The sequence below is a fragment of the Phocoena phocoena genome, chromosome 2, assembly GCF_963924675.1.
Source record: "Phocoena phocoena chromosome 2, mPhoPho1.1, whole genome shotgun sequence".
Lineage (NCBI taxonomy): Eukaryota > Metazoa > Chordata > Mammalia > Artiodactyla > Phocoenidae > Phocoena > Phocoena phocoena.
This window is the reverse complement of record NC_089220.1, coordinates 99,828,666-99,972,844: the sequence shown is the minus strand read 5'-3', so window position 1 is coordinate 99,972,844 and position 144,179 is coordinate 99,828,666. Positions and strand designations below refer to the sequence as shown.

The window sequence follows — 144,179 nt, the reverse complement described above, 5'->3', positions numbered from 1 at the left end:
CATTGAAAATTTCTTCTCAATTCTATTTGTCCAACTCTTAGTCCTCTTCTAAGCTTGGACTCACATTGCATCATCTGTGAAATCTTCCCTTACTGTGTTTACCTGACTCGTATCACATGTTGAAAGGCAGTTTAGTATAATGGTTAAGGATATAGACTCTGGATCATATTGTTTGAGTTTAAATTCTAGCTTTGTTACCCCCTAACTATATGACCTTGGACAAGTGAATCAAACCATTAGTGTCCTAGGTATTTACCTGAATGGTTTAAAAACTTCTCCACACAAAAGCCTGAACATGAACGTTTGTAGCACCTTTAATCATAGTTGCTGAAAACTAGAAGCAACCAAATGTCCTTCAGTCTGTGAATGAGTAAACAAACTGTGGTACATCCAGACAATGGAAATTATTCAGTGATAAAAAGAAATGAGCTGTCAAGCCACGAAAAGACATGGAGGAACCTCAAATGCATATTACTAAGAGAAACAATCCAGCCTGAAAAGCCTACATACTCTACAATTCTAACTATATGACATTCTGGAAAAGGGAAAGCTATAGAGGCAATAAAAAGATCATTGGTTGCCAAGGGTTTGGGGAAGGGAGGGATGAATATGTGGGGCACAGGGGGTTTTTCAGGCAGTGAAATTACTGTATGATACTACAATGGTAAATGCATAACATTATGCATTTGTCCAAAACTCAGAACTGTACAACACAGAATGAATCCTAATATAAACTGGAGACGACTGCAACAAATGCGCCACATTAATGCAAGGTGTTAATAACAGGGGAAACTGGGGTGGTGGGGAGAAGGAATATATGGGAACTGTACTTCCTGCCCAATTTTTCTCAAAACCTAAAACTGTTCTAAAAAATAAAGTTTTTTCGTTCCCGGGTTTCGGCACCAAAAATAAAAAAAATAAAGTTTTTTCTGTTAATTTATAAAACAAACCAAAAAATTGAACTCAATATCAAAAAGCTGTTTGGGAAACCCTCAAATATTTGGAAACTAAATGTCACACTCCTAAACAACGTATGTGTCAAAGGAGAAGTCAAGAGGGATTTGAACTGAAGGAAAGCATTTTGAACTGAATGAAAATGAAAACACAAATCAAATTTGTCAGATGCAACTAATTCTGTACTTAGAAATTTATAGCACTAAATGCTTATGTTAAAAAATAAGAAAGGTCTCAATACAGTGACCTCAGCTTTCAATATAAGAAACTGGGAAAAGGCAAAGTCAAACTCAAAATAAGCAGAAGAAAGGAAATAATACAGGCCAGAGTGGAAATCGAAGAAATAGAAGACACAAACAACAGAAGAAATCCATGAAAACTTGGCTCTTTGGGAAAATTAAAAAAAGAATTAACAAGGCTCTAGCCAGACTGATTAGAAAAAGAAAAAGAGAGAAGACACAAATTAACAATACCTGGGATGAGAGAAGAAGCATTAATACAGTCTTCAGACGTTAAGAGGATGAAAAGAATATTATGAGCAACTTTATGCCAATAAATCTGACAACTTAGGTGAAATGGATGGATTCCTTGAAAGTCAGACTGTCAAAGCTCATCCAAGAAGAAACAGACAACCTAAATACATGTATATCTATTAAAGAAATTGAATTTTTAATTAAAAACTTTCCCACAAAGAAAAATGCAGGCACAAATAGCTTCCCCGGTGAATTCTACCAAACATTTAAGGAAGAAAATAATACCAATTCAACATAAACTCTTCCAAAAAGGTGAAGAGGTCGGAATACTTCTCAGCTCTGTGGGGCCAGTGGTACCTGTTACCAAAACCAGACACAGGCATTAGAAGAAAAGAAAACCTTTCCTCCTTTTAAAGCTATATATTTTCTTTCTATTCTCAATCCTTCCACAAAGAACCTAAAAATATTGGGGAAAATATTATTTTTTTTTCCTTAAAATCAATGCAAAGCTGTCAAGGTAGTGAGGAAATTGCGAGCCAAAATCTAAGAAAACAAGAGAATCTAGAGAGGTAAGCAGAGCACTGATGCACCAAAGCTGCTTCTGTTCTGAAGGAACTTATTGATCTGGGCAGATTTGGGTTTTGCTTTTAGCAGTTCCATTCATGGAGGAATCAGAAGTCAACACCCAGGGCCTGGCCAAGGAGGGGAGCCCCACAGAAGACCCATTCCCCACTGAAGCAGTGTCACCCTCAGAGTAAAAGAAAATGTGAAATATATCTACCCTCTCATATACCCAAGGGACCGAAGGGAATATTGCTCTGGCACCAAGAAGAACACATGTAAATAGAACAGGGGAAAAACTCCTCCGTGAGAGATTGTGGCTGTGGGCTCACACTCCCCAAGAAATTTAGACCTGGATTTGGATGGTCCAGGGAACGTGGAGCCATGAACTTGGATAATTTGGCCCTGAAATGGTAGAAGAAAATCCTCTCTGAAAGAAGGTACATTCATCCTAGACCTTGAAGACTCCTTGCAAATAATACTTGAGGGACAATAGCAGTGCACAGTAAAACACACACACACACGCATGCACACACACACACACACACACGGAAAAGATCCCATTAGAAAAACTACAGAAATAAACTACAGCAGATATTGGAATTATGAGACAGAGGTTCTTTTTAAAACCTGGCTTATTGTATTTAAAGAAATAAAAATCAAATTGAAAATATCTGAATATTCTGAAGAGTGACTGATCAGATTTGAAAAATAATATTATACAGAGATGAATACAATATGTGAAATTTCAAAATGAGTGGATAAATATAATGTCAAATTAGAAGATATTTTAGAAATTATGCAGAATGCAGCATAGATAGACAAAAAAGATGGGAAATACAGAAGTTAGGAAACATGACCAGGAGATTTATGATTCGTTTAATCAGAGTTCCAAAAGGAGAAGAATAGAATGGAACAGAGGCAATACTTGAAGAAATAATGACCAAGGTTGTTCCAGAACTGATGAAGAACCTCACTTCAAATGACTTGGCCATCTCACTATAGCTCTCAAATGTTTGCAACATGGGCTATTCCATTTTTAAAATACTGCTTCCTCTGTGCTATGAAAATTAGAAGCTTCCCTTATGTGTTGCTTACCAGATATATCATTTAAAATGCCACTTTCATACTTGATAAACTGCAGCTCTAGCCATCTTGGACCAATATTACATTCAAACTGCAGGCAAGTGTCAGGGGGCTACTCCATAATAAGAAAGTAACAGTACTTACATCTTGATGCTCTATGGATGTTTCAGTATAAAAATATTTTAATGGCAATGTGTGGTGGTGGCATTTACCATTTTCCAGACCAAAAATTATTGCTGCCATGCTTTATGGTGTGTAACTCTAGAACATCAGTTATCCATTTGTCTGTAGTTTAGCGGGGACACAAATGAGTTTCTAAAGACAATCTCATTCTCATTTGTAGTACTTTATTTCTTTGGTTCAACTACAAGTACTAGGTGGAGTCACTTCCTATATAGACAGAAAACATCAATGCTACCCCCAGCTCTGCTGATTATTAAAATATAAGGCTCTCTACTTAATTAGTGACAATGAATAGCTGTATTCTACTCTCAGGGGGTTAGTCTTAAATTCAGAGCTGTTCACTATTTTTCAAAAGCTCAGATTAAAGAAACGCTTAGAAGGACTACCTTAAGAATGTGTAATTCATGCATTTCTTTGGATACCCTGAAATCTACTCCTGGATTAAGGCATACCATATATAGAAAGAAAATTATTTTCTGGTTTGAATTCAAGCAGTTTTGCTTTCCCAAGAAAGTTGTTTGCTTTTTGCATTAGGATAATATGAAACTTGTCTAACCTTCCTCCTGTTTAACTCATTTTTTAATTTTTAACTTATTTGATTTTGCTGTATTGCTTGTATCTTTATATACTTTCTTTTTTGAAACAAAGCATTGCTTACATACAATTCAAAACATTAATTAATTAACGTCTAAAGCATTAAATTACATTAACTATCTAAATATTTTTGCACCCAACATCAGGGCAGCTAAATATATAAAGGCAGTACTAACAGAACTAAAAGGAGAAATAAACAACAATATAATAATAATTGAGGACTTTAATACTGGATAGATCAGACAGAGAATAGATAAGGAAACAGTGGATTTGAACAACACTATAGACCAAATGGACCTAACAGACAAATAAACATTCCATCCAGCAGCAGCAGAATACATTCTTCTCAAATGCACACAGATCATTCTACAGGATATATCATGTTAGGCCACAAAGCAAGATTTAGCAATTTTAAGAAGATTGAAATTATACTACAATGGTATGAAACTATAAATGAATAATAGGAGGAAAGCTGGAGCATTCACAAATACATAAAAATTAATAGCACACTCCTGAACAACCAATGGATCAAAGAAGAAATAAAAAGGGAAATAAAAAAAATATCTTGGGCTTCCCTGGTGGCGCAGTGGTTGAGAGTCTGCCTGCCGATGCAGAGGACACAGGTTCGTGCCCCAGTCCGGGAAGATCCCACATGCTGCAGAGCGGCTAGGCCCGTGAGCCTTGGCCACTGAGCCTGCGCGTCCGGAGCCTGTGCCCCACAATGGGAGAGGCCACGACAGTGAGAGGCCCGTGTACTGCAAAAAATAAATAAATAAATAAATAAATCTTGAGACAAATGATAATGGAAACACAACATACTGAAACTTATGGGATGCATCAAAAGTGGTTCTAAGAGGAAAGAAGTTTATAGTGATAAGTGAAAGAAAAAGAAAGACCTCAAATAAATACCCTAACTTTACACCTCAAGAAACTAAAAAAAGAACAAACTAAGCCCAAAGTTAGTAGGAGGAAGGAACTAAGGAAGATTAGAGCAGAAATAAATGAAAGCAAGAACAGGAAAACAATAGAAAAGCTTAGCAAAACTAAGAGTTGGTTCTTTAAAAAGATAAACAAAATTGGCAAATCTTTAGTTAGACTAACCGAGAAAAAAAGAGAGAAGACCCAAAAATAAAGTTATAAATGATGGAAGAGACATTACAACTGATACCACAACACAAAGGATCATAAGAAACTACTATGAACAATTGTATGCCAACAAGTTAGACGACCTAGAAGAAATGGATAAATTCCTAGAAATATACAACCTACTAAGCCTGAATCATGAGGAAACAGAAAATCTGAACAGACTAAGAGAGAGTAAAGGGACTAAATCAGTAATCAAAAATCTCCCAACAAAAAAAGTCCAGGACCAGGTGCGTTCACTGTTGAATTTTACCGAACATTTAAAGAAGAATTAATGCCAATACTCAAACTCTTCCAAAAAAGTAATGAGGTAGGAATACTCTCAGACTCATTTCAGGAGGCTAGAACTACCCTGATACGAAAGCCAGATAAGAAAACTGCAAGAAAAGAAAACTACAGGACAATAACAATGATGAATACAGATGCAAAAATTCTGAACAATATACTAGCAAACTGAATTCAACAGCACATTAAAATGATCATACACTATGATCAAATGAGATTCATTCCTGGGATGCTAGGATGGTTCAACATATGCAAATCAATAAATGTGATATACCACATTCATAAAACGAAGATGAAAATCATATGATCATCTCAACAGAGGCAGAAAAAGCATTTGACAGAATTTAACATCTATTCATGATAAAAACTATAAACAAATTAGGCCCACAGCTCACATTATACTCAAAGGTGAAAGACTAAAAGCTTTTCCTGTAAGATCAGGAACAAGACAAGTGTGCCCACGCTCACCACATCTATTCAACATAGTAATAGTAGTTGTAGCCAGAGCAGTCATCCAATAAAAAGAGATAAAAGGCATCTGAATTGGAAAAAAAGAAGTAAAATTATCTCTGTTTGCACATGACTTAGTTTTTTTTTTTTTTTGTGGTATGTGGGCCTCTCACTGTTGTGCCCTCTCCCGTTATGGAGCACAGGCTCCAGATGCACAGGCTCAATGGCTATGGCTTATGGGCCCAGCCACTCCACAGCATGTGGGATCTTCCCGGACTGGGGCACAAATCCATGTCCCTTGCATCGGCAGGTGGACTCTCAACAACTGTGCCACCAGGGAAGCCCCATGACTTAGTTTTATATATAGAAAATCCTAAAGACTCCATGTAAAACTATTAGATCTAATCAATGAATTCAGTAAAGTTGAAGGATACAAAATCAACATACAAAAGTTAGCATTTCTATACACTAACAATGAATTATCTGAAAAAAGAAAATAATCACACTTACAATAGCATCAAAAACAATAAAATAGGGACTTCACTGGTAGTCCAGTGGTAAAGAATCCACCTTACAATGCAGGGGACGCGGATTCAATCGCTGGTCAGGGAACTAAGATCCCACATGCTGCCAGGCAACTAAGCCTGCACGCCACAACTACTGAGCTTGTGCGCCTCAACTAGAGAGCCTGCATGCCGCAAACTACAGAACCCATGTGCTCTGGGACCTGCACGCCACAACTACAGAGCCCACACGCCCTGGAGCCTGCACGCCACAACTAGAGAGAATGACGAGCCTGCACTCTGCAACGAAAGATCTCACATGCCTCAACGTAGATTCTGCATGCTGCAACTAAGACCCAACACTGCCAACAATAAATTAAATAAATAAATAATAAAATAAATCTTAAAAAAAACACACCGAAACTCAGGAATAAATTTAACCAAGGAAATGAAAGATCTGTACACTGAAAACTGTAAGACACCGATGAAAGAGATTGAAGAAGATACAAATAAATGAAAAGATATCTTATGTTCATGGACTGGAAGAATTAATATTGTTAAACTGTCATCTACAGATTCAATGCAGTCCCTATCAAGATCAGTGGCATTTTTCACAGATAGAAAAACTCCTAAGATTCACTTGGAATCACAAAAGATCCTGAATAGCACAAACCATCTTGAGAAAGAAGAACAAAGCTGGAGACATCATCCTTTCTGATTTCAAACTACATTACAAAACTATAGCAATCTAAAGAGATTGGTATTGGCATAAAACAGACACATAAACTAATAGAACAGAATTGAGAGCCAGAAATAAACCCGTGTATATTTGGACAATTAATATTTGACAAGGGAGCCAAGAATACTCAATGGAGCAAAGATAGTTTCTTCAGTAAATAGTGCTGGGTAAACTGGATATTCACAATTGAATTAAAATTAGACCCCTATTAACAGCACTCATAAAAATTAACTCAAGTGCTTCCCTGGTGGCACAGTGGTTGAGAGCCCGCCTGCCGATGCCGGGGACACAGGTTCGTGCCCTGGTCTGGGAGGATCCCATGTGCCGCGGAGCCTGTGAGCCATGGCCGCTGAGCCTGCGCATCCAGAGACTGTGCTCCGCAACAGGAGAGGCCACAACAGTGAGAGGCCCACGTACCACAAAAAAAAAAAACCAAAACTCAAAATGGATTAAACACTTAAATGTAAGATTGGAAACCATAGAACTCATAGAAGAAAACATAGGGTAAAATCTCCTGGACATTCGTTGTCACAATGATTTATTTGATATGACACCTAAAGCATAAGTGATAAATGCCAAAAAAATAAGTGGAACAACATCAAACTAAAAAGCTTCTGCTCAGCAAAAGAAATGAGGAAAATGAAAAGGCAAACTATGGAGTGGGAGAAAATATTTGTAAACCACATATCTAATAAAGGGTTAATATTTAAAATACATAAGGAACCTATACGACTCAATAGCAAAAAAAAAAAACCCACAAAAAACAAAAAGACAAAACACAACAAATAATCCAATTAGAAAATGGGCAAAGGATCTGAATAGATATTTTTCCAAAGAAGATATTCAAATGGACAAATGAAAAGGTGTTCAACATCACTAATAATCAAGGAAATGCAAATCAAAACCACAATGGGATATCACCTCACACCTGTAAGGCTGGCTATTATCAAAAATACAGATAAAAAGTGCTACTGAGGATATGGAGAAAAGAAAACCCTTGCCCACTGTTGATGAGAATGTCATTTGGTGCAGCTACTATGGAAAACAGTATGGCGTTTCCTCAAAAAAGTTAAAAATAGAACTACCATATTATCCAGCAATTCCATTTGTGGATGGATATATATATATATATATATATTTTTTTTTTTTTTGGATATATATTTGAAAGAAATGATATCACTGTTTTGAAGACATATCTGCACCTCCACATTCATTGTATCACTATTTACAATAGACAAGACACAGAAGCAATCAAATTATCCACTGTTGGATGAATGGATAAAGAAAATGTGGTATATATGTAGAATGAAATAGAATTCAGCCACAAATAGAAGGAAATCCTGCCACTTGTGACAACATGGATGAAACTTGAGGGCATTACACCAAGTTAAATAAGTCATAGAAAGACAAACACTGTATGATCCCACTTATATGTAAAACATTAAAAACTCCAAACTCAAAGAAACAGAAGATATATTCGTGGTTGACAGTTGGTAAGTTTAAGCCCTAAAGCAGTGGTAGGGTACTGGATATAAATAGATAGATATATTTATCTAATTACTTTAAGTGGGGGGAATGGATGAAGGTGGTCAAAAGGTACAAACTTCTAGTTATAAGTTCTGGGGATGTAATATACAGTGATGTACATTGTGCCTATAATTAACAATATGTATTGTATATTAGAAGCTGCTAAGAGAGTAGATCTTAAACATTCTTATTACAAGAAAAAAATGTAACTATGTCAGGTAATGGATGTTAACTAAACTTATTGTGGTGATACTTAACCTAAAATCATTATGTTTTACACCTTAACTTATACCATGCCACATGTCAATTATATCTCAATAAAATGGAAAAACACTGAATATAATTTTTGTGAACTCTTTGTCATTTATCTTTCATTATGATGCATAACTATGATTATGCATATTATTGAATGTTTTGGATAAAATGTGTTATGTCTTTATTTGATTAGTAAATGCTGTTCATGTGTACTCAGTCAACAGATTTATGGATTATACTACATACATCCACCTGCTATCACTTAGAAATATTATCACTTATAGTAATTAGAGAAATACATCTGTCAATTTATATCCAGCACCCTATCACTGCTTTAGGGCTTAAACTTAGTCACAGAGACAGGACATATGCATAGTTTTGAACTCTGTTTATTGACATGACCACTTTGATGCAGTTGTTACAGACTCATCAAAATGGTCATGGTCGTGACAAAATATAAACTCACTTTTGTTGTTTACACCTCATTCCTTATACTCACTTCATCTCTGAGCCTCATCCCATTCCTGATCTTTATTCCAACTGATGACATCAGTAATTATATGAGAAAAATCATTTTGTATATTTTGTCAAAATAAAACAAGTATATGCGTTTCTATTTTAGTCTGTACCAAAATGCCCCCTAGTCAAGACGATTGAATCAAAATTTTACTCGGGGAACTATTAATAAAATAAATGTCAAATTAATTTAACAGTTTTTTATTATATTTCAACTATGGTTTAGGTATTTGGTGCATGGGGGTGATGGTGAGATACTACCAAATAAGCCGAAATTTGAAAACATGGAAATTAATTTAACATTTGAAAATAAAACTAGTAGAACCCATATATAATATAAGTAACCAACTATCTATAGAAGCAGTAGAAGAGTTTGTGTATAAATCTATAACTAAGGAGTTTTAGAAAGAATGAATTGAAATGATATTCACTGAACATATTTATTATGAGCTGGTCCTGTGTTGAGGAGCGTCCAAAACCCTAAGTAAGATAAAAAGAGAGTACTCGTGGGAAAGAATTGTTGTACTGCCATGCAATAATTCAATCCAGCTTTAATAAAATCAATTTTACTATATTTTGACTGAAGAAGAAAATTCTTTAATAAAGAAGTGTTGTTCTACAAGCCTTCTATAGTGGTAAAAGACTTCCAAATTGCAGTGTTTTAGAATGCTTGCCATTCATTCATTTATTTGTTTATTAATTCATCAAACATTCATTGACACTTGGTATAGGTTTTGTAATAATCACTGGAAATATAAAAGCCAATAATACACAGTCTTCACTCTCAATAAGCTTCCAGTCCAGTGAAGGGCAACAGACAAGTAAACTAATAATTACAATATAGGCTGATTATTACTATAGCTATTAATAATTATATACTATGTTAGTCAGCTATAGATGGAATGCTGCATAAGAATGCAGTGACTTAGGGGCTTCCCTGGTGGCGCAGTGGTTGAGAGTCCGCCTGCCGATGCAGGGGACACGGGTTCATGCCCCGGTCCGGGAGGATCCCACGTGCCGCGGAGCGGCTGGGCCCGTGGGCCATGGCTGCTGGGCCTGCGCGTCCGGAGCCTGTGCTCCGCAACGGGAGAGGCCCCAGCAGTGAGAGGCCCACGTACCACAAAAAAAAAAAGAATGCAGTGACTTAGAATGGAGGAAATATTTGCAAATCGTATATCTGATAAGGGGTTACTACCCAAAATATATAAAGAACTCAAACAACTCAAAAGCAAAAAACCAAACAATCCAATTTAAAAATGGCCAGAGGATCTGTATAGACATTTTTCCAAAGAAGAAATACAGAAGGCCAACAGGTACATGAAAAGAAACTCAGCATCACTGATCACTAGGGAAATGCAAATCAAAACAACGAGATATCACCTTATTCCTGTTATATCATGTGATCCAGCAATTCCACTTCTGGGTATATATATTTGAAAGAAATGATACCACTGTCTTGAAGAGAGAGCTGCACCCCCATGTTCACTGCAGCATTATTTATTATAACCAAGCTATGGAAACAACCTAAGTGTCCACTGATGAACGAATGGATAAAGAATATATATCATATATATATATATATATATATATATATATATATATATATATATATACATACACACACAAGAATATTGTTCAGCCATAAAAAAGGATGAGATCTCACCATATGTAACTATATGGATGGTCCTTGTGGGCATTATGCTAAGTGAAATAAGTCACAGAGAGAAAGACAAATACTGTATGATCTCACTTATTTGTGGAATCTAAAAAAGCAAACAAACCAAAAACTAAAAACCAAGCTCATAGATAGAACAGACTGGTGGTTGCCAGCCGGTGGGAGTGGGAGAAATGCGTGAAGGGAGTCTAAAGATAGAAGCTTCCAGTTATAAAATAAATAAGCCATGTGATGTAATGTACAGCATGGCCACTATACTTATTAATACATATTTGAAAGCTCCTAAGAGAGTAAATCTTGAAAGACTTCATCACAAGAAAAAAAGTTTGTAACTATGTATGGACAGATGTTAACTGGATTTATTGTGGTGATCATTTCACAATATATACAAATATCAAAACATTACGTTGTATACTTGAGCTAATATATGGTTATATGTCAATTATACCTTAATTAAAAAATTAAAAGGAAAAAAGAAAATAAACAGAGTCCAGTGACTTAAAATAGCAAGCTTATTCCCTTGCTCATAGTTCTGTGGGATGGCTCCAGGGTCTGAGCTCTCCAATGAAGACTGGGTACAGGGCAGCTCCATGTGTCCCTTGTCTTTGGACCAGTGGCTGCTTAAGGTATGTGATCTGCTCCATGTGTCTCACTCTGGGCCCCAGGCTGAATAATCACCAGCAACCTGGGACATGCTCTTCTCATTATTGGAGCACAGGAGAGCAAGCTCAAACACTGAAGCATATTGCAAGCCTCTGTTTGAATTGCAAATGCTGACATCCCATCGGCCAAAGGAAAACATATGATCAAGCCCAACACCAGTAGAGCAGGACAATTTACTTGGAGTATACAGGAGGAAATATTTGCTGAACAAACTCACAAATACAAAGTGCAGTGGGAGAGAGCAGAGAGGGTATTATATCAACCAAAGTTCTTGGTTGTAAACAATAGAAAGACTCTGACTTATTTAAACAGAAAAGGAATTTATTGGTTAGTACATAAAGTCTCTTGGAAGGCTTAAAAACCAGTCTCAGGGCTTCCCTGGTGGCGCAGTGGTTGAGAATCTGCCTGCCAATGCAGGGGACATGGGTTAGAGCCCTGGTCTGGGAAGATCCCACATGTCACGGAGCAACTGGGCCCGTGAGCCACAACTACTGAGCCTGTGCTCCGCAACAAGAGAGGCCGCGATAGTGAGAGGCCCGCACACCACGATGAAGAGTGGCCCCTGCTCACCGCAACTAGAGAAACCCCGTGCACAGAAACGAAGACCCAACACAGCCAAAAAAAAAAAAAAAAAACAGTCTCAGAGACTATGCATCCAGAACAACTTTCTAAATCACACAGAACTAGACTGGAAAGGAACTAGTACAGACACTCCAGCTCAAAGTGCCTATACCACTATTGCTACGATTACTGGCACTATTGCCTCTAGAACTGGTTTTAGGTGCCTTCCCTACTGCTACACATTGTCAGAGTTCTGCCCCCAAAAGCAGAGTTCTGTTTTTTTGTGCCATCAGCTTCTAATTCATAATCTGGGGTAGAGGTGTTTGATTGGCAGATCCTAGATCACATGCACAAGGGAGATGGGAAAGCAAGTAGCTAGCATATTTAGTTTCTTTGAAGTTAGCAGCTGCTGTCACATAAGAATGGGGAGTATCTCAAACATAAGTAGGGGACTCAGATGCTATGTAGCAAAAAAAGGACGAGAAGTTTTGATTACAAGCTAGCAGATGAGGGCAGAGATATCAGGGAAGGTTTCCCAGAACAGGTAAGGTTCAAGTTAAATCTTAAAGAATAAATAGGAGCTAGAAAGTTGAAGAAGAGTAACATGAATAAGGAAAACATGGTATATTTGAGAATCTGCAAGCAGTTCAACATGGCTCAACTACAATGTATAGGGATGGATGTGGATGAAGTGGCAGTGAGATCAGGTTGATGAGAGAAAATGGAGAAAAATCATAAAAAGCCTCCGTACATCATGTTAATTCATCAGGTTGTGGTGCAGGAAATAGAAACTACTTTAGGTATTTCAGACAGAAAAGTATTTAATAGGGGAAAATGCCATATTAGGAGAAGGGCTGAAGGCATAGAAGTCAAGGGGCTGCTATGATTTAAAAGCTGAGATCCAGGGTTCTGGAAGCTGCTGCTGCCACCATTGATGTTGCCTCAATTGCCTCTCATGTCTGTGGGGCTGGTGAATAGATACTAGAACTTAGCTACTGCAATTGCCTCTAACAGTCACCTCTTCATAACCTTACTTGCCAGGAGAAGTTACAATAAGAGAAGATAGCTTCTACCTCATTTTCAGAGGTAGAACCAGATTTGGCAGAACCTACTATACCTAGCACTCTAGCAGCAGGGCTGTATGGGGAATATATTGTAGTTTGTAGCTTTCCATCATCCCCAAATAGAAGGAGAGTAGGATGGTGATTCAAGTAGCCAATCCATAGTATCTAGCCCATCATGTTAAGGAGCACAATTTTTTCTTAAGAACTGTATAAAAAAATCGATGTATTTTTAAAGCATGGAAGTTACATACTTAGATTTGCTTTTTAGAGAGGTGTCTTAATGACACTGGAAGGAATTAATTTGGAAGTATAAAATAGAAGATTTTTTCACTCAAATGAGATAGAGCAGAGGAACTAGAAATCAAGAATAGGGAAAGGGGGACTTCCTGGTGGCACAGTGGTTTAGAATCTGCCTGCCAGTGCGGGGGACACAGGTTCGATCCTTGGTCCAGGAAGATCTCACATGCCGCGAAGCAACTAAGCCCATGCGCCACAACTACTGAACCTGTGCTCTAGAGCCTACAAGCCACAACTACTGAGCCCGTGTGCCACAACTACTGAAGCCCACACACCTAGAGCCCGTGCTCGGCAACAAGAGAAGCCTGCTCACCACAACAGAGAGTAGCCCCTGCTCACCGCCACTGGAGAAAGCCTGTGTGCAGCAAGGAAGACCAATGCAGCCAAAAATAAATTTAAAAAAAATAATAAATAGATATTAAAAAAAAGAATGGGGAAAGGGTTGGAAGGTAAAGAAGGTAAAGAATCTTAGATCTTGGTAATGGGTTTATTGGTTATGGTGGGCACTAGAGAAGGAGAAGGGGAAGCTGAGGGCTACTCCTAGGTTTCAGGGTTGGAAAATTGGAGGGATTGTGATATGGTTCAACACAACGGAATAGATAAGGAAAAAGAGAGGGAGCATAGTGGATGAAGTTTTAGAAATGTTGACTTTTTTGGTCCCTGTCGGACATCTAAATGGGATTGTCAAGTATGTGATAAGATATATGGCTCTGATGCTTTGAAGATATAAATTCAGGAATCAGGGGTATAGAAATAAAAGTCGCTGTCCTAGGAAAATTCAGTAACAATGTAGTTGGATAACTCACACTAGCTACTCAAACAAATAACCCCCAAATTTCAGTGACTTAACATATTAAGGTCTATTTATTACTCACCTCATGGTCTCATGGTCTAGTGTAGATCGATGTGTTTGGTGGGGGAGGTGTTTCTCTTCCAACAGTCATTCAGAAATTCCAGGTTAGTTATACCCAGTGCAGTCTTCCAGGGATTCAAAATACTCTCGTGGATCCTCTGTACCAACTGAAGAACAAAATGATCTTAGGTATTAAGTGATTTTGGAGACTGGGCTAGAAGTGATGTTAGAATACAGCTATTCAAACTATCTATAGCAAAGGACGACTTCTTAAAAAACTTTCCAATCTACTGCAGACTATTACTTTTGTAAAAGACAATAAAAATGTTGTAAGAATGTAAAATTTCTATAAAGGTTTCTAAACACTTTCATTTGCTGTACTTACCTTGTTATGGATGAGAAACAAACTAGTCATAGAACAACACTGGTCTCTGAACTACACCCTCAGTAGCATTGGTGTAAATTGCTTCTGATGACATTCCACTGGCCTGAACTAGCCATATGCTGCCACGTGAATGTAAGGGAAATTGGAAATGTTCAAAGGAAGAAATGAAGTGATGGTCTCTAATTCAATCCACCCTTCTGGTCCCAAATATCCATTTTTTTCTCCCTCTGTCATACTGACCCATCTCCAAAATATATAATCCAAAGTCTCATCAAGTCATTGCATGTAGCTTAAAATCCTAGATCTCTCCATCAGATGTAGATATGACTTCTCATGGTCTGGTGACCTATAAACTAAGAAAAAAAATATATACTTCTCTCACCAGACTTATACCCAATATACAATATATATATTGAAATGAAGGATAACTGCAAAAGACACCCTTGTTAGGAAAGGAGAAGAATGAGAGACAAAGCAGTCACTGCTCCATAGCAATTCTGAAATCCTGGTTACAAATCATTTTGAAGGCCCTCTATTCCAGGGGTGAAGAAATTTCCTTGATTAGGTGATTAAGCTCTAATTCTTCCTTTGGGGAGATTCTGTATTAGTCAGGGTCTCCAAACAGAAGCAATAGGAGATTATCTATTTATCTATCAATCTATCTATCTAATAAATTTCTATGTATAATATCTATATATCTGTATACACAGCTAGAGAACCAGAAAAGCTGGTGATATAATTCAGTCCCAGTCTAAAAGCTGAGAACCAGGAGACCTAATGGTGTAAGTCCTGGTTTGAGTCCAAAGGCCCACGGCTGATATCTGAGGGCAGGAAAAGGTGGGCATCCCAGTTCAAGCAGACAGGGCAAATTCGCCCTTCCTCTGCCTTTCTTACTCTATTCAACCCTCAAGAGACTGGTTGACACCTACCCACATTGGTGAAGGCAATGTTCTTTATTCAGGCTACTGATTCAAATGCTAATCTCATCTGGAAACACCCTCACAGACACACCCAGAAATAATGTTTTACCAGTTATCTGGGCATCCCTTAGCCCAGTCAAGCTGACACATAAAATTAATCATTACAGACTTTCTCCATTTCCTCTGGCTCTACCCTTGGGAAGTTTTCCTTGTCTGTAATCTTCCATGGCCATATCTGAATGAGAGTTTGCTCTCCTTGGAGATGGCATAGTTTTCACATTTGAAGAGCCTGGGGGTCAACCAAAGATGGTTTTATAGCTTAATCAATTAAAAATAATTTCAGATTAGGGGCATGGTTACTTTGGCAATACAATTTCCTCCAAAAATGTAGTTGTGTTGTGATCCATTTGTTTCCACTCAGTTCAATATGCCATTAACACCTGAAATTCTTTCTTAGTCTGTTTTAGACTGAGCTCCCCAGAAACAGATCCTGAGAAGAGGATTTGTGAACAATGACTTATTTAGAACATTGCATAGCAATAGGAACAGCAGAACAAGGGAGAAGAGGAAGTCAAGTGTATCACTCAGGATTCAGTTAGGAGACAGAAGCATACTAGTTATTTTAGCAAAGAGAATTTAAAATAAAGATTTGTTAAAGGCAAAAAGAGAACATTAAATATCGTGGAAGTAGCAACTACAGGAAGCAGTGACCACCTCTAGGGCTGAGGGAACAAAGAGAAGATGGTTGAATGACTAACACCGTTTTAGTCAGTTGGGCTTGCTATTACAAAAGTACCACAGACTGGGTGGCTTAAACAACAAACATTTATTTCTCACAGATCTGGAGGCTGGGAAATCGAAGACCAAGGTGTGGCAGATCTGGTATGGTGAGGACTTGCCTCCTGGCTTGTAGACAGCTCCCTTCTTGCTGTATTGAGAGATAGCGAGAGGGAGAGGGAGAGAGAGAAAGAGAAGAGAGAGGAAGGGGAGGAAGAAGAGGAGAGAGGCACCTTCCAAAGGCCCTATCTCCAAATACCATCACACTGGGGATTAGGGATTTGACATAGGAATTTTGAGGAGACATATATATGCAGTTCATAACAAACTCTTAGAAGCCTGAAGGATTGGCCCCACGGAGCTGAAACTCAGACCTCTGAGAAAGGGGCACTGCTCAGCTGGTGCCAGAATATCTGAGCTTGGAGGAGAGGTACCATAGAACTGGCACCCAGGCCTTTGAGGAGGGGGTGATGGTGGCTGGTATTGATATCTCTATGGGGGTGCAATGAGACTAGTTCTGCAAGCATTAGGAAAACTGTAAACTGGATTCAGCCTCTGCTACCGGAATGAACTGTTGCTGCTGGGACTAATGAAAAGTTGCTGGATACATCATGACAGGAACATAAAACAAATAGAAGTAAACAGGAAGGAGCAAAGCCCTTTTCCTCTTCCAGCCTTTCAGTCTCCTTCAAGTGTCCTCTGTTGGCAGAACATAACAGGGAGCAGCTGGCAAAGAACAAAACTGGTTTGCAGATTCCCAGCCCCCAGCATTACAAAGCTGAGTTAAGAAGGGTGGCTTTGGATCTGGGGTAATAGCTTAACATGCACATAAGCAAGGATACAACTTTAGATAAAAAGCTACAGAGGTAGCTTCAGCCTGTTCCTACAGGAGAATTCTGGAGTGTAAATGATGCCTCCCACCCAAGACAGGGGAGTTAGGGCTTTCACACTCCTGCATTTATCAGTCCTTGGTTAAGAGCTCGCCCTATTTACCGGGCTAATTTCCCAGGTACTTCGAGTCTCTGTGTAGGCAGGCAAAGTGGCTCCAATAGCCTGAGCATAGTCCTCTGAAAAAGAGCTGCAGGTCTTGGCTGCTGGAAGTAAAAGTACATTGAAACTTCAGGCAAAGGGGGCACTCAAAAAAAGGTGGATAAATATCCAGGAGTCATGGTTGAAGTACCAAAATATTCCCTCTGGAGACATAGTTCTAAAAGCTGCCGTATTTCTCTACTTTCTTGATTAGATCTCTCTTTCTCTCGATTTAATTGCTTCTACTCTGGAGACATGCTGGTTAAAGGGTACAATTTTAAGATGAGTACGTTTTGGAGATCTAATGTACAGCATAATACATACATACATAATGCGTACTTGAAATTTTCTAAGAGTAGATTTTAAGCTTTCTCACTACACACACACACACACAAACTACATGAGGTGATGGGTGTGTTAATTAACCTGATTGTGGTAATCATTTCATATCATTTGATATGTATATCAAATCATCTCATTGTACATTTTAAGTATATATAATTTTGTCAATTACACCACAGTGAAGCTGGAGACAAAAAATAACGGCTGCTACTGAGGCTATCTGAAACAATAGGCGCTATCTGAAATACACATGTGTAATCTGATCTTTCCTAAAGGCTGAGTCATTTTCTTCAACTCCTACTGGGGCTTCCTAGCTCAAAGCCTTTTATGTAGAAGTATTGTGTTTTCAAACCCTGCAAGACCCCCAAATGCTGGACTCTATTCCGTTTCAGTTCTGTTTGTAAATTGGTTAATTCTCTTCTATGCTAATCTCTTTCTGGTAATACCCTGTTAATCACATAAAAAATCACCAACATCCACTATTAATATTGCTTTCTGAACTCTTCCCATAGAGCTACAAATTATGTACTTGTTCTGATCTGCTTTCTAATGTATTATGGGCAACAGTTTAGCCACTGCCTGATATGAATCTACAGTTATCCAGCCTACTACATTTCTTAATTCCTACATGACTGCTATGCTAAGCTAATGCCACATATTTTAGATTTTTTGTTATAGTTGTCCACCATTTCTATTATTAATCCAAGTAGGTGATTGTTACTATTGTAACAAACAACCCTAAAATCCTAGTGTCTTAACCCAATAAAGATTTATGTTTTGCTCTAATCAGTACAGTGAGGATCAGTGTCTGTGGAATTATTAAGAGACCCAGGGTCCTTCCATCTAATATTTCTGCCATTCCTTAGCTCCTCAGAGTTTTCTGTATCTGTCTGACTGATGTGCAAAAAACAAAAAGGAACTATAAATCACTGGAGGTTTTAAGGGTCAGGTTTAGATTAGGCAATCACTGCTTCTATGTTCCACTGGCCAGAAATAGTCACACAGCCTGATGTAGAAGTAAGGGAGCTAGGAAATGTGGATTTCCTGGGTATACAGAGGGAGATAAGATGGTGAATATTTATCATTGTCTCTACCAGTTAGGATGCTTTCAGTTGCAGATAAGAAAAAACCAAACTAATATTGGCTTTGTCAGGGAGGAAAAGCTTTCTCTCTACCCTCTTATATTTAGTTTTGGGGTACCTGCAAATTAAACTGACAAAAGACAGGTTAGCAAGAGAAAAGAGAGATTTTAATCACATATCATGTATGGGAGTTCACATAGAAATGTGACTCAAAGGGGTAGTTAGGATTTGGGGCTTATATACTTTTAATAGATGAAGGGGAAGAGGAGAAAGGCATTTATGTGAAAACAACTTCTTAGAAGGGGGGCTCGGGAGAGAGGGCATTTATGGGAAAAGCAATGACTTTTAGGAAAGATAAATGGGCCCTTAAGAGAATAGGTGGGAGATATGATAGTTTGTGACAATGTCTGTTTAGGTGTGGTGACAAATCTCATAGTCTCTAGCCATAAGTCACTCTTCCCTAGTTGCTCCCTGGGAGGAGATTTATGACACTTGAATTCTTTTGGAAGACTCTGCTTTTAGGCAGATAAGGAATTTCAGGAACTCAAATACCTTTGGCTAGGGACTTCCCTGGTGGTCCAGTGGTTAAGACTCTTGTGCTCCCACTGCAGGGGGCCCGGGTCTGATCCCTGGTCAGGGAACTAGGTCCTGCATGTCGCAACTAAGAGCCTGCATGTCGCAACTAAAAGATCCTGCATGCTGCAACGAAGATCCTGTGTACCGCAGCTAAGACCTGGTGCAGCCAACTAAATATTTTTTTTAAAATGCCTTTGGCTAAAAATAATTTTTATGCTACAGTGGCTTATTTTGGACCCCTTAGGCTTAAACAGAAAAGGGAATTTATTGGCTCATATAACAGAGAAGTCTAGCAGCAGAATGGGGTTCAGGTTGGGTTTGATTTGGAGGTTTACAATGCTCTCAGGGATTGACTTCCTTTTCCTGTGATTGATTCGCCCAGCCCTTCCTCCTCCACGTTAGCACACACACAAGGAAGGTTGTAGTTTTTCCAGTATTCACATTCTAATGCCATATCATCAAGAGAAAGAATGAACTTCTCTTTTGCTCACAATCAAACAAAAATCCTGGTCTTCACTCTGATTGGTTTATGAAACAATAAATGGTTCAAAGGGAGGTGAGGCTAGCTGTACTATAGTTTTAGGCTAGCTGTACTATTCTTGGAGTTGGGATTGTGGTGATGATTATTCCACTCGAATTTGGGTGAACACAACAGAGTTGTGGAATAGAACTGGGAAATGACTTTTCCTCCTCCTCTTTCTCCTCCTCCTCAGATATGAATGAGTACTGTGAGGATACTTAGCCCGTACAGAATGTAAAGGGGCAGAAAATATAACAAGTCAGAGGAAGCACTTAAAAATGAAGGGAAAGTATGGATAGTGTCAAGAGAACCAAGACAGTTGTGTTACAGATCCAAGGGAGGAGTTTTGAGAATGAAGTAGTGAAATAAATCATTCAATTTGTTGATTTCATACTCACCAGATATCCTTTAAAATTTGGCTTCTCATGTAAATGTTCCTTTTGAGTAAAAATGTGTACACAGTTTTCTGGTCTTCTTGGCAGTTATGAAGAATTTGGTTTATATATCAGTCTCTGGTAAGTCTGGTTGGCATGAATCATCCCACTGGATTTAAATTAGCTCTGGTTACATAGGACTGAGTGAACTGATGAGGATGATTATAATTTTTGTGACTTTCTGTTTGAATTAAAAAAAAAATTCCTCCCCCCCCCCAAAAAAAAATTAGCTCTGGAGGCTAACAACATTAACTTTCTGTCTCTGCAAACTGAGGACCAGTCTGTAGAATACAGAGTGAAATTTTAAGTTCACTTTCATGCTGTAACACCCCTTGCTAACCATTAGGAACTATATTGGAAACACTTGAAATATGACTTAAGAATGCTCCAAGATTTTTGAACTTTTACTTTCCATGTTTGCTGTTTTGACTATTCTCTTTTCCTGTGAAACTTATTTGCAGTGCCTACAAGAAAGGGAAAGCTGAGTGGACTATCCCTGGCCCAGCTGGGAGAAGAGTAGGTCATGGTCATCTGTAGCCATTCCAGGTTTCTAGGGCTAATTCAAGTGGTCTTCGGGAAAGACTGGTCTGGGAGTGGTAATCAATAAGGAGACAATTGTAATGATAAATGCCAGAGAAAAGCTGGGGACAGATTGGTTGAGAAAGAAGAAACTGATTTCAAATAGGCAGGATGAATTAGTACGATCCAGTGATTGAATGGTGAGCACAGTGATTGGTGTGTATTAAGGATCTAACAAGGCAAGATTTCAAATCCAGGTCACTCTTGAGAGCTGGACCAGTACTGACATCCATCTTGTGAGTACAACTGGGAGAGGAAACTTTCCTTACAGATCAGAGTACAATGTTTTGCAAGTATTTGTGCAAGCAATATCTTAACAGGTGTTCTTGTAAATGCACTTATCTTTTGTTTTCGTTTTTTTAGTTATTACAGGCATCCATATGGCAGTTAGGAATTGAAGGAGACGGAAGCAAAATCTCAAGTTTGAAACAAATTTGGCAAAGGCAGCCAATTATTAAAAGAACCTTCTCCACTTCTTTTTCTCATCTGGTGTGTGGTCTTTGCCGCTCAGGCACAGTGTTTCTTTTTTTTCTTTTTTAAATTAATTTATTTTTGGCTGTGCTGGGTCTTCGTTGCTGCCCGCGGGCTTTCTCTAGCTGCAGTGAGCGGTGTCTACTCTTCATTGCAGTGCATGGTCTTCTCATTGCGATGGCTTCTCTCCTTGCACAGCACGGGCTCTAGGCCCATGGGCTTCAGTAGTTGTGGCTCACGGGCTCTAGAGCACAGGCTCAGTAGCTGTGGCGCACGGGCTTAGTTGCTCTGCGGCAAAGTGGGCTCTTCCCCGACCAAGGATTGAACCCGTGTGTCCTGCACTAGCAGGCGGATTCTTAACCACTGCGCCACCAAGGAAGCCCCAGGTGTTTCTTTTTAATGGCGCCTCTCTTCCTAGACCTTCTTACTTTCCAAGCCTGCAGAGAACCAGCTGTTACACACAGGGAGGCCCCGGAACTCGTGTTTCCACGCCTTCAGATTCGATGGAGCCCAGGTTTCAGGATTGCTGGCCGGGAAGCAGTACGCACCCACGGCCGCTCCAGCCCTGACCTAGTGCCTGACCTTCGGCCGCTGCCTGCGCATAGCTGGGCCCCGGGGCCTTCGAGGACCCGCAACGCGGCGCACATGCCCGTGCCCGCCTTCCGCGTCGGCGAGAAGAAAGGGAGCCCGGACGCGCGGAGGCTGACCCGGAGCCTACCCATGAGGCAGCGCGCCGGCTCCTCGAGAGCCCCCCCACCCCGCCCACGGCTCGGCCGCCTGCTCCGCAATGGGAGCCACCGCCGTCGCCGCTGTGTAGTTTTTCGTGCTCCTCCTTTTCCTCCTCCTCTTTCTCCTCCTCCTCAGGGCCCCAGTCAGGCCGATCCGCTCCGCTCACGGTAAGCGCCCCCCGCCCCCGCCCGCCCCCGCCCGCCCCGCGCTGCAGCAGGCAGAGGCCCTCCCGCGTGGCCTGCGCCGCCTCACTCCGGGGGCGCCGGGCTGGGGGTGTCGAGGCCGGCGCGGGTCGCCGCGAGCGCCCAGGGCGCGGGGGAGGGGACCGGCTGCGCGGCGGCGGCCGGACCGCCATCTTGCGCCGGCCCTGGCGGGGGAGGGATCGCGGCGCGACGCGGCAGCTAGCTCGGTGCGGCAGGCCGGGGCCGCGCAGGCCGCGGACGACGCCGTTTCCCCGCCCCGCCTCGCCCCCCAGGGCCTGTTTGCCCCTGGCCTGGTTTGGGCTTTTCTTTCCGGAGGCTTCTCCCTTGGTCTAACGTACATTTTGTGCCGCTGTTTGGCGGGGACCCGTGCTCTGCTCGCTCCAGCTCTCGCCCCGAGTCTCGTGAGTCGTAGGCAGAGACCACAGGGGGTGCCGAACTTTGAGGCTCGGGGACCCTAGGGCCCAGGTTCCCCCGCCCGGGTGACCAGTCAGTACCTGCTCACACCCTCCTTCTTGTCAAATGACTTCCCCGCTGTGCCCTACACGTCCCGTTATTGTCTGTAGGAGAGGGGCCCTGAGGAGAAACGTGGACTTGATAACACAGTTCCCTAACTGAGCTTGCAGGTTTCACTTCGTGAGACGGAAAGAATGATCTCATTCTGAGGTTTTATCCGGCTCTAGAGATGGACGGAGTTCCTCCCAACTTATCTCAAGTGTTAACGCTTTTATGGAGCGATCGGCTAGAGAGGAGAAACGTCAAAGTGAACCCACTTCTACAAGCACGGGAGACCTTCGTTCCAGGGGGTTCTCTTTGTTTGCCAAGAATTGTTAGTTTAAAAAAAAATTCTGTGAACTTAAACCTGATTTATTTATTGTTTTCAGGTTTGAACTGTGTTTTAAGAATTTGACGTTTTTTAGCGGCATTAAACAAAATAGAAGCATTAGAGGAGCGATTTAAAGTACAAAAGCCAGCTCTCTGCAATTGTGAGGTGTCCTGCTTTGGGGGATTACTGTGCCAACTCAGGCTGTCTCTAAGCAGAAACTTACAGTGCCTGGTTTGCTTAGAGAAGGCACTGGTTTGCTTAGAGAATTAAGTTGGGGCTGTGTGCTCTCGATGTTTTAAAACAGCGTTCAAGTACGATTCTAATTGTATCTTGCATTTGTATGGGTCATTGTTACCGGCTGATACGTATTTCCTAACCCCTTTTACAGTGGTCTTTGCTGCTAGAACTGATTTTGAAGGTTAGGAAAGAGAGCTCAGGGTGAGAGGTCTGTAATGAAGTCATGGCTAGGAAGTGATAGAGCCTCTTCTAGAACCTTAGGTCTTCTGATTCCTCATTCAGTGCTCCATTCACTATGTTTTATTTTTTGTGAGAATGAAGTGATTGAGGAAAAGAGCAAAGGAGGCTCACCTACAAAATTTAAGAAGCACTATTAAGTTGCCCCTTCCTTCACATTTTTATTTTTAAGAGTTCATTTCTTAGCTTTTTAACTTCTTGTTATTTAAGTTTTCATGTTATTTTTTCCCCCAGACATTGAAAAGTTGAATAGCCGGGTTGAGCTCTCATACCCACCACCTAGTTTTTACGGTTGTTACTGTTTTGCCACATTTGCTTTATCCACCTATCTCACGGTTGTTTTTGGTGAACATTTTCAAAACATATTTCATACATCACGACAGTTCACACCGAAGTGCTGTGTGTGTCTCAGTATGTATATCATAAGATTAAGGTCAATTTTCTATGTAACTGCAATAGGATAATCACACTTAAAGTTAAGAATAATCCCTACATAATCCCTGATAATCTAATGCATGTATGTAGTATGTATTCACATGTTCTTCACATGTTCCTTGTTGTCCCCCAAATGTTCTTTTTAGTCATTTATTTTGGAACAATCATGCATTACATTTGTGTTAGCTCCTTTTAATTTAGTGTAGTTTTCTCTTTTTTTTTAATGACATTGACCTTTTGAAGAGACCAAGCCAGTAGGCTTGTAGAATAACCTACATTCTGTATTTTACTGACAGTTTCTTCCTCATCGGGTTTAACTGTACCCTGTATCCCCTATACTTCCTTTAAACTTGAACCTAGGTCTAAAGGCTTGAGTAGATCAGGTTAAATATTTTTGGCAAGAATACTTCACAAGTCATGCAGTGTACTGCTCATTATACAACATCAGAAGGCACGTAAAGTGGGGTTATCCTGTTGGTAATCCTAAATTTGATCTCTTGGATAAGATGGTGACAGACTATCTTTCCATTGTAAGTATTTCCCTTTGCAATTAGCAGATAGTCTATGGGGTGATATTTTGGCATTAGTATTTGGTAAGAGTTTTACTGCAGTAATCTGATAACATAGTTGGGAGCAACTGTCTAGAAATGGGTGTTTGGGGATGAAGGAGGGGAGCAGTTTTGAAGGATAGAACTAACTTATCTAGTTTAGGAAACTTGGAATTGCTGCTCTAGTTGACATCAGAGCCTACAGTGGCTAGGGGAGAGGAGACAGAAAGTAGATATCAGACTTTGCCTCCTTTGAAAGTTTGCTCAAGACCCTTGTAGGCGTAGTGAGCTGTGAGAAAAAGAAAGTTCTGGGGTAGTTTGGTTTTGGAGGACTACAAACCTCAGCATCCCCACTTCAACTCATTCTTTCCAGTTAGGCTATCTCGTCCAGTCCTGCTTCTTCAGTCCAATGTTTTACTACCCAGCATTGGCTTTCTTAGTAAGGGAGAGGAGGTCAAAGGAAAGGAATAAATAATTTTGTACCCTTCTCTCCCACACTGTTTTCTTTATTGAAGAGAACATTTAGAACCATACCAAGATTTCTTTTTCTTTACTAATTGGGCAGGGGATGTACCTATGCAGAATAACAATTTTAAATAGAAAGTAAATGATAGTTTTAGATGACAGGAAATTGGAGATTATTGACAATATATTTTGTTATCTCAAAAGTAACTTTTGAATGATAAGAAATATTTTTGACATACTAATTAAATATATAGTCCTGAATAGTTTATTTTTTCCTGCTTCAGAGGACTCAAAAATATTTGATTTTTCAGTCAAGTTGTTTTAAAAATATATAATGATTTGATTTACTTGGTAACTTTTTTCAAAAATGTGTGTTTGGGATTTTTATTGATTTTTGCAGAGCAGTTTTGTTTTAAGGATTCTTTTAATTCTCAATGTAACAGGAAAAATAGATACCACTCTTTATCTTCTAGATCAAAAGGAACTTTTATTTTTTAAACATTTTAAATTATACTTAAAATGTTTTTATATATTTTATATAATTTTATATAATTTATATAATTAACAGAAGAATAAAGGGGTAATGTAAAACAACTTATTAGAGCTTTTAATAAGAATTCAAACATAGCAAATATTTTTGTATATACTTAGAAAAATAAGAAACAAAAAAATATATTTCATGCATCTAATTAAATACTACCCCTACAATTAATATGCATCACATTTGAATGCTCTTGGCAAATACTATAATTGTAGCCCACAATTTTTTGGTTTTTTTTTTTAGTTTTTTACCCTCACAAAGAGCATCTTCCTTTATTCTTCCCTCTTACACTTGTGCACAAGAATATTGTAGCTAGAGGGTAAGACAGAATTCTCTTATAGTTCCTGCAAGTGCTTCTCCTAGTTGCATGAGGAATGTTCTTCTTGGTAACTTACAGTTTTGTAATTGAAACTTTCCCCATACACTGATCATAATATCACTCATAGGCCATCATCTTCAAGTCATTATTTTGCAAGTACAGTCGACCCTTGAACAACATGATTTTGAACTGTGCAGGTCCACGTGGATTTTCTTTTTCAATAAAAGTGCTACAGTACTATACGATCAGCAGTTGGGTTGAATCCATGGATGCCGAACCATGCATACAGAGGGGCCAACTATTACACACTGATTTTCAACTGCACGGGGCTTGGTGCTCCTAACCCCAGTGTTGTTCAGCAATCAACTGGATAGGTTCTAGCTTTCTTAATCAGTGTCTGTCCCTCCTTTAGTCTTTTTATACAATACAACTCTCTCCAGGTTAACTTATGCAGGATTTTTAAAAACTAACTGATGGGCTTCCCTGGTGGCGCAGTGGTTGAGAGTCCGCCTGCCGATGCAGGGGACACGGGTTCTGTGCCCCGGTCCGGGAGGATCCCACATGCCGCGGAGCGGCTGGACCCGTGAGCCATGGCCGCTGAGCCTGCGCGTCCGGAGCCTGTGCTCCGCAACGGGAGAGGCCGCGACAGTGAGAGGCCCGCGTACCGAAAAAAACAAACAAAAAACAACTAACTGATGCTTGAGAATGCATTGAGCTGAGAAGAGTACTAGTTTTTCTTAGGACAGTAAGAATCATCAAATATGTTTGAAAACCAGATTATGTGCAGTTGGCTTCTCTTCCTTCCCCTTTGTGAAAATTCACAGAAGCTCAACCTTGTTCTTCCTGATATTGCCAACTGAGGAAAATCTCTCACTAGATAATACTAAGCCAATTCTAAACTTATAAAAATTTGTCACAAGTTGTATTTCTGACAGAATTTTCAAATTCTTTTGTCAATTCTTGTAATAATCTTGGTTCTGCTCTCACCCCTTTTCTGAATCACTGTGTAGATATGCATTTTTCAAGCTTACAGTGTTACACTGTCACATGTTGCCCAGATTTTTAGTCTATATTTTTCAGGATTGAAGCTTGCCTGAAATGGGCAACATTGTCTGCATATGAGTAACTCATCAACTGTCATACGTGAACCTGGAACATAGTGATTTGAGATTTCAGATACTTCCCCAGTAGGTTCTTGCTTATCATTCCTTCTGGATCTTCTTTTTGCAGTGTGCATCATCAGATGCAACATTTGAAGGATTTTTTGAAAACTTGTATGGTTTAAATTTTTGTTGAAAGGAAGATGGCTATCTTTGCTTCATAATGGCAAGGTATTTTCAGTTTTAGATTTCTAGACACCAATTAGAATAATCAATCCAATGAATTAAAATTTCTGCATCATCTATTTCCTTCTAGTCACCATTGTATACAGCTGCATTCAACACTTCTCCACTTATGAACTGTATCAAGTTAAATTTTAGCCCACAAACGTGAAGGATGAAAGAATACTGTCACATGTCCTTTTAGCAAAATAGCATGGTCCTGCATTTTTGTAAAAACATGGCATGATGAAGTTCTTCCTGCTGAATGAGAATACTGTATTTCCTTTTAGTTTTTAGAAATATATTGTTCACTCGTTGATTATTGAGTTTGAGAAAATCTATCTAGGGACTTAGTCTAATTACACTTAGTCTGAGATTTCCCAAAGTTCACTGTCATTATTACAGTCAGAAGTGCTTGCTATCTACCTTTGCATTTATCTTTAGTTTCATCTAATAATTATGAAATGTCTCCTCTGTTAGTTTTCTTCTGTCCATTATGAACAGAAAATAAAAAGTTCTGAGTTCATAACAGTAGTGAAAACTAAAGCAGATGAAAGGATCTGCCACCCTAAAATATGCCACTTTGACATAAGGATTATTTTGAGCAGAAGGCAATTGAGAACCAACAGATGCAGGAAGAGCCCTCTTCCCATCCCGCCCCCCCCCACCCCCCCGCCCCACCTAAAATTAACTGTCTAAAAGCAGGGCATACATTTCTTTTTGTGAAGGTTCTTACCTTACTGCACCAGGAAAGGAAGAGTGACTCTTATCACCTAAGATGGAGAGTTGATAGATGAGTTTGCATAAACAGACCCAACTAAAATAACACTTATCTTCCATTAGTTCTGCCACGCATTTCCTAGTTTCTTCCGCAGGATTTATTGTATCTCAAAGCCCCAATTCCCTTTCCTTTGTTAAAATGGTATATACACCCTGAGTCTAACTGCTTCTTTGAGTTTAACTTCTTTTCTGTGAACTCCAGTGTATGTAAATATTAATAAAAATTTTGTGCTTTTTCTCCTGTTGATTTGTCTGTTGTTAATTTAATTCACAGGTCCCAGATTCTGCAACCTAAAAGGGTAGAAGTAAAGTTTTTACTTCCTGACACAGACTACAAAGATAATGCCTTGAGTCTTCTATACCTTTTGGGAAGCTGATGCAGTATTTTGTGCAAAACAATAGGAAAACTCAAGAAAAGAAAGGTGAAGGATAATGTATTAATGATGATTTATTTCACTCTCGCATTATCCTTCTAGGCAATTAAAACATTCTTCTGTTTTCTTATTATTTTAGTTTTTTTAAAGCATAGTTGGGAAAAATTGATGCTCAGTGGTGAAATAACACCTAGGATGATGGAATTAGCAAAATATTTTGAGGTGTAGGAAGAATAAAATCACTAATATCCCATAATGTATCTTAGATTTATAAAAGGAGTCTATGGGCTCACCTAGTAATTGTAAGATAGAATGAGTTTTATTCTATTTTAAAGTAATAAGTTACTTTTCCCTTTGTTGTTTGAAGATCTCTAGGAAACAAAGTCATAAAATGTCAATTTTTAAAACTAGAACTGCTAAGGAAAGAAAATTAAAAACTGAATCTATGGACTCTGATGACGTGCTGAAGGTTAATGGTTAGTTTGGACAATAAGGTGCAGAGTTCCACTGCTTTCCAGCACTGCTTTCCTCCTACTACTATGATAGGTTTTTTTCACCCTTTTGCACTCCATCTCTAATGGAGTAAGGGTTCTACAAGGCCCTCCCTTTACCACGTACGTATCTTATGAAGCTGGATTTTCCTCACTTCAACAGAACAAGATGGTGTAACAAATTGAATACAGAAGCAGATAAGAGAATCCAGCTGTCTTTATGAACACAGATATTAAAATTAATGAGAGTGTAGAGATGGAAAACAATGCCACTCCTCTAAATTTTTGTTTTGGAAAATACAGCTATTTTTTATAAAAGTATTTGTGTTAATATGCAATGGGTTTGTTACAGTCACTTTTAAGTAAATTAATATATATTTCTTGAATTTCTCAGGTTGGGTTTGTAGGCTTCATCCTTAGAAGTTAATCAACTACACTCTTTTTTTTTTGCCAGGTTTGATTTCTTCAGCATGACAGCTGCCTGAATGCCTTTCAGTTGAGGGATATTAACCAAAGCAAAGATCATTAGTCTATGAAATAATTTGCTCCTTGCTTCTAGGCTCTACCCATGTGTTCCTTATTTTGTGGGTATTTGTTCTTAACCTTTGGCAAGTTTGAGAAGCAAAACTTGGAGGGTTTGGGAGAGGTCTGGGGATTTTAGGTATATCCTAATCCCTATCTCCTTTGTTTACTCACTCACTCATTTTGCTTTTCCTATTCAGGGTTTAAGATTATCTGACTTTGAACTATACAGGATTGCTGACTGCTGATAGAAAGGTCCTCATGGAACAAAATGCACCATGGAAGTGGCTTTGTTAAATTCCATGAGGAAAAATAAATAATATATCTCCCAACTGTATTGAATAGCAAAAGGTAAATAAGAAAATTGACACTACTTTTGACACTACATTGTTAGTATTTGTGTTTTTTTGAGAAGTTATAACACAAGATATCTTTCTAATTTTTCATTTCTTTTATTGTAGTGTTTTAGTGACTATAAAGTATTTCATGGTTATATTTCCTCCTCAAAATAAATAGTATTTGGAGATGGGTGGTATTATCCTTTATAGATGAGGAAATTGAGTTTCAGAAAAAGTTCATTTCATTCATTGTAATACTGGGTGCCAGACACTGCGTATTCATTTTGTAAGGTGTGATACTGTGGTCTTCCCTCACTTCACCTTCAGCGTTTCTAGCTCAGAATTGTGTTCTCTTCTCTTTGGGTTAGACAGTGCAGGCCTGGCAGCACAACCTCTGGTGGAAGTGCCAGCTCCTAGAGCATTTGGTCTATTCTCTGCCTCACTGCATTCTGGAAGCTTCTGGTACTAGTATAACCAAGCTCTGCATGCGTTGGTGGAGAGTTATTGAAGAGTTTGGAATTGATAAGTGACACAATAAAAGCATTATTTTAGGAAATTGTTAATTTGGTGGTTCTATATTGAATGGATGAAAGCAGATAGATCCGGATGCTGAGAGACAGTGTAAAGTGAATCTTATAAAGTAAATCTGGTGCTATAGGTGTGAGGTTTAAGGGCCTGAACAAGTACTTATGAATGGAAAGGCAAGGTTGGTTGTGGGAAATATTTTGAAGGAAGACTATAGGACTGGGGAATTGATAGGATGAATGAAAGAGGGAAACATTGAAAAAAAACTGCAAAAGGGTGACAGTTTCATTTGAGGAAAAAGAGAAAGGCAAAAGTAGAACTAATTGTTAAAAATCGGGGTAAGATTAATCTAACATAAAATTTACCATTCTTGACTAAAGTGTACAATTCACTGGCATTTAGTATATTCACAATGTTGTGCAATCACCAATGCTATCTAATCCCAGAATATTCTCAGTTTCTCAAACCCTTACCCATTAAGCAGTCTCTCCCAGCTTCTTCCCTCTCCCCCAGCCCCTGACAACCACTGATCTGCTTTCTGCTCTATGGATTTGCTTATTCTGGGCATTTTATGTAAATGGAAGCATAACATGACTGACTTCTTTCACTTTGCATAATGTTTTCAGGGTTCATCATGTTGTCACATATATCAGTACCTCATCTTTTTTTAATTCCCTTGTATGGATGTATCACATTTTGTCTATCCATTCATCAGTCAGTTGATAAACATTTAGCTTGTTTCTACTTTTTGGCTATTATGAATAATGCTGTAGAACTAATTTTTGAGGGAAAGTTAATGTTCAGTTTTGGAAATATTGAATTTGAGGTGAGTTTAAGTATCCATATAGCAGTTTTCAGCAGTTAAGAGATGAAGGACTGAAACATAGTTAAGAAGTTAGGGTTGGAAGTTGATATTTGATGATTTTATAGGCTGCTATTGAGGACTGATAGCTAAGACTATGAAGTTTATTAGATTTGTCTTTTAGGAAACAATTTGTGTAGGGCTAAGGTCTAAACTTTATAGAACCTGATTTTACATTGTTTAAGAAGGAAGAGAATATGAAGAATCTGTAAAGAGTTAAAAAGGAGGAGATGGATAGAGAACCAGTCTATTGGCATAGAGAAAATTACTGAGGAGCATGTCTCAAGAAATTGGGTTAGGACTTCCCTGGGGGTCAGTGGTTAAGACTGTGCTTCCACTGCAGGGGGCGTGGGTTCGATCCCTGATCGGGGAACTAAGATCCTGCATGCTGTGTGGCATGGACAAAAATAAATACCCTCATAAATAAATAAAAGGTTTAAAAAAAAAAAGAAATTGGGTTAAAATTGATGCAAGATAAGGAAAATGAAAATGGAAGAAAGGGTTATTTGATTTGGCTGTTGGAAAGATTATTGGGATCTTAAGATGGATACCTTCAGCAGAATACTGTGTGGTAGAAAATGTAGCTGTCCTGCTGGGCTCAGCTCAGTTTTGACTGACAGAGTGGGTGGTGGTAACTGCTGTAGCCTGGATCAGGATCAGCAGGAGGTTTTAGAATACTTGGACCAAGTGGAGATGGTGCAAAGAGAGATTCCCCATACCTTGTTGTAAAGAAGGGTTGCTTTTATCAGTACATAGGAACTTTTAATGATTGTGCTGATTTGGATTGCTTTGTAGATTTAAGTAGTCTGCTCAAGCACAGGCTTTCTACTTATTAATATTACATTAACATTTTTTGTGTTAACAAAAATGTTTAAATTCTAAAAAGTTGGTTTGTCATGATGATTTGATACTTGAGATGTTTGCTCTGAATCAGTATCTGTTAAATAGATCTTGATATTGTTGGGAGTTCTGAGTTAAGCCATCAAACAGGCTTACTTATTAAAATGCAATTTATATTGTTTATTTAAAATTATTGGGGATTTCCCTGGCGATTCAGTGGTTAGGACTCCACACTTCCTCTGTGGGGGGGCCTAGGTTCAGTCCCTGGTCAGGGAGAAAGAACTAGGATCCTGCATGCCACGTGGGTGGCCAAAAAAAAAAAAAATTATCAACTGTTATTTTTTTTTTCAGGAATTTACTTGCTTCGAATAAACTCAAGAATTTCATTCTCAGTGTTGTTTCATTCTTTACGTTGTACTTGAGAGTTTCTAGAAAATCTTGGGGTATAGTAGGTAGATTACTAAAATTCTTAATTTCTAATTCCAAAATGAACTTTCATAATTCAGCATTCTCAATTAGGGTAGTTTTTTTACTGAAATATGACAAATCCCCCTTTTCTTTCAGTCTAGGCAAAAAATTTACAAATACTAGATGAATATGTTTACAATATTAGGGTTGGAAGGATCCTTGGGGATCTTGAAAGTGACCATTTTCAATTGCATAATGTTTGAACTTTTCATATTTTTCTTTGGTGATCTGTCACATCTCAAGTTTATCTCATTTCCTGATATTTTAACTGCTGATTGTTTTGTTCTTATATGAAATCTGCCTCCCTGTTATTTTGGTCTTGTTCCTGGTGGAGGCAAATAATATGTGGCTGAAATCTCTGGCCTTCAAAGTGCCTGGGTTTGAATCCTTGTTCTGCCACTTAGTTTTGTTACTTTGGGTAAGGTGCTTAATCTCTATAATTCAGTTTCCACAGCTGTAAAGCAGGGACACTAATGGTGTCTGCCTTATAGAGTTTTTTGGGGATTGGATGAAATGCATTGGATGCATGTATTTAATTAATTAGCAAATGGTAATAATTGTTATTATAAATAATAACTTATTATAACTTATAATAGTATGTAATGAATTAAGTAGTTGTATTGAAGCTCAAACTAGGAATGAAATTCTCTAGTTTACTCAAAACAAGTAAATATTAGCAGTGTTGTTATCGTTATGATCACTTGAGCCACAAGGAACAAGTCACCCTCTTGCCTTTTTTCTTATGACAAACTTTAAAATATCTGTAAACGGCTTTCACTTCTACCACCCCTGCCTCACGGTCTCATGTTTTTCCTAGGTTACATATATTAGTCCTTTGACCTAGACAAAGCTTTAATTTTAATTCTTTGTAGTGGGCATCTGTTGTTTTTACTACCCAACATCCATTCACCCTTATCTCCCTTACCTTGGTAACATATGTCTTGATCTTGATTTTCCTGTGGGGAACCATCCCCTCCAGTATTTATCTTGTGGTTGGTGTGTTGTACCCGCCCCCCCCCCCCCCCCCGCCCTTTTTGGGTCTCTGGTACCAGGAGGATCAATAGTGATTGGTTTAGGGAAGGGCATATGACTTTAGCCAAGCCAGTCAGCTCCAGTCAGAGCTGGTCCTTTTATCATTGTCCTGGTCTTGAATGTTGGAAGGTGTTAAGTTGAGCTACTGTAGTCATTCACAATGGGAGGACCCTTTCTGAGGATAGAATCAGAATAGAGGAAGTGAAGCCTAGGGATGGAGAGAGAAAAACCAGGTTTACGTATCATTGTTTAAAATGTGCCTACAGCGAATGCTGTAAATGAGCCAATAAATTCTTTTGCATAAGCCAGTTTAAGTTGGGTTTTCTTTCTGTTACTTAAAAGTTGAAGGAGTCATAGCCAATACACAGTATTCCAAGTGGGGATTGAATCCGACAGAATAGAATAAAACCATCATCTCTTTGACTTTAGACTCAAATTCTTCTATTTTGACACTGTATCACAAGTCTGATTGTATCAGTTCCTGCTTAAAATCCCCTCAGTGGCTTTCCAGTTGCTCTTCAGGTAAGGACAGAATTCCTTAACATGGTCTTCAAAGTGCAGCGTTGTTTGACTCCTATCTTACCTCCCATTGTATACCATCTTGCTCTCTTTTCCAGTCACACTGGTTTCTTTTCAGTTTCTTATATTTGCTGTGCCATAGATCTTTTGCACATGCTGCTGCTTTTGCATGGAATGCTTTCTTCCCTCTCCTGTTTGCCTAGTTAACTCTAACTCATTCTTCAAATAACAATTAATCATTGCTTCCTTAGGGGAGCCAGTTTTGATTATGCTAACTAGACCTAACTTCCTTACTCTGAGTTTTAAAATTCCTTGTCCATGGCCTTCATAGCACATATTGTCAGTTTAATCTGTTTGTATGAGTGTTTGTCTCTGTCTCTAGACTGTAAGGTTCATGAGTGCAAGACCTGTGTCTTAATTTTTGACCGTCATTGTATTCCTGCCTGGCACGATGTCTGGCACATAGTGCATGTTTATTAATAAATGTACTTTTTTTTTGATGTGAACCACTTTTAAAGTCTTTATTGAATTTGTTATGATATTGCTTCTGTTTTATGTTTTGGTTTTTTGGCCCTGAGGCATGTGAGATCCTAGCTCCCTGACCAGGGATTGAACCCTCACCCCCTGCATTGCAAGGCGAAGTCTTAACCACTAGACTGCCAGGGAAGTCCCTAAATGTACTTTTTAAATGAATGAACTTTGGACTTACTGCCTCTCTGGTAACTAAAACTGATAAATAGTATATCTTCAATTTATATTTTTTGTAAATTTTGGTTTTTGAGCAAATACAAAACTAATTTTATGCTAGATTTTACCATTCATCCTACTTTGTTGAGATCTTTTGAAAGTCTCATTTGTTATTTAACATGCATTATGCTATTTACTCATCTATAAATGTAATCTGTACACAGTATGGTCTTTATCCAAATTATTGCTGTGAATATTGCCCTTTGTTAAGATATATAAGACATTGGAATGCCTTTCTTATTCCTGAACCATAACCGTATCTGTATCTTCAATCAGTATTATTATCCACTGCATCACATAGCAAACTCTGATGTGTGGGACTGGGGGTAGGGCAGGGGAAGGAATAAGGATTCATACTTTTTACTCTACACACTTCTGTATGTTTGAGTCCCCTTTTAATGAGCATTTTTACTTTAAAAAAAACACTAATGAAAACATCTTTCCTTTAGAGATTAATGGGTATGTTTCTCCCATGGTGGGGCATTTCCAAATCCTCCAGCTAGATGTGATTACTTTTTTTCAACCCCTGACCTAGAGATTCTTAGCCTTTTTGGTTCATAAACCTTATAACAGTTTGATGCCCCAGAAAATGTATGTGTGCACAGAATTTTGCACAGTTCTTATTTCTGTGGTTTCCTCAGCACCTTGTCATGAACCTCTGCTATAGCATTTCCAATTTTTATTTTTGTTATTTTTTTTGGAGTATAATTGCTTTACAATGTTGTGTTAGTTTCTGCTGTACAATGAAGTGAATCAGCTATATGTATACATATATCCCCTCCCTCTTGGACTTCCCTCCACATGCCATCCCACCCATCCAGGTCATCACAGAGCACCGAGCTGAGCTCCCTCTGCTATATGGCAGGTTCCCACTAGCTATCTGTTTTACACATGGTAGTGTATATATGTCAATCCTAATCTCCCAGTTCATCCCCCCCCTTCCCCCTCTGTGTCCACATGTCCATTCTCTACATCTGCGTTTCTATTCCTGCCCTGGAAATAGGTTCATCTGTACCATTTTTCTAGATTCCACCTATATGCATTAATGTACAGTATTTGTTTTTCTCTTTCTGACTTACTTCACTCTGTATGACACACCATCCACATCTCTACAAATGACCTAGTTTCTTTCCTTTTTATGGCTGAGTAATATTCCATTGTATATATGTATCACATCTTTATCCATTCATCTGTCGTTGGATGTTCCAATTTTTATTATTGCAGCTACCATGCCCTGTTTCGTATGATATTTATATATTTATCATAATCCCCCTACCAGATAGTTTCTTGAGGTAGTGACTTTTTTCTTTGAGGATTGTGCCTTGCGTTAGATAGAAAATGGTTAAGTGTATTATTTTTAAAACTTTTAATTATTTATATTATGAAGTATTTTTATTGTCTTTCAAAAATCTGAGCTCACTAACTTGGAGAATTGGTTTTCACTTGTAGTGGAGGTAAAAGAACCCTTTTCCTTTAGCCTCTTAGGTTAAGTGCCTGGGATCTGCAAATTAAGTTGATGAAAGACAGATTAATAGGAGAAAAGGTGTACAAATTTTATTTGATGTTAATATTTTAACTTTTACGTTAATGGAGGTGTTCATCGAAAAAAAATGAAGACTAAAGAGGTGGTTAGACATGGGGGCTTATATACCATTTTTTTAAAAGATGGTAAATTTCGGGAGAGTGGCAGGTCAAAGGAAAAGAGGTTTGGGCTTCTAGGAGTGGTAAATTGAGGGAATGTACATATATGGGGGAAACTAATGGAAGATTAGGGCTATTTTAGTAAGGTTTGTTTGTGCAGCCCCATCTTGATGCCGACTTTCTGTCTCCAGTGATAATGGTAGTTTTTCCTCCTCCTGGAATGGGAGAGGGAAAGGGGAAGACCTTCACAATGGGAAATGTATGTCCTGCTTTTAGACAGATAGGAGGAGGGCAGAGAGCTCTTTCTGTGTTTCCTGCTTCTTAATTGCTGAAGTGGCATATGTTGATCTCCTATAGGCTTTAAGGAATTCTGGATTTCTTCTAATTTCAGAGAATTAAAGTGTTAATTCTTTGATTACCTACCTTCAGAGAATGAAGTTTTTTCTGTAAATTGGGAGGTGGACAGGAGAAGCTGGCCTAATTGCTTTTTAAGTCTTATTCTTGGAAGTAGCTAGGGCAGTCTCTTTCAAGACCTGGATTTTCCCTATCCTTGTTCTGATCTCATTGTAGGCCACTTCTTTCAAGGCTGACTCCCAACCCTTCCCCTTCTCTGTTTGCGTCTTTCTCTTAAGATTCCTGAATGAATCTTTTTTTTTTTTTTTTTTTTTTTTTTGCGGTACGCGGGCCTTTCACTGTTGTGGCCTCTCCCGTTACGGAGCACAGGCTCCGGACGCGTGGGCTCAGCGGCCATGGCTCACGGGCCCAGCCGCTCCGCGGCATGTGGGATCTTCCCGGACCGGGGCACGAACCCATGTCCCCTGCATCGGCAGGCGGACTCTCAACCACTGTGCTACCAGGGAAGCCCAATCATCTTTTTTTAAAATGACATTTGAAATTTTTGGTTTATTTAAAAAATAAAACTATGTATATCCATACTCTCCCTTTTTAAGGTTGTTTTCTCCCTTTCTTGAAGTGACCATTTCCAGAAGGCAATGTTGTACTTCAAATAAAAATTAGAGTCTTTCAGAAATTGGGTGAGATTTGATGAAATATCTTGTAGAGTTTCTGTAATTCCCCAGTATTTTGTCTGCAGTATTTTAGCTGCTAGTGATCAGATGTTTTTAGTTGTACATTTTGTGTGGTTAGAATGTGCAATTTTCAAGAATAAGTCTGTGGTTTTTGACAGTAACAACTAGACTGATTCTGAAAAAGATAGATGTTTAGTTTTCTAACAATAAAAAGCCATAAAAGGAGGAAATACTGATTTAAAATTTCATTTGCTTAATGTTTTTAAATAAAAATTATAAGTTATTTATAAAATTTCAAATTTAAATACCTGAATTTTATGAAATCAAATTTTTGTGGGTCTCTCTTTCAATTATATACAGGTTTATCTTATGATTTAAGGTTTCTATTTGCGTGACTTGTCTTAGAATGTCAAAGTAGACATGATCATTCTCTGCTTTTCTAATCCTGTTAAAATTAATTTCTATGATGGAATCAGTAGGTGATGGATACTAAGTGATAAAAAACTGGAATTTTAAACATGACTCTTCTTCAAAAGACTGTATGCTTTTAAGATAATGAGCATTAAATTAAAATTAATTTTTAGTATCTCCTTGAGATAGTGGAAATTCTTGAGAGATCATAAAACCAGGGTTGGAAATATTAGATTGTTACTCATAGTTAAGAACCCACTTCAAATCCTTAGAGCTCTATTCATTTGGGATTAGAATTCTAAAATTATAGACCTCCATTTCAGTATGACGTTAATGACAAAGACTAAAGAATTATTTATAAAATGAAATAGAACATAAACCAAAGCTTTAAGTCAGTGGGATGATTTGAATGCCTGATTTCTTGTGAAATTTGTGAGAGGAGAAAAGTGATAAATCAGACTTTTTTGAACAACGTTCCATGACCCTGTGTCATCCAAACCATTCCTCTGAAGAACTCTTCTAAGTCTATAAGCAAAATTGTTAAAGGTTTAATGTTTCTTATAGCTAGCATGTTAATCTTAGACTAAATTTATGTTAGTTGAACTTTATGTGTTATTTTGAATATAAATTTTCACCGTTTGAAATGATTATATTAATTTCTGTTTCACATTTTCCCTTTATTTTTTTTTGATGTGGACCATTTTTAAAAGTCTTTATTGAATTTGTTACAATGCTTCTTTTGTTTTTGGTTTTTTTGGCCCCACGACATGTGGGATCTTAGCTCCCTGACCAGGGGTTGAACCCACACCCCCTGCATTGGAAGGCGAAGTCTTAACCACTGGACCGCCAGGGACGTCCTCTCACATTTTCCCTTTTATGTTAAGTTAATCATATCTGGTTTTGTTGTTGCCAACTTCTTGGTTAGTAATGTAACCCCCAATTAAAACATAATTTTTTTTTTTTTGCGTTACGCGGGCCTCTCACTGTTGTGGCCTCTCCTGTTGCGGAGCACAGGCTCCGGACGCGTAGGCTCAGCGGCCGTGGCTCACGGGCCCAGCCGCTCCGCGGCATGTGGGATCTTCCCGGACCGGGGCATGAACCTGCGTGCCCTGCATCGGCAGGCGCACTCAACCACTGCGCCACCAGGGAAGCCCCAACGTCATTTTTTATGATGAAAAAAACCCCCAAAGATTAACTTCATAATGTGATTTCTTGCATTATTTTTTCGAATAACTCTAACTTTTGGGGTCTGGTTAGATGGAGAACTTAACCATTTACCTTATTCTTCACATTCACTTTTGTATTCTATTTACCACCTACTCATTTTTAAAAATGATTTTTTTAGAATTAAATTATGGGGATGCATATATAATGAAAGTGCTTTTTTAAAAATGGAAATGGTATAAGACACTTTATCCAAATGTTAATTTTTATATGTTGGTAATTTTGAATTAGATACTTATTTTATTCTATAAGATTAGTAGAGTGTATAATTTAAGTGTTGATAAATTATAGGTGTGTGTTATGTGCATATGAGGGTTTAACATTTTATATGTTACTGAGTGTTTTAAGTAGTTTATAAATGCTTTTTTAAAAGATGAAAATATCGCAGGATAGATTAGACAGCCACATTCCAGAAGGTTTATTTATAAAGCTAAACTTTTATTAGGAGGGATCTACTGTAATGAAGATCCTGTATGACAAAATGATTTCTAAATGCTCAGCTGATAGCTAGCTTATAAATTTCAGTATAATAATGAAATTGTGATCTGTTTTTAGAGTTCTTTAAAATGGGATTTAGCCCAGAGTTAAAAGTGGTTAAGATTTATTCAGTGATTTCTGTGTGCCAGGCATTGAGCTATGTGCTTTATGTATATTATCATTTAATCTCCATTATAACTCTGTGAATTAAGTTTTTTATATATATATATATATATACGCATATATATGCATATATGTGTGTGTGTGTGTGTGTGTGTGTGTGTATGTGTAGGCAAAGCACAGAGATTAACTAACTTGGCCAAGGTCATACAGTTAATAAGTAGTTGAGTCAGAGTTTGAACCTATTATTCTTCACCAAATTTTACTGTTTATGGTTAATAAATGTTTAAAGTATACATTAAAGTATAAAAAGCTGAATTAAACCTTAGAGATAATACACCTGAACTAAGAGCTGAGACCCAGAATTGTAAGGTAACTTGACTGAAAGTTGTGCCAGTGCTGGGGCACTTGGTTCTTCTGGCTTCTAGCCTAGTACTCTTTTTATGTGTAGACTCTACAGCTGTGGATTGTGGAATGGCTTAATTTCCCCCTTACCAGAGAGTGTATAGGACTAAATGCATTACCTTTATTATTTAACACAGTGACATTGCATCAGGTGGTATCTATCAATGGCTAAAAGTAAAATTTTCAAACAGTTTAAAATTTAGACCCCACATTTCCTTTGACTTAAATTTTTTGTAGGAAAAAATCCTTAAGATATAGTTTAATTTTAGATATATAAAATCTGAAACAAAAAATAATAAAGTAGAAATTATAATTTTTTATGTGAGCAGTCTCCAAAAGTCAAAGAATTATAATATAAAAAAGTCTTGTAAGTCATTTACTTGGAATTCATTTAGAAACAATCATATTAAACATGGTCATATAATTTCTACCTGAGTCAGTAGCTGAAGTGTAGTGTATTCTCTTTTTCTGGCTGTTTTGGAACCACCTCTGAGCTGCAGAAGCTGTTGAAACCTTTTGGAGCTTTGAGATCCCCACTGCATACCTTTGTTGGATATTTCACTTCACTGGCAGCTGATTTAACCTTCATAGAATTCCATGCCTTACCACTAAAATTCTGAAGTGGTGACTTGAGAGATTTTGACTGTGATAGTTTTGGCATGTTCCAGTGGCTGACATGCCAAAGGAATCCATTAAAGTGTGTGTTTATTAACCAGAATGAAATAAGGCAGTGACTCTTTAGACCAGCATTGTCCAGTAGAAATGTTCTGTAGCTGCACTGTCAAAGGCAGTAGCCACCAGCCACATGTGACTTTGAACATTTACAATGTGGTTAGTGAAACTGAGGAACTGAGTTTTAAATTTTATTTAGTTTTAATTAAACTTAAATAGTCACCTGTGGCTAGTGGCTACTGTATTACACAGTGCAGCTTTTGGCTGAATTACAGTTCTAATTGCCAGCTTTTTAGTGTGTTTGCTAGTGTGTCAGTTGAGGTTCCTAAGTAGCTACTGTGATCCTCAGGCTTCTGAAGTAGGTTATCTTAAAGTCATCTTTATAGTCATAGGCAGTGGATATCTTGTTCATATGGACAGGTCATTTATTAATTGAATATTTGTAAATTGAGTACTAATTTTAAAGTTTTGCTAAATGATATTTATATGATCACTTAACAAAAATGTTATATGTGAGTCTCATAAGCTGTGTAATTAAGGCTCTTAGAGAATATTCTGTATTCTTGGTACTAGGAGGTCCTTAATGTTGAGCAAGAATTGTCATGTATCTGCTTAGGTACTGATGTTAGTTTAGGGGCAAGCTACAACTATTCAAATAATTGAGTTAAAGAGACCTCATAACTTGGTGAATTTAGTTGAACACAATATTCACTAGAGTCTCTTGTAATAGTAATTTAAACATTTGTAGCAATAACTTCTGAGGTTAAAATAATAATTTTTTTTCCTGTGGACTAATTCAATCCAAATAACTTAGAAATTAAAAAGCAGGAAAACTAGCTTTTGTCAGCCTGAGAATAAAGAGGAATGTGAAGATTGTATTAGCTGTGTATCTTAATATTTTAGGTGTGTGTCATCTAATTTTTTACTTTTTATCCTTTATAAGTAAAGCAGTTTTAAAAAATTTTGTATATTTAAAAAAATTTTTGCTATTGTATGTGTGGGAATCCAGAAAGCAAATTCTTGTTTTAAATAAGGCAATTCAATTTTTTAAAAATAGATTTTATTTATTTATGGCCAAGTTGGGTCTTTGTTGCTGCGTGCGGGCTTTCTCTAGTGGCACCGAACAGGGGCTACTCTTTGTTGTGCGTGGGCTTCTCGTGGTGGCTTCTATTGTTGCGGAGCACGGGCTCTAGGCACGCGGGCATCACTAGTTGTGGTGCACGAGCTTATTTGCTCTGCGGTATGTGGGATCTTCCCAGACCAGGGCTCGAACCCATGTCCCCTGCATTGGCAGGCGGATTCTTAACCCCTGTGCCACCAGGGAAGCCCCAATTCAAATTTTTACATGTTTATTCTAAAAGCATTTGTTTTGAATTATAAACATATTATATTATAAATTTTTGAAGGCAAATACTGTGACTTATTTATCTTTGTTTTTTCCCTAGAACTTTGTACATTACCTTACATACAGAAAGCAATGAGTATGATTAGTTTGAATAGTTAGTTTTTGAATGAATTAATCTATGATGAAGTACTATATCCAATTAATTTTTTCCTTTTAAGTTTCATTGATTAAAAAACCCAGAGAAATATAAACTAAAACTTATTTAAGATTATGTTGTATTATGGAATGTGAAGAATAGGTAACAGTTAAAGATTAATGTCACTTAGCATCTGAAAAATTCAGATTTATTAAAATAGTACATTATGAGGCAATTATTCATTTTTACACAAGGATGCTTTTAAAAAACTATTTGTAATTTAATAATTTCAGACTTCTTCAAATATTAAGAGCTTAATAGAATCACCATTTTACTTATTAAATTTGGGTTCATTCAAGAAAGAACCAATTATGTAGAGTGAGTTAAATGTTTATGTTAAACTTATCAAATTTAAAAATTGAGCTTTTTACAGGAAAAATGATTAAGTATGTGTATATTTAATTTAATGAAATCCACTTTAATACTAGGTATCTTTATTTATAGGAAGGAAAAGAGATATAACTTGCTGCCTTGTGTGGAGTCACATGATGATCAAAATTAGATCCAAGAATTTCTAAACCCCAAGTTTCACATTTCAGTATTTGGCTTTACTTAAAGTGACTCATAAAATTGACTGATATCTTGTGTCAGTACTTAAATGACAATTTACAGAAAGTCAGCTCTTCAACTTGATTGGCGACAACCCTTTTCAGCCAAAAAGTAAGTGTTGCTGCCACTACTGATACTAGTGTATGTGGCTTTTGTACCAATAACTTTGCATCAGGAGAAAGGCTGAGAGGTAGGCGCATTTTCTTAAAAACAAAAACACTTAAAATTGTTAAGGTAGCAAATGCTCACATAAAAACAAATAATGTGAATTAAAATATGAGTAAAGTAGAAATGAAATGATTTCTCTCTGTGCCTGGTGATCGCTACTATTATTAGTTTGGTATGCATAGTCACGTATGTTTCTTTTATGCATAGACAAAAATTAATTATTTCTAAAAAAATTGTAAAGCTGTTATGTATCTTCAAAAATTTTTTTCTCAACAATATATCCTGTATATATTGACAATGGCAGTACCATGCTAAAAAGAGTAAGGAAGATCTTTGTCTTCTGCATGAGTTTGGTAGGGCTGCCATGACAAAGTATCATAGACTAGATGGCTTAAATGACAGAAGTTTATTTGCTCGCAGTTCTGGAGCCGAGAAGTCTAAGATCAAGGTGTTGGTAGGGTTAGTTCCTTTTGAGGGTCGTGAGGGAAGGATCTGTTCCAGGCCTCTCTCCTTGGCTTATAGGTGGTCATCTGCTTCCTGTGTCTTCAGAGGGTCTTTCCTTAATACGTGTATCTGTGTCCTGATCTGTTATTCTTCTTTCTTTTTTAAAAATAATTAATTAATTTTGTCTGTGCCAGGTCTTAGTTGAGGCACATGGGATCTTAGTTGCAGCATATGGACTTCTTAGTTGTGGCATACATGTGGGATCTAGTTCCCTGACCAGGGATCAAACCTGGGCCCCCTGCATTGGGAGTGCAGAGTCTTACCCACTGGACCACCAGGGAAGTCCCCTGATCTGCTCTTCCTTTAAGGAAACTGGTCATAGTGAATTAGCGCCCACACACTGTCCCATTCATATATATATGTATGGTATATAGCTATATATACCCTCTTTATATATCTAGTTAAGCATCACTTGTACCCATCTCCATTGCTGTTACTTTAGTTTAGACCTTCAGTACTGTTTCTCTTTTTTCCCTCCTCCCCTCCTCTTACTCTTCCTTTTTCTCCTCCACCTCAGCTTAAAGTAATATAGATATACATAGTTTTAAAAAATCAGACAACCTAAAAGGGCTTTAAGGGGTTTAACCTCAGTTTCTTGAAGAGTGCTTATGCACATATATATGTGTGCTGTCTATTGCATAGTCAGTTTTAATCATTTTCTAATGATGTTTATCATGAGGATTTATGCTTTCTTACAGCTACGCCTTCCTTCCCTCTAAGTATCTCCTAACATAAAAAATCAAATCCATATTTGATATTTTCATTATGATGACCATATAAATACTGTTCACTGACAAGCATGGTAATATGCTATTAATATGCCATTATATATAGAATAGCATATGAGAGGATACATTTCTTTTTATTTTTTTTTCTTTCTTCTGGTGTACCCAGCAATTAATACTTTTCATGTTTTTTAATTTGCTAACTTGTATTGAAGTCTATAGCTAAATCTTCTCACACTCTCAAGAGCCTCTCAATTCAGGTTTTTATACTGTAAAACTTGTCAGGTAGTCTAAAAGTTTATACTTTAATCATCTTTTCTTTGGCCTCCTAGAGACATTACTCCTGAAGGTACTGTTCTCCTGAATTAGTCTGGACTGGTTGTTCTCTAGGCCTACTGAACTTCTGTTGTTCTGGGACTTTGTATTGTGAATGCCATGTTTTCTTCATCCTGTGTCTTCCTCTTTCTTGACTGAGTCTCATGTTTTGGTGGATTGTATAGTAGCTTCCTGAGAAAGGGTGCCTGGGAAGTAAATCTTGTGTGATGTTGCTGGTCCTTACTCTCACACTTGATGAAAAGTTTGAATTCTAAATTGAAAAATAATTCTGGTAAGAATTTTATAAGTATTACTTTACTGTCTTTTAGTTTCTGTTCTTATTGCTCTTGATCTTTTCTATATGATCTGTTTCTGCCCCCCAACCCCTACAGATCTGAGGATATTCTCTTTATCTTTTTTGTTCTGAAATTTGGTAATTATATGTCTTGGTATAACTTTTTTCTTGATTGTTGTACTGAGTATTAGTGGGATCTTTCAACCAAGAGATTTTTGTCTTCTGATCTAGGAAATTTTCTTACATTATTTCTTTGATAACTTACCCCCTGCTTTTTCTCTGTTCTCTTTCTATAAATTTTATTAGGTGAGTGTTGTACTTTTGAAATTGATTTTCTAACAACCTTGTATTCTCTGTTTTGTTTATAGATATACTTGTGTGTGTGTACGTATGTATGTATATATAAATTTTTTTTTCTCTCATAGTTCCATCTTTGAGGACATTTTGGTTTTTTTAACTGAATTTAAAAATTTGGCTATCGTATTTTTAGTTCTATTTTTGTTTCTGAACATTACTTTTTATAACATCCTTTTTTGTCTCATATCTCTAAAAATGCTAGTTATATTTTTTCTAGTATTTGTCTTGCTTTTTGCATTATCTCTTTTCCTTACGACTCTTTATCTGTTTTATTGATTTTGGTCTGAAAGACGAGGTTTTCCGAAAATTTCTGGTGCTAATTGGTTGTCTATTACTGAGGCACTAAAATGCTTCCTAGGAGGTCTGTGCTTGGTCAGAACTTCTAGGGTGGTGATATTTACTGTATGTTCTTTGGTCTGTTTCTTCAGGTGGGAAATGTCTAATTTTCCCGGGTTGGAATATGCCTTACTTTGTTCTTTTATTTTAGCCTAGCACCTCATCCCTGCTTTGCTGTGTACCTGGCATTCCTGAATTTGATTCAGTTTTTCTGTTATATCTCCCACCTGTTGCCTCTTATTCTTAGTTTATCTGCCTTTTGTTAGTACATTTTTTTTTTTTTTGGATAATGGTTAGGTGCAATCTTTTTTTGTAGATACAATCATATTCTAGGCATATAACTGAAACTGACTTTGTTCCCAAATTTTCTGTCCACTGTAAAGAACTACTATCAACCATCATCCATCTGTCTATCTATCTGTCTACCTATCTATCATCTCTTTATCTAAATCTCACTAGTTTATATCTTAGAGAGTGAGCTCTGGGTTTCTCATTGTTACTACCATGTATTAACTATAAATATCAATTCAGAAATTGCTATTAGGATTATTAAAGTAGATCTATGTATTACAAAAAATGTATTTATTTTTCTTTTTGAAAATAAGGTTTGCTTCTCTCCTTTTGAAAATTAGATACATCAAAAATGGCAGAACTCTTTATGGAATGTGAAGAAGAAGAGTTGGAACCATGGCAGAAGAAAGTAAAAGAGGTTGATGATGATGATGATGATGAGCCGATCTTTGTTGGAGAGATATCAAGTTCAAAACCAGCAATTTCAAGTGAGCATTTACTTTTAGTGAAGCCCAGTTTTGTAAGATACTGTTTCTAATAGAAAAACTTGTGAACTGTTTTATAGGTATTAAGTTCTTGTTCCTCTGTAGGGAGTTAGGGATGACAGATTGGGTGGGAGGTCAGTAAGAATTTCAGAGTCAGGGTTTTGATTGGGGACTTAAGGAAGGAGGTAAGAGGTTGAAATATCAGATGTGAGAAAAAGAAACGGACTAAGATTAGCTGGTGACACTGGAGGTCTTTTCATATTAGAAATCATAATTTTTAGTGGAGCCAGGTAAACCTATTTATATTTTTGTTCATTTTCTTTTTTTTTTTCCTCTTTTAAACTGAGAAACAGAAGAGTTTAGAATATTTTGCTTAAAATGTCAGAATACACTAAATAAATTTGGGTTAGTCTCAGGTAGGGGTTCTTACATCTAAGCAGCTGCCTCATTGCAGTGTCATCTATACATAGCTACAGAATATATAGGCGGTGAATGATTTCAGTTAGAGTAACTCGATTTGACATTGTTACAATGTTAAAGACAAACGACACTTGTTAAAACGTCCACTCAGAAATGTATAGAAGTACAGAGAAATAATGTACAAATTTCAGGAGAGAAAGAGAAAATAGATCCCTTCCCATTGCATTTACATGTTTATTTGCTTGTTTAAGTCAGGAGAATTTACCAAAGAATGTAACCAGCATACTAGTGTTTTCTTACCAAGTTAGTGCATAGAAGTGTAATTAAGAGACTACTTTAAAATTTTCTGAAGGCCTGGCTCTTCCTTCTGTTGCCTCTAAACTTGGAATGGCATTTTTAGTCAGTTTTATTAGAGGAAGAATAGCTTAACCAATTGAATTCTCAGTAGCATTTTTTTGTGGCAGATTGATAATAACTCCTAGAGGTTCTAAGTGGAGTGCCACTTCGATTATAAATTGAACTAGGCGTGATGGCATGCTTGTTGATGATAGTGGAACATAATTATATATTCTCTTAATTACTGTTTCTTGCCACTGTGATTATTTTATACTGGAATATTAGCATATTGCAAAATTGTTACTCAAGTTCTCTTATTGAAAAGATGACAATTAAGATTTAAGTTGAATTTATATTGATTGTAGATGACTGTTAACAGTATTCGACTGGAATAACATATATTAGTTTTAAAATAATTCTGTCAGAAGGGGATTGACCAGGAAGAATTTCTTTTGTGTACTCTTAAGATGCAATTTAAATGATTTTATTGCTGTTTATGTATAAGCCATAAAATATTTTAACATATGGAGTATGAGCTAAATGTTTATATACAGTTGCCAGAAAGGAAGGTACAAACTTTTGTAGAATACAAACACCAAAAGGACTTTAGCAGTAGTTCTTTGATGGTTTGAGTAAATACTTAATCTTGAATTTCTGAATGAAAATGGGGTCAAGTTGCTTGAGCAGATTTTTCTCCTTTAAGACATCTCTAGTACTTAGGTATAGAGCACTGCATTGCCATTTTCAGAAAACAGTCCTACTTTTATATGGCCCTTTACTTTATAGAATTATTTTATGGGAGCTGGTTCCTTTCTACTACGAGGGGAAAAAAGGAAATTTATATGAGGTATGGTGTTTGTGCTTTTACCTTTTTCTAACCAACAATTTCAGGCAATCCTTACTCTTCTAAATTTTAGTTTGATTACTGAAAAACCTGTAATTAGGAACTTTAAACTGCAATTAAGAACTTTAAACTGATCCTGAAAGTCATATTATGCTCTGACTTCTGGTATAGTGATACATTTGAAGCCCCTTAAGTTGTAAGGTATTCTGGTAAACTGTATGTTCATTGCAGTCTGTATTCTCTGATAGTTTCCCTTTCAGGACTCAGTAATGGTGCAGATAATCCAGTGAGATCCCTTATAATGATACTTTAGGGCTTATAAGGGTGTGAATTGGATATGGATGTTAGACAGGGTTTGATTTTGAGTAATAGGAACTTGAGTGTGTGTATAGCCCTTTCATCACTCAAAGAAAGATATATACTTCAATTATAGTTATATATGAATATATGTTTAGAAAATTTTTGCCAATTATATGACTATTTCTTTGCCATGCAGAAGGTTTGACTTATATGTAGTCATATTTATCAATCTTTAACTTCTGGCTTTTGGATTTTGAATTACAGTTAGAAAGATTGTTCTTATTTTATAAGATAATTAAGATGCATAATCTTATTTCTTTAGTAGATAAAGATATATACGTTTAAAATTACCTATATTCATAAGTCAGCGTTAACTTGTATTCTCCTTCTAGGAATCTGTTTGTTTTCAGTGTATGATTTCTATTATCTTAATATATATGTCATTCAAACAATGAATTTTAAAATAAATGTAATCTTTTATAGATATTTTGAATAGAGTAAACCCCAGCTCATATTCAAGGGGAATAAAGAATGGTGCGCTCAGCCGAGGTACAGTATTATTGTACTATTTTTGTTTTAAAGTGAAGTATTTTGACATCATTGATTATATAGAAATATATTCAATGTGTTGTATAATTTTAAAATACAGGTATTACTGCTGCATTCAAGCCTACAAGTCAACACTACACGAACCCAACATCAAATCCAGTGCCTGCCTCGCCAGTAAATTTTCATCCTGAATCTAGATCTTCAGATAGTTCTGTTATTGTTCAGCCTTTGTCTAAACCTGTAAGTGTTTCTGAAACTACACAGCCAGCTGAGGGATACATTGGATATTATTTATCAGTATCAACAATGCCTAGTTAAAATTCTGTACTACCATGGGCAATCATCTAATGGAATCATAATCAGCATCAGAAAATGTCACGTTCTCTATGATAGCTCAACTGGTACCCAAGTAATAATTGCAGTAACAAACTACTCAGCCTGTTTTTAAATTAGGTAATATGCTTAAATTAAATAGGTACAGTATTGAAAACTGTGCTATCAAAACATGAATAAAAGTATAATCAGTAATGAATATTGCATAATGGCAAACTATTTCAGATTGTAAATTGGGCCAAATGTTCTTAGTTCTTAATTGGGAAAATTGCTAAGAGGCTACTGGAGCTTTTTATTCTGAAAACATACCGTCATAGTTTAGTTAGTTTAAATAACTCTTAACAAAAACTAATAGTTAATATTTACTGAGTTGTTAATATGTGCAAGGCTTTGTGCTAAATGCTGTACATGAATTAATCTCATTTAATTCTTAAATGTTCCTATGAAGTAGGCACTATTATTTTTCTCTGTTTTATAGTTGAGGAAACTGAGGCTCACAGTGAATTTCAATAATTAAATATTAAATTTAATAATTTAAATAATTCACTCAGGGTCACACAGCTGGCAAATGATAGATCTGGGATTTCAATCCAGACTAATCCATAGTTTATTTGTATTTGTATATAAATGCATGTGTATTGTACGTAAATGTATACTTCTAAAAAAAAATGGAAGCATTGCCTTAGTGTGAAAGTTTTCAAAGTGTAGTCTTCAGTCCCCTGGGGTTCCTGTAAGACTCTTTTATAGGTTTTGGAACAACAGTATTGTCACAATAACACAAAGACACTATTTGCTTTTTTCACTGTGTTGACATTTGCACTGATGATGCAAAAGCAGTGGTGGGTAAACTGCTGGTTCCTTAGTATGAATAGGAGTTTTTGTATTAGTCACCACCCTGCACTCACAATAAAAATTATTCCAGTCATACTCAGTTCCCTTGATGAAGAATTAAAACGTTATTAATTTTATTAACTCTCTACCCTTGGATACATGTGTCTTTTAAAATATTTTGTGTGATGAAATGGGTGGTGTGCATAAAGTATTACTGTGTCTGAGGTATGATTATCTTGAGGAAAAGCACTAGTGTGATTAAATTGTGAGCTAAACTACCCAGAAGACCATTTTTAACTTGAAAGGATGACTGACAAACCATGGTTTATACTACTATTAACTTAATGGGTTAAAAACACCTACTTTTATTATCTCACAGATTTTGTGGGTCAGGAGTCAGGTCATATCTTCATAGTCCCTAAAGGCTTCATTCAAGGTGTGGGCTCTGAGCTTGCAGTCTCATCTGAAGCTCTCAACTCAGGAAGTATCTGCTTCCAAGTTCTCATGCTTATTGGTACCATTCGGTTCCTTAAGGGTTGTCAGATTGAGAGTCTCAGAATTTTAGTGGCTTTTGGCTGGCTCCTTGCCAGGTGGGTCTTTCCAACATGGCTTCTTACTTCCTCGAAGCACACAAGGAAGAGGGAATCCTTAGCAGGATGGCATTACAGCCTTATGTAATGTAATCACATACAAAAAATCATGTACATTCTGTCACTTTTGCTATATTCTGTCAGAAACAAGTCATGTGTCTTGTGCACACTCCAAGAGAGGGAATCACACAGGACATGAATACCAGGGCGTGGGGATCATGGAAGCTACTTTAAAGTCTGTCTGCCACACACGAGTTCTTCAGTCTTTGCTGTTTGATAGACAGTTCCTCAAAATTGAACAAAGTGCACCTGCCACTTCAAGGAAAACAACTGGTGGTATTTCTTGCCACCGATGAAATTTGAGCTATCAAGCAAAGTTAAAATTTTGAACAACTTGAACCTGCCATCATGATCTTGACAGCTTCCCAGTACGTAAAATCTTTTCTGGTGGGTGGCGGTATTAATAAATATGATTTTTTGATATTGTGTAATTTTTCAACATTTGGAAGATGTGCGTAATTCAAAGAAACCAATATTTTCTAAATAACTAATGTATGATGTCATAAAATCATGCATGGATAAGATTCATTCAAAGTGCAAGATAAGGCTAATAGATTTTAATGTAACAAAGTTCAAAAAAGTCAGTGATAAGGAGTGAGATTCCACATTGCAACAAACCTTTAAGAGAATACCAGCTGTCGGGCTTCCCTGGTGGCGCAGTGGTTGAGAGTCCGCCTGCTGATGCAGGGGACACGGGTTCATGCCCCGGTCCGGGAAGATCCCACATGCCGCAGAGCGGCTGGGACCGTGAGCCATGGCCGCTGAGCCTGCGCGTCCACAACAGGAGAGGCCACAACAGTGAGAGGCCCGTGTACCGCAAAAAAAAAAGAAAAAAAAAAGAAAATACCAACTGTTGAGTTTTGGTATTGTATCAAAGAAATATAACCCCATTTATTCTAATTTGCTATTAAAATATTCCCTTTTTCAACTATTAATTTTTATGAAGCCAGATTATATTCTTCAACCGGAACAACATATTTTAACAGAATGAAAGCCAAAGCAGGTATGAGAGTATAGCAGTTTTTGATTAATCTAGACATTAAAGAGATTTGCAGAAATGTAAAACAGTGCCACTATTTTCACTGATTTTTTTGTGTTTGCTAGACAAGCCATTTTTTACAAAATGTTATTTATGTTAATCTGTAATGGATTTATTATTGTTTAAAATGAAATTAATAAATATTTAAAAAATTTCTCTGTTTTAATCTCTAATATGGTAAATATCAGTAGATATAACCTATCTAAATAAAAATTCTTTTGGGTCCTCAGTAATTTTTCAATGTGTAGAGGGGTTCTGAAACCAAGGAGTTAGAGTACTAAAACAAAAAGTTACCCAAAATGTAAAGATTCTTTGCTACTGGAATTGAATTAACTCTGGATGATTTCATGCTTCATAAGCTATTTGGCATTGGCCTTACAGAAATAGTAAATTTCCCCTAAAATGTTTGTTCTTTTTATAATAAGTGAAACAACTACCAAAGCACCTATAAATTTTCTTGCAAATAATTCAATTTCAAAACCAGAATTGAATCCAGATATTTTTGGTATGACTAATCCATTTTTCCTTCCCTTTATATCATATTACTATAAGGTAATCTACATATTTGTTACCACTAAAAATTGATATTTGAGGTGTATCTTTCATAGAAGACTTATTAAATTTAATTTTATTTACATGAAAAGAAAAATCTATGGCTAAATAAACTCTGCCCCCACTTATATTTTGAAGAGGTCATATATCATAAAAAATAAGAGTATCTTTGGGCAAATACTACGCCCCCCCAAATCTTTTCTGTAGTTTTAGCATTCTGAAATAATAATATTGATATGAGCCCTGGACTAGTAGTTTAAATGACTTAAGATTGAAGCAAGAGACTTCAATGCTGATTCTGCCTTGTTCTTAACTAAAGCATTGGCAAAACCTCTCTGAGCCTCATTTTCTTCATTTCTAAAATGAGAGATAATTTTACCCAGACTGCTGATTCTCAATCTTGGATCCTAAGATGGTAAGCTACCCAAAATGTAAAGATTCTTTGTTATTAGTGGAATCAAATTAACTTGGTAGGTTTCTCATGCGTATTGTAAGCTGTTTGGCATTTGGAAGGATAGAAAACCGGAAAAAGAAACTTTATTATTTAATTCAGTTTGATAGATAAAAATCTTTCCAACATTGGACCCAGGGAGAAAAAAAATAAAGTGAGGGGTGATATCTTTGGTATTATAAAAGTTAGAAACTAGAGCTTTTTCGAACTCAAAATGTTTTACTTCTGTGGGCATAGTTTTTAAATCAAAACACCTCAATTGATAGTTCCAGATCTTGGGGAGTTTTTAAAAGGCGAAATTTTGTCAGTTGGTCTGGGTGGATGGGTCTTGGAAGTAATACATTTTAAAAAGCTCTCCAGGTAATTCTAATGTGCACAGATAAGAATGACATATATTCTGGAATGAATTGAGGACGCTTTGTAAGGAAATTATTTACTGTGAATTTTGGAAGCCACTGCTTTTAATTATAGTTTTTCATTTTATGTCATGTTTTGTATGTATGTGTATATTTACTTTTTCATGTAACATCTCTATACTTCAGTGTCTCTTTCAAATCTGTTTCAGGTAGTGGGGATATACTGTTATCATTTAAAAAGTCAGTGTGATATAGCTTAAGGGCATAGGCTTTGTAATTAGACCCAACTTCTAATTACAGCTCCATCAATAATAAGTGGGGCTGTATTGGGAACCTTGCATAACCACACCTAACCTTAGTTTACCTACTTGTAAAATGGGGTATAAGGTCTTTGTGACAACCACTTGATTTAGTACATGCAGTGAACCGTGAAGTGCAAGTATATTTAAAATATGACTGTGGCTTGTGTTTTAGGTGTGAAGGGTGAATAACTTCAAGTTCAGAAGTGACTTGCCCAAGGTTTTGTAGCTAAATAAATGTGTGGATTTTCTGGATCCCAGTCTAGCACCCATTATACCCTTACTGTTGTGTTTGATATCTTTCTGAACAGTTTTAGGAGACTTTAAAAATTCCATGTTGGATAATTATTTTAACCAGTTACTGTTTTTTTTGTTGTTTTTAAAACTTATTTTTGGCTGCCCTGGGTCTTCCCTGCTGCGCACAGGCTTTCTGTAGTTGTGGCGAGTGGGGGCTACTCTTTGTTGAGGTGCGCAGGCTTCTCCTTGTGGTGGCTTCTCTGGTTGTGGAGCACGGGCTCTAGGCACACAGGCTTCAGTGATTGCAGCACGCAGACTCAGTAGTTGTGGCTCGTGGGCTCTAGAGGGCAGGCTCAGTAGTTGTGGCGCATGGGCTTAGTTGCTTCGACAACATGTGGGGTATTCCCAGACCAGGGATCGAACCCATGTCCCCTGCATTGGCAGGTGGATTCTCATCCACTGCACCACTCGGGAAGTCTACCAGGTATTGTTGAATAATGTGTGCCTGCTCTCTGAAACTGTGGTGCTTACATTAGCCAGAGTTATTTCCTAGGAAAGTGTTTATTAACTTTGTACTTCTGTTAAAGAACTGTTTTAGAAAATGTAGGTGAATATTATCCATTTTTTTAAGTGTAAATATTTGAAGAAAATATCTTGAAGCAAGATTGTGCTTGGTTACAATTAAGTTAGATGGCATCACAGATTTTTTTTTTTTTAAATGTTGCACGTTAAGGCTCAAATGCAAATATCTGTTAGGCTTCAAATTCTTTGAGTGGCTTGGGTTACTTCGATACCCATTTCCATAACAACTTCTATTTTTTTAAAACAGCAACAATCATTTATTTAGTCACAGATCTGCAATGCGTGCAGGGTGTGGTGAGGAAGGCTTATGTCTTTTTTAAATTAAGAAAAAAATTTTTATTGAGGTGTAGTTGACATACAGCATATTTGTTTCAGATGTACAGCATAATGATTCAATATTTATATATATTGTGAAATGATCACCACAGTAAGTCTAGTTAAAGTCTGTCACCATACGTCGTTACAGAATTTTTTTCTTGTGATGAGAAATTTTAAGATCTCTCTTAGTAACTTTCACATATGCAGTACAGCATTATTAACTTTAGTCACCATGCTGAACTTCACATCCCCATAATTTATTTATTTTATAACTGGAAGCTTATTCACTTTGACTCCCTTCACCCATATTTTGTTTCTATAACTTCCCATGGACAAACTCATGTCAATAGAAAAGTTAGTAGTAAACCAAAATTCTTAAAACTTATTTGTCCCTTAATTTATAAGCACAAAATAAGCAAAACCTTCCCGTTTGTATTTTGAAATAATATGTATTTTGTTGGGAAAGTTTAGAAAGAGAGAAGTGTACATACTGTATTTTGATTTTTTCCCCCCTTCAAACAGTGTAGATTATATCAGTCAGAACCAAACTATATACACAGGTGCGTATTTCTCTTTTTTCACTGAACATTCTACTAGGAATGTGTCACTGGATATTTCTCAAAAACATATTAGTGGCTGCATGGTAATCTTTTAATTTATTTAACCATTTTTCCATTGTTGGACATAAAGATTTTAATTTTTTGCTGTTAAAAATAATTCTCCAGTAAACAGTTTCATTTCCTTACTATAAATTTTTAAAGTGGAATCGTTGGATGAAAGGATGTGAACTAATATAAAGCCTGTGATAGCTGCTGCCACAATTTTCATGTGGAAAAGTTATACCTAAATATAGCTTCTATTTTGCCAGTAGTATATGTTATTATTTTTTAATTGATAAATTTTAATTTTATTTCAAACTAATTTTAGACTTACAGGAAATATAATACAATATCCCTAATGCTGACGTTTTACTTATCAAAACTAAACTGCAGGGCTTCCCTGGTGGCACAGTGGTTGAGAGTCTGCTTGCTGATGCAGGGGACATGGGTTTGTTCCCCGGTCCGGGAAGATCCCACATGCCGCGGAGCGGCTGGGCCCGTGAGCCATGGCCGCTGGACCTGTGCGTCTGGAGCCTGTGCTCCACAATGGGAGAGGCCACAACAGTGAGAGGCCCGCGTACCACAAAAAAAACTAAACTGCAGACCTTATTTGAATTTTACCAGTTTTTCCATTAATGTCATTTTTCATTCCCAGCATCCTATTTAGGATCACACCTTAACAGTTTGTTATTTCTTCTTAGTCTCCTCATATTTTTCTACAGTTACTTACTCTTTGTCTATTATGACCTTGATACTTTCAAGAGAAGTGGCAATTATTTTGTGTTATGTAATTGCCATTGTCTTTACTTGCATTTCTTTGACTAGTAAGTTGGGAAAAAAGTTTTTTGTATGTATTGGTCATTTGTTTTTTGCTTTTGAAGTGCCTCAGGTTATGCCCTTTGCCAATTTTTCTCTTAAAGTGACTTTTTCCCTTTTGATCTTTAAGTCTTGTTAAATCTTAGAGCTTTTGCTTGTTATATATTATGACTCATAGAATGGTCCAAAATCACTCTAATGAGAGCTCACTCTGTACAATGATGGTCTTTTATAAATAGAATTGGATTCTATTTTTGTGTATGTGTATCAGTATATTTAATAGTTTTGGAATACATATATATCCCTAAATTATATTGACCACATTTTATGATTATTTATATTAATATATGTGTGTGCTAACATATAAATTTATACTATCTTATATTTGACTATATTATGATTCATTTCATACATTTCATTCTTGATATCTTCCTATTAACTGGGACCACACTTTCTCCTGATGGAAGGGCTGAAACTTTCCTTGAGCTCCAAGCACTTCAGGAATGGAGCAGGTGTCCCAGATCAGTCCTATAAACAGCTTCCATTCTAAACCCTGTGTGCCTAGCTTTCTTGTTTGTTCACCCTGCTGACCTGGCAGTTTTGTATTTGCCCTAAGAGGTGGGAGATTGCCTGGCCCAGCATGGCTTTCCGTAGGGTGCTGGGAAGAGGGGGGACCCATTAGTTTTCTTTCTTAGACTTGGCTTATAAATTTTGCCAGTAAAGACGATCCCAAAACTCATATCATGTGATATGTTCATCCTTAACCCTGATGCACCATACTGCAGATTAATTCCCAGTATGTTTGCCCTGATATTTTTATCTGTGGGGTTTATAGAGGTATAGAAACTTCTAAAATTGTATGTATGTCAGAATATTTACATATTTTTTCCTTGCTTTTACCCAAAGATTTTGGTAAGTTCTATTATTTGCTCTTTGATAGGAATCCTGCATTTTTAGTGACTCTCTGAGGTGTATCAGTCTTACTGATTTAAAATGGGTTTGTATGTTTCTTTTACCTTGAAAAAAAATCAGGCTAGAATTTTCCCCCCATTTTAATTGACTAGTCAGGAACAAGCCAGCTCTAAGTAATAGCTTGCTTTCAGTTTTAGTAGATGATAATTTTGGCATAATAGTAATAATTGCCTTTGTGTTTTATAACTTATTAGTAATGGAGTCATCGAAGGTTATCCTTATAATATTGGCATACAGTTAAATTTACCTTTATAAAAGCTTATGAAACAAAATAATTATAATTATGTTGAATATATGTAATGTTCTTCCTTTGAAATATTTTAACAGGGTTATGTAACGAAGTCATCACGAGTTGTTTCTAATAATTCTTCAGAGTTACTGTTTGACTTGACCCAGGATACAGGATTACCACTTTACCAAGGAGGACCAACACTTTCTATAGCAGGTTGGTTTCAGCACTTTTTCAAAAAATTAGAAAAAGAAACTTGATGAATATGCATATGGAATTGACTTTCTGTTTTGAAGTCCATGCCTTCAAGTTAAGTTTTTCACATATTGTAAGGTGTAATGGCGCCAGTAGTTCTCGAATGCCTTTTTAGGTAGTTTTAAATGAAATCTTATTTACTAATAGAATATTTTATTTCTTCCTGTTAATTAAGTAGGCTAACCAACTTTGACCTTGTTCGCACTTGGCATAAACATGGCCTGAAAAAATCTTTATTTTTATTTTGTTATTTTAATTTTATTGGAGCAGAGTTGATTTATAATGTTGTGGTAGTTTCAGGTGTACAACAAAGTGATGTTATACATATACATATATTCATTCTTTTTTAGATTCTTTTCTCATATAGGTTATCACAGAATACTGAGTAGAGTTTCCTGTGCTATACAGTAGGTCCTTGTTGGTTATCTATCTGATATATAATAGTGTGTGTATGTTCATCCCAAGATCCTGATTTATCCCTCCCCACCACGTTTCCCTTTTGGTAACCATAAGTTTGTTTTCAATATCTGTAAGTCTGTTTCTGTTTTGTAAATAAGTTCATTTGTATCATTTTTTAAAATTAGATTCCACATATGAATGATATCATATGATATTTGTTTTTGTCTGACTTACTTCACTTAGTATGATAATCTCTAGGTCCATCCATGTTGCTGCAAATGGCATTATTTTATTCTTTTAATGGCTGAGTAATATTCCATCGTATATATGTACCACATCTTCTTTATCCATTCCTCTGTTGATGGACATTGAGGTTGCTTTCATGTCTTGGCTATTGTAAATAGAGCTGCAGTGAACATTGGGGTGCATGTATCTTTTCGAAGTATGGTTTTCTCCGGATATATGCCTAGGAGTGGGATTGCTGGATCATATGGTAACTCTTTTTTTATTTTTTTAAGGAACCTCCATACTGTTCTCCATAATGGTTATACCAATTTACATTCCCATCAACAGTGTAGGAGTCTTCCCTTTTCTCCACACCCTCTCCAGCGTTCATTGTTTGTAAACTTTTTGATGATGGCCATTCTGACTGGTGTGGGTGATACCTCATTGTAGTTTTGATTTGCATTTCTCTGATAATTAGTGATGTTGAGGATCTTTTCATGTGCTTTTTAGCCATCTGTATGTCTTCTTTGGAGAAATATCTATTTAGATCTTCTGCCCATTTTTTGATTGGGTTGTTTGGTTTTTTTGACATAGAGCTGCATGAGTTGTTTGTATATTTTGGCAATTAATCCCTTGTTCGTTGCTTAGTTTGCAAATATTTTCTCCCATTCTGTGGGTTGTCTTTTCATTTTGTTTATGGTTTCCTTTGCTGTGCAGAACGTTTCAAATTTAATTAGGTCCCATTGTTTTGGTTTTTATTTTCATTACTCTAGGAGGTGGATCAAAAAGGATATTGCTGCAATTTATGTCAAAGAGTGTTCTTCCTGTTTTCCTCTAAGAGTTTTATAGTGTCTGGCCTTACATTTAGGTCTTTGATCCATTTTGAGCTTATTTTTCTGTGTGATGTTAGAGAATGTTCTAATTTCATTCTTTTCCATGTAGCTGTCCGGTTTTCCCAGCACCACTTATTGAAGAGTCTGTCTTTTCTCCATTGTATATTCTTGCCTCCTTTGTCATAGATTAATTGACAGTAGGTGCGTGGGTTTAGTTCTGGGCTTTCTATCCTGTTCCATTGATCTATATTTCTGTTTTTGAGAAAAATCTTAAAATAATATCTATAAGTTAGAGAAGTCCTCTGATATCCTAAATACTCTGTTAAAAGGAATATTTATTATGTTCTATGACCACTAGTATGGAAAAGTGTATGGTTATAGTTAAATTCTCAATTAGGTTAGTGTGTTTCTATTCAATAAACGATTTAGGTATAAAATATGATTACAGAGTGCTGTTATAAAGTGGCTGCACTAAATTTGTCTGTAGTCATTACTCAGTAAATGCCTGTTGAAGGAGTAATGAAATTTCCCTATTGAAGAAGTTACTTTTATTATATACTATTAACAAGGTTCTTCATTAACCAAAAATAAATTAGTGTGTTATGAAAGAATTTTATCTAATTGAAAATTCCTTGTACAGGCAGTTATGCTTTGTATACTAGCAATTTTGATATATTTCAGATATTTGACTAAATTGAGATTTGGGGGAATTTTTAGATTTTTCACTAATAAATTAGTGTGGAAATTTTACCAAATGCTTCCTGATTTTTTTAATAGTAATATCAGTACCTAAAATGTTTTTCCACTTAGATAATATTTAGTTGATATTCACTTCTTCGGGTATCACCTACAAATTTGTAAAAAACTAGTTAGTAAAATAGGTAAGAACCAAAAGAAACAAGGAGAAAAAATAATTGTCTTAAGTCTGGTTTTACAAAACACATGAACTTTATTTATAGAAAAAGTCTGAGTTCTTGAAACTTCTTGGGGCTAAGAACAGTGACTCCTGCTCTCCTTCTAAGTTTTTTTCTGCAGAGAGACTTTAGCCTGTAGATTTGAACTGCTATTCTTAAGATTTTTGTAGCCTTTAGCATGTCTTTACATTTCAGTTTTCTCATACTATTAAAATAGAGATTTTATTTTTCTTATTTAATGCATTCATTCTCCAGACCTTCAATCAGCCATTTGTAGATATAATTTTAATTCTTGCTCTATTTCATTTAGGGCTTTCTGAAGCCCAAATAAGATAAATAAAACGTGAAATGCATTATAAGCTTTAAAGGACTCTACAACAAATATTTGTTATGAATGGTAACAGGTGCAATATGTTCAATAGCATTAACTGATCAAGTTCAAGTGATCATGGATATTTGGAGAGAACTGGGTTTGAGTTTGATCTTGAATGAGAATAGGATTTTTACTGGCCAAGATAGAGGTGTTGAGTGTGGGAAACAATACAAGCCAAAGACAATAGAGATGTTAAAGGGTCAGAATTTAAAACTCTTAAATTCAGAGTAATTTTATTTCTTATGTTAAAAAAATACTTATAATAAAAGTCCGATGTACTGTCTAGGCTGTTATATAATCAGAATATTAATCCAAAATACCAGCACTCATTAGCTTTTCAGCTAACCTCAGCATCTCACAAGAATGCTACTGTGATTACACAGAATGTTTCCCGCGTTCCCATAGTATAGCCGTCAGTAATCACATGCTTTGAAGATAGAAAAAGAAAATCATTTTTATGTTATCTCAAAGGATGAAACAGAGGAGCCAACTATTGTAATACTCTTATTTTCCGGGCATATTTCTCCTTATTAAAAAGCAGACAGGTGAATCTATTACAATAATTTTTTCCCCTCTGAAGTAAGTTAAGATATAAAATATTTTATTAGTAAAGATAATAGCTGTTTTTTATTATTGAATGCTTTCTATGTACTAGATGTTGTGTTGGTTGCTTTTAAAAGTAAGTTAAGATATGAAATTTTTTTAGTAATGATAATAGCTTTCATTTATTATTGATTGCCTTCTTTGTACCAAATATTGTATTCGGTGTTTTAAATACAGTATCTTATTTGATCTTAAAAGTGCGGTGTTAAAGACACAGACCTACTAGAGAATGGACTTGAAGATATGGGGAGGGGGTAGGGTAAGCTGTGACAAAGCGAGAGAGAGGCATGGACATATATACACTACCAAACGTAAGGTAGATAGCTAGTGGGAAGCAGCCGCATAGCACAGGGAGATCAGCTCGGTGCTTTGTAACTGCCTGGAGGGGTGGGAGGGATAGGGAGAGTGGGAGGGAGGCAGACAAAAGAGGGAGGAGATATGGGAACATATGTGTATATATATATATAACTGATTCATTTTGTTGTAAAACAGAAACAAACACACCATTGTAAAGCAATTATACTCCAATAAAGATGTTAAAAAAAAAAGCGCTGTGTAAAATAAGGTATTATAACTCTTACTTTATAAAAGAACAAAGTGAGGCTCAGGGAAGTTAATTAAATAAGCCAAGAAAACATAGCTATCAGTGACAGAGCCTGGATTTGAACTTATCCTGTCTGGTTTAAAAGCCTGGAATATTTCTAGTGTATTTACTGCTTATACTTTTAGTGTACAGTTGGGAGCATTAGAATATGATGTGCAGTTTTAAAATCCTTGTTACCCAGCCTAGTTATAGCCTAAATATCCCACTTTCCCTTGCTATGGCTCTGAATAAGGCTAAAATCCTTTAGCAAAAAGGTTATAGTTTTCAAACTAAGACTTCATTTAGGAATGAAATTCCTGTAAAAACAAAATTTTATGCAAAAGTCTAATAAGTAAAATATAAAAGCAGAGTTTCTCTGTCAAACACACCCAGGGTATTCCCTAAGAGGAGCCCATTAAGCTCTGGGGAAGATAATTTGAAAACCATAGTATAATACTAACTCTTTCTATTATGAACCCTTTCACATGAATGAATGAGGTTTTATCGTTCAAGATTAGTAGTTTCCACTTTGTATGTAGGAATAAATGGGTAATATAACCTAAAGCCATCAGTAGACCACCTCTTTCTTAGGTGGACAAAGCTAACTTTTCATTAGACATTTTAAGTCATTAAATAAAAAGCTTCTAAAATGTCTCTCTAAATTTTTGGGTTTTTTTTTTTTTAAAAACAAACTCATGCACTTAAGCATCTAAAGTTAATTCATTTGTGGGAACCCTGGCATATTCTTTGTGCTTTAATTTTTTTTGTGTTTTTGCTTGCTCTGCCTTCTTTCATAATAGCTGTTTATATATTTCTTTATTTGAAATTATATTTAGTATTGCCTTACATAGAAAGGTATTTTATGAATAATTTGAATATATATAGTATGTAATAGATATTTATACAGTTTCTTTATATCCCCTAACTTTTGATCACATCAATTTTTGTCATTATTTATTGTTATTTGTATGATGTGATAATTCAATTATATTACATTTAATTTCACTCCAAAGTATTTTTACTTAGTTGTAAGCAATGTTCTAAAGTCTTTAAAAATATTTTCTCACTATTTAAATCATTATAGGTATGAATGAAAGTTCATTTTTATCAAAACGTCCTTCTACTTCTGAAGTAAACAGTGTTAATCCAAAAAAGTCTAAACCCAGTGAAGGTGTTTCTGGAACAAATTCCTCAGCTGTATTTTCTTCAGTTAAATCTCTTTCAGCGACATCTCCCCAGGCTATGCCGTCAAAAGGTAAATATGAAATGTAGCATATAAAAAAGAAATTATAGTATTTATATATGAATTATAGAAATTGTAATACAGACTATCAATAATGGTTATTGAAGGTTAAAAAGTGATGAATTTTGAATCATATATATTTTGAATTTATTTTAGGTACAAATATCTCATCAAATCAATCTAAAAATGGAACACCTTTTCCAAGAGCTTGTCCAAAGTGCAATATTCATTTCAATCTTTTGGATCCTTTGAAAAATCACATGAAGGTAAAACTTTTTCAAAATTTAATTTTAAAAAGGTTTGCAAATCCCTAAAAATATTGATTGATTTGCAGTAAATAATGATTTGTTCAGATATTTAGATAAGAAATATTCTCATATTGGTATTTACATATGTTAGGTAAAAGTTTATATTCATAATGATTGTCTTTATATAAGATTTTAAAATTTCTTCTGAATCATCAAATTAAAAAAATTGTTCATATACATTATAATGTATATACATTATAATTGTATTCTAATTTTAAATGAAAATAATGCATTGTTTAGAATATCTTATTTACTAGCTTATGCATACTTGAAACTTCTTAAAAATAGGCATTTTATTATGTGTTTAATATTTCATATAAGTTAACAGTTCCTTTAGTTATCTTTTTTGTTCATACTAACATGTGCATGTCATGTTACACAATGAAAATCTTAGTTTTACTTTAATTTCAGCACTCAGGCATAAGCTCCAAATGATAGAGGATTTTATATGAAATAATTGTTTTAACTTAGTCCAGAATATAGTTTGTGTAATTGTTATAAATTAATTTGAGCTTATTATTGGTATAAGAAGCTCCTGAAATTAGATTTTAAGAAATTTTCAAAGTACAAATGAAATAGGAGGTTTAGGTAACACTTCACTTAAAATATTTTGGTAGATGTTACAGTACCCTGCTGTGTCTATGGAAAGATAGCCTGTATTCCTCTTCTGTGCCCGGTATAAATGCAAGGAAGGGGGAAAGAGACAAGAAAAAAGGCAGTGTAGATCATATGGAGAAAAGAAGGAAGGAGAAGGATGCAATGGTAAAGAAATATCTAAGGAAAAGTTTCAGGGATTGCTCACTGTTTCAGGGATTGACAAGTCTTTTTTGAAATTCAGTATTTTACAAAAAAAGTAGAAAAAAATAAAGGAACTTTTTAATTTTAAATATAGTCTCTTTATTTAAATACAAAACTATTTGGTCTGTGACTACTTCTAGCTCGCAAGTACTCCCTGATAATTGCACTTTGTGGTTTGTTCTTATATGAGAATTAACCTGTACAAGTGCTTTCAGTTTTCCTATTTATGTAATATTTTGATGAGATAACCTGATGTTTTTTCATGTTTTGCATTTTGGACCTAGGGAAAAAAGAAAGGGTTAAATTCTTTAGTTATCTTTAGTTATTTGAATAGGTAATAGTCATATGATTCAAAATTGAAAAGTTTACAAAGGCATACAAGTAAAAACTCTTATCCCTGTCTCTTATTTACCTGGTTCCCAGTATGACTCTCAAAGAAAATAATTTTTATTAGTTTGTTTTCTATCCTCTCTGGTCTTCTTTCTGCATAAACAGGTGAACACAAGTGCTCTTCTTTTCTGTTTTGTGTACAAGCTGTAGCACATTATATATACTGTACCTGGTGCGACTGGCAATCATTTTCCAAAATGTAGCTTTACTTCCAAAACATATTATAGCATTGTTTGTGATTACTCATATTAGAAACAATCACAACTTCATATAATATTCATATAATAAAACACTATTCAGCATTTTTAAAAAGGATGGAATCTTTAGAATGATGATATGGGAAGATAGCTCTAAGACATATTATTGAACTAAGTTGAATGTATTATGAATAACTTATTATATTCCTTTATATCATAAAGAAATCTTAGAGAATAGTCACCAGATTTCGGACAGGGAAGTGTAAAATTATGGAGACTTTATGTTCTAGATGATGCATTTTATACATAAATTATAATTTACAATAATTTCTATTTTGAAAAAAATAAGATTTTTATATTATTTGTAAATGATTTTTTTGCCTTTATTATAGATAAGTAGATGACTGTACCACAGAAATAATGTTTTCTTTCAATGAAGAATACCTAAAACATAATTCAAATATGCTACAATAATAACAACAATATACTTACCTGAGACCATGTGAGACTACTAAGCTTTAAATACATTATTTCATTTAATCCTTAGAAAATTCTTTGAGATAGACATTTTCCTCATTGTTTTATAGCCAGTTAATTGGCATAACTCGTATTCAAACTTAATGGTAAAAAGCTCAAGTTCTCCCAAATACTTATTATTATTCCCCTTTTGACAAGTGTATGGGATATTTAACTTGAAGATAGGTACATTATTTCTTTTTAGGGAATTTGATATTTATCAACCAGATCTAGCTTATTAATTACATTATTTAGATTTCTATAACTTAACTTATTTTTTTGTTTACTTGCTCTGTCATGGATTGAGAAATAGCACATCTCAATCCACATCTTTCACCACCAATATATTTTTTTGCTTTATTGCAATTCTGTTTTAAGATTGTTGCTATTGTTTGTGATACAGATGAATCTCTTTTGTAACTGTATTGTGAATGCATCCTTTAGCATTTTTATAAAATGTCCTTTTTTGTTTTAAAGTTTAATGACTTTTAGGCTCACCCCTTGTTTTCTTCTGGTTTCTATTTGCCTAGTGTATTTTGTTTATCCTTTTATTTTCAACCCCTTTGAGTGGCTTTGTTTTAAGTATGCCTCTTGCTTTAAGCAGAAAGTTGTGATCCTATAATGAAAATCTTTTTTGTTTCAGTAGTTGAGTTAAATTTACTTATTTTCATAGATGTGATAGGTTTATTTGATCTTGGTTCTGTCACAATTTTTTGCTAACTCTTTTCTTCCTCTCTCTCTCTCTCTGTTTCTTTCTTTCACTATGTTGTTGCTTTACATGTATGTAATTTGGGTTTTTAGGGAAGTTGTATTTTTGTTTTCCTTTTTATCCTTTTAATTTTAATATAATTCCAGTAGTCTTCTATTCCTTTGGCTATTCTCTGCTATTAAAATTGATTAAAGTGGCATTAAATTTCCTATTCTTAACCCCATCCTTACCTTCTCCTCTCCTACTGATTTTAGTCAATATTATCTTTCTGAGTGTACTATTTCTTTGTACTATTGAAAATGCTCATACCTGCACTTCTTTATTTGGTAGCTCTAAATTATATTCCTTGATGTACTGCTACCATATGTGAAGCAATCTATGAACTCTCTTGACCTCATATTTATTGTCCTTTTACCTCCTTTTAGTTTTTATTTGTTGGTTGTATCATTTTTCCATTGTCAGGGCATATGACATTTTCATTCAGTTTTCTTAACCTTATTTCCGTATTTGTTTTAATCCTTTTCCACAGTAAATATATTCAGTGCTCATCACCAGTCTTTTTGTTATGGTTCCTTTGGTTATCTCTTGTTTGACTAAAGTTCATCCCATAATAATTCCTGAGGAAGGGCCTGAGAACAGTATTCTTTGAGTTCCTTCATGTTCAAAACAGTTTGACTATAGTCCATTCATGAAACACAGTTTGGCCAGATACAAAGTTTGATCCCACTTTGAGGATCTTGTTGGTGTTACAGCTTTTGTTTTACAATATCTAATGTTGTTGTTAAGAATTTGGGATAAGTTTGAATTATTTTGCCCTTTATAAATGATTTGCTCTTTTTGCCTGGCTGTCCAGAGGATTCTTTATTTTGAAAGACTGATAATTCTACAGTGACTTCGTGTTGAGAATTTTGGATCAATCTTCTCTGACATACAGCGTGTTCTTTCAGCTTGTAAATTTGTGTCTTCCTTTATTTTAGTGCAGTTTTCTTGATTTGTATCTTTAAATTCCATACAATTGTTTTGTTATTTGGGGGGCTGGGTGTTGTCCAGTACTCATTTGTTCATTTGTTCAATGTCCTTTGTCTGGCATATTTGTGATTTTCTTCCTAATCCTTTTAATTCTTTCTCTCTTCCTTCTTCTCTCCTCTCCTCTCCCCTCCTCTCCCCTTCCCTCTTTCTTTTAATTTACTAAGCTTTTCTCATTTATTTTATTTTCCAACATCTGTTCACCAGTGTACTTTTCTAATTTGTGTTTAGCTATCTGGTTTTATTTTTTTTCTCTACTTTTACTCTTGATTTTGCCACTCTTTATGTCTTCTTTTTGTCTTGCCATCTCTTCTTGCTTTTTGGTTTTCCAAATAGACACAGTTGCTTCATTAAGTTTTTTTAAATTTATGGCAAAAATTTTGGCCCCTGTTTTCATCTGCATCTGCTCTAAGGTGTTTTTTTGAGAATTTTACACTTCCTCAGTTTATCTTAAAGTATTTTTGTTTAGATGTAAGTTCCTATCATATTGAACAAGTTAGATTTTCTTGGGTTAGTTGTTTTGTACAAAGCTCCTTTTGGGAAGCATAGGTTGCCAGGATAATCTCACAGCCTATTAGCTGATTTATACAACTTCTTCCTGTAAGTGTAACTTGTGTGTCTGATTTTATATGTAGCATTCCTTTTCTGTTTCTCTGTACTGAATGAGGTTTGAGGAATTTCTGCCATCCTTCTTGCTCCAGCTCCTACACTTGGTTTTGCAAACAAAGAACATAGATTTGCACTTCATGATGTGTATTTCAACCTTAGAATATATGTTTTCCTGACACTTTCTAAGGTCTGTTAACATTGAGTTCTTTTGACTTCTCTGGTCTGCTTCCAGCTGTCTGTCTTCTGCCTGATCTGGCTGCTTTTGGTAGTGCTTTCATATGTTGTGGAGTCTGTGGATTCTGACTTTGAGTTTTAATGAAAATTAAATTTTTGGAATTTGGTTGTTGTGGTTTTTCGGATGTATCTCACAAGGAGAAGGGAAAAATGTTGACTTATGTAGGATGACCATATGGGAAGTTTTTTTTTCCTATTTAAAAATGGTACCCCTTCTTTGCTCTGGAAATCCCATCTAAATTTTTAGGTACTAACAAAGCAACAGAACATGGTATATCTATTGGAAGGAGTAAAGATTAGAATGGTGTTTAGATGTTATCTACTGTTTGTCAAATTATAGTATATGGCATTAAAGTGTTTAATATTTGCAGAATGACTAACCCAGGAAATAAGGGATGAACCTGGGGTTACAGTGAAGGGCTAGAACCAAAAGGGTACTAGAGCTGAATAAAAGGTGACCAGTTAGTGTTGGGCCATAGCTCAGCCGTGCCATCCATCACTTGTTCTGTCTTACCATAAAACTTTAAATCTAAGCCTAGTTCTCATTTCTTAACTTACTTTCTTGTCTTTTGGATATTTTCTGTAAGATACTGTCTTCTCAATTACTAAATCCCCCAACCTTCTTTAGTACACCTCATCCATTCTTGGTTGTCAGTGGTTTATCATTCAGCTATTTTATAGGAATATGAAACATTGTTTAAAGGATATTGTGAATGAGACTTGCATGTTTATTTTTAAAATCTGGTCCTATCTTGCTTTTCTGTAGAACAAAAAAGAAACTGGAAGAACAGCAAACAATTTATCGTCTATAATGCATTTATGAGTATTTCGGGTAACAAACGTTTATAGATATACTAAATTAGACATTTCTGGAGAATATAAACCTTGCAGCACACTCTACTGTAGATTACATAGATTATTTTATAGATTTCAGAAGAGAATCAATTCTCAAATATGACTCAGAGTAACTCCTACAGTCTGAAAGCCAGACTTAATGTTTGAGTATATAAGATTTTCCACATTTCTAATTAGTGAGACTATTCTGTATTACGTCATTTTGTGCATTATAATTTTTTCCAATTGATGTTTGAGATCATCCCTATAGTAAAACTGCAGATAAGATGAGGAATTTTGTCTATCAAAATGATGTTACTGATACACATCATTTGTAGTAAGACATATATTAAATCATTTTTCTAATAGTGTTGGTGAGTTTACTCTGACTCATCCTTTTCTCCATTTGTCCTTAAAGTCAAAAACAACATTTTTAGACTTTAGCTTTCTAAAGTCCTTTGTAACAGTGCGACTTTTTTTTTTTTTTAAATAAATTTTATTTATTTATTTTTGGCTGTGTTGGGTCTTCGTTGCTGCAAGCAGGCTTTCTCTAGTTGCAGCGAGTGGGGGCTACTCTTGTTGCAGTGCGTGGGCTTCTCATTGCAGTGGCTTCTTCTGTTGCAGAGCACGGCTCTAGGTGCACGGGCTTCAGTAGTTGTGGCTCGCAGGCTCTAGATTGCAGGCTCACTAGTTGTGGTGCATGGGCTTAGTTGCTCCGTGGCATGTGGAATCTTCCCAGACCAGGGCTCGAACCCATGTCCCCTGCATTGGCAGGCGGATTCTTAACCACTGCGCCACCAGGGAAACCCCAGTGTGACTTTCTTAAGTTTGAGCTCTTAAATATTATGTGTCTCAAGAAGAATCTAGAAACATAGGTAGCAAAACCTTTCTCATTTCCCTCTTTTTATTGTGGTTTCATTTCAATTGTGTTTATTCAGAGTGGTAGACTACAGAGGGTCATGTTGTCTTAGAGAATTAATACCCTTATCCTAATTAAGCTTATGGGTGCAACCTTAACTCCTAAGCATAAATTATGTCACTTTTTTGTCAGTTCATTTTATTTAGTATTTTTTTCTCCTCTCTTTTGGATCTATTTCAGATTTTTTTATGTGTGTTCTTTTCCTCTGTAGGTTTCAGAATTGACAAGTGAACAAAATAAGTGCAATCGAAGGAAATATTATAGGTCTGTCTTGCATCAAAAGTCCAGCTTCTCATGTGACACAGAAAGTTTCACCAATAATGTAACATTTCAGTATGGCAGGAGAGGAAGTGGATTTTGTTATTCTTAGAAATGGAATAGAGTTGTGTTTAGATTTTCAGACTTTCTTATGATGCTACTAATTTATGAGCTAACATGTTTAGGAAGAGTTTAAGTCAGTTGGTTTATGTTGTAAAAGAATTATGTAGGTGCCTTGTTAAAAAATATAGATTTCTGGGCTCTACCTCTAGACTTTGTGGCTTATTGGTCTGAAGTAGGCCCAGGAATTAGCATTTTGACAAGCGCTTCTGGTTTTTCTAATGCAGGTCTTCCTTGGATAGCCCTCTGAGTAAAACTGCCTTAGAGAAATTCTAAAACTGAAAATTATGTACAATAAGTTAATTATCTTGTTGGAAAAAAAAGTTCATGTATGAAAGTATTTCATATTGGAACCAGTTTATATGACATCTTGATTTTCCAAATGAGGAACTAAATTTCCCCATCAAATATATAAGCATTCTAGATTTCAAGATGTAACTGTTGAAGCTTTCAAGACATGACCGATGGTTCTTTATTTTTTCCCTATGCATTTTTTAGCACCTTGAGTCTAAGGAATGGCAGGTTAGCTGTGCTCGATAATCCAGTTCCAACCAGATATTATGATATGTAGTATATATATAGTTAAACATATACATTATGGCATGTAAAACTACATTTCCATTCTATACTCTGTCATGGCATGGATATGAACAATGTTTAGTTTTAATTTAAGTGTTGTTAAATATTTACATCTGAAAAGACAAATTATAAGGAAAAGACTATTAGATCAATAGTCGAGTCCTGGTTTTACGGTTTTTCTTTTCTTTCTTTAAAAAATTTTTTTTAAATTAAGATAATAGATGTTTATTGTTTGAGATTTTGAGAGTATGTATATGCACCACAAGCTTTTGGTGAATATTTTTCCAGATATATCGCCAAGCATAGTTTTACATGGTCTGACCTTAGTTGTAAACAAAGAACCGTATTTTGGTTTCTAATTGTTTTAAGAGATAAATAAGACTTCTGTTTTTTCTCTTTCAGTACTGTTGTCCAGACATGATAAATAACTTTTTGGGACTGGCTAAAACAGAATTTTCAAGTACAGCAAATAAAAGTAAGACTGTTGATTCAGAAAAAGGAAAACTGATCATGTTAGTTAATGACTTTTATTATGGAAAACATGAAGGAGATGTCCAGGAAGAACAGAAGACTTACACAACCTTTAAATGCTTCAGTTGCTTGAAAATTCTTAAAAATAATATCAGGTATGTTAGCACTTATTTTTATTTCTACTTGAAAATTGGAATGCTACAGATATAAATGTTGTATCTTTATCTTGCATTTTTAAATGTTATTCTAGATAAGAGATTTTAACACTTTGCACTAAGAACAAAGACATATTCTCTTGTTAAAAAACTTTTGTCTTTTCTTATATTTTAGAGTTGACTCTTGGATCCAGTTAGTTGTATTTCTTTAAAATAACTTAAGAAAGGACAAACTTTATTTCAAATAAAACAAAATTAACTTCTTTTACCTATATTATCAGTGATCTAGGAATTTTCATGAGATAATTTTCATATTTAGCTGCTTTTGAATTTTTTTTTTCACACCACAAGAAGAACCACTTATTTATGTTTTGTCCAGTTTGACCTCTTATATACTAATCTTGTTTAATGCTCAAATCCCATAAAAGAGTTAGTTACAAGAATAAAATGAGAAGACATATTGATTGATATTTTTATTGGTTACATAGCTTGACATTTATATTTGGTAAGGTTTTTTACCATCATTTTATTATAAAGATTTTCAACATTCAACAAATTTAAAAATATTTTGTAATGGACACTTGTATACTTACCATCTTGATTCTATCATTAACATTTAACTGTACTTGCTTCATCATATAGCTATTCATCCTTCCTTCAAACTATCTGGGTTTTTTTATGCATTTGAAAGTAAGTTGCAGATGTCAGTGTACTTCCATCAGTTGAGGCACGTGTGTGTGTACAAACATACATATGCATAACTTTTTATATTTACCCTTGGTGACTATTATTTGTAATTAGCATTCTTAGGTACCTATAGTTTACTTCTAGACCCAGCATTTATTTTATTTTCCTGTGAGTTCTTGGGTCCAAGAAGAAGCATATAGAAAAACTCTGAAATACACTGCGATAAACTCCTATAATAATAATTTTTTTATGGTAGTGCTTTATAGTTTTAAAAATTCTTTTACGTATATTATTTCATACAAGTCTTCACATTTATCTCCTTCCATCAAGTTTTAACAGCCATCAATAGCTAATGGTCCCAGTAGCTTAACAGAAGGAATATTGTACTTTGAGGTATAACACTGAAACAATAGAACTCCTTCCCCTATTTTCACATTTTTACCATTTTAATAGTAAAATACACCAGAAAAATCATGTTAATATAGTAAAGTGCATAGAAATATGGCTCCCCTGCTTAGTTCTTTGTTGTTCTTAAATGTTATATATATATGATATTAGAATTTATTTCAGCAGTAGTTTTTTTATTTTCCTTTGAGATTAACACATTAATATTAAACATATGAAAGTAAAAATTTTCTTTTTTTTGTTATTGTTTCAGAATACTAGTTACATATTTCTAGAGTGTCCTAATATCTAGAAATTTTAAGCAAGCAGCACCTGGTAACATCCAGGAATTGAGCTTTTTTTGAAATACTGATTGTTTAGTAAATGTAACCTTAATAGAAAACAATTTATAACCAAAGAAGTTCAATATGCTAAGTAATATTTTACCTTGATAGTAAAAACTGGGAGGGTAAATTGATATTTGTAGAGAATGGTAAGAAGCTGATAGCTGTAGATTTCTGTTCTCTGCCCTGTCAACGTATGGTGTTTTTTTCCCTACATTGAGTGTCACCCAAAACAGGTTTATTTTATTCTGTGAATATCCTTGCAAGATGTTTGCTTTTTTTGTTTCCCTCATTTCCATCTGTTGGTTTAAGTAGTATGAGCTCCTGATGGGGGCCCGTGTAATAATTGAGAGAAAGCTTGCTAGTTAAGAAATTATTTTATTTAGATACATTTTAATTGCTGAAAGTCGTAAGCTGAGTGTTTAATGGCTCATGACATTTTCTCTATACCTAAATATTTAGCCAAGACTAGGATTTCCTATAGGTGTTTGTAGAGCTGGTGTAAAAACCAAAGGAAGTCTAAAAGATATTTCAAAGTGTACCATAACCTGTACTAAAGAGTAGCGTTGTGTGAAGTGTGAAAAAAAATAAATGTTATAACCTTTATGATGATTGCTATCCAGATTGATGATATTATCACTTAATTTCAACATTATTTCCTGTAGTGACTCAAAGTGAGTAATTGTTAATAGTTGACCCCATCTAAAAATTGTTATTTTGATTGAATAACTTTACTTTCAAATTCAGCAAAAAGCTTCAGTAAGCTCTTTTAAATAGGCATTCCCATTTATATTGCACTCTCTGTTGTGGAAGGTCATAGTTCCTGCTCATAAGAAGCCTTTTTAGGGAAGCTGAAATAGCAGAATGTAAAACTGAAAAATGGACATTGCCTACAAAGGGCACAGTCTGCAAGTTAAAATGAACAGTCTTTGCTAACAGTAAACCAGTATCATTAAATAAGACAAAAGGTTCTTGTAATTGTAGGCATTAAAATTGCTATTACATGCATTTAGAAACCAAGACACAAGTAAAAATACCAGTAATTTGTCTTTTAAGCAGCTAGAATTTAATGTATATCTTCATAGCTTAAGAGATTTCTCTCATGACTCTGTAGCTGCTTTTGGTGGTAGAGTTTCCTTCCTTTCAGTATTTTATTTAAAAATGTAAGTAGTATTTCTTGTATGGAGAAGAAACCTGCTGTTTTATCTTTAAAAAAATTTTAATAATCTGAAATGATCAAGAGAGCCAATTAGTGATATTTCAAATTCATAATAACTATTTATTTTAAAACAAGGATGAAAAGATGTTGACTTAGTTACTTAATAAAAGTGATTATTTAAAGTGCACACTTTTCTAGAGGACTTTAAGACTTTTGAGATTTTATTTTCAGTAATCATATCTCTAATTTTAAGATTTAGATTCAAGTACTTATTTGTGAGATTTTTGTTTTTAAATCTGAATTTTTGCACCTGTTGACAATCATTTATAGGTTTATGAACCACATGAAACATCATTTGGAACTTGAGAAGCAGAGCAGTGAAAGCTGGGAAAACCACACCACCTGCCAGCACTGCTACCGTCAGTTTCCCACACCATTTCAACTGCAGTGTCACATTGAAAGTACACACACACCCCATGAATTTTCTAGTAAGTTACAATTTCATTTAAGTATTGAGTATTTTGATTTTAACAATGTAAACTCTGAGAAAAGTTTGTTACTGAACTCTGAACAGGTGTGTTAGAAAAATAAGAATAAGAAGATGACTTTGAAATTTGAGAGTAAAGTTGAAAAAGTTAATTTTTAACTTATATAAACTTTTAAATAAAATTAGTTACTGAAATTAAATTCTCTCTTATAAATAATTCACTATGGTAAATAACCTGTGCATTACATGTGGGGGACTAAATTAGAAGCCTCAGATAATAGTTTTCAAATATGAAATCAGTGCCCTTCTTTTAAACTTGAATAAGAAAAGTAAATAGAACGGTAGTTAAAATCACAGATTTTGGAGCAAGACAGCTTGGGTTCACATCCAAGCTCTGCCTCTTAATATGTGATCTTAATGTGATCTCAGACAGGTCACTTAATAGTTGAATAATGGGGATAATAAAAATACCTGCTTCATAATGTTTTGATGGGAACTGAGTGAGTTAATGTAAGTAAAGTCCTTAGAACTGTGCATGGCACACAGTTAACAACTATGGAACTGTTCACCACTACCACCACCACCAATACTACTACTGTTATTATTGTTGTTGTTGATATAGATGTACAAAATGAATTATATATGTATATATCTGATTTTGTTTATTTGCCTCTATAGGAAACTTTTTAAGAAAATTGAAGTGTAATTGACATATAATATTGTATTAGTTTCAGGTGTACAACATAATGATTGAATACTTATGTGTATATATATATATATCTTAAAATGGTGTAATGTCTTTTTTCCCCCACTTTCAGCCATTTGCAAAATATGTGAATTATCATTTGAAACAGAGCATATTCTTTTACAACATATGAAGGACAATCATAAACCTGGTGAAATGCCATATATTTGCCAGGTATACACATATTTTATTGTATACATCGTGTTTGTTTTGTTTGTTTGTTATCTCTTGTTCTGGTTACAAGATTTAAACCTATTAGGCCAGGCATCAGCAAATTTTTTATATAAAGGGCAAGATAGTATTCAGGCTTTGAGGATCATAGGTCTCCGTTGCAACTAATCAACTCTGCCATTGTAGCACACAGGCAGCCATAGACAATAAGTGGATGAATGGGTATGACTGTGTTTCAATATAACTTTATTTATGGACACTGAAATTTGAATTTCATATAATTTTCACGTCATGAAATATATTTTATTTTTCTAACCATTTCGATAAAATTGGTTGCTAAAATTAAAGTATCTTCTGTAAATAATTTATTAGTAGGAAGTCTCTTGGCATAACTCATACATTGTTATGTAGGGTCAGCAGACAGTTGGAATTGGCCCATAGGCCATTGTTTGCCCACTCCTGTACTAGACAAAGAAAAGCCCTGTGGCAGAAAGACAAACATGAACTTATCTTACCCTGTAGGGAAGAATGTAGGCATACAAGGGAAGTATAAAATGCTTTTACTTCAGAGAACCCTATCAAATGCTTTGGGACTAGTATTTTCCCAGAATTTGGAGGAATGAGAAAGTAAGATAAAAATAAATTGTCACTTCCGTAGCCTGGAGGCCATTTATAATCTAAAGGAAGATGCTATTTTATATAGCAGAAGTACTTTATAGTACCAGAGGTGTCAGAGTTTGAAAACTCAAGTCAAGATTGGGGGTGACAGATAAAAATATCCGATAAAAATAAGGGAATCTAGTTATATTTTGGGAAGTATCCTTAAGCTTTGAAAGGTAATGACGCTTCTGTCTCAAAGATTATCTTTCGATGTTTGCATTAATGGAATTCTTGGTTGCGTAGGCATCAGAGCTGAATTAATAGTACAAAATATTCTTCTGAACAAGTGACCTATCATTCTTACTTTGAAATTGGATAGCATTATAAGTTTTCAAGTTAAACTAAATCTCTTTTTTTTGTAGGTTTGCAATTATAGATCATCATCATTTTCTGATGTAGAAACTCATTTTAGAACATCCCATGAAAACACTAAGAACTTGCTATGTCCGTTTTGCCTCAAAGTTATTAAAATTGCAACACCCTATATGCATCATTACATGAAGCATCAGGTGAGATTTGCCAGTTTTTATTCCTTTAATGTTGTTTTAGAGAAAAGATAGATTATGACTTAGAACATTGGTTAGATTTGTTCTGCAAGGGAAGCAGCATTGTTCCAAATGACATGATTAATTTGCAATTTATGCTGAATTACCTGTGAAACTTCCACTTCTTTTCCTTGCTTCCTTTCTGGTGATGATGTGGTTCCTACATGAAAATTCTGAAAGATAGCTAGAAATAGGAAACCTTGGATTGAAGGAAAAAAGAGAAGATGAGTGGAAGAATATCCAAAAGATTGGATATTTCGAGGCTAAGAATTACCTTCTGGGAAAGGTAATTATCAGGAGCAGGGAAAAAGATGAGTTTGAACTGATAAAGAAGATTGATGACTCATAATCGTGTTTTCCTCTTTCTCTTCAAACTTTATTCCCACTTTTAGCTCCCATATTATAAGACATGTTGGCGTCATGGACCAGGAGTGGTCTTTTATAGCTGCCAGGGATAGAGGAAGCAGTAGTGACACTTATTGCTTGATATATGAACTCTGGCAAATAACTGTATTTAGTCCTGCTACGTAATTTTTGGGACCCAGTATTAGTGCTTATACCCATCTCTTGAACTCTGGTATTATACTTACTGGTTCTTTTCCTGAAGCAGTTAAGTCATCCTTTGGGCTGAAAAGTTTAATGCAACACTGATCCTGTTCTTAAGTGCTTGAAAGAACAATAACAGCGCCTTTGGCAAAACCATAAGTCAGTGGATTTATTCAGTATGATCATGTAATCAAGTTTTGCCACCTCACTAATTAGCTCATTACATTTTCTTGTTATTGATTAAACCGGCATGTCGGTTTATTCAGCATTGGTGCTCACTTTGCTTTCCATTCTAGTCATTAGATAATCATGAAATCGGCTTGTGGTTCTTCATTGGGAAAGATCATAAAAGTAGAATTTCCAAATAAATTTGGGATCACCTATGTTGTGACTGGGTTGCTACCTATCCTTGAGGAGTTCTGGCAAGATCTTTCGATTCTGGGTTTCCCCGGCAATTTTCCATCAGTTGTTAATACATGTTCCCGCCCCCCCGCCCACCAATTGCTACTGGTAAATGAATTTGGTAAAGGCCTAGATTTACAAAATTAAATCATTGTTTCTTTTTCACAACAGGGTTCTTCAGAAATTTTAATACGCTAATGAACATTGTAAATCTCTAAGTAATGATATTATATGTATTCCCCAGACTTACTTGGCTATTGAACCCTTTATTTGCTCAATACCTATTAACATTTCTTGCAGAACAGAGTTTGAGAAACACTATTCTTGATACTCTGTATTTCTTCTTTGGCTTTTAATTTTCAAAGGGAGAATAAAGTATAAAACAGTAGTTTTATTTCATTATGGGGATTTAACATCATTTTCCCCATATGCTATATTGAGCTTCAGAGTGAGATATAGATGTAGGAAGAATGATAATTATGAAGGAGATGTGTGGGCCAACTGTATGGGCTATATGATTTTTTTAACGTTTTTATTGGAGTATAATTGCTTTACAATGGTGTGTTAGTTTCCGTTTTATAACAAAGTGAATCAGTTATACATATACATATATCCTCATATCTCTTCCCTCTTGCATCTCCCTCCCTCCCACCCTCCCTATCCCACCCTTGTAGCTGGTCACAAAGCACCGAGCTGATCTCCCTATGCTATGTGACTACTTCCCACTAGCTATCTATTTTATATTTGGTAGTGTATATATGTCCATACATACACTACCACTCTCTCACTTTGTCCCAGCTTACCCTTCCTCCTCCCCGTGTCCTCAAGTCCATTCTCTAGTAGGTCTCAGTAGTTATTCCCTTCTTGCCCCTAGGTTCTTCATGACCATTGTTTTTTTTTTTTTTTTGTTAGATTTCATATATATATGTGTTAGCATACGGTATTTGTTTTTCTCTTTCTGACTTACTTCACTCTGTATGACAGACTCTAGGTCCATCCACCTCACTACAGATAACTCAATTTCGTTTCTTTTTATCGCTGAGTAACATTCCATTGTATATATGTGCCACATCTTCTTTATCCGTTCATCTGTCGATGGACACTTAGGTTGATTCCATGTCCTGGCTACTGTAAATAGAGTTGCAATGAACATTGTGGTACATGACTCTTGTTGAATTATGGTTTTCTCAGGGTATATGCCCAGTAGTGGGATTCCTGGGTCATACGGTAGTTCTATTTGTAGTTTTTTAAGGAACCTCCATACTGTTCTCCATAGTGGCTGTATCAATTTACATTCCCACCAACAGTGCAAGAGGGTTCCCTTTTCTCCACACTCTCTCCAGCATTTATTGTTTGCAGATTTTTTGATGATGGCCATTGTGACTGGTGTGAGATGATATCTCATTGTAGTTTTGGTTTGCATTTCTCTAATGATTAATGATGTTGAGCATCCTTTCATGTGTTTGTTGGCAATCTGTATATCATCTTTGGAGAAATGCCTCTTTAGGTCTTCTGCCCATTTTTGGATTGGGTTGTTTCTTTTTTTGATATTGAGCTGCATGAGATGCTTGTAAATTTTGGAGATTAATCCTTTGTCAGTTGCTTCTTTTGCAAATATTTTCTCCCATTCTGAGGGTTGTCTTTTCATCTTCTTTATGGTTTCCTTTGCCTTTCGAATAAGTTCCAAAGCTTTTAAGTTTCATTAGGTCCCACTTGTTTATTTTTGTTTTTATTTCCATTTCTCTAGGAGGTGGATCAAAAGGATCTTGCTGTGATTGATGTCATAGAGTGTTCTGCCTATGTTTTCCTCTAAGAGTTTGATAGTGTCTGGCATTGCATTTAGGTCTTTAATCCATTTTGAGTTTATTTTTGTGTGTGGTATTAGGGAGTGTTCTAATTTCATTCTTTTACATGTAGCTGTCCAGTTTTCCCAGCACCACTTATTGAAGAGGCTGTCTTTTCTCCATTGTATATTCTTGCCTCCTTTATCAAAGATAAGGTGAGCATAGGTGTGTGGGTTTATCTCTGGGCTTTCTATCCTGTTCCATTGATATGTATTTCTGTTTTTCTGCTAGTACCATACTGTCTTGATTAACGTAGCTTTGTAGTATAGTCTGAAGTCTGGGAGCCTGATTCCTCCAGCTCTGTTTTTCTTTCTCAAGATTGCTTTGGCTATTCGGGGTCTTTTGTGTTTCCATACAGATTGTGAAATTTTTTGTTCTAGTTCTGTGAAAAATGCCAGTGGTAGTTTTATAGGGATTGCATTGAATCTGTAGATTGCTTTCGGTAATATAGTCATTTTCACAATGTTGATTCTTCCAATCCAAGAACATGGTATAATCTCTCCATCTATTTGTATCATCTTTAATTTCTTTCAACATTGTCTTATAATTTTCTGCATACAGGTCTTTTGTCTCCTTAGGTAGGTTTATTGCTAGGTATTTTATTCTTTTTGTTGCAATGGTAAATGGGAGTGTTTTCTTAATTTCATTTTCAGATTTTTCATCATTAGTATATAAGAATGCAAGAGATTTCTGTGCATTAATTTTGTATCCTGTTACTTTACCAAATTCATTGATTAGCACTAGTAGTTTTCTGGTGGCATGTTTAGGATTCTTTATGTATAGTATCATGTCATCTGCAAACAGTGACAGCTTTACTTCTTCTTTTCCGATTTGGATTCCTTTTATTTCTTTTTCTTCTCTGATTGCTGTGGCTAAGACTTCCAAAACTATGTTGAATAATAGTGGTGAGAGTGGGCAACCTTGTCTTGTTCCTGATCTTCGTAGAAATGGTTTCAGTTTTTCACCATTGAGTACGAGGTTGGCTGTGGGTTTGTCATATATGGCCTTTATTATGTTGAGGAAAGTTCCCTCTATGCCTTCTTTCTGCAGGGTTTTTATCATAAATTGGTGTTGAATTTTGTCAAAAGCTTTCTCTGCATCTATTGAGATGATCATATGGTTTTCCTCCTTTAATTTGTTAATATGGTATATCACATTGATTGATTTGAGTATATTGAAGAATCCTTGCATTCCTGGGATAAACCCCGCTTGATCATGGTGTATGATCCTTTTAATGTGCTGTTGGATTCTGTTTGCTAGTATTCTGTTGAGGATTTTTGCATGTATGTTCATCAGTGATATTGGTCTGTAGTTTTCTTTTTTTGTGACATCTTTGTCTGGTTTTGGTATCAGGGTGATGGTGGCCTCGTAGAATGAATTTGGGAGAGTTCCTCCCTCTGCTGTATTTTGGAAGAGTTTGGGAAGGATAGGTGTTAGCTCTTCTCTAAATGTTTGATAGAATTCGCCTGTGAAACCATCTGGTCCTGGGCTTTTGTTTGTTGGAAGATTTTTAATCACAGTTTCAATTTCAGTGCTTGTGATTGGTCTGTTCATATTTTCTATTCCTTCCTGGTTCAGTCTCAGAAGGTTGTGCATTTCTAAGAATTTGTCCATTTTTTCCAGGTTGTCCATTTTATTGTCAAAGAGTTGCTTGTAATAATCTCTCATGATCCTTTGTATTTCTGCAGTGTCAGTTGTTACTTCCTCTCTTTCATTTTTAGTTCTGTTGATTTGAGTCTTCTCCCTTTTTTTCTTGATGAGTCTGGCTAATGGTTTATCAATTTTGTTTATCTTCTCAAAGAACCAGCTTTTACTTTTATTGATCTTTGCTATCGTTTCCTTCATTTCTTTTTCATTTATTTCTGATCTGATCTTTATGATTTCTTTCCTTCTGGTAACTTTGGGGTTTTTTTGTCCTTCTTTCTCTAATTGCTTTAGGTGTAAGGTTGGGTTGTTTATTTGAGAGTTTCTTGTTTCTTAAGGTAAGATTGTACTGCTATCAACTTCCCTCTTGGAACTGCTTTTGCTGCATCCTATAGATTTTGGGTCATCGTGTTTTCTTTGTCATTTATTTCTACGTATTGTTTGATTTCCTCTTTGGTTTCTTCAGTGACTTCTTGGTTATTAAGTAGTGTATTGTTTAGCCTCCATGTGTTTGTATTTTTTACAGATTTTTTCCTGTAATTGATACCTAGTCTCATAGCGTTGTGGTCAGATACTTGACACAATTTCAGTTTTCTTATATTTACCAAGGCTTGACTTGTGACCCAAGATATGATCCATCCTGGAGAATGTTCCATGAGCACTTGAGAAGAAAGTGTATTCTGTTGATTTTGGATGGAATGTCCTATAAATATCAGTGAAGTCCATCTTGTTTAATGTATCATTTAAAGCTGTGTTTCCTTATTTATTTTCATTCTGGACGATCTGTACATTGGTGAAAGTGGGGTGTTAAAGTCCCCTACTTTGATTGTGTTACTGTCGATTTCCCCTTTTATGGCTGTTAGCATTTGTCTTATGTATTGAGGTGCTTCTATATTGGGTGCATAAATATTTACAATTGTTATATCTTCTTCTTGGATTGATCCCTTGATCATTATGTAGTGTCCTTCTTTGTCTCTTGTAATAATCCTTGTTTTAAAGTCTATATTGTCTGATATGAGAATTACTACTCCAGCTTTCTTTTGATTTCCATTTGCATGGAATATCTTTTTCCATCCTCTCACTTTCAGTCTCCATGTGTCCCTAGGTCTCAGGTGGGTCTCTTGTAGACAGCATATATACGGGTCTTGTTTTTGTATCCATTCAGCCAATCTGTGTCTTTTGGTGGGAGCATTTTGTCCATTTACATTTAAGGTAATTATTGATATGTATGTTCCTGTTACCATTTTCTTAACTGTTTTGGGTTCGTTATTGTAGGCCTTTTCCTTCTCTTGTGTTTCCTCCCTAGGGAAGTTCCTTTAGCATTTGTCGTACAGCTAGTTCAGTTGTGCTGAATTCTCTTAGCTTTTACTTGTCTGTAAAGGTTTCAGTTTCTCTGTCAAATCTGAATGAGATCCTTGCTGGACAGAGTAATCTTGGTTGTAAGTTTTTCCCTTTCATCAGTTTAAATATGTCCTGCCACTCCCTTCTGGCTTGCAGAATTTCTGCTGAAAGATCAGCTGTTAACCTTATTGGGATTCCCTTGTATGTTATTTGTTGTTTTTCCTTTGCTGCTTTTAGTATTTTTTCTTTGTATTTAATTTTTGTCAATTTGATTAATATGTATCTTGGCGTGTTTCTCCTTGGATTTACCCTGTATGGGACTCTCTGTGCTTCCTGGACTTGATTAACTATTTCCTTACCCATATTAGGGAAGTTTTCAACTACAATCTCTTCAAGTATTTTGTCAGTCTCTTTCTTTTTCTCTTCTTCTACTGGGACCCCTATAATTCGAATGTTGGTGCATTTAATATTGTCCCAGAGGTCTTTGAGACTGTCCTCAATTCTTTTCATTCTTTTTTCTTTATTCTGCTCTGCAGTAGTTATTTCCACTATTTTATATTCCAGGTCATTTATCCTTTCTTGTGCCTCAGTTATTCTGCTATTGATCCATTCTAGAGAATTTTAAATTTCATTTATTGTGGTGTTCATGGTTGTTTGTTTGCTCTTTAGTTCTTCTAGGTCCATGTTAAACGTTTTTTGTATTTTCTGCATTCTGTTTCCAAGATTTTGGATCATCTTTACTATCATTATTCTGAATTCTTTTTCAGGTAGACTGCCTATTTCCTCTTCATTTGTTAGGTCTGATGGACTTTTACCTTGCTCTTTCATGTGCTGTGTGTTTCTTTGTCTTCTCATTTTGCTTAACTTACAGTGTTTTGGGTCTCCTTTTCACAGGCTGCAGGTTCATAGTTCCTGTTGTTTTTGGTGTCTGCCCCCAGTGGATAAGGTTGGTTCAGTGGGTTGTGTAGGCTTCCTGGTGGAGGGGACTAGTGCCTGTGTTCTGGTGGATGAGGCTAGATCTTGTCTTTCTGGTGGGCAGGTCCACGTCTGGTGGTGTGTTTTGGGGGTGTCTGTGACCTTATATGATTTTAGGCAGCCTCTCTGCTAATGGGTGTTGTTGTGTTCCTGTCTTGCTAGTTGTTTGGCATATGGTGTCCAGCACTGTAGCTTGCTGGTCGTTGAGTGGAGCTGTGTCTTGGCGTTGAGTTGGAGATCTCTGGCAGATATTCGCCTTTTGATATTAAGTGGAGCTGGGAGGTCTCTGTTGGACCTTGGCTCTCCCCCACCTCAGAGGCACAGCCCTGACACCTGGCTGGAGCACCAAGAGCCTGTCATCCACATGGCTCAGAATAAAAGGGAGAAAAAAGGAAAGAAAGAAAGAAAAAGATAAAATAAAAAGTTATTAAAATAAAAGCAAAAAGTAATTATTAAAAACATTTTTGAAAGTAATTAAAAAAGAAAGGAAGAAAGAACCAAACCAAAAAACAAATCCACTGATGACAAGCACTGAAAATTATACTAAAAAACAAAAACAAACAAACAAAACGTACAGACAGAACCCTAGGACAAATGGTTAAAGCAAAGCTATATAGACAAAATCACACACAGAAGCATATACATACAGACTCACAAAAAGAGAAAAAGGGAAAAAAAGTATATCGTTGCTCCCCAAGTCCACCTCCTCAATTTGGGATGATTCCTTGTCTATTTAGGTATTCCACAGATGCAGGGTACGTCAAGTTGATGGTGGCGTTTTAATCTGCTGCTCCTGAGGCTGCTGGGTGAGATTTCTCTTTCTCTTGTTTGCACAGCTGCTGGGCTTCAGCTTTGGATTTGGCGCCGCCTCTGCGTGTAGGTCGCCTGTGGGCGTGTGTTCTTTGCTCAGACAGGACAGGGTTAAAGGAGCAGCTGATTCGGGGGCTCTGGCTCACTCAGGCCGGGGCGAGGGAGGGTTACGGAGTTCGGGGCGGGCCTGCGGCGGTAGAGGCCAGTGTGACGTTGCACCAGCCTGAGGCGTGCCGTGCGTTCTCCCGGGGAGGTTGTCTCTGGGTCATGGGATCCTATAATTGGCGGTCTGCACAGGCTCCCAGGAGGGAGGTGTGGAGAGTGACCTGTGATTACACACAGGCTTCTTGGTGGCGGCAGCAGCAGCCTTAGCGTCTCATGCCTGTCTCTGGGGTCCCGCGCTGATAGCCGCCGCTTGCGCTCGTCTCTGGAGCTCCTTTAAGCGGCCCTCTTAATCCCCTCTCCTGGCGATCCAGGAAACAAAGAGGCAAGAAAAAGTCTCTTGCCTCTTAGGCAGGTCCCGACTTTTCCCCAAACTCCCTCCCAGCTGGCTGTGACGCACTAGCCCCTTCAGGCTGTGTTCACGCAGCCAACCCCTGTCCTCTCCCTGGGGTCCAACCGAAGCCGGAGCCTCAGCTCCCAGCCCTCGCCCGTCCTGGCGGGTGAGCAGACAAGCCTCTCAGGCTGGTGCGTGCTGGTTGGCACCGATCCTCTGTGGGGGAATCTTTCCACTTTGCCCTCCACACCCCCGTTACTGCACTCTCCTCCGTGGCTCCGAAGCTTCCCCCCACTCCTCCACCCGCAGTCTCCACCCGCAAAGGGGCTTCCTAGTGTGTGGAAACATTTCCTCCTTCGCAGCTCCCTCCCACTGGTGCAGGTCCTGTCCCTATTCTTTTGTCTGTGTTTTTTCTTTTTTCTTTTGCCCTACCCAGGTACGTGGGGAGTTTCTTGCCTTTTGGGAGGTCTGAGGTCTTCTGCCAGCGTTCAGTAGGTGTTTTGTAGGAGTTGTTCCACATGTAGATGTATTTCTGATGTATTTGTGGGGAGGAAGGTGATCTCCACGTCTTACTCGTCCGCCATCTTGAAGCTCCTCCCTGTCTGTGTGATTTTTAATCAGTTTTTATACCCTGAGTTTTATGTCTTCACTTGACATGCGTGTCCAGTTTTCTTTTTTGTGTATTTGGAGCACCTAGGAGGTAGACAGCTAGCAGTTAAGAGGGGAAAATCTATCAATAAGAAGGATCATCATGCATCCTTCAAGAAATTTACAATTTGTATGATTATTTACAAAAGACTGGAAACTTACAGCTGAGCAAAAACTTGTATTTGAGATGACATTATTAGAGCAATGTCATGTATATATAGTGGCCTTGTCTTGTGTATATAGTGGCCAAAAACGGGCCTCTCTGAAGGAAATAAAGGAGTAAGCTGTGAGGAAATCTGGGAGAAGTAACATTATATCGGGAGTGAAGTGAGTGTGTACCTGGAGCACTCAAAGAACATCACAGAGGCCAGTTGTGGCTGGAGCAGAGTAAAGTAATAAGAGGAAAAGTAGTAGGAAATAAGGTTGTAGCAATAGAATGCAGGCCAATTCATATAGAGTCTTGTAAACCAGAATCAGGACTTTGGAAAACCATCAGCATTTTAGGCATGTGAAAGATCTGCCATGTTTTAAGATCGTTGGCAGCTGTGAAGAGAATAGACCATAGGGAAGAAAGAACATGAAAGGGAGAACATAGGAGGTTATTATTAGTCAAGTTGAGTGTCTTGGACAAGTATTGTAGCAGTGGTTGAAGGTAATAAGTGGAAATATTATGACAGTTTTTGAAGGTAGAGCTGACACCTTTTATTAATGGGTTGGATATGGGATGTGAGAGAGAGTGACCAAGTTTTTTGTCCTAAGCAGCTGCAAGAGTGGAATTTTCATATATTGTTATATGGTGAAGACTGAGGAAAGAACATATTTTGGGGGGCAGGGAGGTAGGGAAGAAATCCAGAATTCAGTTTTGTCCATGTTGGTTTGAGATGCATATTAGACATCAAGTAGTGATATCAAGTAGGTAGTTGGATAGATGATACTTAAAGCGGTGAAATGAAAAGGTAACCTTGGGAGGGATTATAGATAGAGAAAAGATTTCTGGGTACTGGATACTGGATTCTGGAGAACTTTTTTTCTGTCCTCTTGACTTGGTATCTGTTTCTTGCCCACGTTTTCTCTTTTTCTTCCTCTTCTTTGAGCAAATATGAGTGAATTTAAGTTGCCTGTACCTCCAAGAATGCATCACACTTCTAAAATAGTCTTAAGATGCACCTAAAATACAATACAAACATATTATATTTATATATTGCTTTGAACTTTGAAAAGAACTTTTATTTATGAAATGCCTGCTGTGTGCCAGTACTGTGCTAGGTACTTCCCAGTGTATTATATGTTCGAATTTTATAAATGATTGATTGTATTTAAATGGAAATAGTGATGTATCTGGCAGATCGTAGCTTTAGAGAAAACATTCTTTTGTATTTATATGTTGTTTCAGTTTATATATATGTTTGCATATACATATATAATTTTTAAATTAATAAAAGCATAAATATCAATATTGTAGTTGATATTGTATAGTAGAAAGAACACTGGATTAGGTGTCTGGCAGTTGTCACTGAATAGCTATGGGAAAGTGATTTGGATTTTTCTTGGGTCCTGTTTCCCATCTGTGGAATAATAACAGGATTAAGTTTGAGGAGGGACTTAGTCAAGGGGTCTCAGCCAGTAAGTGGATTGGGAATAGTTGTTTTTATTTATGCTTCCATATCCACACTGTGCAATGTTGTAGCCAGTAGCTGTATGTGGCTATTTAACCTTAAATTAATTAAAATTAAATAAAATTTAAAATTTGTTTGCTCAGTTGCACTTGGCACATTTCAGGTGCTCATTAACCACATATGTCTAGTTGATACTGTATTGGGTAGTACAGCTCTAGAACGTTTTCATCATTGAAGAAAGTTTTATTAGATAACACTGCTTTATACAACCATTGCTATAACAGCTTTCTCTGAAATCTGTGGTTGGCTATTTGAATTTATTTTTCCAACTTGTCAACCAACTAGAAATAGCAAAAATTAAAAAGAATTTACTCTTTTATAGGATAAAAATGTAGTATAGTTCATTTTCACAGTATCATGTGTCTAAGTACTTTAAAATTATAAGTAAAAGAGCTTTCATCCCTGGTGGCGCAGTGGTTGAGAGTCCGCCTGCGGATGCGGGGGACGCGGGTGCGTGCCCTGGTCCTGGAGTATCCCACGTGCCGCGGAGCGGCTGGGCCCGTGAGCCATGGCCGCTGAGCCTGCGCGTACGGAGCCTGTGCTCCGCGGCGGGAGAGGCCACGGCAGTGGGAGGCCCACGTACCGCAAAAAAAAAAAAAAAAGAGTTTTCATAGCACTATTGAGAGAACTTTAATTAGAATCTATTGATGCAACTTTCATGTTCAATTTCTGGATAGTAACAGACATTTTTGAAACCTAAATACTAATGCAAAGAATGTTTTAAAAAATAAAACAATATTTTGCTATTATATATGTTAGGAGATGTAAAATACTAGTTTTAAAATTAGTATCATTAAAATTAAATCAGAGCAGTTTCAGGACACAATATTTGTGGTTGTAGAAATTATTTTTCTTCACTTTTTCTGTTTTCTAAACAGAAAAAAGGAATACATCGTTGTACAAAATGCAGACTACAGTTTTTAACATGCAAAGAGAAAATGGATCACAAGACTCAGCATCATCGGACATTTATAAAACCTAAACAACTAGAAGGATTGCCTCCAGGAACAAAAGTGAGTTCAAATATGCTGTATTTTAACATTTTGTATGATAATAGACAACTCCTGCCTGGTTTTATTTATTGAATAGAATACTTTAAAAATGATTTCTGATTTAATTAAGACTTTAATTTTAGGTTTTACCATTCCTATGTTTAGGAATAAAACTTCTAACCATTGCTTTTTGGTCAGTAGTGTGTGCAACTCTAGAGTGGTATTCCTTTGTAAAAAGTATAGCTAGATTAACTGTTCCAGGGTTAATGGGTTATGTCAATGTTACATAGGCTATTTTGGAGCTATTCCAGTTGGCAGTGTATATGTCATTTTTATCTGTTAAACTGTAAGATGCTTGAGATCAGGAATCATGTTTTATTTATCTTTGTGTCCTCAGCATCTGGTATAGTGCCTTGAATGCTGTAGGTTCTTAGATGTTTATTGAAATTGTTATTACTGAGTCTACTCTCAGAGAAGCAAGTTCTGCTGCTGGATAGCATTATGTTTTAAGTGAGCAAACACATGTCTGACTGCATACTGATGATTGTAATTTACTTTTCCCTTTTTGCCTTATATACCTCTGTTTTTTCTGACTTCTTTATACACAGTCAGCTCTTGAATATTTGCTCCAGTGGAGGGAAACAGAGGCATGGATAATCCAAAGTGAAATAATCCCCAAAACATTTATATTTGGCTTTGGGTTCTTACCTTTGAATGTGGGTATGTCTGTTATTTGAATTAACTAAAACAATATAAAGCCATGCTCTGAAGACCTAGAGCAAGAGAAGCTATCCAGCATCCTTCCCTGCAATCCATTCATTCCATGCTGGGACTAGACATGCAGAACACTAATGTAAGCAGTGCAGTCCTCTCTCATATTTTCCCTTAATAATAATAATAATAATAATAATAATAATGATACTAAATGTTTTTATAGCACCTTAGAATTAGGCTTTTGTTATGTTTATTCATATATTCTATTATTTAATCCATATAGTAAGCCAGTGAGGTAGATGAGGGAAGTATTGTCCCTTATTATAGATAAAGAAGCTTAGAGAGGATGTTACTGATTCAAGGTCACATGGCTAGAAAGGAGTCGTATTAGCTTTAACCTCAGGTCTTTTGATTCCTAGTCCAATGCCTTTGTATGATACTAAAGCACATGTTTTTCATGGTACTTCCTCATAGGCTGTTGGGGGGGTGTATAGTAAAATGATTAATGAGAAAGTTGGAGCAGTTGTGTTTTTCATTGTCAACCAGCAAATATAATTTCTTAATACCAAATGTTAAGTCTTGTTATTAGCTTCCTTTAAGGAAATTCTAAGTATTATTAAACTCACCCTGCAGTATAGTGAATTGATATAACCCCTCACATAACCTTTGTAAACATAAATCCTGCCCAATGAGCCCCTGGAAAGAAGTCACATTTACTGTAGATCTCTTTGTTTTATAGTTGTCGAAGGGTAACACAGTCCTTTCTAGGCTTTGAGATTTAAATTTTGACCTCTGTGTTTGTGAATTTTTAGTTATATCAGAGCATAGAAATAGCTATGGAATGTGCTCTTTTAATATTCATATAATTTGCTTTAACTCCTAATTATCCATTAATAACTCTTAACATATAACTGATATCAGTACAAAAATGTAAGATTACAAGTGAGTAAATATCAAGTTTAATTTCATTTAATTGATATGAACATTTAGAATAAATGGAAGACTTACCAGTTACAGTTTATACTTGCCCTTTCCAAAAACTTGATGTTTAACTTTTCGTTATGCAGTGATATTTTAACAGTAATGCAGTGATTAATTTTCTAAAGCAAATATTATCTTCATTTTTGTAGGTTACTATTCGAGCTTCAGTTGGCCCTCTTCAATCAGGATCTTCAACTACACCTACCATTAGTGCAAGCACTTCTACCCTTCAGCTCTCACCTCCAAGGACTAAAAATATAACTGCTAAAAATCCCACAAAATCTAACACAAGTAAACCTAATATAACTAAATCCATTGCAAGTAAACCTAATGCAAGTAAGCCTAATGGAAGTAAATCTAAATACAAATCAAAAATATCTAATATGCAAAAGAAACAAAGCACATTGGCTAGTAGCAATAAAAAAAGTAAAGTCAATACAGCATTGAGGAATTTAAGGTAATCTTTTATTCTTGATACACAATACTAATTTAATCTTAAGTATAAAAACTTTATTTAATATAAATTTACCCTATTACACAACTCTCTTGTACATTTATACACTGTCACTTAAGGCCAAGCAAATAATAAAAAATATTTTTTACAACAGTCGAACAGTACTTGAATTACTGTTTTTCTATAATATTCATTTATTACACTGGTGTTTTATGTTGTGCTTATATCTTGTGATGTTTGAATTGGTTAATTTAACCAATTGATTAATCCCTTTTTTCCAGTAAGAAACATTAGCTGATATTAGATTTTTTATACTTATTCTAGCTGCTGTTCCATAGCAGATTTTTCAAATAATAAGTCTCTGTTTGAAGATGTTAATTTAAACACCTTAGCTTTAATTAACAGAACATTAATAAGGTGGTCCCTTATTATTTTTGTTTTAAAATATATTTTTATCATTTTCTTTATATCTCTATAAGGTGTCGTCGGGGAGTTCACAAGTGCATTGAGTGTTGTTCTGAAATAAAAGATTTTGCAAACCATTTTCCTACATATGTCCACTGTAGTTTTTGCAGATACAACACTAGCTGTAGCAAAGCCTATGTGAATCATATGATGAGGTAAGATGAGTTAAACATCTATAATTACCAATTAAAATTACAGTTCAGCAAGTTTGTTTTGGAAAACAGTTATCCTATTAGAAGTCAGTTTTTCTCTTCTAAGAAAACTTCTAAGATGATTCCTGGCACTATTTTTCGGCATAGTAATTCATGAAGTTCCTGGAAACTCGAATTTTAAGAACAGTTAGACTAATGAAATTAGGATAGGTTTGATAGGGAAAATAGTTTTTCTATGGGAATTTTTTTTTCCTATAGAACTTTCAAACATGGTTACTTCCAAAGACAGAAAAGTAAATGTTTTAAGTATATTTATGAAACAAATACATGTAATCTCATGAGTGTTATTCTCTTCAAAGCAGTCACTTTGAGAGATTCCAGGGTTTTCAGTGATGTTAGACACTTCATTGAGTCTGTTTCTCTCTCTCTTTTTCTCTGTAATGCATCTGTCTGTCCATCCATCCATCAAGCCATGTCTCCTTGCATTCATTCAGTGAAATGAGAGACTATTTCAGTCATGATGCCATTGTTGGAATTATTTTTCTTTAATTCATTCAACTTAGATAATTAGAGTATTCTATGCAGAGAGCGCCTTCATAGCCTATGTTATCTTCATTTGTATCTCATTAGTTGGGGCATCCTTCAGGATGGATTTTTATTTTTTTTTTAAATAGTCAAAAATTGGGAGTTCCCTGGCAGTCCAGTGGTTAAGACTCTGTGCTTCCAGTGCAGGGAGTGTGGGTTCCATCCCTGGTCAGGGAACTAAGATCCCACATGCCACGTGGCGTGGCAAAAAAAAAAAAAAAAAGAAAAAAAAATAGTGAAAGATTATGAGAATAAAACATTTAAAAAATAAATAAATAAAATTTAAAAAAATAGTCAAAAGTTGTTCAGATATAAGCCAGTTAGGTTGATTATTCAAAGTGAGGTTCCGTTTTTTCAAAAGTTAGAATATGATTAATAAAAGTGATTTTCTTACAGATCAAAACATGACCTCTGTGTTACTTTCTGGTCATTATCAGGTACTCCTTTCAAGGACTCTCCCACGTTTCTTGATGGCTCCGGCACCTCTCTCACAGTTTTTTAATCCCCTTGATGACTAGCCTGACATTATGGTAACTTGACTTCTTTAGTGCCAGTGCTTTACATCACCTTTAGACTTGTACCCGCTTTCTTACCACAGTACTATTTTAATCTTGTCAGATATACTGTTCATTTCTTTTGAATTCCCATTTCCCAATGACTTTCTGGGCTTTGAGTTCTTTTTCCAGTCCAGCAGCACCTATCTAACTATAGTCATCCTCACCCTCAGGGTCATCTGTCTTGATTGCTGCTTTGTTTTTGTTCTAGAATCCTTTACACATTTAGTCATGCTTACCTGGCATAAAGGCCAAAGACTTGACCATCTTCTTCTGAACTTTATCCTCAATTCTAGACCCCCAAATAGTGCTTGATTCAGTCAACTCTGACTCATGATCTTTAACTTGAATTGGGCCCTATCTTTTTATTTTTAAATACTTCTTTATTCTTACCTACAGTATCTGATTAAACATTTTTTTGGTACTCTAAAGATTTTATTTCGGATTCTCTTAGTTATTAACATGGCCTACAAATACACAGTTGGAGGTCATCCTTTTAATTAATCTTTTCAGCCTCAAATTTTTTTCCTGTTACATTTATCCAGGCATTAATCTCAGAAATCAAACATGTTCTACTTCTCCAAAGTTAATCCTGCCCCTTATCTCCTCTAGTTCTTCCACAACTTAATTCAGTTAATTTGCAACTTCATCTTCTATCTACCAGGTTCCTTCTGCTTACAGATGATTTCAGGTATTTTTTGTAAGATGAGGGAGACTTGTCCTTACTCCCTACTTTCCTTATCTCTTGTCTTCTTATTACCATGAACATTTGTAAAAAGTATTTGTTACTAGCATATTCATGATTCATTTCTTTACCTTTTAATTTGAGTATCATCCTCACGTACCAACTAACACTGCCCCTTTAAAGATTATCTGTCAAGTACCGATCCCCGTATTTATTCACTTTTTTTCACTCTTACTACTCTATGACTTCTTTAGAGTCATTATTGTCACTCACTTTTGAAACTGTTCTCCTCAGCTTGTGTTTAACCGTTACCACTATTTTTCTTCTTCCTTTTTGCCTACTCCTATTCATTGCCTTCCTTCAGCTCTTCTCGCCTCCTTACATTTCCTTTCTTCGTAATGTAACCACTGTCACTTTTACCTTTCAAATTTGAATCTTCCAGTTTCATTCCTTAGTTTTCCTGAGATCTAACTAATCTCATAATTTCTAATTATTTCGTGTTTCGTTTTGTTTTTACCTTTGACTCATTGGCATCTAAAAAGAACCTAAATAAACCAAACATTATCATCTTTCCAGAATTCACTTTACTACCATCCAATACTCTTTCAGGGCATCATTTGTGTGAATGTGGAATACCAGCTGGAAAAAAATTCACTGTTGCAAGGATCTTAAGCTTGTGAAGTTCCCTTGATCTGCCACTGTGCATCATGGCTTCCTGAGACAACACCTTCTGCATTATGCCTTTCTGCCTCCCACCTACTACAGTGGACTACACCTATAATCCATTTCCTCTAAACCAGGCCCCGGCCATCCTTTCCCAAGTGTACTTCTGTGTTGAATGTCTCTTGTTCTTTGACAAATGTATGGCTCCCCAAATACGGCCTTAATTCTGCCCTTAGTTTATAGGGGATCAAATCGGAAAATATTTTGTGTTTTCCTAAGCCAAGGGTCATTCTACTCTTCCCTTTCCCATTTATCATAGACTTCTCATTTGTCCTATAAAACCTCCACATCCATTTTATTCTAAAACATTCCCAGTTAGCCCAACTCCCTTCTACCCTTATCCCAATTCCCAATGAGCCCCAACCCTGCACTTCATTGTCAGGACACACAATCTTATTCATGGTTAGCCTCATGTGGAACTGAAAGCTTCCACTGCCACTCTTAGGGTTTGGTAAATCACTTTTCCTTTTTCTCTACTTCATATGTACCCTTGCCTCACTCACTGCCTTAGGTATCTCCCATTGAATGGCCCAACCACTGCTTCTTCCCAGTATGAATTCTTGTTACAGGCTTGAGTTTTATATGTACAGAAACTTCATTTTCTCCAGAGGATGAGTCCCTTAAATCCCTATCCCATACTACCTCTGAACTCTCAATTGGTCTTTTCCCCTCCAGTCTCAGACTGCTCTTCTCCAGAATAAACTTTCTCCCATACTCATTTTTGACAAGTGGCTTTTCCTTATTCTTTGTTAGTCCCTGGAATACCCCTGTCCTTCCTTTCACTTTACCTTCTTTGAAGTGTCTGATCACCACAACCACTCACAGGGATCATACCTTGCTTTGAGTTGTGTGCCATTCATCTGTTCTGCCTTTTGTTATTTTTGTTTGTATCTGTATTATCTCCTTGAGAAGAAGGGGCTCTTTGTATTTACCATGTCACCTAGCACATTACAAACAGCAAGTGAGAGTCATTATTGTAATTATAAAAGAAAGCCTCTAAATAAAATCTCAAAAGAGGATTTTAAAAAATCTTATGCAGTTGGAGCATTTTTGGAATAAGACTCTTACAAAGAAGAGCATCATTAAACATATAATTTTTAAGTGATTTTTTTAAAGAAGTAGCATTATTTGGGTTTGGGTGTTTAAATTATTGCACCCTGTTTGCTTATAGCTTTTAGGTAGCAGTAGAAGTCACCTGAAAAAATGAAAATGCATTACTGTGTAATATTGCTATTATTCTTCAACATTATGTATAAGAAAGGCTTTTTTCTCTACATGTAATAGAATTAAGGTAACAGCCATAAGTACCTAATATCTCTTTTTGTAGCAGAGCTTACTGTTTGCTAAGAAGTGTGGTAAGCTGGTGGTGAAGAATCTGACAAGTCTGGATTTGAAACAAAGCTTCACCATTTATTTATTACGTGTGTGACTTTGGGCAAATTACTTAACTGATTCCCATTTTCCTTTTCTTGAGGAGAAAGTTACTGTGATTATCAGAGGAAATGTACTTAAAGTGCTTAATAAAATGATTTGCACTTAGGAGATATTCAAGTAATTTTAGGTATTATTTCTAAATTGTCATTATTCAGTATCGTAAAGTCCTTGCCTTTAATTTTCACAATTTAGTAGGAGAGATATATTTACCTAGCTTAATGTGATAAATGACTGTGAGAACCCAGAGAAGGTAACGATGAATTCTTTAAACAAGAAATGAGAAGGTATTGTATAAATGACATTTCATTTAGGCGTTGAAGGATGATTTAAAATTTTTCCAAGGAAAAAGAAAGCTGGTATAACAATTTGTTCCTATATAATAATAAGACAGATTCCTGAATTAATTTTTATAGGATATGCTTTAGTTCATTATATTTTTTATATAGATATATTGGCACTAAATAATAGTTATTAGAAAAACAGTTAAGATTATTGTGATGGCATCATAAATGGTCTTCTGTCCACAACCCACCCCTTCGGCCCTTTTCCATTTCTTCCTTTCTTTTGTTACTAATATCTGGTCAGGATATTTTTTGGCCTAAAATCCTTTACCTTCCTAATATTAATAGGATGAAGTTCAAATTTTCTGGAGAATGTAAGACCTTTTAATATCTAATTCTTAACTACTTTTCCAAGAGCCTTCAACTCTTGTTTTCTTTGCTTTGCCTGGAGTAAGTCAGTATATGGACCTTCCTAACTGAAATGTACTACTAATTGTGCTGACTTCTCCATTTACCTGCAGCTTTCCCTCATGCAACCACAAAACTGTGTGTGTGTCACTGTTGATGTTTATCCTGTGATAATGAATATATATTCACTTGTTTAGCAAATGTTTATTAGGCATTTATTCTGTGCCAGATGCTTTTTGACAACCTTCCCCCCCCAAACCCTGGACCATGAACTCTAAGGCAAACAACCTGCTTTATTGTATCATCAACCTCCAGTTTGGTGTCTTAATAGTAGGCATACTGTCAATACTGTTGCATACTTTTGTATTTTTTCAGAGGTAAACTTTTTACTTGTATCAAAGCAAGATGGTCAAAGGGAGTTTTTTTTGCCTCTAGTCTTAATTGAGGTATAATTTATATACAGTAAAATTTATCTATTTTTAGAGAATAGTTTAATGAGTTTTGATAGTTATGTATATATAGTCTAAGTGCCTTTTCAAAACCTAGATTTTAATGTTTTACTGTATCGTAATAAAAATCTTAACCTTTTTTTTTCCTTTATTAGATTATTTCCCTATTGTTATTAACTTTACACAGGTCTATTAGGAAGAAGAAAGGTAGTTTTTTTTCCCTCTGTTGGTGAGCTACAGATCCACTTTTCCATTCCTATAATACACAAAACTAGAAGAATGGAATTTGTGTAATAAATATAAATAAAATGACAGTATAAGTCTTTTTTTATAGGTAGGGAACTCTAAATTAAAGCTGGATTCAGACAACTAAAATTTTAAAAGTACCAACATTTTAATAAGGTGCAAGTTATAGACAGAAATGGAAGCCATCAAAAGACCCTAAAACGTAATTTTTTCCTCTCCTCTTACCAAATAAACCGAAACAGTCTGTTGAGAAGGAAGAAAGAGCTTTTAAAAGTTACTTTTAAATCTCATTAAAAAAAATAATTTACTTGGTTCACATTATTTGGGAATCAGATAAAATCTGGGACACACTCTGAGGAAACAGAGTTATGTGCACAAATTTTTGCATATTATTTCAGTGGTTCCCAACCTCTTGATGGTTTCTTCCTAAAAAAACCATTCAATTATTTTTGTCATGTTATGCTGAATTTATAAACTCTTTAGTAGTAGTTATCCCCAGATTGAAGAAATAACTATTAAAAATCTTCTGAGAATGTTCTCTGGGGATTATAACTGGTCAGAGTATTTCTTTTCCCATACATACATGCTCTGCTGGTGATGGTTGCCTTGTATCTGAGACTTAGAATTGATTTGGTGTGTTGGCTACTTTAGGTCTGTCATTGCAAGCTGCTGCTCCTCAAACTTTAGCTTGCATAAGAATTACTGAAAAAGTTTGTTAAAACAGATTCCTGGGCCCCACTGCCAGAGATTAATTCAGTAGCTATGTGGGAGGGGGGGTGGTCACAAGACTTTGCATTTCTAAATAAGCTCCCAGATGATGCTCATGTTACTAGTCTATGACTCCACTTTTATCTGTGCTAAGTAGTACTGTGCTAAGCTGATCCTGGTTTTCTAGTATAGGAAAGCTTTCCTTATCAGATTTAAAAGGGTGTGTAAAAGCTATCAGCATCAGCTACAAAGCTTGGTTAGGGGTTTTCTGTTCTGTGCTTAGGGGAAGCATTGTTTTAGCTCAAGAGTTCTGCTTTAATTTGTTTTTTTTAAAAAAACCTCTACTAGTAATTGCAAAGAATTCTAAATGTTTGATTTTACAAATCCATTTTACAAATGCCAACAGTGGCATTTAGCTCGACTACTGTTAACTTCCAGGATAATTTGGAATCTACTCCCCTTCCTCAACACAAACATGTTAAGTTGGTAAAGGATTTTTAAAATGATTCTTATTGGTAACCATTCATATTATAGCAAAAATGTTATTAGCAAAACTTTTAAATTGTTTTCAACTCTTAACAGTTGAAGAAAATAATTTGACATGCTTTACTTTTTTAAACTCTTGAGTATTTCCTTTTTTTATGTGAGGGTGAGGTGCTGATTGTATAAGAATATGCTTAGTGAAATACATTTCACTAGAAAATAGATAAGTAAGAATGTAAGCTAAAATGCTGAAACAGGGATGATGAACATTATATTATTTATATCATAATATTTTATTCAAAACTAGAGATTTAAGTATAGACTTGATATATAGCTAATAAATTAATATGACTTACTGTATAGTAAAATTAATAAAATCTGTTTTGTCTCTCCCAGCTTTCATAGTAATCGTCCAAGTAAAAGGTTTTGTATCTTTAAGAAGTATTCAGAAGATCTCAGGTAACTAGTTGATCTTTTAAATTTTTTTCTATTGAAAAATTATGACTTAAATCTTTTGTATATAACATTTTTATTGAGATACAGTTCATATACCATGCAATTCACACATTTAAATTATACAATTAATAGTTTTTGGTATATTCACAGAATTGTGCAGTTACCACAGTTAATTTTAGTACGTTTTTATCACTTTAAAAAGGTACTCTGTACCCGTTAGTGGTTATCTCCATTTCCTTCCAATTCCTTTCATCCCTAAGCAACCACTAATCTACTTTCTGTCTATTTAGATTTGCCTATTCTGAACATTTCATGTAAATGGAATGATAAAATATGTGATCCTTTGTGATTTGTGTCTTCCATTTAGCATAATGTTTTCAAGATTCATCCATATTGTAGCATATATCAGTGCTTCTTTTTCTTATTGCTGAGTAATATTCCATTGTATGTATATATGATAGTTTGTTTATCCATTTAGGTTATTTTAACTTTGAATCTGTTACGAATATTGCTGTTGTGAACATTTGTGTACTCATTTTTGTTTGGACATGTCTTTTCATTTTTCTTTAGTATATATCAAGGATTAGAATTGCTGGGTTATATGGTAACCCTATGTCAAGCCTTTGAGGAACTGCCAGAGTGTTTTACAAAGTACCTGATTAGTCTATATTCTCTCGCTAAATTTGTTTCAGGGGTGACCAATGGTGTCAAGATTAAGTCTTCATGTATTTACACTGTAAAATGAGAACAAAAATAGGGCTGTCCAACAATATTTGATTTAAAAAAAGATACCTAAAATATGTAGTAAAGTGACTAACACTTTTTCAGTTTTGAAGTAAATTTCTTAAACTACTAGAATTCTTGAAATTAGTATGTAGTCTGTATAATTCTTTTCCCTTTTCAAATTAAGAGAAGTGTACAACTTGCTTACTGTGCAGAAAGAACTGTTGATGAATATTTCTGAAGACACTGAGAATTTGGTTTTACCACACACTTAACTCAGAATTCACTGAGCACCATGTTTTTCACATTCTTCTGAATTCTTTAGACCCCACTGCTCTTTATTTTTGCTCATGTCGCCTTTGCTACCTGAAATATCAGTATGTTTGCTGCACCAAGCTAATCTATACAGATAAGGTTAACCAATAGTTGCTTTGATATTTTGGGTTAGTGGAAAAAATGGAAGAGGGGATGATATTATGTCCCAGGACCTTTGTACTTATTATTCTCTGTGACTAGTTTGCTCTTTCCCAGATTTTTGTATGATTAGCTCCTTTATCTCCTTTGGGTCTTTATTCTGATGAGTGAGCCTTTCCTTGACCACTTGATTTAAAATTATATCCTTTCTCCTGTGCTTTACCCCAGTGCTCTTTATCTCCCTTTTATGCTTCATTTTTCTCTGGATCATCTTTTATCATCTCATTCACTGTATATTTTGTTTATTTTCTGTGTCCTCTCACTAGAATGTGTGTGGTTTGGATTTTTGTCTATGCCAGGCATTGATAGTGATTAGGCACCCAGTAAATATTTGTTGAGTAAATTAATGTATGCATTGAAAATGACTTATGTGGACAATAGGTCCCATCTATGATGTTGGACCAGTAGCTCACAGGGAGAGAAAAATTTGGTTCAGTTTTAAAAATATATTAGTACTAATTTTAAAACGTTTACTGAATTCAAGGAAATAGATTAAGCTATATTAGAGGTTGCCTATACTGAAAATTTTTATAAGAATGAAGAGTTTTATTGCATTCAAAAGATGAGATTTTTGATTTTCACCTCACTGTTGTTAAGCTCAGTTGTGTGTCTGGTTTTTTTTTTTTTTTTTTTTTTTTTTTTTTTTTTAATTTTAATTTATTTATTTATGGCTGTGTTGGGTCTTCGTTTCTGTGTGAGGGCTTTCTCTAGTTGTGGCAAGCGGGGGCCACTCTTCATCGCGGTGCACAGACCTCTCACTATTGCGGCCTCTCTTGTTGTGGAGCACAGGCTCCAGACGCGCAGGCTCAGTAATTGTGGCTCACGGGCCCAGTCGCTCCGCAGCATGTGGGATCTTCCCAGATGAGGGCTCGAACACGTGTCCCCTGCATTGGCAGGCAGATTCTCAACCACTGCGCCACCAGGGAAGCCCGTGTGTCTGGTTTTTAAATGAATCATATGATTTTAAACCTCCGGGATGTTTTTCTCTCAACTTGAATAAGTCTCAGATTGAAAATTTGCCTATTTCTGTGAATGGAACATAGAAACTTATAATTGTATAGAACAATAATTTTTGTAATTATTCTTTTATTGGAATGGAATATTTGTTCTTTAGCTATTTACTGTGTATCTACTAGGTCTATAATGTAGCAGATCCTGTAAAGATAATAGTAATAATGAAGAAGTCTTGGAACCAGCCTTCAGAGAATGTACATTTTATTGGGTGGGAGATAAGAGGTGAATGTAAATAACCACAATAAAGCAGGAGGGATTTTAATAAGTGCAGTGATGGTTGGTTTTTTTTCAAAGGGGAGCGAGATTACTTTACTTGGAATGATCTACATAGGTGTTAGTTTACTTGGCTTTAAAGGATGAGTATTGTTTACACTGATAGAAGAGGTACAGGTGCATTTGAGTTGGAATAACATGAATAGAGGTGCAGAAATGAAAAAGTTGAAGGCGTACAGAGGGGGAATGGTAGTAGTAAATGAATGGAGCATTGAAGTTATAGTGATAATATTGAAATTGGGGGCAATAGTTTTGAGCTTAGAGCCAGATTGTAAAAGCGTTGAAAATAAGGCTAAGGAGTTTGGACTTATTTTGGAGGGCACTGGACAACCTTTGATGTTTTATATAGAACTGAATGAAACTGAAGGAAGGTTGAATTTCTTCTCACCTTTAACAATAGGGTGAATTATAGATGCATGAATCCTATTGATTAGGACTTCTGTGGTAGTTATGAATAATCTAGTAAGGACTTGGGTTAGAATGGTGAGATAGTATTATATCATCTTTAAGAAACTGGGCTCTGGAATGAAAGTGCTTGATTTCAAACCTGATCTTGATCTTTACCAGCTCTGTGTCCTTGGTAAATTACTAAGCTAACTCCATCCTCTATTAAAAAGGTGATAAATTATAGCATCTACCTTTTATGGGTTGTTTAGATTTAGATGAGATGGTATGTCTAAAATTGTTAGACTAGCACAGAATAAGTACTCAATAAATTGTTGATATAAAATGCTTGACATACTGACTGTTTAAGGAAGAAGAGACAGAGATAACTATAGGTTGAGCTTTATTTTCAGAGGAAATGTCAGGGTATTTTCAGAGGCCAGTCAGGATAAGTTAATATGGGAAGGAAGTACATGATTTTAGTTTTATGAAGGTCAGTTTTTTATGTGCCAGTATGACATCTAGGGGAAAATATACAGCAGACTGTTAGAGTAGAGCTTTAGGGGAGAAGTCAATCTAAGGTATGTTATTTGTTTGTATTTGTATATTGGTAAAACATTTAAAATTTTAATGTATGTGATGAACTTCAGAAATGTATTTATGCTTTATTAATAAACTGACAATAACAATGATCACATTACATGATCTATTTTTTTTCCACCTAAGCAAAAATAATTTATTAGCAGGATTCCAAAGACCCTCATGGACCCCTAGAAGGAAGAGATACAGCCAGAACATACGAGGGAAACAGCCATCAGTTACTAACATGGCTTCTTTCTAGTCTGACCTGCTGAAGCAGGATGATTTTGTCTGTTATTTTCTCTGGACATGAGTTCCATTCTCCTTTCTCTGTGTAGACTAGCTTTCTCTATTGATGACCCAAACATAGTATTCCTAGCTTCCCACGTTTTCCCAGATCAAGAAATGTGATTATATATCCCAATTACAAATCCCTGTTCAGAGAAGGCTTGAGTTAGACATTCCATCCCTGGTCCAATTAACTATGTCGAGTGGAATAGGCATTTAGCTACTTACCATTGAGACTACTTTTAGTGTCTGTTGAGGGCAGTTTGTTAATAGAAAAAGACTGTAATTATTAAATTTAAGTATTTAAATCTTAACTTTCCTTAAGCTTAAAAATATTCCATTTAGAAATCTAGTACATTTAATAATCACTTTCGGGACTTCCCTGATAGTGCAGTGGTTAAGAATCCGCCTGCCAAGGCAGGGGACACGGGTTTGAGCCCTGGTCCAGGAAGATCCCACATGCCGCGGAGCAACTAAGCCCATGCGCCACAACTACTGAGCCTGAGCTCTAGAGCCTGCGAGCCACAACTATTGAGCCCGCGCGCCTAGAGCCAGTGCTCCACTCAGGAGAAGCCACCACAATGAGAAGCCCACGCACTGCAAGGAAGAGTAACCCCCACTCACCACAGCTAGAGAAAGCCCACGTGCAGCAACGAAGAGCTGACGCAGCCATAATAAATATATAGATTTATTTTTAAAAATCACTTTCAAGCGGGCCTTTAAATAATGTTTGATAAAGTTCATTTAAGCTGAACAGACTAGAATTTTTTATTTTAAAGTCTCATTTACACTTCAATTACCTTTAAACAATGTAACATCATTTATACATTTAATATATTTGATTTTCTTTTAAACAGCTCTTCAGATGCTTGACCCCAAGCTCCCAAGTGCTTAACTCTAATAAACATAATAAATTAAACACAGTGGCTTTCTAAGTTCTCTGAAACATTCACATATTTTTGCAGGCTTAATAGTTTAAAATAAAACTCAAAGCTAAAAGTTTAAACACATTTTAAATTAGAGTCTTAAGACCAATTTTACATACTATAATACGCCAATTATGTTTAAATACTTCAAATAGCAAATGCTGCACAGTTTGATCCAATAAGCATAAAAACTATTTGTGAATTTAAAAATGTATTGATGACTATGGGAATTGCTTTCTAACCTTTTTGAAAATTTATAATCATTACATATTTAAGAACTACAGTACTCAGTGAAGTTTTGTTAAGGGAACAAGTAGTTTAGGTCCAGGCAAGTGGGCCAGTTCAGAGTACTGGGATGCTGAGGAACTCAGACTTTGGACTTCAGTAGTGAATTAGCTACTTCAATTAATTCAGTGTTATATGAGAATAATACCAACCTTGGATGCTTGTGGTGAGAATAAACTAAATAATATATAGGAAAATCTTTAACACATAGTATACAATGATAGCAGCTACGACAATGATCTATTTTTAAAGGCTTCACATTTCTAATTTTTTCCTCACCTAGAAAACACTAGACAAATGTTCCATTAGAGCACAGACTGTATTTTTTGGTCGTCATTGTATTCACAATACAGTACACTAGTAGTACAGTATGTGTAACGACAGCCTTAGTAAATATACACTGACTAATGTATATATTGTACATTTATATATACTGAACTCTTGTTTTGCAGATGGGCATAGGCACAAATAGACTGTGACTTGTCAAAGTGACCCATGTTGTTAGTGGAGCCAAGACTGGACTGTAGGTCTCTTGACTCTTAACTTTCAGTAACTGGTATGAGAGAGAAAAGTTTATAAAGCAAAAATACTTCCTGTAAATAAATGGTAGTATAATTTGAATATGACTATGACATTTTCTAGAGAATCATTTCAGTTATATCAAGTTTATATAACAAAAAGTGAAATGACAGTTATGACACAAAAAGCAAATCACGGAAAAGTATTCATTGAACTGGTGTGTGGATTTTCATAAAAGATAAAAACATTTTCTTTTATACTATTTGCTTTGTTTTTTATAGGGGCATTACTCTAGTGTGCCTTAATTGTGATTTCCTAACTGATGTTTCTGGCTTAGATAATATGGCTACACACTTAAGTCAACATGAAACTCATGCTTGTCAAGTTGTAATAGAGAAAGGTACGTATATCAAATTGTTTTACTTTGGATTTTTGATATTTATTCCGGTATTATTGGTCAGCCGCAGTATGTGCTCTTTACTAAATCGTTTTTCTCACTCATCATATTTCATATGCTGTTTTAAATATAATACTTTTCTTCTAATTTCAGTTTCTGTTTGTATCCCAACTTCTGAACATCTTTCTGAGTAAGTTTAATTTTTATTCAGTGCATTTTACTTTGATGGATTTTAGCACTATTGCATTTTTAAATGTATCATTAACAGAAATGAAAAATATTAAAGTATTTTGTGTTTTTTTTTTTTTTTTTTTAAAGCTGCTTGTTGAAATAGGTTCCTGCTCTATGGAGCTCGTGACCTGGTGCAAGACAAGTTGGAATTTCCTAAGTTCAAAGTTCTGAGATGTTTTCTTACACAAAGGCAGTTAAGCAGCCAAGTTCATGACACTAGCTCTCATTATTCAGCTCTTTTCAGCTTCAAATGGGACTAGATTCTTATTCCACCTTATCTTTGTGTCAGGTTGACATATCTTAACATACTTTTTTTTTCTCCAGTTGGCTCTCTCCAAAAATAACTTTTGTTGCTATGGTCATTTCTTACTTTGCTTAAAATAATTTGTGTTTTTCTCTGCTGTACTTGACTTCAGAATAATATGTTCCAAATGATATGGCTGTTTGTCTTTTTGTCTGTCTTGTCTGCTTTCTTAATTTCTTATAAGTCTTAAGTTTTTTAGGCCAGATGATTGTCTTTTTCCTCATTCGTTGTCTGTCATTGTGCTATTTTTCTTATTTTTCAGATGGAGAAGCAGCCCAGAGATTTCAAAAAATGTTCAGGGTACACCTGGACAGTGTCCCCCTTCGATGGACACAACTGATGCCTGTTCTCTGTTTCCAAGGAATGTGACTAATTTGACTGTGGGACCTGCTCTAGGTTGTGGTCTCAGGAAATCAGATCTTGGGGAGACTCCCTTCTCTCATGGCTGGCCTTCCATGAGGCTGATGTTGATATAGCCAGAGATGGTATCAAGGCCCACCAAATAGAGCACAGCTTCCCATTGGGGGCTTTGGCTCTTGATCTTAAGCTTGTGGGTCACTTCTGGCCAAGAAAATCAAATCTGTGCTTCAGTGTCCCAGTTGAAGTTTAGTCATTTTGGCTGCTTCCCTTTAATCGTCCTCTAGCACGAATGCATCCAAGGAATACAAAAGCTCTGGTTATTAGGAAATGGTTATTTTTCATATCCTTGGAACAACAGGTCTCTACATTATGTTCCAAAATTTCACTTAGTTTTACTGTTATTTAAAATGTATTACCCAGGAGTAACTTCATAATTTTTTAACAGCATCAATTATCAGATTTTTTATTTTTAAAAAATTTAGTTTAATTTTGATAGCTTGGTTTTATGTTCTCCAAATGTATTGATGTCTATTTTTATATTCTTTTCTTTAAAACTGTTGTGTAGTGTTTGCTTTGTTTTGTTAAGAACTCCAAGATATTCCCTAGAATTCTCTACAGATTTCCTATAGCTGCTTATTTATAGCTTTTTAATTTGGCTGTTGTTCAGACCGTTAGACATGATTATATCCATTCTTATTTTGGGGTTATTATTATTAATATTATCTTAATAATTGTGAGTTCTAAGGTGTAAAGAATTGACAAAACCTATTCTTGGAGACCTTAAAACAAGGTTTTTTTTAAATTTAGTTTTATTTTTTTATACAGTAAAACAAGTTTTAAAGTTGCATATTTGTACATCTAATACATAATACCTACTTAGCTATTAATAGTTCCTTTGGGTAGTGGTAACATTAAAAAAATATAAGGGCCAATAATGCACTTGTTTATATCATATATAAAACATATTTCCACATATATATTTTTAAAAGTTGACATTTATTTTAGTTACATTGACTATAGCTCTAATAAACAGTTTTGATGCTATTATTTTGTTTTAATAAAAATTCTGTTGTTTAAGTGCCTCAGGAATTATTTACTAATAAAGAATTTCATATGAAAGCTGTAGATTTAATCATATAAATAGGAGCATTGCCTTTATTGTTTCATGGAAGCCCTATTATTTGGCCTGCACACTGAGAGCTGTATCTACTTAGTGCATCTTGCTTTTTTTCCTCTGGCACAATTGAAAGGTCACTGTTTATACTCTACCACCTTATTGAATTTTAATGACATGCAAAATACCTTTTGTGATCTTAGTTGCCATAAGGGTTAGGCAGGCTCTGGAAATATGACTCAGTCACGTTTTTTTACTCTGAAGTCAGAACTTGCTCAGTTTTACTTTGAAACAGATTTAAAGCCAGTATAGATGACTACTTATTATGTAATGTGCTTCTTGCAATTAATAATCAAAAAATTTGAACCCATTAGTTTTAAATTTCCAAACTAATTTCTACGGTAAATGAATAATTTTTCAAAAGCTCTGGAAGTGGCTTGTCTCTCAGTAGGTGAATTTGGTGTTATGCTAGTCTTTATTTCCTTATCTGTCTCTACGAAGTTTTGTCATTCACCCTCTTTCTACCCAGTTTTTTTTTTTTAATTTAAAAATTTTGTCCAGAAACAACTTCTTTACATTTTTAACATAAGTTCCTTTTTCATTTATAGATATTTGCTCTACCTTGGCTATAGTTTAAAAATATGAGAAATTGTATTCTTGCTATAGCAATGTAGGACTACTGCTTTGTGTTCTTCCATAGGACTCTGTTTTATAGTATTATCAAGTTCATTTTCTTAAAGTTTAAACTCCTAAAGTTCTATCACCTATAACTTCCTTTTTAAAAAAATAATTTAAATAAAACACCTAAGGCAGCTAGTACAAAACTTGTTGATTATAGGCAGTTGGTCATATTTAAACTTTGTGCTAATGAGTTTTAGCTTGAGTCTAATCCCTCCTTGCCATCAGGTTATTCTAAATAGTTTATTCACCTGATCAGAAATTTCCATTTCATGCATGTGTGCTTTTGGTTACCACTGGAAAAAAAATGAGATTGGTTCAGTTTAAGTCCATCGCTATTTTGAGAAAAAATGACTGCTAAAGTACAGAGACTTGGATTCTTGCCCTATTTTTATGATATTTTGGCATAACTCCTCACCTCTTTGGGCCTCATTTGTTTATTCAGCAAATATTTCTTGAACATCTGCCTTGTGCCTGGCACCCTTCTAAGTGCTAGAAAAATGGACTGAAATCTCTGCCTTCACAGAACGAACATTTTAGTGGTGAAGGACAGACAATATAAAGTAAATAAAGTATATAGTATGTTAGATAGTGGTCAATACTATGGAGAAAAATAACATAGGGAAGGAAGATAAGAAGTACTGGGTGGGAGTTTGGAGGCTGCCATTTAAAATTTGGTAGTCAGGGAAGGTCTCACAGAGAAGTGACATTTGAGTAAAGACCTGAAAGAAGAACTGCATGGAGACTGGTCTGACTGCAAATAAGTGATTAAGAGGGAGAATAGTAGGAGTTGGGGCTTGCAAGGTAATGTGGGCCATGTGTGTAGGACGTTATGGACCATTGTAAGGAATTCGCCTTTTACTATGAGATAAGTAGCTATTAGAGCATTTTGAATAGAGGAGTGTTTTATACCTCAATAAAAACCACAATCAACGAAAACCTTTAAATACAGAAGAGTGTCTGTATTACCATAGCTGCTGTCTTCGGAATAAACTGTAGAAGACCAAGGACAAAATCAGGGAGATTAATTAGGAGGTTATTGTAATAATCCAGGTATGAGATGGTGAGGATTAAGGCTAGGCTGCTAGCAGTTTAGGTGATAAGAGTTTTGATTTGGGACATGTTTTGAATTTGTTGATGGTTTATATGTGAAGTGTAGAAGAAAGAAAGTTTTGAGGATGATTCCAGTTATTGGTGTGAGCAACCTCAAAGATGGCATTGATATTAACTGAGATAGGGAAGACTAGAAGTAATAGATTTGAGAGGGAAGATGATGACTGTGATTTGGGACATATTTTATTTTGTGATATCTGTTAGATATGCAAGTTGAGATGTCATAAGCATTCACCTGTATGAATTTAGGGGGGTGTTCTAAGCTGTAAATATCATTTAATGTCATGGGAATAAATACAAGTAAAACTGGGGAAAACTGAGTAAGGTTGGTATATGTATCACTGTCAACATCCTGCTTATGCTTTTGTGCTATAATTTTTTACTATTATTTTGTATTGTAAGATGTTATCATTGGGGAAACTGGACAAAGGGAATATGGAATCTCTCTGTGTTATTTCTTATAACTGCATGTGAATATACAATTATACCAAAATTTTAAATTTAGTGAAAAAAAGTCATGGGACTATATGAGATCACCAAAGGATACAGTAGAGAGAGAGAAAGGGCAGGGTCCACTGAGAAAGGGCTGAGCTCTGGGGAATCTGACAATAAAAGGTCAGGGAGATGAGAAGGAATTGACAAAGGAAACTGAGGAGTGGCCGATGGTATAGAAAGAAAACCAGGGGAGTGGCAGTGTTCTTGGAGCCTCAGTTACCCTATTTGTAAAGTGTGAGTGCTGACTTGTTCTAGACTTCTGAGATTCTATTATTCAATATTGGTTATACTTACATTGTCATAATTTGTTCTTATGACAAGATAAATTTAGAATGCCACATATCCTATTCCCAGTAGCAGAAACAGGGACTCTTTGACCTTGAGAAAATTAAATGTTCACATTATTTCTCAGCGCATTTAACTCTTTCATAGGCTCTTGTAAAAGTAGTTCTCTTATACTTCTATTAAAGAAGGTAAGTAGGTCATTTTTTCCCAGGTTCTGTACTGTACAACTAATGTCCATAATTTATAAGTTGGGGGGAAAAGTTTCCATGGTCAAATAAATTTAGGCAATGCAAGTTAAAGTTAAATGGATTCTTTGATATGGGCTTTTTCATGCTGTATGTGACTTGTGAATGTCTAAGAGAATATTTATTTGACCTTAGAATTTTTTTCTTTGAATACTTTTTCACTTCTTAATCTCCATGGAATAGTGTGTAGAATACTGATCTGGAGTAATCCTTCAAATTTTATGAGCTAGGAAATAAAAAGTAGTTGTGTATTGTTGCCTAGGATGGATTCCTAGACATTTCATTTATGTTTATGAATCATTTGTAAGATAGTGTTTGTAACTAGAGGCTAGCAATGTACATTTTCATATTTTTAGAAATTATATCAGAAAAATGATATCCTCATTATTGTTTGTAAAATCTAATAAGTGCATAACAGGGACAGACCAGTTATTAGTTTATTCTGCCTCTGATTATAGCAGCAAGAGATATTTTTGTTGGAGAGTATGGTTACTTTACATGATTTCACACTAAGAAGCTTAAGAATCTCTCATTATCTGTTTCTGGCTTCTCTAACTCCTTATGCTTAGCTTATCAGTCTACCCACTTACCTATTTTTCTTGAGACTATTTTCAGCCTTTTATTGTCTGTTAAGGAATTTCTTATATAGTAGAGTTTTACTTCCTACTTAAACAGCTTCAGGAGAACTTCTTTGATACTAAGATTAGGTGATTTGATAGCAGCTTCATTTTAAACCCTCTCAGACCCTTAAAGGTACAGTGTGGTGTAGTGGTTAAAGAGCGAAGGCTCTGCAGTTGATTGCCTAGTTTAGAGTTCCTACCCTGCTGTTTACTAGAACATGTGTGACTTTGGGTAGGTTACAGACTTCTGCCTCATTCCTCATTTGTAAAATGCATGTAAACAACAGTACCTGTTCTAAAGTGTAGAGGGAATTAAATGAGTTAGTATACGTATATAGTACTTAGAAAGTGATTGTCACATAGGAAGCACTATGTAACTGTAAAGTTATCATTGTTACTCATTACTTTTCATAATTTTACTTCTGCCTGCATTTTATTCAGATAGAATTATCCTAATCTTCAGCCTGCTTTTCATTCTAACCATCTCATACCATTTTCACAAATCATTTATGTTAACTTTCTTTTCCTAACCCAGTAAATCTTTCTTAAGAGCTAATTGTTTGAAGCATGTATTAGTCATAAAATTAGATTTTTGGTGTCTGAAGCTCAATAAACATGTAGTTTTAGGGAATAGTTATGAATCCTCGGTTCATTTTAGTAATTTCTGTCTTTAAAAATAGTATAAATCATTTTTTCCCCTAAATTATACTGCCTTATACTGACCACACTGGTTCATCTCATCTTTCAGCCCACATCTCTGATTTTGAGATCCTTCTACGGCCTCACTCTAGTCACTGGTATTTGTCCACCTGGAAGACCATACGTTCCTCTGCAAACATGGAGAAGCTACTGTGATCTCTTTTTCTATATCATTTACTGAAATGTAGGAATCTACTGTTTTTAATCCTCCACACTGAAAAGTATCTTTATCCTTACTTCTGTGAAGTGTAGTGTTGGGAAAGGAGTACAGCTTTAAAATAAGGCAGTCCAGGTTTAAATCCTGGTTGTATATCTAACCAGCTCTGTAGCCTTGTGAAAATTACTTCACCTTATCTTCCTCATTAGTGAAAGGTATGTAATAATTTTTTGCAGGGTGGCTATAAGAAATAGAGATAATCTGTGGATGTTAAATTATTAATTTAAATAATTCAAATTATTTAAATAATTAATTAAAATTATTTGGCACTGGCCTGACAAAAAATAATCAATAAATGAATGTTGTTGGTGCCATTGTTGCTCTAGCTGCTGCTGCTGCTAATATTACTACTAATTACTGCTGTTCCCGCTGCTGCTCCAGCTGTTAGTACTGTTATTACTGCTGCTACTTACAGGAGACCCTGGGAACTCCATATCAGTGGAATCTTCTCATCATTGAGAGTTTTAGTGGCAATCCACTAACTGTACTAACTGTACTGCGGTTATTTGTAATTTTGGCTCATAGTTCTTGGAGTATATTCCTCCAAACTGCTGGATGGACGGCATTTTATTACAGTGTTCAGTTGCACCTCATATAATTCTCAAATGTCAGAATTTGATTGTAGTTCTGACTTTTCCTATCTAAAGACTGTGAAACAACAAACACCCTTGTTGAAAACTGGTACATAATCCTCTCTGCTTAGGAGGAAAACTTTTATTTTTTTAGCTTACAGAATTTCTTTTTTAAAGAAAACCTTTTATTAATTATGGCCAGGCATTCATTTCCAGTCGGCTACTTATCTAATACTACTAAACTTATGAAAAATGTGTAATTGTGCTAGTAAAGTGGCTGTTTTCTTTTGTAGACCTTTGAGATGATTTTTTTTTTAATCTGCTTTTCTCAGATACTAGATTGTAACTCAGTCATGGAATTGCTCTTTTCTATCATGTTTCTCCCTTTTTTTCCCCTTTCTCCATTTTCTTCTGTATATCTACCTGGATAGATTAATTATTACATAGAATGGAAGTAAAGTTTTAAATTTTGTAAGGTTTGTTTTCTTGACAAAAAGTTGAGAATAGGTATTTCCCTCTAGCCGTCTTCAGAGCATAAGAATCCATAGTAAATCCATAATAACTCAAGCTTGGAAAACCTGTCTACTTATTGAAAGATGTCTATTTATTGACTGAATCAAATGTTCTAAAAGCCACAGTTTGAAGTGATTTTAAAAGTTGATTTAGTTCTCTCAATGACTTCCAATTTTGTTCTAAGCAAAGTATAATGTAAGGGCACTGACTGGAGTCAAAATATCAGAGTTCAAAACCCAGCTCTCTCACTTTATGTTCAAGTTACTTCAGTTTATTCTTCTCTAAATAATCTTTACATGATTGTTTTGAAGATTTAAAAGAGATGTAAAATGTGTTATATAGATAAAAATGTCTTTTATATTTTATTAAATTCCCCTAATTTAAAGAGTACTAGGGAAGAAATGAAAATGTAAAACTGACTCTCCTTGAAGCTGTGAATTCCTCTGTTGTATTTCTGGCTACTGAACTTTATACTTAGCACCAGTGCTAACTACATGGCTCTTTCATAGTATAATATAGATAACCCTTCCACATATTCATTGACAACAAACATTGATTCCCTGCCTTCTGTATGCAAGACTCTTTGTCAAGTGCTGGAAATGGAAACATGAATGAGACATAGTTCATGCCACCAGGGTAATTACAGAATAGGCAGTCGGAAATGGAGACACTGAATCTACATCTTCACAGGGCCACACAGTAAACTGATTTCATAATTAGTTAAACCCCTAATACCATGTATATATTAGATTATGTGATTTTTGTGAAATGCTACACCAGAACAGAATCTGGACTTGGTCCAAAGAGAAATACCACTTTATTATACCACTCTAAACTAAACCAATAAGTCATTAATCAGCTTTCATAAATGCAAGCAGAAAGTAAGCTCTTTTAAGAGCAGAATGGCAACCTTTAAAAAATGTTTTATATTTGAAAATAATATTTCTGTTAAAAATGTTTACTTCTACTATATTTCCATTGAAGAATATGTAAAGAATCACTCCATTATTTTCCTGTGAAGTTCTGAACTTATTTGGAGGAATTATTGACTCTGGTCATAATCCAAGTTATTAGAGTCTTAAATGTTCAAAATGGTCAGAGTGTCTTCATCCATATATTTGGTTTAGCAGAAAAAAAAAACTGATCTCATCTATGAGATACACAGAATTTATTTTGGGTTTGTTTCTTTCTCTAACCTTTTGAAATGTAACTGGGATTGGAGGTAATGGGGGATCATGTCCTTAGATTCTCTTATCCTACCACGGACATTACTGTCTCATTACTGCCTCAAACCAGATCTTTAGTAAGTGTAAAATAGTTTTTCCTTTTCAAAGTGGATGCAATACATTTGCCCCTGGTATGTAATTGTAAGTTAGCAAGTAGGAACTGTGCATCAAAATACAGTGGTTTCTGGCATTTTGGACTTCGGCCTTTGATAGCTGGTAAGCAGGAAGTAATGGGAAACCCATTGAAAGGGAAAGATAAATGAAACTTTGATGTAGTCCTTCATTTAGGGCAAATGGTACCAACTTCTGCCAGTGTTTCTGAGGTTACTACCATTTTTTCAGTCTCCCGATTCTGAGGGTAGTTTGCGCATACATTATAAATTAAGTATTCAGGGCTTAATTTAATATTGCCAACAAAATAAAAAAACAAAACACCAAAATTATAGCCCGAGTCTAGCATTAGAATCTTCTGCCTCTACTTATGGTCATATTTTTTGCTTCATATTTTTACACATAAATATTTTGTTTCTCTTTGTCTTTACCTAGTTCTTTCCTCTGTCCATTTAGAATGATTTTTTACTCTTATCTTCCCTGATGACCAAATTATACCCACATCTTCAGAAGTGGGTAGATTATTTCATACTAGGGTAAATTGCTCAGCAATCAAAACTAATACCTAATGTATTTTGTTTGAGAATGGGGGAGGTATGGCAGAAAAATCTCAAAACATTAAAGATACTGAGGTAAAAAGCTTTAAGAGTCTGTGTGGCACACTTAAGTAAATTCTAGACAGTAAGATTAGATTCCTGATTCTAACCCATGGCAGTAATAAGAGCTAACAATTATTGAGTACATACACTAAATGTTTTACATTTATCCACTCATTTAATTCTCACAAACTAATGCGATATGCACTGTTCTTGTCCCAGTTTTAGGGATGAGACAACTGAGGTACAGATAAGTCATTTGCCCAAGGTCACATAGCTGTTAAGAGCCTCAATTTAAATTATGGTAGTCTGTTTTCAGAGGCTAAACTAAGAAGTACTATATTGCTTCCCTGGTTGTGCTTGTGGTTCCAAATGTACTTTCCTATTTTACTATATAAAGTATGAGTAGCTGGATGGGCCTGAGCTTCAATGTGAAGACCCTTTGTTTCCCCAGGAGAGCAGGCAACAACTGATGCAGTGGTAGCATTGGGACCAGAATCCAGCCTCCCAATCTTAGAGTAGTATTTCTGTGATATATGAGCAGTAGAACACTTCAGCAAAAATGACATAAATCGGTCTATTAGTAAAATTAATTTGGCAATGATAGAATGTTTTAGAGTGGAAAACATCAAGAGGCAGGTCAGTTAAGTTTTTCACTTTTCCTGGCATGAATTTAAGGGAGCCTGATTTATAACAGGGGATTTGGCTGTGAAGAAATGCAGTGGAAATCTGAAGTAGAACCAGTTCTGTTGCTTAATGGATTTATTACTTTAGCATTTTTAGGCTGTAGATTTTTCTCATTTACAAGATAGGGGCAATTGGATAATATACTCTCTTAGGACTCAAGTCTATGTCAAATATACTATGATATTTTTGAATTGATTGATTGAAAAATAGTAAAATGTAGGGGTTCTGGTTGATGATTTGCGGGTTATTGGTTTAGAAGTGTTTGTTGGAATTGTGCCAAAGGATGAGCTATATAAAACTAGGTCTGAGCGGTAAGTATTTTTATATGAATGGAGGACATGTAGGGGATCATGTTTGCTCTCCTTATTTACCTTTATCCAATTGGTACCTATATTTTGTTGGTTTTACTTTATCAACCTCCTAAAACCTTCCTCCTCTTTGATACTCCTACTGCTTTACCTGGGACAGTCATTAACTGTCTTCTTTTTAATAACAAAAATTTATTATTAATATGTTAAATCAATATTTCATGATAGAAAAATTATGTGAATACAATGACATAGAAATTTCTGGGACTTAGAAGTAAGAAAAATAGTGATCAAAAGTTTTTCCCGCTATTTTTGAGCAGAAACTTCCTGTACTGCCTAGGGATCACAGCTGCATAAGCAAGCATTAGGACTGAAAGTAACTTTGAACTCTTTGTAGTTGAGATGCCATATGACTTCCCAATTTCTGTGGCCTTTTCATTGACACTTTATGCATCTAACCATTTTTTTTTTCTGAGTCGAAAACTAGGACCCATAATTCTGATAAAAGAAAAACACTTCGTTGTTCTTTTATCAGTCATTAACTGTCTCTTATCTGGACTCCTTGTCTGGAGCTTATCCTCTTCTGATACTGCCTTTTTTCTTTCTGACACACAAATCTTATCATACTTTCTTATTAACCTTAGAATAAAGTTCTTAGCACAAACGCTTTAGCGTGACAATCAAGATCTTTCCTAAAGTAGCCCTTGCTATCTCTTCAGTTGCATCTTCGAGTACTCTCCCTTGTTCCCTACCTGCTAGTCATATGAGACCACTCAGTATCATATCATTGCTGTGTTTTATATTTCTTTGCTTTTCCTCCACCTTGTCTCTCCTTTCCCTGCTTTGCTAACTCCTGCTCTTGCTGCAAAACCTTGTTCACTGTAGTATCTTCACTGCCTCCTTGCACCTTTCCCCCTCATAGTGGCTCAGTCCTTTGTATAGCCACAATATACATGTCTCTTTTTTAGCACTTCACAATTCTGTAAACATTTGCTTCAATACATTTCCTTGACAGTAAACTCCTTCACAGGAGGGACTGTGTCTTTGGACTGGAACTTTTAGCACAGTACCTAATGTACGTGCAAGCTGGTAAATGTTTAGGTGAATCAATCCTTTCCACACACCTGTTAACACCTCTCAGAACAAACGGTCAGAAATGGTGCACTAGATGTTTTACTCTTATTTATTAGTATAATGATTACTATCCTAAATTTAATCTGGAATGGGTAACTGGAAGGTCTTGAGAACTGATTGACTTTACTACTGGCTTGTTGTAAACCTTTTTTCAGCTTTTTAGTTTGCTTATAAGTATTCGCAAAGATTACATTTTGAAAATCAGCATTGAAATTTTTGGCTTTTATGTGTTATTAGAAGGAAAGAATATGGTCTGATTGAAATGAATGTGAACATTTTCCCTCTACCCCACTTATTTATAGTATGAATGAAACCTCAAAAGAATGCAATGATGTAATTTAACCAAAATGCTCATTTTACATGTAGCTTTGGATTGGTCATGTGATCTGCAGAAAAATGCAAGTAGGGACATTTAATTTTGAACTTTAGAGGGAAAGCAGGTTTACATACAGAAGAAAATTTAATTATTTGCAGTCTTGATCTCTAATGGTTGTTGTTGAAATCCATAACCGTCAATCCTTCTGTTTAAATTGAAATCTTAAATAGTGTTTGTTTTAAATGCTATACAAAATTTTTCTATTAAAAAATATTGCAAGAATTCACAGGTGAAAAGTCTAATTATCTAATGGCAGGTCATTAGCTCAGAACTTTGAGCTTAGCAAATTTCACTGTCTTCTACCAAGCAATTGAGTATCACAAATGATGACTATTTCAGCAGGCATCTTTAATGAATAAGATTAAAGGTAAGAACATTTTTTTCTTTTCAAAAGTGTTAATGATATATTAGTAGTTGTATTAAAATTTGTTAATGTCAAAGTATGCTTTTGTAGTTGCAAAAACATAGTATACATTTTAATGATGAATTTATAACTCAATGAAATTTTATGTAGTGTACTTTTCTAAATTTTTTTAGATTTATTTTTCTAAATATTTTCACTGGTTATTACAATTCTGTCCCTTAAACAGAATACCAGTATGGTTAAAGCCACACAAGAAAATAGGGCACATAAGCCTCTTCTTGGTAGTTATTTAAATAATTTATTTTGTTCTCATCTACCAGTTTCTTAGTAAAATGAAGGGTAATAAAAACCTGTCACCAACCTCCCTTGCAGAGATATTAAGAAAATTCAGTTTCCCCAATTGAAATGCCAGCAATGATAGTAACACATGCTTAATAGCTTTCATTTTAATTGCTGCATAAAATCAATTTATTAGAATAGCTATATGTGAAAATGATTAGCATGGTAATGTTTCTTTTGTAAGAATTTAAGGTCGACCTTTGATAACATTTTCGACAGTAAGCGGAAAAGGAAAATTCTTTTATAAAATATTTTAAAACTAGTTTGTAACCAATATGTTTTACAGTTTTTCAGACTGAGTTTAAAATTATTAAATGCTTAGAAATAAAAATTAATTAATATCTACTTTTTGTTTCTTCCAATGAGAAACAGAAATTTTTCATGTTTTCTTACAACTTTATACATGTTCTTCTTAAAACAATTATTTTCCCATATAAATTATTAAAGCAGTGAAGTTGTACTGTACACTTGATATTATTTCATCTTTATGAATATTGTTGTTCACAATTAAATACCTGAGAGATTTACAAAATCTTTAACCCAAAAAATGATAATTTGTGCATTTTGTCAATTTTTTATGCAAGTTTTATTAATTTAGATTTATTTAGCAAAATTAGTTGAAAGTTATTGTAAACACTACCAATATAGTACTTCTACAAAAAAGGACATGTTCTATTTTAAATTGTTTACAATTTCATGTAATAACTAAAATGGACATAAGTAATTTTACAGTTATTATTAATATCTAGGAAGATAACATTTATAGACATAATTTTTTAAATATGCCCTCAGAGAATGGATAAAGAGGGGTGTTTGCCAACTCAGTATTTCATTGAGTAACCATGAGATTACCTTTTAGGATGGTTGACATTTCTATCCTACTAGATGTCTTCATTTTTGTCCATGAAATTTAAGTTAGTACAGTTGTTGCTTATGTTAAATGTATTAATCCTTAAGTATAGATATTAAGCCTTCATTAAGTTATGAATCACTTAACTATTAAGGGCATTTCTGATCAGGTAGTCACTCTACTTATGCAGATTAAAATTGTTTAATGTATAATATCACCAAATAATATTTAGTCCTCAGCAGTTTAAAAGAAAGATCCTTTGGCACAGGTAGTTTTTATGTTAAATTGACATATTGGGTTGACCAAAAAGTGCCTTCGGTTTTAAAGCAAAAATAAAAGACACATTTTTTATTTTCACCAAGAACTTTATTGAACAGCGTACTCACCCTTTTGTTCCACTATCTAAGGCCATTTTCCAGGCAACTTCATAATTCCATCTTCCCAAAGCTTTCTTTTTGAGCAAAGAACCGTTCCAGGTGCCTTTTACAGTCTTCCAGGGAATGGAAATGTTTTCAATTAAGAGAATTTTGTTAAAGACTTAAATAAATGGAAATCCGAAGGTGCAATGTCTGGTGAATACGGTGGATGAATCAAAACTTCCCAGCCAAGCTGTAACAGTTTATGCCTGGTCATCAAAGAAATATGCAGTCTTGAGTTATCCTGATGGAAGATTATGCGTTTTCTGTTGACGAATTCTGGACGCTTTTCGTCGAGTGCTGCTTTCAGTTGGTCTAATTGGGAGCAGTACTTGTTGGAGTTAATCGTTTGTTTTTCCGGAAGGAGCTCATGACAGAGGACTCCCTTCCAATCCCACTATATCAACGTCACCTTCCTTGAATGAAGACCGGCCTTTAGTGTGGTTGGTGGTGGTTTATTTCGCTTGCCCCACGATCTCTTCTGTTCCACGTTATTGTACAGTATCCACTTTTCATTGCCCATCACAATTGGTTTTAAAAACGGAACGTTTAACTTACATTTAAGTAGCGAACTGCGCGTGGAAATACGGTCAAGAAGGTTTTTTTCGCTTATGTAGAATGCAAACATCAAAGTGATGAACATGACCGAGCTGGTACAAATGATTTTCAGCGCTTGATTTGGTATTTTGAGTATGTCGGCTATTTCCCACGTGGTAAAACGTTGATTGTTCTCAGTTAATGTCTTGATTTGATCGCTATCAACTTCAACTGGTCTACCTGACCGTGGAGCATCATCCAGCGAGAAATCTCCATCATGAAACTTGGCAAACCACTTTGACATGTTTAATCAGTCACAGCACCTTCTCCATACACTGCACAAATCTCTTTTTTGTGTTTCAGTTGTGTTTTTACCTTTCTTGAAATAATAAAGCATAATCTGAAAATGTTGCTTTTTTCTTCCATCTTCAATATTAAAATGGCTACACAAAAATTCATCAATTTTGATAAGTCCTTTTTTAAATGCACACTGATATGATAGCTGTCACATACAATCTAACAAAATTGTTTTGAATGAAGTTAAAGACAACTAAGTGCTAATAGAGCCATCTTAAGGAAAAAGACGAATGAACCTTTTGGCCAACCCTATATTTTAAAAGATTTTATAGATGACATATACCTTTGTTAATGTTGTCATAAGTTATAATTCGTATTTTTAAAAATCAGAGTTTAAAAATTTATAGTTAATATTTGAGCTATGCTTATGAAGGTTTTTAAGAGAATACATTCTTCAAAATTCTAAGTTATTTCTGTAATTTTACCACCTCTAAAGTAAGTTAATTGTAATATATATTGAAATGACATTACCATTTGAACTTTACAATAGATAAAATATTTTCTCACACTTTTTGAGTCCTATAGTAGTAAATACTGGTGCATATTATACATATTAAGCATATAACCTGCTTTCATTTTTTAAAGGGTAATTCTTTTTTTGAAACAGTTATACTAATGTGTTATGTCTTTTTTAAAAATTGTACTTAACATAGAGAACATTTGTTAAGTGCTCTTGTTTTTAGAGAAGAGGAAATATCTGTATTCATTTATTTAGAGCATATATTGAATCTACTGTTTATTCTCATGCATTTTATTTTTCCCTTAAAATATTTATAGAGATCATTTACTATTATAGTATAAATGTGCATTAATTTAAATTTACATTTAAATTATTTTAAGCATGCAAAAAACAACTGTTTCATATTTTTTATTGTAAACTTAAAATTAAATACTCAATACTTATTTTGTTTTCAAGATTAAAAAATGAAGCTCCCACTAAGGAACAAGAACCCGTGTCTGAGGTAAATTATGTTATATTTGATATCTCTTAAAGATTTACACATTTGAAAGTATTGTGCGTGTGATTCAACTCAATGTGTGTACATCACTAACAATTACTGGTATGTTATCAGAAAGAAAAAACTTGAGATTTTTGTTTTCATTATATATAAAAATATTTAACCCTCGGTAAAATTGTAAAGTGTTTTATTTTGACAAAGGGATTATTATATTTCACTTGCCTGTTATTTAGTTCAACTAATAATTAATGGAGATAAATTTATGACTTAAAAATTATGAAATTATTAAAATATCAAACATTTGACACATTGGAAAATTAATCTTTTTAGAAGACTCAAAAAGATATAAATAATTTTTAAAATAGAAATATTTTGAATATCTATTAAATACATTTTAGCTATCTTAAACAGGCACTCTGAATATAACACTCAGGGTTATCATATAAATGTTACTTACTGGGCAGTCTAATGTATGAGTATAGAAATAATTTTGCTTATATACGTGTTTTCTTGGTGTCAGTTTTTGAAATATTGCTTAATGTTACTTGTGTCTTTCTGAGTATAATGAAGTGAGGCAGGTTCAGCATTTCTATTTTGTAGAGTGAATAAGTGAAACCTAGACAGTATCAGCCTTCTCCCAAGTGGCTTTCTTTTATCCCACGGAAAGTTTTCATTTGTTTGAAATGTTTTTAACTACAAATAAATGTCTTTACTAGATATAGGATTTCTTGGTTATCTGTTTATTCTTGAGTGAGTTTTGGTGTTTGTGGTTTTTGAGGAATCGGTACATTTTATCTACAATGTTGAATTTATATGTAAACAGTTGTTTGTTGTATTCCCTTATTCTTTTAATGCCTGTGGGGTCTGCAGTGATAATCCTCTCTTTTATTTCCAATATCGATAGTTTGTGTGTTCTTTTTGTTTCTACTGTTGTCATATATTTTACTTTTAACTAGGTTATAAAGACAGAATACAGTGTTACCATTTTTACTTTATATCATCTTTTAGAGCAATTAAATACTTAAAAAATTTTGTATTCACCTTCATTTTTTCCATTTCTAGTGTTCATTTCTTGATGTAGCTCTTGGTTTCTTTCTAATATCACATTCCTTTTGCCTAAACAAGTTCCTTTGAAATATCTCATACTGCATATCTACTGGTGATTACGTCTTCCATGCTTTTTTCCTTCAAAAAAATCTTTATTTTTCATTTTTGAAAGTAATTTTTGGTGAGTATAGAATTCTGGGTTAACTGTTTTCTTTCAGCATTTAAAGAAGTCATTTTATTGTCTCTTGGCATGCATATTTTCTGATGTGATGTCTTACTGTAATTTTTATCTTTGTTTCTATATATGTATGTAATGTGTCAATTTTCTTTGGCTGCCCTTATCAGTTTGAACATGATGTGTCTAAGTCTAGTTTGCTCAGTTGTTTATTTATATGTTTACGTATTTATTTTTGGCATTTGTCCTGATCAGTATTCTCTGACTTGTCCTGTATCTTCTACTTCTCGAGTTTCAATTTCACATATGTTATACCATTTGATATTAATCCCTGTTCTTAGATGCCCTGTTCTAGTCTCCCCATCCCCTCCTCCCCGCCTCCCACCACACTTTTTTTTCTTAGTGTTTCAGTTTGGGTAACTTTTATCTATTGACCTATTTACAGATTCATTTTTCAGCTGTGTAAGGTCTACTGTTGAACCCATCAAAAACATTTTTCATTTCTGTGATTGTGGTTTGTTTGGGGTTTTTTTCCTAGCATTTGCATTGATTCTTACAGTTTCTGATCCTTTGATAAAATTCCTATCTGATCATGCATGTTGTCCTCCTTTTTCTACCAAATCATTTAACATATTAATCATAGTAATTTAAAATTTTCTGTCTGATAGTTCCAACAGCTGGGTTGTGTCTAAGTCTGGTTCTGCTAATTGTTTTATCTTCTGACAGTGTACTTTTGGGTTTTTTCCTTTGCTTTTTCTGTGTATGTTTGGTTGAAAGCAAGACATTATGTGTAGGACTGAGATAAATAGTATTTATATCTGAAAATGGGCATGATTTTTCTCATGTTAGGCCATTAGTGTGGGATTTGGTCTACCTAGTAGTGAGTTGACTTGGGTTGTTGTTTTTTTTTTTTTTTTTTTTTTTTTTTTTGCGGTACGCAGGCCTCTCACTGTTGTGGCCTCTCCCGTTGCGGAGCACAGGCTCCGGACGCGCAGGCTCAGCGGCCATGGCTCACGGGTCCAGCCGCACCGCGGCATGTGGGATCTTCCCGGACCGGGGCACGAATCCGTGTCCCCTGCATCGGCATGCGGAGTCTCAACCACTGCGCCACCAGGGAAGGCCAGGGTTTTGTTATTTTTATCACTATGGTTACCCTCCATATACTGCCAAGTTCAATTCCTGTAATATTTCCTTGCGCTTAGGGTGGAAGTTATATTACTGGAGGTTTTTTTCTCGGTATCATTGTTTTAGCCTTTCCTCGTGAGACTGAGCCACAGAGGTTGTCTCTCTCTCTCTACACTCTTACCTTTCTTCCAGCATTACAGCTGTTGCTTGTTATTTGATGTTTGCTAGCCCAGTGGTAGGTGGTGGGGATTGCTGTGATGTTCTCTGTTGTTCTCAGGCTCTCAAGCTGGCTCTGTGTCTCTGGGTCTTGAGAATAGAAATGTTTTCTTCCATCACCCAGTTGGCCCATGTACCCTGGGGACAACAGGGTTTGCCTCTCTTCTTTCCAAATACATAAAAGCATGGACATGAAGAAAAGTTACGAATTCATCATTTCATAACATCATCCACTGATTCTTTCCTGATGCATTCATACTTGAATAAATCATCAAACTCTTACTTTCCTTTGATTGCCCTGTTGCATCTGTGTCAAGTAAAACCAGCCTTTTCTTACATAAACCAACTTTCTTAAGTTTATTTTTTGTTAAAAGAAAAAAAGCTTATGCTAAAAATTTAGCAGGCCATAAGCAGAGTTAAAGGAAGCCATATTGAATGGAAGACCACATAGAACAGTTTTGGTGTGGTACTTCTTTCAAATATATGTGGTGTGGATAGTCCCTCGAATAGACCCAGGTGTTTAAGTACACATGTGAGATGGTGGATAGCTTGAATTATTCTTCAAGATTTTGATCAGATGGCTTGTAGTGGAATCAATGTTGTACCCCAATAATATTTTCCTGTTGTCACTTTTTCATTTGTATAGTTTTACATTTCCTCTTTCAAAATTAATTCCTTTCATATGCTAGATTGTATTTGGAATTCATATTATATGGTGAGTTTCTAAAACAATCTCTGTTCTGCTACCATGTATATTCTATACACTGCAACATTTTACTGTTTTTATATCCTAACTATATATATATATATATATATATATATATATATATATACCATAACTCTTCCCCTCTAGTCTGGTTAGTATAGTTTCATTATAACTAAGTAGAGGGTTAAGAGCGAGAAGGTGGGTACAGATGCCTTTCTCTTTCATTGCTTCCTTCAAGGCTATTAGGAAACACTTGATAGCATGTTCCAGGAATCTTTATATTGGGAACAAAGATTAATAAAATTATTTCCCTATCCCCAAGGTGGTCAAAATCTAGTAGGACAATTAGACATGAAAGAATTGTAATCCAATAAGATAACTACCATATTCCAAGCATATCAGGTATGGTAGGTACACACAAGAGTCCTCTCAGGGTGACTCTATGGTGTTTTTTCTCTCTCTTTTTAAAAATGTTCTTTTCTCAATTCAAACATACACATAATATACAAAATAGAGGTCCCCTGTAATTTCACTAATGAAATGGCAAATTAACCCTATAGCCTATTTCTGTAAGACTACTTGGGGCTATCCATAAAGAATTTCTAAGGTTTTTGTTTTTCTTTTTTGTTCTGTTTTTATTGCTTTTTGCTTTGTAACTTTTTCAGACACTTGAGAGTTTCAGACTTTGTAAAATTACATTTTATTTTTATCGAATTAAAAGTTAAAAATTTGTGTGGCTAGTTTATCATAAAAGTAGTAACTCATCTCCCTCACCCTTTTCCATCCAACTTTTCAGAGGTAGCTATTTTCAACTCTTTTAGCTATTTGATGAACTATTTATCTCCATATTTCTAAATAATGTAACCATATTTTTACTTGTCTTTTTTTCAACTAGGACTTACTGTTACAGTAATTAAGAATTTGCTTCTCTAGACCACCATTCCTACTTTCCTTTATCCCCCCCAACCCCAGCATCCCAGCCAGGGCCAGAATTAGAATGAGGCAAGTGAGACCTCACCTCTGGCAAAAAATTCAAGGGAGCTACAAAAAATTCAATAATCAGATAAATATTTTCTTTTAATATGTTTAAGAATAAAAATTAATGCAGAGTAATCCATGATGAACATAATTTCAAAATTGTAATTAAAGACAGCATCCAGCCTTGCACTTGTATGACCCTGCGAGTCAATGCACATGGGGGATACAAGAACAACAAGGTCTCACTTCTGCTTTTTTGATGGTCCTTGTTCAGTCATGAGGGAAGGTGACAAGTTGTTTTCATTGTTTGTAGCTTCACATGGTACTGCTAAGTAAAAGGTAAACTTTTGTTTCATTAAAAATACATGTTTATATGATCTTTTTTACAATATTGTTAAGGGTACTAAGGTAAGTAATACAAATTTTATTTATTAATATATTTGACCTTTCATAAATAAATTTGATGAAATGTGAAAATTTTCTGAAAAAGTATTTTCTTACCAGGAAACTTTATACTTTCTTCACTTAAAACAGTGATAATTTACTGTTACTCACTTGTTTATATAAAAAATATTTTTCACTACTTTTTTTTCACCCCATTGGTCTGGAAACCTGGTATGTAGTTTTCTATTGTTTGTAATTATTGATTTTTGTATTTTTCATACAAATGTTTATGGAGACCTGTTAAATATTATAAATTATATGAACTAAGTCATATAAATTAATTATTATATTTAACTGAATGTATTAATTAAAAATAAATATATTAAAATTTATACTAAAATTCTTAAAAATAAATATGGCATTTAAAAACTCAAGTGGTCCATTGTTTAGAAAAAGAAGAAATATGCCTGCATCAAGAAATTGATCAAAATTATAGGGGACAGTAACAGGTTTGGTAGAAAAAAATATTCCAGCTACTTAAAATGAAATCTCTAACACTGACACTATTAGAATAGAATTACTATGAAATATAGAGTTAAATAAAGAATTTTCTTTGAATTGTGCAAAAAAGATAGGATAATGGCATGTTAGAAATTTCAGAAGCTAGTGAATATAAGCATGTGCAAGAAAATAGAAGATGCTATTTGAATTAAATGTTTAATTCTTCATCATGGTCACCTGTTTCTAATAAAGTAAAATGATTTTAATAGAGCAGGGGACCATCCAAGAACAAGATGCAGATTGTAGAGTATGTGTTTCACATGGTGGGCAAAGATTTTCAAAAGATGGGTCTTTTAAAAAATTGTCTAGTGGTGAGTTAATTCATTGTGACTGGCTCATTTATTCCAAAGAATCTTTGTCTTTAGTTTGTGTTTCCTGTGCATTCTTTTTAGCAAAAATTACAACAGAATCAAATATTTGCAACTCAAAAAGTGGTTTCAAAGATTGGAAAAATTTAAACAGAATTTGTGATAATGAAAAAATCATATTTCATCATGATGATTTTTTAATGTATATTTAGACTGATAGTTTAATAGATGATGCTTTACAGAATGTGATAAAATATGTGTGAGTGATTTTACATATTGTATGTTTCGTGCAAAAATAATTTATTTCTCAAAGTAGCACAAGAAATTATTGGAAGCTCAGATGCTGGAATGTTCTAAATTCAGTTGAACTAAGGACATTAAAATCATACAGCTAATCATTATAAATATTATATGTTTCATTTGTGTAGTAAAATTCAAAGCAAATTTATAATGTTATTAGGAAATCATGTTAAATCTGAAATACTAAGAAGAATAAAAGAAGCAAAATAATTTTTCTTACTTTTTGATTATAAACCAGATATAGTACATCATGAATTAATGTTTATGATTACTAGGTATATTTACATTAAGAATGATGTCACTGCAAGAGAAGAAAGTTTTGACTTAATTGCAACAAAATGAAAAACTGGATTAATTATATCTCGATAAAGCTGTTATTTTTAAAAAAAAACTAGATATGGTCTAGCTTATCACATTATCAGTAAGTTAGCAAGAGTTGATGCTTATGTAAGAAAATTGTCCTGGCCAGGATATGATAATGGAATAGATAAGGCACATATATACAAGTGTGTATAAGCCAGTATTTCTCCCCCAAAATAGTTATGCCAAATTTGTGCCTTGCCCAGCTCATAATCATAATTTAATACAAAAAATGCTGCATTTGTGAATTCAAATATGATCATCTTTTTTTTAGTATTGTACAAAGGATACATATTTTAGGACTGGGGTAATACAGTGAGCAGATGGAATATTCTTGTCAATTCTGAAAACAACTTTAAAATCACAGATACCTGATGGGCATCAAGATTAAATGCAATCAAGATACTTGATACTTTGCACACAAATTAGAGATGTGTATCAGATATGAAAAGATATAATATCAAATGTCAGAATACATTATATTGAGATCAAAAGCATCTTGTTACAAGAATATTACAGATTTTTACACATTATCTATATGGGATGGTATTTTGAACAAAGTGGCAAAAGTTTAATAAAGCTTTACAGTTAGAAAGCATGACCATATATAAAGCTCTGTGCTTAATAAAAATCCTGTTCCTTTCCTTACCACAAATGAAAGTAATTTTGAAAGTGTGTTCAGTGAATGTAAATCTTGAGCAAGAGATGTGAATATTCTTCCTGAATTTGAAAATAAGTGAAAAAGAAATTGGAAATGCATGAATCACTAAGTGAGAGTATTGATAATTATGGGAAAAGTGCTGATCAAGTAGACATTAGGTTATAAATGACCTAACTTCATATTTGAATCAAGTATATGAAAAATTAAATGAAATGTCTTCAGATTTTGAACTTTTAAACTGGAGAAAAGTTATTTTCTATAGATTACATCTGATTTACAAAAAGCAGGTACTGACCCAGTTCTTAAATATTTTGACAATTTAAATTCTATAGAAATTTCATGTGGAATTGTTTAAAGCAGCATACAACGTTAATAAATTGTGATATAATGTAAGCCTTATATTTGGGTCTTCTAAAACTGATTAACAAAGTGGTGTTCAAAATTTTAAAACAATACCAGCCACAGTAGCATCCTGCAAAAGAAGTTTCAGTAAGCTGAAGTTAATTTTAAATTATTTAGAATTGTCACTTGGTCAAGAGAAATTGCCAAGCATGGCAATTTACTTATTCGAAACAAGATAAGAAAAGAATTAGACTTTGAAAATGTTATTGATGTGCTTGCTTCCACTAAAGCCAGAAAAGTAAAATGATAATAAATTCTGGTTTTGGTAGGCATAAAATGTTTAAACTTCAACTACTATTGTGAGTTTAATATATCTACTTTTCAATATTTTTCAACTACTTTAATGTTCTGGGGGAAAAAACTTTAAAAAGTATACAGAGAGGAGAGTTGTGGGAAGATGGCACAGTAGGAAGTACCAGGAATCTGGCTCCCCACCTAGGCAGCAATTGCACAGATTGAATCTATCTGATATAACTATTTTGAAGCTCTAAAGTCTGTTGAAGGCTTGCAACTTCCAGGCGAAGACTTGGAGAGTGAATTGCAGTTAATTTCCATCAATTTAAGCCCTTAGCACTGTAGCAGCCATATGGCAGGCAGCCATGCACATGTTCCTGGAGCAGCTTGCACATAACTTATGGGAGCCAGAGGGGGCAAAAAAGACCTTGTCCTCCAGATACTGGGAATCTGATAGCTGCTTCTTATCAAGGAGTTGCAGACAAAGAAGTGGGCACATTACTGTTGCACCTCTCCCCCATTGTTGCAAGCCCCTTCCCCTCCAGCTGAAGTGACTTCCAAGGAATTTAAGTGGACAGCCCTTTTTCTCCCTTCATTTTTCACTTTTCCCCCTTTCAGGAGTCAGATGTTAAAGACTAGGACATTCAGAAACAACTGTGTATGTGGGTAAAATTAGAAAGAGATTGCATATGCCCAGGGAGAGGCTCAGAAAAGACATACAAAGACCTTAAGTTTACACCTCAGGGTGATTTGGGAACAGAGACAGCCTACAACAATAAAAATTAAAAATAAAAATAAAACAGGCAAATGCTGGGCAAGGGGAAGAATCTGATTCCCAGAGTTACTACATTATTAGACTCAACTGTCCAGTGTTCAACAAAAAATCACAAGGTATACAAAGAGACAGGCAAGTATGGCCCATTCAAAACAAAAAAATATCAACAGAAACTTTTCCTGAAAAAGACATAATGGCAGATATACTAGACAAAGAATTTAAAACAACTGTCTTAAGGATGCCCAGAGAACAAAAGGAATGTGTGGAGAAAGTCAAGAAAACAGTATGTGAACAAAGTGGAAATATAAATAAAGGGATAGAAAACCTAAAAGAAACCAAAAAGAAATTCTGGAGATGAAAAGTACAATAACTGAAGATGAAAAATTCACTAGAGGGATTCAAAGACAGAGTTGAGCAGACAGAAGAAAGAATCGGCCAACTTAAAGATAAGACAATAGAAATTATTGAGTTTGAGGAACAGAAAGAAAACAGATTGAAGAAAAGTCAACAGAACCTAAGGGAGCTTTAGGACACCATTAAGTAGTCCAACATTTGCATCATGAGAGTCCCAGAAGGAAGAGAGAATATTTGAAGAAATAATGACTGCAGACTTCCAAAATTTGATGAAATACATGAATGTAAACATTCAGAAAGCACAACGGAGTCCAAGTAAGATGAACTCAAAGGGACCCACACTAAGACACGTTATAATTAAACTTCCAGAAGGTAAGGAGAATCTTGAAAGCAGCAAAGAGAATTGAATCATCACATACAAGGGATTCTCAATAAAATTATCCACAGACTTCTCATCAGGAACTTTGGAAGCCAACAGGCAGTGGGTCGGTATATTCAAAGTGCTAAAAAGAAAACTCAAGAATCCTCTATCCAGCAATTCTTCACTCAAAAGTTAGAAATTAAGACATTCTCACGTAAACAAAATTGAGAGAGTTCTTGACCACTAGATCGGCCCTGCCAGAAGTGCTCAAGGGAGTCCTGCATGGTGAAATGAAAGGACAGTACATGACAACTCAAAGCTCTGTGGCAAAATAAAGATCTCAATAAAGGTAAGTGCATGGGAAATTATAAAAGCTAGTATTTTGTAACAGTGATTTGTAGCTGTACTTTTTGTTTTCTACATGATTTAAGAGATGAATGCATTTAAAGTAAAAAGAATTTTTTAGTGTAAAATTTAGTATTTCTCTAACTTTGGTTTATAACTTCTAATTTTGTTTCCTGCATAATTTAGGTGACTAATGCATTTAGTTTATATCTAGGTATACAATGAATAAAGATGTAATTTTCTGACATCAGCAACCAAAAGGAATGGGGATGGAACTATAAAGGAACAGTTTTGGTATGTTATTGAAATTAGCTGGTATAAATTCAGATTAGAGGGTTATAACTTTAGGATATTACATGTAATCCTCAAAGTAACCATAAAGAAAATAGATATAGAATATATACAAGGGGAAATGAGAAAATATTTTAAACATTTCACTACAAAAAAATCAACTAAACAGAGAAGAAGTCAGTAATGAAGGAAATGAGAGCCAAAAAAAGTAATAAGATACATAGAAAACAAATAGCCCAATGACAAAATAAGTCCCTCCTTATCAGTAATTAATCTAAATGTTAATGTATTAAACTTTCCAATCAAAGGATAGAGGTTGGCAGAATGGATAAAAAAATACATGATCCAACTACATGCTGTATACAAGAGACTCACTTGAAATTCAAAGACACAAGCTGAAAGTGAAAGGATGAAAAAGATAATCCGTGCAAATAGTAACCAAAAGAGAGTATGGATGGCTTTACTAATATCAGACAAAATAGACTTTCAATCAAAAAAGCTTACAAGAGAAAAAGAAGGACATTATATATTAATAAAAAGTTTACTACAGCAAGAATATATAACAATTATGAATATTTACACACCTACTGACAGACTGCCAATTTATATGAAGCAAGAACTCACGGGGTTGAAGGGAAAAATAAACAATTCTACAGTAATAGTTGGGACTTCAGTACTCTACTCACAATAATTGATAGAATAATTAGATATAAGTAAGGAAGTAGAAGACTTAATAAACCTACTAGATTTGCAGACATACGCAGAACACTCTACCCAGCAACAACAGAATACACATTCTTCTCAAGTACACATGGGATATTTTCCAGGATATACCATGTAGTAAGCCGCAAATTAAATCTCAGTGGATTTTAAAAGATAGATGTCATACAAAGTATCTTCTCTGATCACAGGATTAAACTAGAAATAAATAATAAAAGGAAAAATGAAAAATTCACCAGATTTTAGAAATTAAACAATACACTTTAAAACAACCAATGGATCAAAGAAGAAATCACAAGGGAAATTAGAAAATACTTAGATAAGAAGGAAAAGAAAAATACAACATGCCAAAACTTCTAAAATGCAGTGAAAGTGATGCTAAAATGGAAATATATGGCTGTAAATCCTTATATTAAAAAATGAGAGATCTCAAAGCAGCAACCTAACTGTATAACTTAAGGAACTAGAAAAAGAAGGAGAAACTAAATCCAAAGCTGGCAGAAGGAAAGAAGTGAAATTAGCACAGGAATAAATGAAACAGAGAATAGAAAGCAATAGAGAAAAGTTGGTTCATTGCTAAGGTCAACAAAATTGATAAACCTTTAGCCAGAAATACTTAAAAAGAGAGAAGACTTAAATTACTAAAATCAGAAATGAAAGTGGGTACATTAGTACCATTTCTATAGAAATAAAAATGATCTTAAGAGAGTGCTATGAACTCTGTGTCAACAAATTGGATAACCTACATGAAATGGACAAATTGCTAGAAACTCAAAACCTAGCAAGACTAAATCATGAAGAAATAGAAAATCTGAGTAGATCCATAACTAGTAAGGAGATTGAATGAGTAATCAAAAATCTCTTAACAAAGAAAACCCCTTGACCTGACGACTTCTTTAGTGAATTCTAACAAACACCTAAATAAGAACTAATACCACTTCTTTCAAACTTTTCGAAAGTTGAAGAGGAAGAAATATTTCTAAACTCATTCTGTGAGGCCAGCATTACCCTGATACCAAAGCCAGACAAAGACAATACAAGAAAAGAAAACTACAGATAAATATCCCTTGTGAACATTGATGCAAGTATCCTCAACAAAATACTAGCAAACAGAATTAAGCAATATATTAAAAGGATTATATACCATGAACAAATGGGATTCACTCCTGGAATGCAAGGATGGTTCAATATATGAAAATTGATAAATGTAATAAGCCACCTCAATGAAAGGAAGCAAGAAAAACCACATTATCACCTCAATTGATGCAGATATGGTGTTTGACAAAATTCAGCACCCTTGCATGTTAAAAATGCTCAACAACCTAGAAACAGAAGGAAACTGCTTCAACATAATAAAGCCATATAAGAAAAACCCACAGCAAACATCATACTCAATGGTAAAAGACTAAAAATTTTCCTCTAAGATTAAGAACAAAGCAAGATGTCCACTTTAACCACTTCTTTTCAACATAGTACTGGAAGTTTTAGCCAGAGCAATTAGTCAAGAAAAAGAAATAAAAGGCATCTAAATTGGAAAAGCAGTAAAATTATCTCTGTTAGCAGATGATACCATTTTATATATAGAAAACCCTAAAGATTTCATACAAAACCCTATTAGAACTTACATTAACTCAGCAAAGTAAATGGCAGGACACAAAGTCAGCACACAAAAATCAGTTGTATTTCTATACACAAGTAATGAACAATCTGAAAAGAAAATTACAAAACAATACAACTTTAATAGCATAAAAAAGAATAAAATACTTAGGAATGTGCTTAATCAAAGAGGTAAAAGACTTCTACAAAGAAACTATAAAACTTTACTGAAAGAGATTTGAGAAGACAAAAAAAAAAAATGGAAAGACAACCCATGTTCATGGATTGGAAGACTTAATATTGTTAAAATGCCAATAGTACCCAAAACAATCTACAGATTTATTGCAATCCCTGCAAAAATCCCAAAGATATTTTTTGCAGAAATAGAAAAACTCATCCTAAAATTTATATGGAAGCTCAAGAGACTTCAAATAGCCAAAACAACTTTGAAAAAGAAGAAAAAAACTGCAGCACTCAAACGTCCTGTTTTTAAAATTTATGACAAAGCTGCAGTAAACAGAAGTGTGGTATTGGGATAAAGACAGACCTATAGACCAAAGGAATAGAATAGAGAGCCCAGAAATAAACCTTTGTATATATGGTCAAATAATTTTTATGGGGGTGCCAAGACCAATGGGAAAAGGACAGTCTTTTTAATAAATGATGCTGGGAAAACTGGATATCCATATGCAAAAGAATTAAGTTGTACTCTTACCCAGCACTATACACAAACATTGACTCAAAATTGATAAGGGACTTAAATGTAAGACCTAAAATAATAAAGTTCTTAGAATAAAACAAAGGACAAAAACTTCATGACATTGAAATTGGTAGTGATTTTTTGGTTATTACACCAAAGGCACAGGTAATGAAAGAAAAAAATTGTACAAATTAATAATGTTGTGCATCAAATATACAGTGAATAAAAAGGCAACCCATAGAATGGGAGGAAATATTTGCAAGTCATATATCTGATAAGGAATTAATATCCAGGATATATAGAGAACTCATTAAACTCAATAACAACATAAACAACCCAATTCAAAAATGCATAAAGGACTTGAACAGGCATTTCTCCAAAGAAGATATACAAATGGCCAATAAACCCATAGATGTGCAACATCACTAATATTAGAGAAATGCAAATCAGTGAGATACCACCTCACACCCATTAGGATGGCTACTGTTAAAATAAACAAAAACCAAAAAACCCACAGACACATAAAAACACACACACACACAAAACCACAAAAAACTCCAAAACCAGAAGACAGGTGTTGATGCTGATGTGGAGAAATTGAAGCTTTGTACACTGTTGCTGGTAATGTAAAATGGTACAGCCATTGTGGAAAGCACTATGGCAGTTCCTCAAAAAAATTATATGATCCAGCAATTCCTCTTTTGGGTATACTGTACCCCAAAGACTTGAAAGCAAAGAGTTGAAGAGATATTTGTACTCCTATTTTCATAGCAGCATTATTCACAATAGCTAAAACATGGAAGTAAACCAAGTGTCCATCAATAGATGAAAGAATAAGAAAAATGTGGTATATGCATACCATGCAATATTCAGCCATAAGAAGGAAGGGGATTCTGCAATATGGATCAATTTTGAGGACATTTTGCTAGTGTAATAAGCCAGTCACAAGAAGACAGATATTATGTGATTTCATTTGTATGAGGTGCTTAAAAAAAATAAAAGAGAGAGTATAGTGGTGGTTGCCAGAGGCTGTGGGGAGGGGAGAATAAGAAGATATTGTTTAATGGGTATAGAGTTTCAGTTTTACAAGATGAAAAAAGTTATGGGGATGGATGGTAGTAATGAGTGCATATCAATGTGAATGTATTTAATACCAGTGAACTATACATTTAAAAACGGTTAAGATGGGAAATTTTATGTTATGTGTATTTTATCTCTTGTTTCTATATGGCTTGGCATAGCACTGATGTCAGCATAGTTAACATCACAGTTTTTGAGACCATTATGTATACTGAGCCAGGAAGTGTACTATGATTTTCTTTCCTATACTTCATTTTACTTTTCTGGGTAAAAATATATTTTTACTGATTTGTTTAGTCTTCTGTGCACCTAATGCTGTTTTTTAAAATGTTGTGATGTGTTGTCTAATGTTTGGAAGTATTTTTTCTAAATGTGCGCACACATCAAAAAAAAAATTGTTGGAGGGCCTGGAGATCTTCTCTCCGATCTGATTTAGTTTAAACTAGTTGCTGTCTAAGCCTAATGCATAATTTGTTGTATCAGGATTTTACTTTGCCACTTTCTTGTGTTGGATATCCTGTTTCCTGAACTGTGAGTTCCTCTTTTCTTGTTTTACTCCTTATTTTGATGAAACATGTCCTCTAACAACTTCCACAGAAAGGTTGATTCTTTTTTCACTTAGTGTAAATTTAAAACTGTATTTACTCTAATGATAGTTTGGCTGAAGTACATAGAAAACATTTTTCCTATGCATATTTGAAAGTATTGTTTTCGTTAAGTCTGATGCCATTTTTGGTCCACTTTCTTTGTGTTTATGTTATTTTGTTCTTTCTGGCAACTTTAATGATTATCTCTATCTCAGGTGTTTTGAAATTTCATATGTTCACCCATCATCCTTTTTTCATTCGTTATGGTAGGAATTTGATAAGGCTTTGTAATTTTGGATATTTCTGTTTGGGGGAAATTTTCTTGTTTTATTTCTTTGGTAAATTTTCACTTTTATTTTCTCTGTTCTCTCTTTTTTTTGAAACTTCTATTGATCTGACACTACTTCCTGCATCAACTCTTTTGATTGTATGGCATTTTCTTTCTTGCCTTCCATCTTTTTGTCCTTTCATTCAACCTTTCAAAAAAGATTTTCTAAATTTTAATTGCTTATTTTAGTTGCCATATATTTAGTTTTGAATTGTTCTTTTTATTTGATCTTCAGTTGTTTTGTCTTCATAGTTTTCTGTTCTTGTTTAATGGACATAACATTTCATACCTTTCCAGGGATATTAAATATATTATACATATTTATTTTGTTCCCAGCAAAGTCTTTTATGTCTCCTAGCCTCTTTCTTTATTCTCTTGTTTATTTTGATCTGTCTGATGTAAAGAATGTCTTCAGTTGTGTGGTGATCCTTGGCTGTCCATAAAAGTGAAGCGCTAAAAAGTTTATCGAAAACCCTGTGTTTGGACAGGGACAGGGCTGCCTTGCATAGCCATACAGGTTGTGCACTGCAGCACTCCACAGGGTACAACCCTGTTATATATACCCCTTAGTACTCTCAAAATGTATTGATGTTTACAGTACTAGAAATTAAAAGTATGAAATTTTTACAATACTGTTACTTAAAATGGCAAATATTTTTCTGAAAAATAACTATTTGTCAAAAAAAAGAAATTTAGTTAGAAGAATGAAATTGTTGTACACTTTTGCATATCTCTTTAATGTCTAGTTAAATAGAAGGAAACTGGATCCTCATGTTTCTCCATTCAATCTGTTGTGATATGTTATTTTGGTTGAAATATAAGAAAAATACCCAGCCTGATCTAGTACTTTAATCTCTTCAGATAATTGTGATTATTCTTTTTTATGACATCAAATGTAGACAAGTGAACTTTTTCTTAAAAGGTTTGTTGCAATGTGGAATCTGACTCCATATCACTGAACTTTTTGTACTCTATTACATTAAAATCTATTGGTCTGGCTTACACTTTGATTGGCTCTTTTATCCATGCATGATTTTATAACAATGTGCATTTAGTCATTTGGAATATATTGGTTCACAAGTTACATAGATCTTCTAAGTGTTGACATGTTTCATTATATAATATCAGGTAATCACATTCATTAATATTAGCATTAATCTCATGAATAGTGGATACAAGTTATCCTAAAATTTAATTTTTCCTTGAATTTTATTACTGGCAACAAATACTGTCAGTTGTTTTCTTTGATGTGACATGCTCACTTTGTCAGTTTTGAAGAAAATGTCTTCTAAATACTCAAGTCTAAATATTCATAGTTTGACAGTTATTCTTTAAAATAAAAATCATGTTCCATGAAAAAAATGTGGCTAAGTTCAGCTTGCAACTCAGTCACAGACCCAAGTGTTTTTAGTGCGCCATAGCAGTGCTTTATGCATATTTGGTATTTCATTACACAGAATATTAAAAAGACATGCACTCAGTGATTGATATTTAATAAAATTAATTTTACTCTTGGTGTATGCCGGTGGAGAATACAGTGACTGCTAGTACAGTTTTGGTTCTATGTCAGTGCCTTGATTTGAGTTAAGATGCCAGCATTTTTACTCGCCACTGCTTTAGTACCAAGAATTTTAACCTCACATGCCTCCTGAAAGTGTCTTGGAGGCCCCATGTGTCTGTGAACCACACTTGGAGAACTGCTGACATGGATTATATTGTGAAGGTTGCCTCATGGATTGGTGTGCTATACGGCCTGCACAGTCTGCATGGCAATTGTTTAGACTTCAACATAGGAAAATCAGTTGCTGAGCTGACGGATTCTTTGGTAGGGAGGATGCTCTCAAAGTCTTTGAGGCTGATAATTTTCTCCAAAGAGGAATCTTCTAGATTCCACCTGCGGGTGGTGGGGTGAAGAGTGGTTCCTCTGGCTGCTAGCATTCTGGGAGCCAGGCAGAGAGATAAATGTGGGTCCCTTTTTCAGTTTATGGACCTCTACTAAATTTTTCTGTTTTCTTTCAGTACCTCATGCCTGCCCTTTGCCATTCCTGGTGTTCACAAGTCTAGACTGTCTCCAGTTCACAGAGTTAACCTTTGGCCTAAGTAGTAGAGGAAAGGATAGGTACCTGTTGTGAGTTGGGGAAAGAGCATTTAGATTTCTCAGCAGCAGTATGCATGCTTCATTTTTACCTTTTATGTACTGGATAGTATACTGAATTTCTCCAAATACCAGATCTCTTATGTTCTCTGGGAAAACTGATTCTCTTTTCCTTGCAGTCCCTGCTCAGACATTTAGTTGTAACTTCCTCCACACTGTGAAGTCAATTTCGATTCCTCCAGCCACTATCCATCTAAAAATTTGTTGAAATCTCTTTGACAGTTAGTATGCTTTGATGTTTTCTTGGTCTTTATGAGTGAAAATATTTTATTTCTTTGCCCTCGTTTTAGCAGGGCTTTTGGAGAGTGAGGAAATATTACATGTATGTGATTAATACACCATATCACTTTCACAGATTTGAATCAATCACTGTTGTGGCTGAACTGGACCTAGATTTGAAACTTCACCACTTACTGTAGTATTGCCTTTGGTTTTCTACTTAACCCCCACAGTCTTTATTCTCATTTGTATAAATGGAGTTTATAATATCTAATATGAGGATTAAGTGATGAGATAGTGAATGTAAAGTTCTTAACATGCTACCTCATGCATCATATATGCTCAATAATTTGTTATAAACTGTTAGGCTGGCCTCTGGCTTACTGAGGTTTTTGTGTATTCTTTCCTCACCAAAAAACATTTCAAATAAGCAAAAATATTTCATTTATCTATTGTTTAATATTACTTGGTTTGACAATGGAAGGGTTACCATGGCTCCAAATATAAAATCATAATTTCATAAATGTTTTATCTAAGTACCTGTATTTAATGTGTGTATAAAATACTGTGGATGACACATTCAAATTCAAGCTGTGTTATACTAGTTTTCTATTCAAGTAATTATAATTATGGCCCACATTTGAAAGAATCTAAGGAAAGCAGGTATTGTTATAACTGGATAACTGTTTCATGTCCTTGATTCAGAAGGTTTTGGTACACTGAAATTCTTACAAGTTTTTTAAAAAGCAATTTTTGAAATCATGCTTTTACTTATGAGAATTATTTTAATACATACTTGAAATTGAGAAAATATTTTTCTCTTTCTTTAGTATACTAGGTAGCACACTTAAGTTCTTTTTATCTAGAAAGTTTAGTATAATAAAAGTAGTTTACTTTAAGCTTAGTTTTGAATATAAAAGAAAATTATTATTAATAATTTCAGGAACTTGCAAGACCTAATATGGCTGATGGAGAAACAGAAACATCAAATTCTGAAAGGTAAATATAAGGAAAAACTGAATCTCATGAAATTCATGTATATAAAATGATACTTGAGCTGTGTTATATTTCAGTTAATTGGCAAAAGGCTATTTAAATTTTGTATATGGTGTTCCTTTTAGTAATAGCTTTTAATTAAAATAAAATTTTGAAATATTAATATAACAGAAATAAACTACAGATCCTTAGTTTTGAAATCTTAAACATGTAGAATACATTTTATAAGTTGTTAAATTTTTTTAAAGTACTTACAAGTAAGTAAAATGTTAACAGATTTTAATTGCCTCTATTAAATGAAAATAGTTACAAGATGCTACAGGTTATAAGGTGGTGACGATTCTTGCAAATAGTTAATTTTAATATCTTATTTTTAAAGTATTTTCAAAAAGCTGTAAAGCTACTTCTTTGGTGGGATCTCAACATTAAAGGTTCAAAATTCAGGTATTGCTTTTTAAAATTTTAATGCTTGGGCTTCCCTGGTGGCGCAGTGGTTGAGAGTCCACCTGCCGATGCAGGGGACACAGGTTCGAGCCCTGGTCTGGGAAGATCCCACATGCCACAGAGCAACTGGGCCCATGAACCACAACTACTGAGCTTGCGCGTCTGGAGCCTGTGCTCTGCAACAAAAGAGGCCGCGATAGTGAGAGGCCCGCGCATCGCGATGAAGAGTGGCCCCTGCTTGCCACAATTAGAGAAAGCTCTCCCACAGAAACGAAGACCCAACACAGCAAAAATAAATAAATTAATTAATTAAAAAAAAAAACATGCTAGGGAATCCTAAAGACCTTCTAATTGATAATAAAGAGAACTTTAAAAAAAATAAAAATAAAAATTTAATGCTTGAGTAGAACACTGCAGAACACGAGATTTCACAATTTTTTTTTAGCAAAAGAAAATCCAACATTCTAATTAGAACTTTATTCCAGCTAAAGGTGATTTTGTCTTTTAGATTAAGTATTTTCCCCATTTCTATCTTTATGCTGTGTGTTTTATAGTAGGCTGCTTGTTAACCTGATGAGATTAATTAATCTGTTGCCTCTAAAAAGAAAATTATGGAATAAGACCTTTTGAAGATGTTTCTTAGACTTCACTAGAAAAATTACCTAGCTCTGGGACTTCCTTGATGGCCCAGTGGTTGAGACTTCACCTTCCAATGCAGGGTCGGGGTGTGTGGGTTTGATCCCTGGTGGGGGAGCTAGGATCCTACATGCCTCACTGCCAAGAAAACAAAACATAGAACAGAAGCAATGTAACAAACTCAATAAAGACTTTAAAAATAGTCCACATAAAAAAAGAAAAGAAAAGAAAAATTATCTAGCCCTTTCTTCACCTAGCATTTTTCCTAGAATTTTGGTAGGGAAAAGTTAACAAAAATTCAAATAAGGATTTAGAAAAAGCAGACTAGTCACATCCATATTTTTTAACATTTTCTGTAAATTACAGTTAGTTCAATAAGATCTGAACAAAAATAAGAATTTTACAAATTTAAATGAGGGAAATATAATTTTTTGCAGATGATGTAATTGACCTGTAAGATCCAAGAAAATGAGCTAAGAATGATTGAAATTAATCAGAGTATTAATTAAGGCAGCTTGGTGTAAAATTCAGAATGTTTCCGGTATACCAGTAACATGTGATTACAAAATAGAATGGATAAAATTCACAGTAATAACAAGATGAGTAAAGTGCAGCATCTATTTAGAAGATTTTGAAGAAAAAAACTTACTGAGATAGAAAATAATATATTAGTAACTTACATGATAGGTCATTTCCCAAATTAGTTTATGGTTAATGAGCATTTAGTTGAAAATCCAAATTGGATTTGATTTGGAAACTAGTGGTGTTTAAGATTCATATTTTTCTACTTATTAATACCATAATTTAAAAAATCACAGCTGTGTTAGATATTAGGTTGTTTCTGTATTCACTATTTTAAACATTGCTTTAATGAGCATCCTTGTACAATTATCTTACTTTTTCAAACTATTAGGGAGAAGAGTAGTAGAATGTAGGTGATTTGACCTATTAGATAATAAAGTACAATGTTAATTTCTAATTGTTAAAACTGTGTGGTATTGGCCTATAATAGTCAAAAGACACATCAGAACAAAATAAATAGCAGAGAAACAGCCTTTTAAATATAATTTAGTAAATAATAAATGACTATCTGATAACATTGCTTTGATATTTGGGCAGTTCATTAGGAAAAAGTCTAAATTCCAGGTGGATTAATGTAAGAACTAATATAAATGTAATCATTAAATTTCTTTTTATTAAAATAAGCATTGTTAATCTACATAAGGGACTGGAGAGCCTCTTAGAAATCTCGTGTTTCTAAGACTCACAGACATAGAAGACAAACCTTATGGTTACCAAAGGGGAAAGGGGGTGGAGGAGGGATAAATTAGGAGTTTGGGATTAACATATACACCCTACTATATATAAAATAGATAAACAACAAGGTCCTACTATATAGCATAGGGAACTGTATTCACTAAATAGTTTCTGTTAACACACCGGAGTAAGAGTAAACACATAGACAGGTATACACATAAGCATATATGTATGCATGTTTTATATTTACATATTTTTTTAGGCATTTGTTTATGTTTTCATAAATTAGGCTGTTAAAAAATCAGTAAAATGTTTGTGAATGTTTAGTTGATTTTGCATAGGGAAAACACTCTAAGCCCAAGAGGACATATAAATCATAAAAGAGAAATAGGGTTTTTTCCACATATATTCATTCCTTATTTAAATGACTCTTACGAATTAATAAGCACACTTACATTTTAACTAAAAATAAGCAAGGGTATGAACAGATAAAAATAATGATAACCAGAACCAAAACCAGTGAATAGACTCCTCAGGACTCCTTTTAATATGCGACTACGGAGTTTCTCACTCTTTTGCCCAAGAACATGGCCACCTCCTAAATTGTAACATCATGGCAAAGACCAGGGACCTCAATTTTCTTTTTTTTTTTTGGTGGGCAAGTGTGCCTTTTATTATTTTTTTTTTTTAGAGAATGTCTTTATTTTAATAGTGTTCAAATACATTGTATTATAAAGAAATAGATAATAAATAGCTTTATTTTTTCAGTAAACAAGATGAAGCTTCTTCAGAGGAAATAAAAAATGGATGTGATGTGCATTTATTCGAAGGCTCATCAACAACAAAAAGTGAAGAAGGTGTATCAGGTTCAGATAAAGAAAATGATACCTGTCTTGAAGACCAGGAAACTGGCTCAAAGAATATCTTCAGTTATGATTCAATTATTGATGCAGATAAGGTGGAAAAGGAAAAACAAATAGAGCACATTTGTCAGGAAACAGAGTTGAAGAGATGCCAAAGTTCAGAAAACCTCATTGCACGTGATCAGATTGAAGATTGCAATGCCAATGAAGCTAGATTTTCTTCAAAGAATATTAAGGATTTGCAGTTAACATCTGGTGATGTTAGCATTGATCAGTTTTTGAGAAAAAGAGATGAACCTGAATCTGTTAGTTCTGATGTTAGTGAGCAAGGCAGTATTCATTTGGAACCTTTGACTCCATCAGAAGTGCTTGAGTTTGAAGCCACAGAGATTCTTCAGAAAGGTAGTGGTGATCCTTCAGCCAAGACTGATGAAGTAGTGTCTGATCAAACAGATGACGTTCCTGGAGAAAATAGCCTTAGCACAACAGAGACAACAGGAGACCTGGCAGATGAAAAAGAAAGAAGTTGAAATTAATTAGGCATTCTAAGTTTTAGTGTACCACCGTTAAGAGCATTTGGAACAGTGCTATCAGGTGAGCTCAGTGGTGCTGTTGCAGAGTGCAGAGATAGAAAAATGTGAGGGAGGTCATTCATACACTTTACCTGTATATTCAGCCTAGGTTATTAAATCAATTCATCATTAATAGCATGATTAGTATGAATTTCCAAGAAGTTTTTAAGACATGAATAAGATTTTAATGAAAGTTAAGTTTGCAATGAAAAAGTCTCATTTAGCAGTTTTCGAGGTTATGGAACCTGGTGGTCAATATGAATTGAATATTAGAATATTATTTATATTAATAAAGCTTTTGAAATTTCCATCAGTTCTAAACTAAAAGTCCTTATTACCTGTACATCCTTTTCAATTAACTTAAAGGAAGAGATTTGGAAACCACATACCTTTTGGGAATAATTGATTTAAAATAATGGCCAATTGGCTTTGTTAATGAAGGTTTCATTTTGAGTATGATACTGGTAAATGGAGCATGTTTAGAATGCTAAATTCGTTGATCTAATGAGAATTTGGATGAACATAAACTTAATTTTGGATATAATATTACATTCCAGACTGCCAGAAGCATGTAAACAGAATATTTGAATCTGTGTACCTCCATACAAGTGTTAGCCTGCCAGGCTGTAAGCTTACCTTAATTAAACTTTCAGTGAAAGTGAAATTATTAAAATAAAAATTTATATTTGTGCTTTTTGTCAGTGTGTAAGCTGTGCAGAAATCCCTTGATGTACTAGTTGTATAAAGTAGAAACCCACTGTTGAAACTCCTGTAGCTATTATGCTCTTAATATTGTTTTAATGATCTTCTTTAGAAATAGGCCCATAAAAATGGTCTGGAAACCAAACCAAAGTATGGATTAATGTAGATATTGTAAAGCAGTAAACTGAAAACATGTCCTGGCATGAATTCAGCCATGTTTAAGTGACTTTTTCTGTAATTGTAAAATAGAAAATTCAAATGGGACCTAAAGCAGGATGTAAAAAATTGGTTTGGGATATTTAGCCTAATTTATCCATAAGATGGCTGCTAAATTGATTTTTTCAGTTTTTTATCATATAGAAAATAATAGATATAGAAATGAGTAATATGAGTAACAGTAGTTTGCTTTGACGTACTAACAAACTTTTATTTAAAATGCTACATTTTTACTTCTTAAAATGTGCTTTGAATTCTTAAAATTTTGTTTCACTGAATGTTAAATGTTTAAAATGGCTATTAAAATTCTGCTGTATATAGTAGTTTTTGAGTAAATATTTGCAATAAAAATCTGTCCCTGAATAATTTTATTTTTCAGAAAGCTGCTTGAGTCGGATTACCTTTGGCGCCTCTAGAAATTGTATATTGCTCAAGGAAATTTCATGTTAAAGTTAGTGGTAGATTTTATTCCATATTCTTTAATTGATGCATGATTTATTTTAAATTGAGACTTAAAGTACGGGGGAAGAACTGCTAATAATTACAGAGGATTGATTTGCTTTACAAATTCTTCTACTTCAAGAGAATTATAATTTAATATTATAGTTTTCTATCTGCTCAGTAAATTAAAGAGGCTAAATAGACAAAATATTTTATTGACTTACTTTCTTGAATATTTTTGAGGGTGGGGGCAAATATTTTTATCTTTCCTGCTTCCAAGAAAAGATGGGATAGAGGGACTTATTAACTGTCATCCTTCACCTTGTTGAAACATAAATCTATAGCAGAGAAGACTTTTGGAGTAAAGGGAAGAAAATGTCTGTGTAAGGACCATTTTCTGAATCTCATTCAATTAGTTGCCAAGGCTGTCACCTAATGCTTCAAAAACCTAGAGCACTGTACCAAAATAAATCTCTAAGTGACACTGTAGTCCCTTGTGAGCTTTGAGTAGTTCCTTCTCCTGCCCCTATATACTTACAGTAGTGGTACTGAAAGTACCTGATCAATGAATAGTTTATACCTATCCACTGTGAGAAAAGGAACCTGTACCAGACTATAAATCCTTTATTGAAAAAGTCTAGCAATGAAAACAAAAAAATAGTTGAAGTAAACATTGTACTTGGTAACATAGTTGGTTTCTGTTTTCACATAATCTCCTTATCTCATTTCTGATCAGGAACAGACAATTCAGGTATGCAAACCAAATCTTTGAGTAGCAGTGCTTTAGCACAGTGGTCAGCAAACTTTGTAGAGCCAGGTAGTGAATAATTGTGGACTGTGTGGTCACAATTATCCAACTCTTCCTTATAGCTTAAGAGCACCTATAGACAATATGTAAATGGTAGCCTGTTTGTGTTCCAATAAAACTTTATTTACAAAAACAGAATGTTGGTTGGATTTGGCCAGTGGACTGTAGATTGCCACCACCTGCTTTAGAGTGCTGTTTTGTCCAGGCAAATTGTGCTCGGGGACTGAGATTTTCTTTGCCAATAACTTATTTAACAGCAGTTCACTGTGAGAATTATAATTTATAAAAATAACATTTTGCAAGCCGATACCATACAGGATAATGTCTGTTAATTAGCTAATAAAGAAATAACATACTCCAAACTAATAATAGATTGATTACACTATTGTTCTAGGCAAAGAGGAGATGAAAGAAAGTCCAAATTTAGTTGAGGTGTACCTTTCCAGGAATTGGTTGTCTGTAGAGTCAGTCCTTCCAACTAAAAGCTGGGTATCAGCTGCTAGCGTAGGTCCCTTGCTGCTGGGGCACGTAGCTAGGGGGTGACAGTACCGGTGTCGGTAAGCAAGCTGGGCTGTTCCGAATGTTATGACTCCAGGGACCATTACATGACTTACACCATTGCGTACCAGGAGTAGCCTTGCCAAGGCAGGAACAGATGTCCCTTCTCTTCCCGAGACTGCTGCACAGTTTAACACTGCTGAGGACCAAGAGTGGCCTGGCCATGGCAGGAGCAAGTGTCTCAAGATCGTCACAGAGCTATGTAAGTCAGCAAAAGAGTAGCCTTGCCCAGACTAAACACTCTCGGTAAGTCCTCACAAATTGTTGGTATTTAAAGTTTAAATGTCCATCACTTGATAGCTGCTCTTCCATATGTTCGTATTGATTATCCTCCCCAGCGGCACCCCTTAATGGCTGAGCTGCTGAATACTTATCAACAACAGCAGATGTTGATGACATCATCCTGGCACAGCTTCCTTAGTGTAAACAAATTTACCTGTAGATCAAAACAACTTCACTTAAGTCATAAACAAGTAGATTTGAAATCATAACAAACCAATACACAACAAGCACTTAGACTTTCTTGATTGACTATGAAAGCCAGTGATGCACTCAAGTGACTCTTTGCCTAAGAACTAACTACCAAGGTGCCTTACTATATTATAGTCTCCTGTTACCTAACAACAGAATTACGATTGATTACTTGTGCAGTTAAGAAACATTCATTTTGTGGATGCACTTTTAATTTACGTTGAAAATCTGAATGCCATATTTATTTATGTTATTTCTTCCCCTTTGTATCTCTCCAATGTTTTAGGGAGGAAATTGTAATTTTTTTCACCCTATAAATTTTTAAAGAACTATTCTAAACATTTTTTAAAAGGAACTGACAAGATATGAGTCACATTGTTGCAGCTGTAAGTAAAAAGATATCTGGGCAATTACTTGTCTAAGGTTACAAAGCCAAGATTTGAACATAATTTGATCTGATTCTGAAGTTAGTGTTTTCTACCACATCTATAGTTCCTAGCATTTATACTGAATGTCCCTTTTTAAAATATATCAGTTTTTGCTAATAACCCTTCCATTGATGGTACTAATTACAGTTTTATTTATTATTCCTACAGTGATTATATGCATATGGAATGGAGGACCTCTTAACCTAAAGAAGAGGACCTACTGATCTCTTTTACTAATAGGAATTGAGGAATTTT

The 144,179-nt window shown here is 35.0% G+C and overlaps 1 protein-coding gene and 1 non-coding gene across 3 annotated transcripts; one reads left to right on the top strand and one right to left on the bottom strand.

Annotated features, from left to right (window-relative positions):
- The first annotated feature begins 42,824 nt into the window (after positions 1–42,824).
- ZNF280D (zinc finger protein 280D) lies at positions 42,825–140,258 on the top strand. Of its 2 annotated transcripts, none has more exons than XM_065871181.1 (20): positions 42,825–42,866; positions 46,260–46,401; positions 48,782–48,847; positions 48,948–49,087; positions 57,210–57,327; positions 62,381–62,551; positions 62,696–62,805; positions 70,439–70,662; positions 73,567–73,724; positions 74,542–74,642; positions 75,662–75,808; positions 87,105–87,239; positions 89,063–89,370; positions 89,847–89,987; positions 96,937–96,999; positions 102,743–102,861; positions 103,012–103,048; positions 118,522–118,567; positions 136,476–136,531; positions 139,634–140,258. In XM_065871181.1, the coding sequence occupies exons 2-20, from the start codon at positions 46,266–46,268 to the stop codon at positions 140,256–140,258; spliced, it is 2,901 nt and encodes a 966-aa protein (XP_065727253.1). In that variant the 5' UTR covers positions 42,825–42,866; positions 46,260–46,265. The 2 variants fall into 2 exon arrangements, with proteins under 2 accessions (XP_065727253.1, XP_065727254.1); XM_065871182.1 differs by lacking the exon at positions 42,825–42,866 and adding an exon at positions 43,012–43,033 and having other exon boundaries at positions 46,255–46,401.
- On the bottom strand, positions 43,803–43,875 carry TRNAG-CCC (transfer RNA glycine (anticodon CCC)). Its single transcript has one exon. It is a non-coding gene; the product is annotated as a tRNA-Gly (tRNA).
- Positions 140,259–144,179: the final 3,921 nt, after the last annotated feature.

What these genes read in the sequence shown, in the direction of transcription:
- ZNF280D (XM_065871181.1), top strand. Translation starts at nt 46,266, where the DNA reads ATGGCAGAACTCTTTATGGAATGTGAAGAAGAAGAGTTGGAACCATGG. An exon ending in CACACCCCATGAATTTTCTA is followed by an intron (nt 73,725 to 74,541) that starts GTAAGTTACAAT and finishes CCCCACTTTCAG; the next exon opens with CCATTTGCAAAATATGTGAA. An exon ending in ATCATTACATGAAGCATCAG is followed by an intron (nt 75,809 to 87,104) that starts GTGAGATTTGCC and finishes TTTTCTAAACAG; the next exon opens with AAAAAAGGAATACATCGTTG.